This window comes from Malaclemys terrapin, chromosome 21 (assembly GCF_027887155.1).
Source record: "Malaclemys terrapin pileata isolate rMalTer1 chromosome 21, rMalTer1.hap1, whole genome shotgun sequence".
Lineage (NCBI taxonomy): Eukaryota > Metazoa > Chordata > Testudines > Emydidae > Malaclemys > Malaclemys terrapin.
The window spans coordinates 18,540,601-18,681,923 of NC_071525.1; the positions used below are offsets into that span (position 1 = coordinate 18,540,601).

General features: G+C 49.1%; 8 protein-coding genes and 8 pseudogenes across 10 annotated transcripts in view; 12 read left to right on the top strand and 4 right to left on the bottom strand.

Moving 5' to 3' along the window:
- Positions 1-10,314: 10,314 nt before the first annotated feature.
- On the bottom strand, positions 10,315-12,862 carry LOC128826853 (probable G-protein coupled receptor 33; annotated as a pseudogene).
- An 851-nt stretch (positions 12,863-13,713) lies between these two features.
- LOC128827375 (probable G-protein coupled receptor 33) lies at positions 13,714-16,464 on the top strand (annotated as a pseudogene).
- Positions 16,465-18,036: 1,572 nt separating this feature from the next.
- LOC128827511 (probable G-protein coupled receptor 33) lies at positions 18,037-23,640 on the top strand (annotated as a pseudogene).
- A 7,975-nt stretch (positions 23,641-31,615) lies between these two features.
- LOC128826817 (probable G-protein coupled receptor 33) lies at positions 31,616-32,682 on the bottom strand. The gene has a single exon (XM_054010309.1). The coding sequence runs from the start codon at positions 32,680-32,682 to the stop codon at positions 31,633-31,635; it is 1,050 nt and encodes a 349-aa protein (XP_053866284.1). The 3' UTR covers positions 31,616-31,632.
- A 2,486-nt stretch (positions 32,683-35,168) lies between these two features.
- LOC128827376 (probable G-protein coupled receptor 33) lies at positions 35,169-36,654 on the top strand (annotated as a pseudogene).
- Positions 36,655-37,610: 956 nt separating this feature from the next.
- On the top strand, positions 37,611-40,980 carry LOC128827428 (probable G-protein coupled receptor 33; annotated as a pseudogene).
- An 11,968-nt stretch (positions 40,981-52,948) lies between these two features.
- LOC128826854 (probable G-protein coupled receptor 33) lies at positions 52,949-54,634 on the bottom strand. The gene is made up of 2 exons (XM_054010361.1): positions 54,578-54,634; positions 52,949-54,004 (listed from the first exon to the last, which is right to left on the bottom strand). The coding sequence occupies exon 2, from the start codon at positions 53,996-53,998 to the stop codon at positions 52,949-52,951; it is 1,050 nt and encodes a 349-aa protein (XP_053866336.1). The 5' UTR covers positions 53,999-54,004; positions 54,578-54,634.
- A 3,360-nt stretch (positions 54,635-57,994) lies between these two features.
- Positions 57,995-61,524, top strand: LOC128827377 (probable G-protein coupled receptor 33; annotated as a pseudogene).
- Positions 61,525-72,595: 11,071 nt separating this feature from the next.
- Positions 72,596-75,296, top strand: LOC128827518 (probable G-protein coupled receptor 33). The gene is made up of 2 exons (XM_054011439.1): positions 72,596-72,613; positions 74,241-75,296. The coding sequence occupies exon 2, from the start codon at positions 74,247-74,249 to the stop codon at positions 75,294-75,296; it is 1,050 nt and encodes a 349-aa protein (XP_053867414.1). The 5' UTR covers positions 72,596-72,613; positions 74,241-74,246.
- Positions 75,297-82,968: 7,672 nt separating this feature from the next.
- Positions 82,969-83,960, top strand: LOC128827378 (probable G-protein coupled receptor 33; annotated as a pseudogene).
- A 7,283-nt stretch (positions 83,961-91,243) lies between these two features.
- LOC128826859 (probable G-protein coupled receptor 33) lies at positions 91,244-92,267 on the bottom strand (annotated as a pseudogene).
- A 3,431-nt stretch (positions 92,268-95,698) lies between these two features.
- On the top strand, positions 95,699-98,017 carry LOC128826828 (probable G-protein coupled receptor 33). 2 transcript variants are annotated; one of them, XM_054010327.1, is made up of 2 exons: positions 95,699-95,752; positions 96,962-98,017. In XM_054010327.1, exon 2 carries the CDS (start codon positions 96,968-96,970, stop codon positions 98,015-98,017), a length of 1,050 nt encoding a protein of 349 aa, XP_053866302.1. In that variant the 5' UTR covers positions 95,699-95,752; positions 96,962-96,967. The 2 variants fall into 2 exon arrangements, with proteins under 2 accessions (XP_053866302.1, XP_053866301.1); XM_054010326.1 differs by having other exon boundaries at positions 95,743-95,778.
- Positions 98,018-105,480: 7,463 nt separating this feature from the next.
- Positions 105,481-107,169, top strand: LOC128826816 (probable G-protein coupled receptor 33). Its single transcript, XM_054010308.1, has 2 exons — positions 105,481-105,504; positions 106,120-107,169. Exons 1-2 carry the CDS (start codon positions 105,499-105,501, stop codon positions 107,167-107,169), a joined length of 1,056 nt encoding a protein of 351 aa, XP_053866283.1. The 5' UTR covers positions 105,481-105,498.
- Positions 107,170-117,935: 10,766 nt separating this feature from the next.
- LOC128826855 (probable G-protein coupled receptor 33) lies at positions 117,936-118,961 on the top strand. The gene has a single exon (XM_054010362.1). The coding sequence runs from the start codon at positions 117,936-117,938 to the stop codon at positions 118,959-118,961; it is 1,026 nt and encodes a 341-aa protein (XP_053866337.1).
- An 11,230-nt stretch (positions 118,962-130,191) lies between these two features.
- On the top strand, positions 130,192-131,849 carry LOC128827379 (probable G-protein coupled receptor 33). The gene is made up of 2 exons (XM_054011228.1): positions 130,192-130,212; positions 130,797-131,849. The coding sequence occupies exons 1-2, from the start codon at positions 130,207-130,209 to the stop codon at positions 131,847-131,849; spliced, it is 1,059 nt and encodes a 352-aa protein (XP_053867203.1). The 5' UTR covers positions 130,192-130,206.
- Positions 131,850-139,242: 7,393 nt separating this feature from the next.
- The window catches only part of LOC128827244 (probable G-protein coupled receptor 33), a 5,991-nt gene continuing 3,910 nt past the window's right edge, over positions 139,243-141,323 (top strand). The window contains exons 1-2 of one of the 2 annotated variants that reach the window (XM_054011079.1): positions 139,259-139,291; positions 140,417-140,667. The gene's annotated coding sequence lies outside the window, so the exon portion shown is untranslated. Of the gene's footprint in view, positions 139,292-140,416; positions 140,668-141,323 lie in introns of both variants that reach the window. The other variant, XM_054011080.1, reaches the window with a different exon arrangement.

Sequence of the window (141,323 nt, forward strand, 5' to 3'; positions counted from 1 at the left end):
CAGGGCCCTGTGGACTGCAGCTGTCTATAGTGCCTCCTGTAACAGCTGCATGACAGCTACAACTCCCTGGGCTACTTCCCCATGGCCTCCTCCAAACACCTTCCTTATTCTCACCACAGGACCTTCCTCCTGGTGTCTGACAACGCTTGTGCTCCTCGGTCCTCCAGCAGCACACCCTCTCACTCTCAGCTCCTTGTGCCTCTTGCTCCCAGATCCTCACAGTCACACCACAAGATGAAGTGAGCTCCTTTTAAAACCCAGGTGCCCTGATTAGCCTGCCTTAATTGATTCTAGCAGCTTCTTCTTAATTGGCTCCAGGTGTTCTAATTAGTCTGCCTGCCTTAACTGGTTCTAGCAGGTTCCTGATTACTCTAGTGCAGCCCCTGCTCTGGTCACTCAGGGAACAGAAAACTACTCATCCAGTGACCAGTATATTTGCCCTCTACCAGACTCCTGTACCCCACTGGTCTGGGTCTGTCACAATACTCTGAGTTAACTAATAAGTAAAAAGTGATTTTATTAAATACAAAAAGTAGGATTTAAGTGGTTTCAAGTGATAACAGACAGAACAAAGTGAATTACCAAGCAAAATAAAATAAAACACACAAGTCTATGCCTAATACAGTAAGAAAACTGAATATAGATAAAATCTCACCCTCAGAGATATTTTAATAAGCTTCTATCATAGACTAGACTCCTTCCTAGTCTGGCCACAATCCCTTTCCCGGGGATAGCCCTTGTTCCAGCTCAGGTGGTAGCTATGGGATTTCTCATGACTGCATCTCCCTTTGTTCTGTTCCACCCCCGTATATGGCTTTGGCAAAAGACAGGAATCTTTTGTCCCCCCTCCTCCCTTCTAAATGGAAAAGCACCAGGTTTAAGATGGATTTCAGTACCACATGACATGGTCACATATCCTGTGAGACTCCAAGCCTTCATTCCTCCCAGCCTGACTCACAGGAAGGCCTGACTGCAAACAGAGCCATCCACAGTCAATTGTCCTGGTTGATGGGAGCCATTAAGATTCCAAACCACCATTAATGCCCACACTTTGCATAACTACAGTAGGCCCTCAGAGTTACATTTCATATTTCTAATTTCAGACACAAGAATGATACATACATACAAATAGGATGACGACACTCAGTAGATTATAAGCTTTGTAATGATACCTTATGAGACCTTTTGCATAAAGCATATTCCAGTTACATTATATTCATTCTCATTAGCATACTTTCATAAAAGCATATAGAGTGCAATGACACACTAGGTTCCATAGTTTTTTAAAAATATGCAGTGACTTGGAAACCAGGAGTTTCTAGAACTAGCCACATATCTAGAATTCAAAGGGCCCTATTGTTTTTTCAAACATATAACTGCTTGGAGTCCTTGAAGTACTAGACCATGTCAGATCTGATTGGGTTTCAAGATGTTGTCACACCTAGAACTGAAGAAGTTTAAGAACTCGCCAAATATCTAGAACTCGTGATATTACTGAGTGAGTGAATTTATTTTTACACACACACGCACACATGTTTTACACACGCACACACACGCACTGCATTAGGGGGGCTGTGTTGGTGAGTATCTGAGTGTCTGCTGCTGGGACAGTTGGTCAGTTTGACCGTGTGCTTGATTGCTTGCTTGTTTGTTTGAAAAGTGTGAATTGGGAGTGCTTTGTTCCAGCTGGGCCTTGAGTGGGCCTGACTGGTATATAAGGGCAGTCAGCAGCGAACCAGCTGAGCGGCGAACAGCAGAGGCTAACAGCGGGAGTTTGCCTGGGAGCTGTCCGAGAGGAGGTACGCTAAGTGCTGCATTAGGGGGGCTGTGTTGGTGAGTATCTGAGTGTCTGCTGCTGGGACAGTTGGTCAGTTTGACCATGTGCTTGATTGCTTGCTTGTTTGTTTGAAAAGTGTGAATTGGGAGTGCTTTGTTCCAGGTGGGCCTTGAGTGGGCCTGACTGGTATATAAGGGCAGTCAGCAGCGAACCAGCTGAGCGGCGAACAGCAGAGGCTAACAGCGGGAGTTTGCCTGGGGAGAGTGCACTGAGGCTTTCATCTGCAGGTTTCTCCGAGTAGTTCCTGCTACAGTTGAGGAAGTTCTTAAGAGGACGGAGATATGGAAGGTGAGCGATCAGCTGTTGTAACCTGCACAGGTTGTGCCATGTTTGTCTTTCTTCCACAGGACAGAAGCGACTTTGTCTGCACAAAGTGCAAGCTGGTCTCCATATTGGAGGAGAAGGTTCGAGGGCTGGAGAAACAAGTATCAACTCTGCGTTGCATAAGGGAAAATGAAGATTTCCTTGACAGATGTCTGGAGATGCTTCTACGGCCACAACGTTCTGAAGATTCAGAGCAGGCGCAGCAGGGACAGAAGGATTGTGAAGAGGTTTGGCAGCATGTGACCTCCAGAAGAAGAAAGAGGAACGTCCATGCACCAGCAATGGAGATACAGGTGAGGAATCGTTTCCATGTTCTCTCTACAGGTGCTAATGCGGAGAGTGGACTAGATGGCCCATCTGAGGGAAGGGAGCAGAAGGAGACTCCACCGATTGGAAGGCAAAAGATGCACTGTCCTAGGGATGGGGGTTCCACGACCACCACTCCCAAGAGGAGGAGGAGGGTGGTGGTGGTTGGGGACTCCCTCCTCAGGGGGACTGAGTCATCTATCTGCCGCCCTGACCGGGAAAACCGAGAGGTCTGCTGCTTTCCAGGAGCTAGGATACACGATGTGACGGAGAGACTGCCGAGACTCATCAAGCCCTCGGATCGCTACCCCTTCCTGCTTCTCCACGTGGGCACCAATGATACTGCCAAGAATGACCTTGAGCGGATCACTGCAGACTACGTGGCTCTGGGAAGAAGGATAAAGGAGTTTGAGGCGCAAGTGGTGTTCTCGTCCATCCTCCCTGTGCAAGGAAAAGGCCGGGGTAGAGACCGTCGAATCGTGGAAGTCAATGAATGGCTACGCAGGTGGTGTCGGAGAGAAGGCTTTGGATTCTTCGACCATGGGATGGTGTTCCAAGAAGAAGGAGTGCTAGGCAGAGACGGGCTCCACCTAACGAAGAGAGGGAAGAGCATCTTCGCCAGCAGGCTGGCTAACCTAGTGAGGAGGGCTTTAAACTAGGTTCACCGGGGGAAGGAGACCAAAGCCCTGAGGTAAGTGGGGAAATGGGATCCTGGGAGGAAGCACAAGCAGGAGAGCGCAACAGGGGAGGACTCCTGTCTCATGCTGAGAAAGAGGGACGATTGGAGTTATCTTAAGTGCCTATACACAAATGCAAGAAGCCTGGGAAACAAGCAGGGAGAACTGGAAGTCCTGGCACAGTCAGGGAACTATGATGTGATTGGAATAACAGAGACTTGGTGGGATAACTCACATGACTGGAGTACTGTCATGGATGGATATAAACTGTTCAGGAAGGACAGGCAGGGCAGAAAAGGTGGGGGAGTTGCGTTGTATGTAAGAGAGGAGTATGACTGCTCAGAGCTCCGGTATGAAACTGCAGAAAAACCTGAGAGTCTCTGGATTAAGTTTAGAAGTGTGAGCAACAAGGGTGATGTCGTGGTTGGAGTCTGCTATAGACCACCAGACCAGGGGGATGAGGTAGACGAGGCTTTCTTCTGGCAACTAGCAGAAGTTGCTAGATCACAGGCCCTGGTTCTCATGGGAGACTTTAATCACCCTGATATCTGCTGGGAGAGCAATACAGCGGTGCACAGGCAATCCAGGAAATTTTTGGAAAGTGTAGGGGACAATTTCCTGGTGCAAGTGCTGGAGGAACCAACTAGGGGCAAAGCTTTTCTTGACCTGCTGCTCACAAACAGGGAAGAACTAGTAGGGGAAGCAAAAGTGGATGGGAACCTGGGAGGCAGTGACCATGAGATGGTCGAGTTCAGGATCCTGACACAAGGAAGAAAGGAGAGCAGCAGAATACGGACCCTGGACTTCAGAAAAGCAGACTTTGACTCCCTCAGGGAACAGATGGGCAGGATCCCCTGGGAGAATAACATGAAGGGCAAAGGGGTCCAGGAGAGCTGGCTGTATTTTAAAGAATCCTTATTGAGGTTGCAGGAACAAACCATCCCGATGTGTAGAAAGAATAGTAAATATGGCAGGCGACCAGCTTGGCTAAACAGTGAAATCCTTGCTGATCTTAAACGCAAAAAAGAGGCTTATAAGGAGTGGAAGATTGGACAAATGACCAGGGAGGAGTATAAAAATATTGCTCAGGCGTGCAGGAGTGAAATCAGGAAGGCCAAATCACACTTGGAGTTGCAGTTAGCAAGAGATGTTAAGAGTAACAAGAAGGGTTTCTTCAGGTATGTTAGCAACAAGAAGAAAATCAAGGAAAGTGTGGGCCCCTTGCTGAATGAGGGAGGCAACCTAGTGACCGAGGATGTGGAAAAAGCTAATGTACTCAATGATTTTTTTGCCTCTGTCTTCACGCACAAGGTCAGCTCCCAGATTGCTGCACTGGGCAGTACAGCATGGGGAGAAGGTGACCAACCCTCTGTGGAGAAAGAAGTGGTTCGGGACTATTTAGAAAAACTGGACGTGCACAAGTCCATGGGGCCGGATGCGCTGCATCCGAGGGTGCTAAAGGAGTTGGCGGGTGAGATTGCAGAGCCATTAGCCATTATTTTTGAAAACTCATGGCGATCGGGGGAGGTCCCAGATGACTGGAAAAAGGCTAATGTAGTGCCCATCTTTAAAAAAGGGAAGAAGGAGGATCCGGGGAACTACAGGCCAGTCAGCCTCACCTCAGTCCCTGGAAAAATCATGGAGCAGGTCCTCAAGGAATCAATTATGAAACATTTAGAGGAGAGGAAAGTGATCAGGAACAGTCAGCATGGATTCACGAAGGGGAAGTCGTGCCTGACTAACCTAATTGCCTTCTATGATGAGATAACTGGCTCTGTGGATGAGGGGAAAGCAGAGGATGTGTTATTTCTTGACTTTAGCAAAGCTTTTGATACTGTCTCCCACAGTATTCTTGCCACCAAGTTAAAGAAGTATGGGCTGGATGAATGGACTGTAAGGTGGATAGAAAGCTGGCTAGATCATCGGGCTCAACGGATAGTGATCAATGGCTCCATGTCTAGTTGGCAGCCGGTTTCAAGTGGAGTGCCCCAAGGGTCGGTCCTGGGGCCGGTTTTGTTTAATATCTTTATTAATGATCTGGAGGATGGTGTGGACTGCACTCTCAGCAAGTTTGCAGATGACACTAAACTAGGAGGCGTGGTAGATACACTAGAGGGTAGGGATCGGATACAGAGGGACCTAGACAAATTAGAGGATTGGGCAGAAAAAAACCTGATGAGGTTCAACAAGGACAAGTGCAGAGTCCTGCACTTAGGACGGAAGAATCCCATGCACTGCTACAGACTAGGGACCGAATGGCTAGGTAGCAGTTCTGCTGAAAAGGACCTAGGGGTCACAGTGGATATGAAGCTGGATATGAGTCAACAGTGTGCTCTTGTTGCCAAGAAGGCTAACGGCATTTTGGGCTGTATAAGTAGGGGCATTGCCAGCAGATCGAGGAACATGATCGTTCCCCTTTATTCGACATTGGTGAGGCCTCATCTGGAATACTGTGTCCAGTTTTGGTCCCCACACTACAAGAAGGATGTGGAAAAATTGGAAAGAGTCCAGCGGAGGGCAACAAAAATGATTAGGAGTCTGGAGCACATGACTTATGAGGAGAGGCTGAGAGAACTGGGATTGTTTAGTCTCCAGAAGAGAAGAATGAGGGGGGATTTGATAGCAGCCTTCAACTACCTGAAGGGGGGTTCCAAAGAGGATGGAGCTCGGCTGTTCTCAGTGGTGGCAGATGACAGAACAAGGAGCAATGGTCTCAAGTTGCAGTGGGGGAGGTCCAGGTTGGATATCAGGAAAAACTATTTCACTAGGAGGGTGGTGAAACACTGGAATGCGTTACCTAGGGAGGTGGTGGAGTCTCCTTCCTTGGAGGTTTTTAAGGCCCGGCTTGACAAAGCCCTGGCTGGGATGATTTAGCTGGGAATTGGTCCTGCTTTGAGCAGGGGGTTGGACTAGATGACCTCTTGAGGTCCCTTCCAACTCTGATATTCTATGATTCTATGATTCTATGTTTTATATATATACACACACACACACACACACACACACACACACACATCAGTGTAAATATATATTTACACACACACACACGTCTGTGTGTATATATATATACATATATACATAGGCATATATATATAAAATCCAATAGTATCCCAGGAGTTCTAGACATTTGAGTGGTTCTTGAACCTCTTGAGATCTAGATCTGAGAAGTTTTTTAACTGCTTCTATGTTGTTTAGAGCGCCATATATGAGCTTGGAAACTAGGATGTTCTAGTCTACATAGGAGCTATTTGGGTTTTAAAATCTTGGCAGACCTAGAACCCAAAGGTTCACAAACCAACCAATTATCTAGAAAACATAGGATCCCATTGATTTTGAAACATACAGGGGCTTGGAAAACATGGTGTCTAAATCTAGCTGCGACGAAGTGGGGGGTTTTCTTGTTTTCTGTGGAGTTTCAATGGTTTGTATGCGGAGGGGGTGGGACTCAGTTTCCCTGGGTGTTACTGGTTTAACGAGGTGAGCAGAGAGGGAGTTTGTTTTTGTAGAGGACCGGGAAGCAGGGGGGCTCTGGGCTGGAGAGGGGAAGCAGGCAGAGCCCACCTGGAGGCAGAGAGACTGGGGTGTGCTGGGCTGAGGGAGGCCAGGCCTGAGGCCCTGAGAGTTTCCTGTGCTATGTTCAACTCTCAATAAACCCTCCCATATTACGCTGGCTGAGAGTCGCTCCGGTCTAGAGAACACAGGGGGCCCACAGTGAGAAACAGGTGTGCTAAGGCTCCGAGAGGTGTGGCTCCAGGAGGTGGAGGGGCCTGACCCCGAGAGAGAGTGGACCCCCCGCGAAGGGCTGTCTCACTAACAGGGGCACCCCCCACGGACTGCACGGGGCCAAGAGTGGGCATGATCTGTGAGTCCGTGACACTAGCCAACATTGGATCAGATCACATTCCAAACACTGACATAGCTGGGACCCAAGAGGTTAACAATCGGCCAGGACTCCAAGAATCCATGAGATTCTATTGAATGTTGAATCAGCAAGAGGTGGTATCTGTTATGGTTGTCAGTTTTGTTTCATCTGAACAGTAAAATGCACATCTAACTTACCTAGAGCCTCCATCTTGGGCTGGTGGCCTATGCAGGCTTGGCTTTCTCAGACAACCCAGTGGGCCCTAGGTGACAACTGGTGGAGCACCTCAACAGCATCTGCCTCAACTCTGCATCGAATCAGAGATTCCAAGGCCAGAAGAAGCATGGTGGTCCCCTACTTTGACCTCCTGCAGAACATCCCTGAATTAGTTCCTGATTGAACTACAGCAGACCTCTTTGAAAAATACCCAGTCCTGCCTTAAAAGTTGCCGGAGATGGAGAATCCACCGTGGGGGAGGTGTGTGTGTGTGTGTTCTGAAGTCTTTATCCTCCTTTTCATCTGCTAGACCTGAGCCTTGGCCAAGGTTTTCTAACTTGGGTAGAGCTGGCAGGTGGGATCTCCTTGGTTACTTGGGTGTTACTTCTTCACCACCCTGAAGTGTTTACAGGCAGGTGGTTTGTCTGGAATCGCTCCTTGTTCTGCCGGCTTGTTTTCCTTACCGGCCACTCTTAAACTAAGCCAGACCCTGAACACACTAAATATCCCAGTGACGTGTCATGCAGTGGTTGTAAAGTATTTCAGGGCTGCTACACTACCTAACAGAATCTATCTAGTTCAAGGAATGCCTGGGAATGATTATTACTTATTATATTTTATTTCAGGTAGTTCTGGGAGCCCCAGTCCTGACCCAGTGCCCTTCTGTGCTAGGTACTGTGCAAAGAACAAAAAGACAGTCAGTGTCCCAGAGAGCCCACAATCTAAGGAAATGCAATGGATAGAGACCTGGGCTGGGATGCAGGAGAGCTGGGTTTGTTCCCGGTTCTGCCACTGGACAGACTGAAGGTTCTACTGGGTGACCTTGGCCAAGCCACTTCCCCACTCTGTGCCTCAGTTTCCCCATTTGTAAAAACTGGAAGACTACTGTACTGACCTCCTTAGTAAAGCTCTTTGAAGCTACTGATGACAAGTATTAGAGAAGAGCTAGATATCGCTATCATAATATACAGACTTTTCTATAGTATAGGTTTCAGAGTAGCAGTTGTGTTAGTCTGTATCCGCAAAAAGAACAGGAATACTTGTGGCACCTTATAGACTACCAAATTGATTTGAGCATAAGCTTTCGTGGGCATAGAATGGAACACACAGAAAGAAGATATTTATACATACAGAAAACTTGAAAAGGTGGACGTAGCCATACCAACTGTAAGAGGCCAATCAATTGAGATGACCTATCAACGCCCCTACTCTACTTGCGCTACATTGATGACATCTTCATCATCTGGACCCATGGAAAAGAAGCCCTTGAGGAATTCCACCATGATTTTAACAATTTCCATCCCACCATCAACCTCAGTCTAGACCAATCCACACAAGCAGTCCATTTCCTAGACACTACTGTGCTAATAAGCGATGGTCACATAAACACCACCCTGTACCGGAAATCAACTGACCCTATACTTACCTACATGCCTCCAGCTTCCATCCAGGACACATCACACGATCCATTGTCTACAGCTAAGCTCTAAGATACAACCGCATTTTCTCCAATCCCTCAGACAGAGACAAACACCTACAAGATCTCTATCAAGCATTCTTAAAAATACAATACCCACCTGCTGAAGTGAAAAAACAGATTGACAGAGACAGAAGAGTACCCAGAAGTCACCTCCTACAAGACAGGCCCAACAAAGAAAATAATAGAACGCCACTAGCCGTCACCTTCAGCCCCCAACTAAAACCTCTCCAGCACATCATCAAAGATCTACAACCTATCTGAAAGATGATCCCTCACTCTCACAAATCTTGGGAGACAGGCCAGTCCTCGCTTACAGACAGCCCCCCAACCTGAAGCAAATACTCACCAGCAACTGCACACCATACAACATAAACACTAACCCAGAAACCTATCCTTGCAACAAAGCCCGATGCCAACTCTGTCCACATATCTATTCAAGTGACACCATCATAGGACCTAATCACATCAGCCACACCATCAGGGGCTCGTTCACCTGCACATCTACCAACGTGATATATGCCATCATGTGCCAGCAAATGCCCCTCTGCCACATACATTGGCCAAACTGGACAATCTCTGCGCAAAAGAATAAATGGACACAAAACTGACATCAGGAATCATAACATTCAACAACCAGTGGGAGAACACTTCAACCTCTCTAACCACTCAGTGACAGACTTGAAGGTGGCAATTTTGCAACAAAAAAACTTCAAAAACAGACTTCAAAGAGAGACTGCTGAACTTGAATTAATATGCAAATTAGATACAGTTAACTTAGGTTTGAACAGAGACTGGGAATGGTTGGGTCATTACACTAATTGAATCTATTTCCCCTGTTAAGTATCCTCACACCTTCTATGGGTCATCTCGATTATCACTTCAAAGGTGTTTTTTTTTCTTCTTCTTCTTCTCCTGCTGCTGATAGATCATCTCAATTGACTGGCCTCTTACAGTTGGTATGGCTACTTCCACCTTTTCATGTTAGCTGTATGTATAAATACTTTCTTTCTGTGTGTTCCAGTCTATGCACCAAATGAAGTAGGCTGTAGCCCACAAAAGCTTATGCTCAAATAAATTTGTTAGTCTCTAAAGTGCCAGAAGTACTCCTGTTCTTTCTATAATATACTACACCTAATGGATTAAAAACCATTTGGAAATTTAAAACCACAATGACAATTTTAGAAAACAATCTGGAACATGTTGAAGTCTATGTCGTTTGAAAACACTCTAGAATCCAATGATGTCCCAGGCCTAGTCAGTAATCTAGAACCCATGCACTTTGAGTAGGAACACACTGAGAGACTTACAATAAATGAGATTCCAGAGCCAGCTAGTGATGCAGAATCCAAGAGATTCTTAGTTAGGTGAGAACACAGTCAGAGACCTAAACAAAGAAACAAGATTCTGGAGCAGGCTACTGATTTGGTGCCATTGACGGCCCATTGAGTATAAAAAAATTGAGAGACCTAGAACACATAGGATTCTGGAGAGAGCAGGGAATCTAGAATCCAGGGACACTGCAGGGTTTATAAACAGTGAGGTACCTTAGACCCGTCTGGTTTTAGAACCATCAGGGATCTAGGAACAGCTGGGATGGCAAGTCTGGGCAACTTCAGACCATCTCCTGTTTTCTGTTCTCAACTTCAAAGCCGTGTCTTCCACTATACTCGGGGGCACTGCTGCTGAGATCATCAACAAAAGCCGCTTTGACCAGAGTGAGAAGAGACGTCCTGAAGACCTGCCAGAACTTCTCCCCCACAAAGAGGTAGAGAATGGGGGTGAAGCAGGCATTGAAGCAGGATTAAAAGGTGTAAATGACCAAGAGAGCATCTGTCACCGACTCTGGCACCTCCTTCTTGTAGAGATTCAAGCTCTGGTAGAGGTGGTAGGGCAGCCAACCAAGAAAGAAGGAAACCACTGCAGCCACCATGACTTTGAAGGGCTTCCCAGCCCATGCCAGCTTCTTCTCCTTCATCTTCAGCCCCATGCAGCCATAGCAGCCCGCGATGGTGCAGAAGGGCAGCAGGAAGCCCAGTAGGAACCGGACAATGAAGACGGCCAGGTGGACCCGTCTCCCTAGGTCCTGTGGCTCAGCTCCATTCCAGTCTTCGGAGAGGGCATAATTGTTGATGCAGATGATTCTGCCTCCATCCACCACGTGTGTCTCTCGGAAAGCCAGGTAGGGAGCGCTGAGACCAAAGGAGGCCAGCCACACGCCCACCGCCAGCTTCTGAGCTCGGGGCACAGTGCGGTGATTCCGAGATTGGATGGGATGGTGAGTGAGAGTGTAGCGGTCAAGGCTGATGAGGGTGAGAAGGAAGACGGAAGTGAACATGCCCACAGAGATGCAGGTGTTGAGGAACTTGCACATGGCCGTGCCAAAGACCCAGTGGAAACCCAGGAGAACATAGATGATGAAGAAGGGGATCAGCAGGGTGAAGAGAAGGTAGCAGGAGACCAGGTGAAGGAACCAGAGAGTGGTCACTGTCCTCCTCATCTTCAGTCCCAGCACCCACAAGCACAGCCCGTTCCCCACCACACCCACCAGGAAGGTGGTGAAGAGTAGCACGGATGCAGCCAGGTGAGCAGCGCTCACAATTGCTGGGGTCTGGCTGGAATTTGCCCCAGAGGTTGGTGGGAGAGGTGTCTTGCTTTGGTCCATGGTGCCCTGGGGAGAGAGAACTTGGGTTAGAAGGGATGACAGATGAGGTGAAGAGAAGGAAGGGAGAAATAAGAGGGGGTTAGGAAGGCAACGTTGGAGAGGATCTCTCTAGGCACCCTCTTGTCCTCCAGAATATGCAAACTAGATAGTCTCCGCAACTGGGCTATAGCCAGTGGAACTCACTGCTACAAGGTAGAACTATGGGAAGTAGAGGAGGGAAAGAGGGATAGTAGATGTGGGAAGAGTGGTGATGGGGACAGTCTAGTAGGTCAAATACACAGCTATGCTGATAATTCCATGTGGTTGTGATCTGGAGAATGGGCTGGCTCAGGGGGGTAGGGAATGGCATATGAGGCGCTGGTTCCAATTTGGATCCAGGGTGGGGACTGGCTGGCTCAGGGAGGTGGGGATTGGTTCTGTTGAGCTGGTGCTGGTGGAACACACTGCTACAAGGTGGAAAAAGCCACCCTTCCCCCACGCCGTCTCTTGTACAGTTACATCCTGATTCGTGAGAGTGTGCAGGGTCCTTCTCACTCTCATTGTAGCACAGGAAGCCTCAAGCCGCTAAGCTGCTTCTCTGTCCCACAGCCGTGCTGCCAGCCCTGCAGCAGGGTCCTCTGGGCTATTGCCTCTATCAGGGACTGTGCAATCATGACCTTGTTAGCTTGGTGTCCTCTGTGCCCTGTAGACTTGCCTAATGGTTAGAGAAAGGCAGGCTGGGAGCCAGGACTCCTGGTTTCTATCCCAGCTCTGGGAGTGGGGTGGAGGTCAGAACTCCTGGGTGGTGGGAGGAAGTTGGGGTCTTGTGGCTTAGACCAGAGGTTCTCAGCCAGGGATATGTGTACTCCTGGGGGTATGCTGAGGTCTGCCAGAGGGTACATCAACTTATCTAGATATTTGCCTAGTTTTACAAGAGGCTACATAAAAAGCCCTAGCGTAGTCAGTAGAAACTAATATTTCATACAATTACTTCCTTATATTGCTCTATATACAACATTTATATTCCAATTAATTTATAATTGTATGGGAAAAATGAGAAAATCAGCAATTTTTCAGTAAGAGATGTAAAAATACAGATGTCTCACAGCTGCACTGATTTAAGTTGTTTTGAAGTGAAGTAAAACTTGGGGGTACGCAAGACAAATCAGACACCTGCAAGGGGTAGAGTAGTCTGGAAAGCTTGAGAACAGCTGGCGTAGAGCTTTGTAAATGGGGACCAACTCGTCTGACTAACATGAACTAAGGGGGAAACATTCACCCATGTCACATCTACTACCTCTGTCTATTGAGTGCCCCATGTGAACCCCACTGATACCCAGTGGCAAGGAGTCTCACAGGCTAACCCCACTGATATCCAGGGGCAGGGAGTCCCACTGGTTTGCCTTTACAAAAGCAAATTTCTGTGGCTTCTAGGGGGCCTTATCAAGGAAATTCCCCTTTAGACCCAACGTGGGGCCCTCTGTCTATTGTCTCGACTCACCTGGGCAGTGAGTGGTGGAAACACAGATCCAGCACAGACGGATCCTCAGATGGTGTGTGTTTGGCCAGCAAAGCATCCGTGAGTCTGTCCCCAGCACCCCAGAGCTCTCCCCTGTGCGTTGAGTTCACTCCCCTTAACTGTGTCTTCTACATGCTCCACCCCCACCTGCTCTCTGAGATCCACAAGCTGCAAACCATGAACGGAAATGATGATTGGACACTGTCTTAGCAAAGAAACCAGCTAAGCAACAACCATTGCTTTGAAACTAGCTCCCACTCCCTCCCAGAGCCTGGCATAGAACCCAGGAGTCCTGGCTCACAGCTCCCCCCCCCCCCCCCAATGCACTAGATGCTTGGCCAGCAGCTCATCTATTGAGGCATGGCCCCGTGAAGAGGAAGGGCCTGTATTTTGCTCAAATCCCTTCCTGAGAGGGGGCTGCACCATGACCGAGAGATAACCCCGCACTGTTAGCTCACAACAAAGGCTGAGTCACAAATGATGCAAATCCCAGCCAAGGACTGGGGGTTCTTGTGGATTAGAGCAGGGGGGCTGGAGCCAGGATTTCTAGGTTCTGTCCCCACCTCTGGGAGATGAGTGGGATCTAATAGGCTAGTGCATGGGACACTGGGAGTGAGGACCCTGGGTTCTGTCCCCAGCTCTGGGAGGGGTTGGGGTCTAGTGGTTAGAGCAGGTCAATAGCCGTGAGAGGTCCTGTTCTATCTACATGTTGTGGGTACATCCCTGCATGAGACAACTCATGTGAAATGCTGCCCCTTCCTGTCCTAGATAAAATCTCAGTCACACCCAGCCCTCCCCAGAGTGTTCGTTACACAGGTCCCATCCTCAGAACTCGGACCCTGAGATCCCCGATGGGAACCCAACGCTACTGGGAAAACAGCCCCCAGTGGCACGGTACACAAGACCAAGGCTGAATTCTGAGAAGAGTGAGGTCTAGTGGTTGGGGGGGGGGGTAGGGCCTGGGATCCAGGATTCCTGGGTACTATCATAGGCTGCGGAGGGAAGTGGGTTCTAGTGGTTAGAGCAGGTCTGTGTGGGGAGTCAGAAACCAGTGGTTCTATTTTCAGTTCTGAGAGGGGAATAGGGTCCAAAGGGTTAGATTGGCGGGGCTGAGAGTCAGGACTCCTGGGTTCTGGCCGTGGCTCTGGGCGGGGAGAGGAGTGTACTGAGTTAGATTGGGGGGTACAGGTGCGGGGGCCCAGGGTTCTGGTTCTACCCTGTGTGTGGCTGCAGCCTAATGGGTTTGTGCAGGGAAGAGAATGAAATGCCGTGTTTCTCACTGCTAGGACATGGGCTGCACACGTCTGTCTCTCTCTCCCTTCACCTTTTCTGTCTCCTCCAATCTCCTTTGTGTTCTTCCTGCTCCTCCTTAGGGTCTCACGGCCCCTCCGCCTTCCCGACCAGCCCAGCCCCTCATGCCCCCTCTGCCTTCCTGACTGGCCCAGCCTCTCACGGCTCCTCCGCCTTCCCAGCTCCTCATGGTCCCTCTGCTTTCTCCACCTTCCAGGCCTGTGACGTTGTACTCTATATGATTTTATGAAAATATGCTAATGAGTGTGAATATAATGTAACTGGAATATGCTTCATGCAAAAGGTCTCTTGTATCATTACAAAGCTTATAATCTACTGAGTTTGGTCATCTTATTTCTATAAATGTATCACTCTTGTATCTGTAACTAGAAATATCAAATATAATTCTGAGGGCCTATTGTAGTTATGCAAAGTGTGGGCCATTAACGGTGGTTTGGAATCTTGATGGCTCCCATCAACCAGGACAATTGACTGTGGATGGCTCCGTTTGCTTGCAGGCCTTCCTGTGAGTCAGGCTGGGAGGAATGTGGGCTTGGAGTCTTACACTGACATGTGATCATGTCACCTGAACTGGAGTCCATCTTTAACCTGGTGCTTTTCCATTTAGAAGAAGGGATGGGAACCCAGAGAGGGACAAAGGATTCCTGCCTTGTACAAAAGATATATAAGGGGGTGGAACAGAACAAAGGAAGCTGCAATCATGAGAAATACCTTAGCTACCACCTGAGCTATAACAAGGGCTGTACTAGGGGAAAGGATTGGTCCCAGACTAGGAAGGTGTCTAGTCTGTGATAGAAGCTTATTGAAACATCTGAGGTTGAGATTTTATCTGTATTCAGTTTTCTTACTGTGCTAGACTTAGACTTGTGTGTTTTATTTTATTTTGCTTGGTAATTCACTTCGTTCTGTCTGTTATTACTTGGAACCACTTAAATCCTACTTTTTACTTATTAATTAACCCAGAGTATGTATTAATACCTGGGCGGGGGGTGGGGGCAAACAGCTGTACATCTCTCTCTATCAGTGTTTATAGAGGGCGAAAAAAATCAGAGTTTACCCTGTATAAGCTTTATACAGGGTAAAATGGATTTATTTGGGGTTTGGACCTCATTGGGAGTTGGGCATCTGAGTGTTGGAGACAGGAACCCTTCTTAAGCTGTTTTCAGTTAAGCCTGCAGTTTTGGGGAACGTGGTTCAGACCTGGGTCTGGGTTTGTAGCAGGCTGGCGGGTCTGGCTCAAACCAGGCAGGGCCCTGAAGTCCCAAACTGTCAGGGGAAACACGCTCAGGGGTAGCTTCAACATATCAGTTGGCAGTTCTCAAGGGAGTTTCTGTGATCCAATCTGTCACACGGCCCCTCATGGCCCCCCCACCTTCCCAGGCAGCCCAGCCCCTCGCAGCCCCTCCACCTTCCCAGCTGGCCCGACCCTCACTGGGCCTCCACCTTATCAGCCTGCTCAGCAGCCAATGGGAGCAACCCCCACCGGTCAGGAAGAGAAGTCAAGTGGCAGCTGTGTGTGGCAACCCCTCCTGGGGGTGGCTGGCTGTGGGTTCTGGGGCTAAGGATGAGGATGATGATGACCTCCCTCTTGTCCTTCCATCTGGTGCTCACCTACCTGCTCACATCCTGCTTTATAACTCTGTTTGCATCTACCTCTGCCTGGATTTCCTCTGGGTCTTCGGCATGGCCATGTATGAGCTCCTCAATGCGTACCTCTCCCTGGGCATGTTTGCTGCCATCTTCTTCCTCACCAGCCTGGACTGCTGCACTCTCCCTTGCCGCCCCATCTGGTTCTGGCATCACCGTACCATGGCTCGGGCTAGGAAGCTGGTCGCGGGCATGTAGCTGGTCTCCTTCACCCTTAGCGCTCCCTAACTGGGCTTTCAGGATCTCCTGGAGATGGAGGGGGCATGGTCACCTGCACCAATAGTTAAACCTTCTCCGGAGAGGGGGATGGAGCCATGATGCAGGCCTGGAGGAGACGTCTTCATCCAGTCCTGTTCAGGGTGCAGTTCCTGCTGCGCTTCCTGTTGCCCCTCTGCACCAGCGTGGGATGCCGGGGCTGGACAGGGCTGGAAATGAAGAAGAAGTGGTTGGCGAGGAGCAGGAAGCCTTCCAAAGTCATGGTGACTGCGATAGTTTCGTTCTTTGTCTGCTGGCTGCCCGATCATCTCTACTATGGCCTGCTGCTCTACAAGAATGCGGTGCTGGTGTCGGTCACGAGTGCCCGAAAGTGCCTGGAGTTAGCGAGCATTGGAAACTTGTCATCCCACTTGTTCCTTCATCCCTGATGGTTCTGAAACCTGATGGGTTCCAGATATCTCAATGTTTATAAACCGAGCAGTGTCCTTGGGATTCCAGATTCCTTGTTATCAGCAGAATCCCATGTCTTCTAGGTCTCTCAATTTTTTCAAAGGGTTCTGGAGCACTAGCTGGCTCGAGAGTCTCATTTGTTTTTGGTCTCTCAACATTATGAAACTCAATGGGTGTTTAAGGGTTCCAGATCACTAGCTGGCTCTAGAATCAATGTATTCTAACCTAACTGATTCTCATGGGTTCTGTGTCATTGGCTGGCTCTGGAATCCTTGTTTTAAGTCTCTCAAAGTGTTCACACTCAATAGGGTCCATAGGTTCTAGATTCCTGACTGGTGCAAGGATCCCAGTGGATTCCAGACTGTTTTTAAACCATATCGAATCCTATAGGTTCCAGCTTCTTTGCTTGGTCTAAAAATCTCATGGGGGTTTTAGATTTCCAAATGGTTTAAAATCCATTTGGCATGGTGTTTTATAGAAGAGTCTGTGTATTAATATAGTGATATCTAGCTCTTCTCTAGTGCTTGTCCTCAGTAGATCTCAAAGAACTTTTCCAAGGAGATCAGGAGCAGTCTCCCAGTTTTTACAAATGGGCAATCTGAGGCATTGAGGCACAGCTGGGTTTGGGGCCATGACTACACCTCTCACTGGGTTCTAGCCCCGGTTCTGGGAGGGGAATGGGAGCTAGTTTTAAAGCAATGGCTGTTTCTTAGGTGGTTGCTCTGCTAAGACAGTGTCTGAATGATCATTTCCATTGATGGTTTGCAGCTTTTCGACCTGAGAGAGCAGGTGGGGGTGGAGCATGTAGAAAACACAGAGTTAAGGGGAGTGAACTCAGCACACAGGGGAGGGCTCTGGGATGCAGGGGACAGATACACGGATGCTTTGCTGGGCAAACACATGTCATCTGAATCTCTCTGCTGGGTCTGTGTTTCCACCCCACCTGCTGCCCAGGTGAGTCAAAACAATGGGCAGAGGGCCCAGCATTGGGTGTAAAGGGGAATTTCCTTGCTAAGACCACTTAGGAGCCACAAAAAATTGCTATTGTAAAGGTAAACCAGTGGGACCCCCTGCCACTGGGTAAAAGTGGGGTTAACACAGGGCACTCAATAGACAGAGGTAGTAGGTGAGATCTGTGACGTGGGTGATTTTTTCTGTTTTGTTCCATGTTAATCAGATGAGGGGTTCCCCATTTGCAGAGTCTAAGCAACAGCACCCCACATCCCTCCCACAGCCCAGGAGGCATGGCTCCCAGCCTCTCCCCCATTTTCTAACCACTAGCCCATTCTCCAGACAGGACTCCATGCTAATAAGTCTGTGAGGGAGAAAATCCCAGACACAGACAAAATCTCCGAGGTCTGTGGTGCAGAGCTGCAGCATGGCTGGAGGGCAGAGAAGCAGGTAGGTGGATTGAGACTTCCTGTGTTATGAGGGTGAGAAGGACCGTGCACGCTCTCTCGAGTCAGAGTGTAGCAGCAGACCTGTGGGTAGCTATCTTACAACAGAAAAACTTCAAAAACAGACTCCAACGAGAGACTGCTGAGCTGGAATTGATATGCAAACTAGACACAATCAACTCAGGATTGAATAAGGACTGGGAATGGCTAAGCCATTACAAACATTGAATCTATCTCCCCTTGTAAGTATTCTCACACTTCTTATCAAACTGTCTGTACTGGGCTAGCTTGATTATCACTTCAAAAGTTTTTTTCTTACTTAATTGGCCTCTCAGAGTTGGTAAGACAACTCCCACCTGTTTATGCTCTCTGTATGTGTGTATATATATCTCCTCAATATATGTTCCACTCTATATACATCCGAAGAAGTGGGCTGTAGTCCACGAAAGCTTATGCTCTAATAAATTTGTTAGTCTCTAAGGTGCCACAAGTATTCCTGTTCTTTTAGTGTAGCAGCAGTTCCTGTGACTGGCAGATGAGCAGAAGAGATGAGGTGGGGGAGGGTTGGCTTTTTCTTCCTTGTAACAGTAAGTTGCACCGGCACCAGCTCCTCCATGCTAGGAGTGAACATCATCGATCCCCGCCTAACTGAGTAGTTCTGATCCCCTACCCTGGGGCCAGATTACAGCTGGCCACCCTAGAGGGGAAAGGCCCCATGGCCCATTCCCTGCTCCCCTGAGCCAGCCAGTCATCCAGATCACAGCTACATGGTATTCTCTACATAGCTGTATATCTGAACTCCTAGAATGTCCCCTTCACCACTCCTCCCATGTCTGCTATTCCCCTTGTCCTCCCCTACTGCTCACAGCTCTATCCTGTAGCAGTGGGTTCCACCAGCTATAGCCCAGTTTCTGACAATATCCAGCCTGGATATTCTGGAGGACCACAGGGCGACCAGCGAGGTCCTCTCTAATGTTACCTTCCCAACCCACTCTGGTATTTCTCCCTTTTCTTCCACTCTCCCTTTTTGCCTCAATTGTTGTCCCTTCCAACCCCTCTTCTGTCTCTTCCCAGTGTACCGTGGAACAAGATATCATGGCACTCCCACCAACCACAGTGGCAAATTCCAGCAGGATCCCAGAGACCATGAAGTTCTCTCACCTGGCGTCTCCTGTGTTGCTCTTCATCACCTTCCTAGTGGGTGTGGTGGGGAAGACGTTGTATCTGTGGCGGCTGAGGCTGAACATTTGCAGGAACAAGCCATCCCGATGTGTAGTAAAGATGGCAGGCGACCAGCTTGGCTTAACAGTGAAATCCTGTCTGATCTTAAACACAAATAAAGAAGCTTACAAGAAGTGGAAGCTTGGATAAATGACCAGGGAGGAGTATAAAAATATTGCTCAGGCATGCAGGTGTGAAATCAGGAAGGCCAAATCACACTTGGAATTGCAGCTAGCAAGAGATGTTAAGAGTAACAAGAAGGGTTTCTTCAGATATGTTAGCAACAAGAAGAAGGTCAAGGAAAGTGTGGACCCCTTACTGAATGAGGGAGGCAACCTAGTGACAGAGGATGTGGAAAAAGCTAATGTACTCAATACTTTTTTTGCCTCTTTCTTCATGGACAAGGTCAGCTCCCAGACTGCTGCACTGGGCAGCACAGCATGGGGAGGAGGTGACCAGCCCTCTGTGGAGAAAGAAGTGGTTCAGGACTATTTAGAAAAGCTAGACGAGCACAAGTCCATGGGGCCGGATGTGCTGCATCCAAGGGTGCTACAGGAGTTGGCGGATGTGATTGCAGAGCCATTGGCCATAATCTTTGAAAACTCATGGTGACTGGGGGAGGTCCCAGATGACTGGGAAAAGGCTAATGTAGTGCCCATCTTTAAAAAAGGGAAGGAGGAGGGTCCGGGGAACTACAGGCCAGTCAGCCTCACCTCAGTCCCTGGAAAAATCATGGAGCAGGTCCTCAAGGAATTGATTTTGAAGCACTTAGAGGAGAGGAAAGTGATCGGGAACAGTCAGCATAGATTCACCAAGGGCAAGTCATGCCTGACTAACCTAATTGCCGTCTATGATGAGATAACTGGCTTTGTGGATAAAGGGAAAGCAGTGGACCTGTTATTCCTTGACTTTAGCAAAACTTTTGATATAGTCTCCCACGGTATTCTTGCCAGCAAGTTAAAGATGTATGTGCTGGATGAATGGACTATAAGGTGGATAGAAAGCTAGCTAGATTATTGGGCTCAATGGGTAGTGATCAATGGCTCCATGTATAGTTGGCAACCGGTATCAAGTGGAGTGCCCCAAGGGTAGGCCCTGTTCAATATCTTCATTAGTGATCTGGAGGATGGTGTGGACTGCATCCTCAGCAAGTTCGCAGATGACACTAAGCTGGGAGGAGTAGTAGATAGGCTGGAGGGTAGGGATAGGATATAGAGGGACCTGGAAAAATTAGAGGATTGGGCCAAAAGAAATCTGATGAGGTTCAACAAGGACAAGTGCAGAGTCCTGTACTTAGGAAGGAAGAATCCCATGCACTGCTACAGATTGGGACCGAGTGGCTAGGCAGCAGTTCTATAGAAAAGGACCTAGGGGTTACAGTGGACAAGAAGCTGGATATGAGTCAACAGTGTGCCCTTGTTGCCAAGAAGGATAACGGCATTATGGTCTATATAAGTAGGAGCATTGCCAGCAGATCGAGGGTGTGACAGCGTACCCCATAAGACTTCATAGACTCATAGACTCATAGACTTTAAGGTCAGAAGGGACCATTATGATCATCTGGTCTGACCCCCTGCATGCTGCAGGCCACAAAACCGTCCCTACCCTTCCCTTGACTCTGCTGATGAAGTCCCCAAATCCTGTGTCTTGGTGACTTCAATTGGCAGAGAACCCTCCTGCTAGCGATCCCTGCCCCATGCTGCGGAGGAAGGGGAAAAACCTCCAGGGCCTCAGCCAATCTACCCTGGAGGAAAATTCCTTCCCGACCCCAAATATGGCGATCAGTAATACCCCAAGCATGTAGGCAAGAGTCTCCAGCCTGACCCTTGTTAGCCATTATACTATTTACCTTCTATTGCCCGGTATTCCTCAGCTAATATGTTTTACCATTAAACCATTCCCTCCATAAACTTATCTAATTTAATCTTAAAACCAGACAGGTCCCTTGCCCATGGGAGAGGTGTTTATAAATGTATGTATGATATAACTGGAATATGTTTTGTGCTGCCTCTACCATGTAACATATCTCCGTAAAGGTTATGGTCTACTATATCTATTCATCCTATTTGTACATATATATCATTTTCTTCTTGAGGTTAAGAATATGGGCTGTATATTTGCTTGGTTTCTAAGTAAGCTTTGGGAGGCATTTGGTCAGCTTCTTTAGCAAGGAATTCACCAGGTTAAGTACCTGATCAGGAAACACTTGAGGAACAATGCATCTTGGAATGCTCCAATCCACATAAGAAGTCTTCCTGGAGACATACAAGATACCATGTGGACAAAGGCTTCGGCCTGTAAAGACTGAGTCATGCAGGGACGTGTGACTTGCCCAGGTGACTCCAGAACTCCATCTTGGAGCTGGACTTTGCATAGGAGGGAGGAGGGGGGTCTCCACCCACAAGAGAGAGTCTATTTAAACCCGTGGGAGACCCCTCCATTTTGGTCTTGAGCTGGCTAAGGAAGGAGCCTCTCCACCCCCCCACAGGATACTTGAAGGGAACTGGAACAAATGACAGCAACTACAGGGGGTGTGAGTGATTGCTGGACCCAGGCTAAAAGGAGATTAGCCTGTAAAAGGGAGCATTCTGGAAATGGTGAGGAACTTATTTGTATTCAGTTTGATTAGACATAGATTTGCGCATTTTATTTTATTTTACTTGGTGACTTACTTTGTTCTGTCTGTTACTACTTGGAACCACTTAAATCCTACTGTCTGTATTTAATAAAATCACTTCTAATTTAGTAACTTACTCAGAGTATGTATTAATACCTGGGGGAGCAAACAACTGTGCATATCTCTCTATCAGTGTTATAGAGGGCGAACAATTTATGAGTTTGCTCTGCATAAGCTTTATGCAGGGTAAAATGGATTTATCTGGATTTAGACCCCACTGGGAGTTGGGCATCTGAGTGCTAAAGACAAGCACACTTCTGTGAGCTGTTTTCAGGTGAACTTGCCCCTGGGTCTGTGTCGGGGCAGACGGGAGTGTCTGGCTCAGCAAGACAGGGTGCTAGAGTCCTGAGCTGGCAGGGAAAACAGGAGCAGAGTCTTTGCACATCAGGAGGCAGCTCCCAAGGGGGTTTCTGTGATCCAACCTGTCACAAAGGGATGTGATTATTCCCCTCTATTCGGCATTGGTGAGGCCTCACCTGGAGTACTGTGTCCAGTTTTGGGCCCCACACTACAAGAAGGATGTGGAAAGAGTTCAGAGAAGGGCAACAAAAATTATTCGGGGGCTGGAGCACATGACTTATGAGGAGAGGCTGAGGGAACTGGGATTATTTAGTCTGTAAAAGGGAGGAATGAGGGGGTATTTGATAGCTGCTTTCAACTACCTGAAAGGGGGTTCCCAGGAGGATGGATCTAGACTGTTCTCAGTGGTAGCAGATGACAGAACAAGGAGTAATGATCTCAAGTTGCAGTGTGGGAGGTTTAGGTTGGATATTAGGAAAAGCTTTTTCACTAGGACGGTGGAGAAGCACTAGAATTGGTTACCTAGGGAGGTGGTGGAATCTCCATCCTTAGAGGTTTTTAAGATTAGGCTTGACAAAGCCCTGGCTGGGATGATTTAGTTGGGGATTGGTCCTCCTTTGAGCAGGGGGTTGGACTAGGTGACCTCCTGAGGTCCCTTCCAACCCTGATATTCTATGAAGATGAGGAGTATGGTGACCACCCTCTGGTTCCTCCACGTGGTCTTCTGCTACCTCCTCTTCACCCTGCTGATCCCCTTCATTGCCGTCTATGTCCTCCTGGATTTCCACTGGGTCTTCGGCACGGCGATGTGCAAGCTTCTCAATGCCTTCATTTCCATGGGCATGTTCTCCTCCGTCTTCCTTCTCACCTTCATCAGTCTGTACTGCTACACCCGCACTCACCATCCCATTTGGTCCCAGAATCACCATACCCTGCCCTGGGCTGGGAAGCTGGTCGTGGGGCTGGCCTCCTTTGGTCTCAGTGCTCTCTACCTGGCTTTCTGGGAGACTCACGTGGTGGATGGGGACAAGATTGCCAGTATAATTAATTATGACATCTCTGGAGATTGGAATGGAGCCGAGATGCAGGACCTGTGGAGACGGGTCCACCTGGCCATCTTCATATTCCGGTTCCTGTTGGGCTTCCTGCTGTCCTTCTGCACCATCGTGGGATGCTATGTCTGAATGGGGCTGAAGATGAAGGAGAAGAAGCTGGTGTGGGCTGGGAAGCAGTTCAAAGTCATGGTGGCCAAAATGGTTTCCTTCTTCCACGGCTAGCTGCCCTACCACCTATACCGGGGCTTAAAGCTCTACAAGAAGGAGGTGCCAGAGTCAGTGACAGGCATCCTCTTGTTCAGTTACATTTTCATGTCCTACTTCAATACCTGATTCTCCCCCAACCTGCACCTCTTAGTGGGGGAGAAGTTCTGGCAGGTCTTCAGGATGTCTCTTCCTGCTCTGGTCATGGTGGCTTTTGTTGATGATGTCAAAAGCAGTTCCTCTGAGTCTAGTGGAAGACACGGGTCAGAAGTCGAGAACACAAAAGAGGAAATAGTGTGAAGGTGGCCAGACTTAGGGAGAGTTGAAAACTTGCCATCCCAGTTGTTCCTAGATCCCTAATGTTTCTAAAAGCTGATGTGTTCCAGCTATGTCAATGTTTATATACCCTGCAGGGTCCCTGGATTCTAGATTCCCATGAATTCTAGGTTTCTCAGTATTTTAAAACTCAATGGGTCATCAATGGCACCGGATCAGTAGCCAGCTCCAGAATCTTCTTTGTTTTAGGTCTCTGACTGTGTTCTAAATTAATTGACTCTCTTGGATTCTGCATCACTAGCTGGCTCTGGAATTTCATTTATTCTAAGCCTCTCAATTTGTTCAAACTCAAAGTTCACGGGTTCTAGAATCCCAACTGGATCAAGGACATCACTGGATTCTAGAATGATTTCAAACCACATAGAATACAATAGGTTTCAGATTGTTTGCTAAAAGTTTCATCATGGTTCTAGATTTCCAAATAGTTTAAAATCCATTAGGCGTAGTATATTATAGAACAGTCTGTGTATTATAATACCAATATCTAGCTCTTCTCTTGTATTTGTCATCAGTAGATCTCAAAGATCTTTAGGAAGGAGGTCAGTAACAGTCTTCCCGTTTTTACAAATGGCAAAACTGAGGCACAGAGTGGGGATGTGACTTGTCCAAGGTCACCCATTAGAACCTTTGGTCCGTCCAGTGGCAGAACCGGGAACAAACCCAGCTCTCCTGTGTCCCAGCACAGGTCTCTATCCATTGTGGATTTTCTGGGACACGGACTGTCTTTTTGCTCTGTGTTTGTACAGCACATAGCACAGTGGGGTCCTGGGTCAGGACTGGGGCTCCCAGCAGTTCTGAAAATAAATAAATAATAATAATTCCCAGGTGTTGCTTTAACTACGTAGTTTCTATCAGTTTTTTGTGGCAGCGCTGAAATAATTGCCAACACCATGTGACCCGATCACTGGGATATTTAGTGTGGGGAGGCTCTGCCTTAATTTAAGAGCAGCTGGTAAGGAAAACAAGCCATCAGGACAAAGAATGGCTCCAGAGAAACCCCCTGCCCGTGAACACTTCAGGGTGGTGAAGAGGTAACGTCCAAGCTAGTAACTGTGATGCTGTATTGAATGTGGGTGACCATTCATAATATTATGAAATTGCAGTGACTCATACGAGATTTGTCACGTAAGGTTTCAATGGAAAAGTTATTCTGGCAACGTAATGTAGCCTCCTTTCCAGATGGCTGGAGAGACAGTCACAACTGCCCCCTGGTGGGCAGAAGCAGGCCACCCATGCTCATCTCACTGAAAGCAGATGGGCGGGAAAGGAACCAGAATGATAAAAGGCAGGCCCTCCAGCTCAGTTGGAGAGGAGCTGCTGGAGGGGAAGGATGTCTCCCACACAGTGCCGGAACTTGGACCCAACAGTGACCACTCTAGTGCTTCAGATCTGGAGGGACTGCCAGAGCTGCCTGTCACTGGAGATACTGAGGAGTTGCTGGGGCTGCCATTAGCTGTTTTATCTTGGTGGGAAGAACAACGACCCTGGGACCCAGGTATTTCCACCCCTCCCCCTGAACAGGAGTGTAGGAAGTTGCCTGGGGAGCTGAATATAATTTGGCTGTGTTGCTGACTAACAGCTGGCCAGTGTGTTGCCTCAGGATTTCCCTGCTGACCGATTGGTGTACCACTCCACCACTGTTAGGGCCCTGGGCTGGGACCTGGTGGAGTCGGGTGAGCCCAGGTCCCCCTACCCCCTGCCACCTCACCCAGGGGTGGCAGGCTCCCACTCTAGGCAAAAGTTCTGCATTTGTTGGTGGTCCACCAGAGCCAGAACGCCTGACCGTTTGGTGCCCCTCCCTGCCTGAGGTTCTGGTCTTATAGACTCATTACTGCTCTGTCCTGACTGCAGGCCAGAGCCCCCTGTTTGCTGCCCTGCTCTGCCCTGCCTGAGGGCCTGGGCTTATAGACACTGCTGCTTTACATTGATTGCAGGCCAGAGCCTTCTAGTTGTTTGGTGCCCTGCCCTGTCAGAGGGCCTGGGCCCCTAACTAATTACTGCTCTACACCACTGAGTGACAGAGACCCAGTCCCAAATCCCCCTGAACTGTGCCCTTCCAGCAGTGTTGCAGAGAGGGGGCAGGGCCTGCCTCCCAGATGGAGGAGGAACAGCCACAACCACCTTAGAGTTGTGATTTGCTAAATATGCTAAGCTGATTTATATGTATGTGTCATCTTCGTATCACGAGTTATAAATATGTGTGGTATATTGATATCTCCAACTTGTGCTGTGTATCTGGGTGACACCCCCAGACACTTTGGCATGTGCACTATCCAGCCTGTTGGATGGCCCATCCAGGGGAATCAGCTGTACAATGAGCCCATTGTGAGAAGCCAGGGGCCACACCTATGAGTCAGCAGTACATGTAGAGAGATGTCTGTGGACAGCGGACTCTAAGTGCTTTTCCATGCTCATATGGTGAGAGCTTTTGTTTGGGACAGAAGATGTACAAGCCATGTGGCAAACATATAAAAAGGCAGCTGCATCTTCTCCATTTTATCTTCAACCCTGCTTCTCACCTCTGGAGCAACTTCTCTACAAACTGAAGCTTTGAACAAAGGACTGACAGACCCATGCAAGTTTTGGGTATGTTCCAGAAGAACTTTACAAGCCAGCAAACTCACCAGTGCTGCTAGGAACCTGATCTATGGACTCAGAAATCATATGTACGTATCTGATTGCTTTGACCATTTAACAACTATCCTCTCTTTCTTTTCTTTTAGTTGATAATAAAACCTTTAGTTTTTAGATATGAAAGGATTGGCTGGCAGCATGGCATTTTGGGTAAGATCCAAACTAGTATTGATCTGGTAATGTGGCTGGTCCTTTGGGGACCAGAACATTTTGTATAGTGAACAGAGTTTTAAGTAACTTCTCACTATACTGGAGTTATTTGCTGACTGGGAGCCTGCGACTGGAATGCAATAAAGGTGCCTGTGTGATTTTTTTTTTTTTTTGGCTTCTCTATAATCCATGTGGGAGACCAGGATCACACTGTGTGACTGGTTGGGGAATCGAACTACAGTTCAACGTTTTCATTCATGACCTGGATGATGGGAGGGATTGCACCCTCAGTAAGTTCGTGGATGACAATAAGCTGCGGGGAGAGGTAGATATGCCAGAGAGTAGGGATAGGGTCCAAAGTGACCTAGATAAATTGGAGGATTGGGCCAAAAGAAATCTGATGAGGTTCAACAAGGACAAGTGCAGAGTCCTGCACTTAAGACGGAAGAATCCCGTGCACTGCTACAGGCTGGGGACCAACTGGCTAAGCGGCAATTCTGTAGAAAAGGACCTGGGTATTACAGTGCACAAGAAGCTGGAAATGAGTCAACAGTGTGCCCTTGTTGATATAAAGGGTAACGGCATATTGGGCTCCATTAGTAGAAGCATTGCCAGCAGATTGAGGGAAGTGATTATTTCCTTCTATTCGGCACTGGTGAGGCACATCTGGAGTATTGTATCCAATTTTGGGACCCCCCACTACAGAAAGGATGTGGACAAACTGGAGAGAGTCCAGCAGAGGGCAACGAAAATGATTAGGGGTCTGGGGCACATGCCTTCCGAGGAGAGGCTGAGGGAACTGGTCTTATGTAGTCTGCATAAGAGAAGAGTGAGGGGGGGATGTGATAGCAGCCTTCAACAACCTCTAGGGGGGTTCCAAAGAGGATGGAGCTAGGCTGTTCTCAGTTGTGTCAGATGACAGAACAAGGAGCAATGGTCTCAAGTTGCAGTTGGGGAGGGCTATATTGGATATTAGGAAAAACTATTTCAGTAGGAGGGTGGTGAAGCACTGGAATGGGTTACCTAGGGAGGTGATGGAACCTCCATCCTTAGAGGTTTTTAAAGTCCGGTTTGACAAAGCCCAGGCTGTGATGATTTTGTTGGGGTTGGTCCTGCTTTGAACAGGGGTTTGGACTAGATGACCTGAGGTCTCTTCCAACCCTAATCTTCTCTGATTCTATGATCATGTTTTCCAAGCCCCTGTATATTTCAAAAGTCAATAGGATCTTATGCATTCTAGATATTTGGCTGGTTCTTGAACATCTTGGGTTCTAGGTCTGTCAACATTTTAAAACCCACACAGGTCCTATATAGTCTAGTTTCTGACCTCCTATATGACATCCTAGACCACAGAGGACCAGTTTGGGTTTTACAAAAACATTGTCAGACCTAGGATCAAAGAGATTCAAGAACCGCTACAATGTCTAGAACTCATAGGGTACTATTGGGTTTTTAAATACCTGTTTTTGTGTGTGTCTCCGTGTGTATGTATATGAGTATATATATATATATATATATATATATATATTATACATATATTCATACACGTGTGGCTGGGCTGATGCCCTGGGGTTGGATGAGATTATTCAGAGAGGAAAGGGCTGTCAGATTCAGGGGGCCACTTGCAACCGGGTGCTGCCGACGCTGAGCTCAAAACTGCCCAAGGTCTGGGACTCCCAGAGTAGATTTGCTAAGGGCGCTCCTGCATCTGCGTCTGTGGAGAAAACTTTTCATGTCAGAACCTATGAGTCAAAGTGCTCTGAAATCCACGCGCCCACTCGGCGTCACTTGAATCTGGCTGTCTCTGAGCAAGACGGTGATGGAGTGAATAGAGCAGATTTCAGGGGTTGGGAACCCTCAGTTAAAGCCGTATGAAAAGGAGCCGTTCTTAATTTTTTCACACCGCTCTGAAAACCAGATGCAGACTCGCATCGACTTGTGTAACCTTTCTGCCAGGTGGAGCTAGCAGCAACAAAGGCCTGGTTCAGTATCTAGGGGTTCCTTTTCAACAATACAACACAAAACCCGGTTGAGCCCCCACCCAGTGACCTGGGACAATTACACACCACCCTCTGGGTGCCTCTTAGAAGTAATACTTCCCCTCTCGCAAGCAGAGTCTGAGTGTAGCAAAAACTTTTAATAAAAGGAGAGAAGTAACTCAGCATTAATTTGGGAAAACACCACAACTAGGGTTCATAAACACAAACCATGAGTAAAAGACCCACCCCCAAGTAGGTTGCGCAGTGTCCTTTTCCCCTCAGCGTCTTAAGTCCACCAACCCCCAATGTCCCTTTAACGTGCCTGTCCCTCCTCTGTACCCCACTCACAGTTGCTGTCCTTGGGCAGTGGAGCGCCAGACTTCAGAGGTTCATCTGCAGAGTTCACTTCCCACCCTGTGTGGAAGGTGGGAGGGGGGCAAGGAGGCACTTTACACACTGCACTGCTCGGGCACTCGCTCGTCACCCCAACAGCCAATTGCTGTGCCTCTGCAGGGCTCTGCCCTGGCCCTCTTCACCAGCTTCTCTGCTGGCCGCTTGCCACGCCTCTCCACCAGCAGCCCTGCTGGCCTCACCTCTCTGCTAGCCATCCTGCTAGCCACTTGCCGCACCTCTCCACCAGCCACTGTGCTGGCCACTTACCACACCTGTCTGCCATCTGGCCACTCACCAAGATGCCTTCAGCCCCCCCCGACACACACACTTATCAGAGCTCTCAGTGATTTCAGCTGCTAGTGGGGATCCTTACTGCTGGTGTACACTATCCAGTCTCTTGCAATACAGACACTGTCCCAAAATATTAGACCTAAGTATCAGTGAGTTCAGCTCTGCAGCATGTAAGATAACTCTCAATTGAGTCTAAATTAGCTCTTATATTACACCATAGAGAGACAAAACAACAAACAGTGTCTATGGCCCTAGACCAGCACCCACATACAAGTACTTATCCCCACCCTTTCTCCACTCATTGGGCTTTGGAACCCATGTTCCCTGCCTAGCAATTGCTTTTAGGTTGAGGGTGTGCCAGGTACACCCTCCGTTGGGGGAATGCCAGATACAGTTCTGCTGCCCTTGCTTCACACAACAAGGATAATAACCCTTTATTACTCCTGCCCCCATAACAAGGAGACTGGGAATCCAAAACCAGCCACAAGTGATCATTTGGGCAAGCAATCCCATCATGCTGAGCACCTAGGTGGAGTGGGTGTGTCCATTCAAACGAGATCAGTTTCTGATGACTTTTTCCACTGCTCACCACTAGATGTCAGGAGAGAGCTCATACAGACTCTGCTTACAGCTCTGCTGGAGCAAAGGGTGGTTGTTTCATCGGGGACGTCATGAGATGCAGCCCCCTGACGATGAGCTCCTGTTCATATTCACAAATTGCACTGATGCCCCCATGCATGGGGAAGCTGCCTTGAAAAACAGCACTCTGCAATGGAGGCAGGGGTGGGGTTTCTAATGCAAATTGGGGTCATTTGGTTCCCATGATACAGGCTTCCCCTCCACCCCTGCACATGCTGATTGAACATTTTCAGGTAGTTATAATGTTCTCGGTACAGAGCAAGGGGAAGTAGCAAAGAGGCAGAATTTAAGGAAACATCGAACCCGTACGGCCCCTGAGATCAGCTATGCAACAGGACCAAGGGCCAGGACAGCCGGACTGCAAACTCCTCAAACTTCTTTGCACTTGTGCTTAATAGCAATTCACCCCTCTGCAAGGTACGGCTTCCCCCGGAAATTGAGGGTAACACCCACGCTGAGCTGACACAAGGGGGCCTAGAGACACAGCCACTGCTCTTTTGATCTAGAGATGGAGATGTTTGTGTGCTTGTCTTTATTATCACGTTTGACTTGGTCTCTTCAGCCACAACGGGGCTGAATTGGGACCACTGATGGCATGCAAGTCCTGTGCCAATAACAGATTCTTCGGGTCTCTGTTTATTCCAAAAACTCTGTTTATTCCACTTATTTGGAGATGACCCCAAATGATTTTTTTTGGCAAATGAAAAGTGTTTCAGTCCAAACAAAATGTTTTTTTTTTGTTTTTTTTTTTGGTGAGCTTAGGGGGGAGGGATAGCTCAGTGGTTTGAGCATTGGCCTGCTAAACCCAGGATTGTGAGTTCAATCCTCTAGGGGGCCACTTAGGGATCTAGGGCAAAATCAGTACTTGGTCCTACTAGTGAAGGCAGGGGGCTGGACTTGATGATCTTTCAAGGTCCCTCCCAGTTCTAGGCGATAGGATATCTCCATTAATTTTATTTTAATTTTTTTTTTAATTTTACATATTTTAAATAAAATTGAAGTACACTTCAAGACAAAGCCATTTCAAAAAAGAAAATCAAAATGTTTCATTTGAAAATGTCAGATTTTTGGTGACTGAGAGAAACAATTTGGCAAACTTGATACTAATTCACTAAATGTTTTGGTGTTACTAAGTTTGCTCTAACTGCTAGAGACCACTGCTTTCCCACAACTGGGGATTGAACTGAGGAGTCCTTGATCCTAGCCCCCCACTCTACCCTGCTAGACCCCAGGGGTCTCCCAGAGGCAGGAGAAGAACCTGAGAACTCGGAAGTGAAGTCAACAGAGCTACACTGATTTACACTGGCTGAGGATCTCGCCAGTTCACTCCATGCCCTACTGCCTTACAGGCTTAATATTCCAAAATAATTGGTGATTATTTGTTATGCTTCTATTTTTGGAGGGTTTCCCAGATGAACAGAGTGATGAGGCACGACTCATCACTGCGGTGCCTCCAGGGAATTAGCGCTGTGCCCTCCTCTAGTGATGACTTCCCTGCTGTGACCTCTGTTCCTGGACCCACGACACTCCCAGGACGATGGCATCCTCCTACAGTGACACTGCCCCCTGGCTGTGCCACACTCTATGTCCCCCCCTTCCAGAGGGATCTACTGTCCGGCCACTCCCACAGTGGCAAACTGCAGTCCACAATCTAGCCACTCCCTTCAGTGCCATTGGTGCCATTAAGTGTGAAATAATTGGGAGACCTAGAACACATGGGATTCTGGAGAGAGCAGGGAATCTAGAATCAAGGGACACTGCAGCATTTATAAACAGTGAGATACCTGGGACCCATCACGTTTTAGAACCATCAGGGATCTAGGAACAACTGGGATGGCAAGTTTTCAACTCTCCCTAAGTCTGGACAACTTCAGACCATCTCCAGTTTTGTGTTCTCAACTTCAGACCAATGTCTTCCACTATACTCGGGGACACTGCTGCCGAGATCATCAACAAAAGCTGCTTTGACCAGAGTGAGAAGAGACATCTTGAAGACCTGCCAGAACTTCTCGCCCACAAAGAGGTAGAGAATGGGGGTGAAGCAGGCATTGAAGCAGGACGTGAAGGTGTAAATGACCAAAAGAGCACCCATCACTGACTCTGGCACCTCCTTCTTGTAGAAGTTCAAGCTCTGGTAGAGGTGGTAGGGCAGCCAGCTGAGAAAGAAGGAAACCATTGAAGCCACCATGACTTTGAAGGGCTTCCTAGCCCACGCAAGCTTCTTCTTCTTCATCTTCAGCCCCACCCTGCCATAGCATACCACGATGGTGCAGAAGGGCAGCAGGAAGCCCAAAAGGAACCGGACCATGAAGATAGCCTGGTGGACCCGTCTCCCCAGGTACTGCATTTCGGTTCTGTTCCAGTCTGTGGAGAGGGTGTAATTGTTGATGCAGATGATTCTGCCCCCGTCCACCACCTGGGTCTCCCGGAAAGCCAGGTAGGGAGCGCTGAGAGCAAAGGAGGCCAGCCACACACCCACCACCAGCTTCTGAGCTCGGGGCACGGTGCGGTGATGCCGGCACCAGATGGGATGGTGAGTGAGGATGTAGCGGTCTAGGCTGATGAGGGTGAGAAGGAAGACGGAGGTGAACATGCCCAAAGAGATGCAGGTGTTGAGGAACTTGCACAAGGCCATGCCGAAGACCCAGTGGAAACCCAGGAGGACGTAGACGGCAAAGAAGGGGATCAGCAGGGTGAAGAGAAGGTAGCAGGAGACCAGGTGAAGGAACCAAAGCGTGGTCACCGTCCTCCTCATCTTCAGTCCCAGCACCCACAGGTACAACCCGTTCCCCAACACACCCACCAGGAAGGTGATGAAGAGCAACACGGCTGTGGCCAGGTGAGCAGCGCTCACAGCTGCTGGGGTCTGGGTGGAATTTGCCCCAGTGGTTGGTAGGAGAGTCGTGTTGCCTTGGTCCATGGTGACCTGGGGAGAGACAGAAGAGGGGTTAGAAGGGACGACAGACATGAGGACAAGGGGGAGGGGAAGAGGAGGAAGGGAGTAATAAAAGGGGGTTAGGAAGGCACCATTGGAGAGGATATGTCTGGGTGCTCTCTGGTCCTCCAGAAATTCCAGGCTAGGTATTCTCAGCAACTGGGCCATAGCAGTGTAAACTCACTGCTATAAGGTAGAACTATGGGCAGAGGGAAAAAGGATAGTAGATGAGGAGGAGTGGGGACAGAAACAGTTTAGTAGGTCAAATACACAGCTATTCTGATAATACTATGTTGCTGGGATCTGGAGGACAGGCTGGCTTAGAGGGGTGGGGAAGGGGATATGGGGCCTTCCCCTCCAGGAGGCCCTGGTTCCAATCTGACTCCAGGGCAGTGACTGGCTGGTTTAGGGAGGTGGGGATCCATTCCGTTGAGCTGGTGCCGGTGGAGCTCACTGCTACAAGGTGGAAAAAGCCACCCTTCCCCCACCCTGTCTCTTGTACTCATCTGGCTGTCACAGGAATTGCTGCTACACTCTGACTAATGAGAGTGTGCAGGGACCTTACTCTTATTGTAGCACAGGAAGCCTCAAGCTGCTGCTGCTCTGTCCCACAGCCGTGCTGCCAGCCCTGCAGCAGGGTCCTCTGGGCTATTGCCTCTGTCAGGGACTGCGCCCCTCACGGCCTTGTTAGCATGGAGTCCTCTGTGCTCTGCAGACTGGCCTAATGGTTAAAGAAGGGCAGGCCGGGAGCCAGGACTCCTGGTTTCTATTCCCAGCTCAGGGAGTGGGGTGGAGGTCAGAACTCCTGTGTTGTGGGAGGAAATTGGGGTCTTGTGGCTTAGAGCAGAGGTGCTCAGCCAGGGGTGGGCGTACACAGAGGTCTGTCAGGGGGTACATCAACTCCTCTAGATATTTGCCTAGTTTTACAACAGGCCACATAAAAAGCCCTAGCAAAGTCAGAACAAACTACAATTTCATACAATGACTTGCTTATACTGCTCTATGTACTATACACTGAAATGTCAGTACAACATTCATCCTCCAATTCATTTCTAATTATATGGGGAAAATGAGAAAGTCAGCAATTGTTCAAGTATCAGAGGGGTAGCCGTGTCAGCAATTGTTCAGTAATAGTGTAGCTGTGACACTGTTGTATTTTTCCGTCTGATTTTGTAAGCAAGTAGTTTTGAAGTGAGGTAAAACTTGGGGGTACGCAAGACAAATCAGACTCCTGCAAAGGGTAGAGTAGTGTGGAAAGGTTGAGAACCACTGGCATAGAGCTTTGTAAATGGGGAGCAACTCTTCTGACTGACATGGAATAAGGGAAAAAATTCACCCATATCACAGACCTTACCTACTACTTCTGTCTATTGAGTGCCCCATGGGAACCCCACTGATACCCAGTGGCAGGGAGTCTCACAGGCGAACACCACTCTTACTCAGTGGCAGGGAGTTTCATAGTCCAATCCCACTGATACCCAGGGGCAGGGAGTCCCACTGGTTTGCCTTTACAATAGCAAATTTCTTTGGCTTCTAGGGGGCCTTAGCAATGAAATTCCCCTTTAGACTCAACACAGAGCCCTCTGCCCATTATCTCGACTCACCTGTTCAGCAGGTGATGGAAACACAGACCAGGTGCAGAGAGATCCTCAGATGGCGTGTGTTTGGCCAGCAAAGCATCCGTGTATCTGTCCCCTGCACCCCAGAGCCCTCCCCTGTGTGTTGAGTTCACTCCCCTTAACTCTGTATCTTCTACATGCTCCACCCCCACCTGCTCTCTGAGATCCACAAGCTGCAAACCATGAACGGAAATGATGATTGGACACTGTCTTAGCAAAGAAACCAGCTAAGCAACAACCATTGCTTTGAAACTAGCCCCACTCCCTCCCAGACCCTGGCATAGAACCCAGGAGTCCTGGCTCCCAGCCCCACCCCTCACTCTAATGCACTAGATGCTTGGCCAGGAGCTCAACTATTGAGGCGTGCCCCCATGAAGAGGAAGGGCCTCTATTTTGCACAACTCCTTGGGTGACAGGCTGCCGTGACCCAGAAATAACCCAGCCCTGTTAGCTCCAAACAAAGTCTGAGTCACAAGGAGTGGGGGGTCTTGTGGATTAGAGCAGGGGGTCTGGGAGCCAGGACTCCTGGGTTCTGTCCCCACCTCTGGGAGATGATTGGGTTCTAATGGGCTAGAGCAGGGGGCAGCTGGGAGTGAGGACCCTTGGTTCTGTCCCCAGCTCTGGGATGGAACAGGATGGGGTGGGGTCTAGTGGTTAGAGCAGGTCAATAGCCGTGAGGAGTCCTGTGTTATCTACATGTTGTGGGTACATCCCTGAATGAGACAACTCATGTGAAATGCTGTCCCTTCCTGTTCTAGATAAAATCTCAGTCACACCCAGCCCTCCCCAGAGTGTTGGTTACAGAGGCTCCATCCTTGGAGCTGGGACCCTAAGACCCCCGAAGGGAACCCAATGCTACTGGGAAAACAGTCCCCAGTGGCACAGTACATGAGACCAGCGTTGAATTCTGAGGAGAATGGGGTCCAGTGAGTCCTGTGTGTGGCTGAAGCCTAACGGGTTTGTGCAGGGAGGAGAATGAAATGCCGTGTTTCTCACTGCTAGGGCACGGGCTGCACATGTCTGTCTCTCTCTCCCTTCCCCTCTTCTGTCGTCTCCAATCCCCTTTGTGTTCTTATGGTCTCACAGCCCCTCTGCCTTCCTGGCGAGCCTGACCCCTCATGGCCCCTCCACCTTCCCAACAAGGGGAAGTGGTTTGAGCATTAGCCTGCTAAACCCAGTGTTGTAAGTTCAATCCTTGATGGGACCATTTAGGGAGCTGAGGCAAAAAAAAAAAAAAAAAAAGTTGGGGATGGGTCCTGCTTTTTGAGCAGGGGATTGGACTAGATGACCTCCTGAGGTCCCTTCCAACCCTGATATTCTATGACCTGTCTGACCATTCATGGTCCCTCCGCCTTCACAGGCAGCCTACCCTTTCACAGCACCTCTGACTTCCCAGCCAATCCAGCACCCTCACACCCCCTCTGCCTTCCCGGCCAACTGAACCCTCACGTCACCTCCACCTTCCCTGCTTGCCCAGCCACTCACCACCCCTCTGCTCCAGCAGCCAAAAAGAGCAATCTGCAGCTTTTTGGGAAGGGAAGTCAAGTGGCAGCTGCGTGTGGCACCCCCTGGTGGGGGTGGCTGGCTGTGGGCTCTGCCTGTGGGTTTTGCGGCTGAGGATGATGGTGACTTCCATCTGTTACTCACCTACCTGCTCACATCCTGCTTTATAACTCTGTTCGCATGTACATCTGCCTGGGTTTCCTCTGGGTGTTTGGCATGGCCATGTGCGAGCTCCTCAATGCCTGCCTCTCCCTGGGCATGTTCTCTGCCATTTTCCTCACCCTCACCAGCCTGGACCACTACACTGTCACATGCCACCCCGTCTGGTGCTGGTGTCACCGCACTGTGACCCGGGCCAAGAAGCTGGTCGTGGGCATGTAGCTGGTCTCTTTCGCCCTCAGCGCTCCCTAACTGGGTTTCCAGGAAATCCCAGAGATGGAGGGGGCAGAGTTACCTGCACGAATAGTTACACCTTCTCTGGAGAGGAGGATGGAGCCGAGACGCAGGCCTGGAGGAGACATCTCCATCTGCTGATCTTCAGGGTGCAGTTTCTGCTGGGCATTCTGCTGCGCCTCTGCACCAGCGTGGGATGCCAGAGCCGGATGGGGCTGGAGAAGAAGAAGAAGGGTCCACGAGGAGCGGGAAGCCTTTCAAAGTCATGGTGACTGCGATGGTGTCATTCTTCATCTGCTGGCTGCCCTACCATCTCTGCCAGGGCTTGCTGCTCTACAAGAATGCGGTGCCGATGTCGGTCACAAGTGCCCGAAAGTGCCTGGAGTTAGAGAGCATTGGAAACTTGTCATCCCACTTGTTCCTTTATCCCTCATGGTTCTGATACCTGATGGGTTCCAGGTATCTCAATGTTTATAAACCAAGCAGTGTCCTTGGGATTCCAGATTCATTTTTATCTGCAGAATCCCATGCATTCTAGGTCTCTCCATTTTTTCAAAGTCAATGGCTGTTAAGGGTTCCAGATCACTAGCTGGCTCTAGAATCTTGTTTGTTCTAGTCTCTTGATGTAGTCTAACTTAACTGATTCTCATGGGTTCTGCATCACTGGCTGGCTCTGGACTCTTCGTTTTAAGTCTCTCAAAGTGTTCACACTCAATAGGGTCCATGGGTTCTAGATTCCTGACTGGTGCTAGGACCCCAGTGGATTCTAGAGTGTTTTTAAATCATATAGACTCCAACAGGTTCCAGCTTCTTTGTTGATCTAAAAATCTCATGGGGGTTCTAGATTTCCAAATGGTTTCAAATCCATTTGGTGTGGTGTATTATAGAAGAGTCTGTGTATTATAATAGCAATAACTAGCTCTTCTCTAGTGCTTGCCCTCAGTAGATATCAAAGAACTTTGCCAAGTAGGTCAGCAGCAGTCTCCCAGTTTTTGCAAATGTGGAAACTGAGGCAGTGAGTATGGAAGTGACTTGGCTACCTTCATTCAGTCCGCCTCCTGAGACCTGGACCTGGTCTCTATCAAACACTGACTCCTTAGACAGTAAGCTCTCTCTTGTCTTTATACAGTGCCGAGCACAGCACGGTTTGGGGCCATGACTACACCTCCCACTGGGTTCTAGCCCCGGTTCTGGGAGGGGAATGGGAGCTAGTTTTAAAGCAATGGCTGTTTCTTAGGTGGTTTCTCTGCTAAGACAGTGTCGGAATGATCATTTCCATTTATGGTTTGCAACTTTTCGACCTGAGAGAGGAGGTTGGGGTGGAGCATGTAGAAGACAGAGAGTTAAGGGGAGTGAACTCAACATGCAAGGCAAAGCTGAGGCAGGGACAGACACGCAGATGTTTTGCTGGGCAAACACATGTCATCTGAATCTCTCTGCTGGGTCCGTGTTTCCACCACCTGCTGCCCAGGTGAGTTAAAACAATGGGCAGAGGGCCCAGCATTGGGTCTAAAGGGGAATGTCCTTGCTAAGACCACCTAGTATCCACACAAATTTGCTATTGTAAAGGCAAACCAGTCGGACTCCCTGCCACTGGATATCAGTAGGGTTAGCCTGTGAAAGTCCCTGCCGCCGGTAGCACTGGGGTTAACATGGGGCACTCAATAGACAGAGGTAGTAGTTGAGGTCTGTGACGTGGGTGAATTTTTCTGTTTTGTTTCATGTTAATCAGATGAGGGGTTCCCCATTTGCAGAGTGTAAGCAACAACACCCCACGTCCCTCCCACAGCCCAGGAGTCTTGGCTCCCAGCCGCTCCCCCATTCTCTAACCACTAGGCCATTCTACAGAGCAGACAGGACTCCAGGATAATACGGCTATGAAGGAGGCAGCACGGCTTGGGTGCAGAGAAGCAGCTCGGTGGATTGTGGCTTCCTGTGTTACAACGAAGGTGAGAAGGACCCTACACGCTCTCACGAGTCAGGATGTAGTAGCAGTTCCTGTGACTGGCAGATGAGCACAAGAGATGAGGTGGGGGAGGGTTGGCTTTTTCTTCATTGTAACAGTGAGTTGCACCAGCACCAGCTCCTGCATGCTAGGAGGCAACAGCACTGATCCCCCCCCCCCCAACTGAGTAGACCTGATCCCCTGTCCTGGGGCCAGATTGGTGCTGACCACCCTAGAGTGGAAAGGCCCCAGGTCCCATTCCCTGCTCCCCTGAACCAGCCAGTAGTCCAGATCACAGCTATTTGATAATCTCTACATAGCTGTATGTTTGATCTACTAGAGTGTCCCCTTCTCCACTCCTCCCATTTCTGCTATTGCACTTGTCCTCCCCTACTGCTCACAGCTCTATCCTGTAGCAGTGAGTTCCACCGGCTATAGCCCAGTTTCTGACAATATCCAGCCTGGATATTCTGGAGGGCCACAGGGTGCCCAGAGAGATTGTTTCCAATGATGCCTTCCTATCCCACTCTGGTATTTCTCGCTTTTCCTCTTCCACTCTCCCTTTTCGCCTCCATTGTCATCCCTTTCAACCCCTCTAATATCTCTTCTCAGGGTACAGTGGAACAAGATATCTCGGCACTCCCACCAACCACAGTGGCAAATTCCAGCAAGACCCCAGAGACCATGAAGACTCCTCACCTGGCCTCTGCTGTGTTGCTTTTCATCACCTTCCTGGTGGGTGTGATGGGGAACAGGCTGTACCTGTGAGTGCTGGGACTGAAGATGAGGAGGACAGTGACCATGCTCTGGTTCCTTCACCTGGTCTCCTGCTACCTCCTCTTCACCCAGCTGATCCCCTTCTTCACCGTCTACGTCCTTCTGTATTTCCACTTGGTCTTTGGCATGGCTACAAACTTCTCAATGCCTTCAGTTCCATGGGCATGTTCTCCATCTTCCTTCTCACCCTCATCAGTCTGGACTGCTACACCCTCACTCATCATCCCATTTGGAATCATCACACCATTTCCTGGGATACGAAGCTGGTCGTCTGTCTGTGGCTAGCCTCCTTTGGTCTCAGTGCTCCCTACCTGGCTTTCCAGGAGACCCGTGTGGTGGATGGGGTCAGAATTGCTAGACTCATTAAGTACTACATCTTCGGAGATTGGAATGGAGCCGAGATGCAGGACCTGTGGATATGGGTCCATCTGGCCATCTTCATCTTCCGGTACCTGCTGGGCTTCCTGCTGTCCTTCTGCACCATAGTGGGATGCTATGTCTGTGTGGGGATGAATATGAAGGAGAAGAAGCTGGTGAGGGCTGGGAAGCCCTTCAAAGTCATTGGTGTCCATGGTGGTTTCCTTCTTCCTCGGCTAGCTGCCCTACCACCTATACAGTGGCTTAAAGCTCTACAAGAAGGAGGTGCCAAAGTCACTGAAAAGTGTTCTCTCAGTCATTTAGAGCTTCAAGTCCTGCTTCAATGCCTGCTTCTCTCCCATCCTCTACCTCTTAGTGGGGGAGAAGTTCTGGCAGGTCTTCAGGATGTCTCTTTTAGCTCTGGTCGATGTGGCTTTTTTTGATGATCTCAGCAGCAGTTCCCCTGAGTCTAGTGGAAGACATGGGTCAGAAGTCGAGAACACAAAACAGGAGATGGTGTGAAGGTGGCCAGACTTAAGGAGAGTTGAAAACTTTCCAACCCAGTTTTTCCTGCATCCCCAAAGTTTCTAAAAGCTGATGTATTCCAGCTATGTCAATGTTTATATACCCTGCAGGGTCCCTGGATTCTAGATTCCCATGCATTCTAAGTTTCTCAATTTTTTCAAATGCAATGGGTCATCAATGGCAGCAGATCAGTAGCCAGCACCAGAATCTTCTTTGTTTTAGGTCTCTGACTGTGTTCTAACTTAATTAACTCTCTTGGATTCTGTATCACGAGCTGGCTGTGGAATTTCATTGATTGTAAGCCTCTCAATGTGTTTAAACACAAAGTCCATGGGTTCTAGATTCCCGACTGGATCTAGAACATCACTGGATTCTAGAATGTTTTCAAACTACATAGAATCCAACAGGTTTCAGATTGTTTGCTAAACGTTTAATCGTGGTTCTAGATTTCCAAATGGTTAAAATCGATTAGGTATAGTGTATTATAGAAGAGTCTGTGTATTATAATTGCGATATCTGTGTCTTCTCTAGTGCTTATCATCAGTACATCTCAAAGAACTTTAACAAGGAGGTCTGTAGGAGTCTTCCAGTTTTTACAAATCGGGAAACTGAGGCACAGAGTGGGGAAGTCATTTGGCCAAGGTAACCCATTAGAACCTTTAGTCCGTCCAGTGGCAGTACTGGGAACAAACCCAGCTCTCCTGCACCCCAGCCCAGGTCTCTATCCATTGTGGGCTTTTTGGGACATGGACTGTCTTTTTGGTCTGTGTTTGTACAGTGCCTAGCACAGCGGGGTCCTGGGCCAGGACTTGGCTCCCAGCACTGCTGAAATAAATAATATTAATTAATAATAATTCCCACATGTTGCTTGAACTACGTAGTTTCCATAAGTCTTTTGTGGCGGCTGTGAAATAATTGTCAATACCATGTGACCCGATGCTGTAGGGAATGTGGGTGACCATTCATAATATTATGGATACCAATATTATGAAATTGCAGTGAATCATACGAGATACGCCATGTAAGGTTTCAGTGGAAAAGTTATTGTAGCAATGGAGTGTGGCCTCTTTTCCAGATGGCTGGAGGGACGGTCACAACTGCCCCCGGTGGGCAGAACCAGGACACCCATGCCCATCCCACCGGAAGCAGAGGGGCGGGACAGGAAACAGAAGTATAAAAGACAGGTCCTCCAGCTCAGTTGGAGAGGAGCTGCTGGAGGGAAGGATGTCTCCCACACGGTGCCGGAGCTTGGACCCAACAGCAATCGCTCTAGCTCCTCAGACCTGGAGGGACTGCCAGAGCTGCCGATTGCTGGAGACACTGAACAGTTGCTGGGGCTGCCATTAGCTGTTTTATCCTGGTGGAAAGAACAACGACCCTGGGACCCAGGTATTTCCACCTCTCCCCCTGAATGAGAGTGTAGGAAGTTGCCTGGAGAGATTAATATAATTTGGCTGTTTTCAGAGTAGCAGCCGTCTTAGTCTGTATCTGTAAAAAGAACAGGAGTACTTGTGGCACCTTAGAGACTAACAAATTTATTTGAGCATAAGCTTTCGTGGGCTACAGCCCACTTCTTCGGATGCATAGAATGGAACATAATAAGAGTTTGTGCATATTATATATATATATATACACAGACACACAGAGAAGATGCCATACCAACTCTAAGAGGCTAATTAATTAAGATGACCTATTATCAGTAGGAAAAAACGTTTGTAGTGATAATCAAGATGGTCAATTACAGACAGTTGTTAAGAGGTGTAAGGTAGTTATCATAAGGAAATAGATTCAAGTAGTGTAATGACTCAGCCAATGACTCAGCTTGAATGGAGACTGGGAATGGTTGAGTCATTACACTACTTGAATCTATTTCCTTATGATAACTACCTTACACCTCTTAACAACTGTCTGTAATTGACCATCTTGATTATCACTACAAACGTTTTTTCCTACTGATAATAGGTCATCTTATTTAATTAGCCTCTTAGAGTTGGTATGGCATCTTCTCTGTGTGTGTGTGTGTGTGTGTGTGTGTGTGTGTGTGTGTATATATATATATATATATATATATATATATATATATATATATATATATATATATATACACACACACACACACACTTATTATATGTTCCATTCTATCTATGCATCCAATGAAGTTGGCTGTAGCCCACAAAAGCTTATGCTCAAATAAATTCCTTAGTCTCTAAGGTGCCACAAGTACTCCTGTTCTTCTAATTTGGCTGTGTTGCTGACTGACAGCTGGCCAGTGTGTGGCCTCAGGATTTCCCTGCTGACCTATTGGTGTACCACTCCACCACTGTTAGGGCCCTGGGCTGGGACCTGATGGAGTCGGGTGAGCCCAGGTCCCCCTACCACCTCACCCAGGGGTGGCAGGCTCCCACTCTGGGCAAAAGTCCTGCATTTGTTGGCGGTCCACCAGAGCCAGGACCCCTGATTGTTTGATGCCCCTCCCTGCCTGAGGTTCTGGTCTTATGGACTCATTACTGCTCTGTCCTGACTGCAGGCCAGAGCCCCCTGTTTGCTGCCCTGCTCTGCCCTGCCTGAGGGCCTGGGCTTATAGACACTGCTGCTTTACATTGATTGTAGGCCAGAGCTTTCTAGTTGTTTGCTGTCCTGCCCTGTCAGAGGGCCTGGGCCCCTAACTAATTACTGCTCTACACCACTGAGTGACAGAGACCCAGTCCCAAATCCCCCTGAACTGTGCCCTTCCAGCAGTGTTGCAGAGAGGGGGCATGGCCTCCTTCCCACACAGAGGAGGAACAGCCACAACCATCTTAGTTATAATTTGCTAAGTATGATAAGTTGATTTATATGTATGTATCATCTTTGTATGGTGAGTTATAAATATGTGCGGTATATTGATATCTCCAACTTGTGCTGTGTATCTGGGTGACACCCCCAGACACTTTGGCATGTGCACTATCCAGCCTGTTGGATGGCCCATCCAGGGGAATCAGCTGTACAATGAGCCCATTGACAGAAGCCAGGGGCCACACCTATGAGTCAGCAGGAGATGTAGGGAGATGCCTGTGCACAGGGGACTCCAAGTGCCTTTCCATGCCCATATGATGGGAGCTTTTGTTTGGGACAGAAGATGTACAAGCCACATTGCAAACATATAAAAAGGCAGCTGCATCTTCTCCATTTTGTCTTCAATCCTGCTTCTTAGCTCTGGAGCAACTTCTCTACAAACTGAAGCTTTGAACAAAGGACTGACAGACCCATCCAAGCTTTGGGTGTGTTCCAGAAGAACTTTACAAGCCAGAGAACTCACCAGTGCTGCTAGGAACCTGATCTATGGACTCAGAAATCATATGTACAGTAACTCCTCACTTAAAGTCATCCCACTTAAGGTTGTTTCGTAGTTATGTTGCTGATTGTCAAGGCTGTATCCCCACTCTGAACTTTAGGGTACAATGTGGGGGCCTGCATGAAGACTTCTAAGCTTAACTACCAGCTTAGCTCTGGTCCGCTGCCACCATCTCAAGCTAATTCCCTTCCCTGGGAAGCCTTGAGAAACCTTTCACCCATTCCCTGGTGAATACAGATCCAACCCCCTTGGATCTAAAAACAAGGAAAAATCAACCATTCCCCTCCTCCCACCAACTCCTGGTGAATACAGATCCAACCCCCTTGGATCTAAAAACAAGGAAAAAAATCAACCATTCCCCTCCTCCCACCAACTCCTGGTGAATACAGATCCAACCCCCTTGGATCTAAAAACAAGGAAAAAATCAACCATTCCCCTCCTCCCACCAACTCCTGGTGAATACAGATCCAACCCCCTTGGGATCTAAAAACAAGGAAAAATCAATCCGGTTCTTAAAAAGAAGGCTTTTAATTAAAGAAAAAGGTAAAAATCATCTCTGTAAAATCAGTATGGAAAATAACTTTACAGGGTAATCAAACTTAAAGAGCTCAGAGGACCCCCCCCTCTAGTCTTAGGTTCAAAGTACAGCAAACCAAGATAAACACTCTAGCAAAAGGTACATTTACAAGTTGAGAAAACAAAATAAAACTAAGACGCCTTGCCTGGCTATTTACTTACAAGTTTGAAACGGGAGAGACTTGTTTAGAAAGATGTGGAGAACCTGGATTGATGTCTGGTCCCTCTCAGTCCCAAGAGCGAACGAACTACCAAACAAAGAGCACAAACAAAAGCCTTCCCCCCCCCCCCCAAGATTTGAAAGTATCTTGTCCCCTTATTGGTCCTTTGGGTCAGGTGTCAGCCAGGTTACCTGAGCTTCTTAACCCTTTACAGGGAAAAGGATTTTGGAGTCTCTGGCCAGGAGGGATTTTGTAGTACTGTACACAGGACAGCTGTTACCCTTCCCTTTATAGTTATGACACTGATCAGTTAGGGAACATGCTCGTTTAAAGTTGTGCAATGCTCCCTTCTAACGTCGTTTGGCAGCAGCCTGCTTTGTCCCCTGCTTGCAGGAAGAGCAGCCCCTTGCAGCTAGCTGGTGGGGGCTTGGAACCAGGGTGGACTGGCAGCCCCCTATCAACTCCCTCATCAGCTCCCCGCTCCCCTAATTTCCCTGTGCAGCAGCTGCCTGCAGTTCAGCTGTGTCCCTCCCCCCACTGCCGTGTGCTGCTCCTGCCCTCTGCCTTGGAGCTGTTCCCTGAGACTCCTGTTTCCTGTGTGGGGGAAGGGGGGAGAGATGGAAAAGGGGGCTAATGTCAGGGTGTCCCCCTCCCTCCCTGCTTACCCCATCTTCCATAGAGCAGGGGGGACACACCAGGGCTCAGGACAGAGGGAGCTTGCAGCAGCTGTGATCTCAGCAAGCTGATTTAATTAACAAGGCAGTGTACTTAAAGGGGAAATGCGCATCTCTCCCTCCATTCCTGCTGCCTTGCAGTGTGAGAGGGTTAACCCTTGAGGGAAATATCCCACCCTCTGACTCCTCCACCTCAACCAAGCTTCACAATCATCATCACTGTGTTCCAGTATTAAATTGTTTGTTTAAAACGTATACAGTGTGTGTGTGTATATATATATATATACACACACACACACACACACACACACACAGTCTTTTGTCTGGGGAAGAAAAATTTCCCCGGAACCTAACCCCCTCATTTACATTAATTCTTATGGGGAAATTGGATTAGTTTAACATCGTTTCGCTTAAAGTCTCATATTTCAGGAACATAACTACAACATTAAGTGAGGAGTTACTATACTTATGTGATTTCACCATTTAACAACTCTCTTCTTTCTTTTAGTTTATAATAAAACCTTTAGTTTTTAGATACAAAAGAATCATAGAAGATTAGGACTGGATGATACCTCAGGAGGTATCTAGTCCAACCCTCTGCTCAAGGCAGGACCAACACCAATTAAATCATCCCAGCCAGGGCTTTGTCAAGCCAGGCCTTAAAAACCTCTAAGGAAGGAGATTCCACCACCTCCCTAGGGAACCCATTCCAGTGCTTCACTAGCCTCCTAGTGAAATAGTGTTTCCTAATATCCAACCTAAACCTCCCCCACTGCAACCTGAGACCATTACTCCTTGTTCTGTCAACTGCCACCACTGAGAACAGCCGAGCTCCATCCCCTTTGGAGCCCCCTTCAGGTAGTTTGGGGGGGAGGGATAGCTCAGTGGTTTGCGCATTGGCCTGCTAAACCCAGGGTTGTGAGTTCAATCCTTGAAGGGGCCACTTAGGGATCTGGGGCAAAAATCAGTACTTGGTCCTGCTAGTGAAGGCAGGGGGCTGGACTCTACGACCTTTCAAGGTCCCTTCCAGTTCTAGGAGATAGCAGCCTTCAACTAGTTAAGAGAGATCCTATCAAATCCCCCCTCACTCTTCTCTTCTGCAGACTAAATAACCCCAGTTCCCTCAGCCTCTCCTCATAAATCATGTGCCTCAGCCCCCTAATCATTTTTGTTGCCCTCCCTGGACTCTCTCCAACTTGTCCACATCTTTTCTGTAGTGGGGGGGCTCAAAACTGGATGCGATACTCCAGATGTGGCCTCACCAGTGCCGAATAGAGGGGAATAATCACTTTCCTCAATCTTCATTAATGATCTGGATTATGGGATTGATTGTACCCTCAGCAAGTTTGCCGATGACACTAAACTGTGCGGAGAGGTAGATATGCCAGAGAGTAGGGATAGGGTTCAAAGTGACCAAGACAAATTGGAGGATTGGGCTAAAAGAAATCTGATGGGGTTTAGCAAGGACAAGTGCAGATTCCTGGACTTTGAAAAGGACCATGCACCACTCCAGACTGGGGACCAACTGGCTAAGCGGCAGTTCTTCAGAAAGGAACCTGGGGATTACAGTGGGCGAGATGCTGGATATGAGTCAACAATGTGTCCTTGTTGCCCAGAAAGCTAACAGCATATTGGGCTGCATTAGTAGGAGTACTGCCAGCAGATCGAGGAAGTGATTATTCCCCTCTATTCGGCACTGGTGAGGCCACACCTGGAGTATTGTATCCAGTTTTGGGCCTGAGGTCTCTTCCAACCCTAATCTTCTATGATCATGTTTTCCAAGCCCCTGTATGTTTCAAAAGCCAAAAGGTTCCTATGCATTCTAGATATTTGGCTGGTTCTTCAATCTCTTGGGTTCTAGGTCTATCAAAGTTTTAAAATCCAGAGAGGTCCTATGTAGTCTAGTTTCCGACCTCCTATATGACATTGTTTTACTTAAAGTACTGCAAAGGATCTTTTGGGGGGGGGGATAAGGCAGAGCATCACATTTATTGGTAATACATGTATCAATCAACACTGTATCATATGCATATAATATTTTACACTCATGCGCACACACACAAGCACACTCCGTCTTGTTGTTGTTGTTGTTACCAACTAGTTGCTCCCCTTAACTTCATTGGCCAAGTGAGTTAGATGCGAGAGGGGTGGATCCGAGCATCTGTCGATTTGGATCGATGCTCCGGTGTTGACAAGATGAGACCCGAGATCCTCTGCAAGACACCTCACATTTATAGCAGCTCCCCTCTCATACAAATCTATACTAGATGCAAAATCTGTGTCTGTGTCAGTTGGTCTTCTGTGGCGCTTCCTTCTGGGTGTTGTCTTAATGCTGCCACACTTATTTTCAAAGAGGGTGTTTTTCAAAAGAAGGTGCTCGCTTCTAACTCCCAAGGCCATCAATATATCTGATTTTTTTTTAATGAGCCCACCTGACAAGTTTTATTGTTCTTGGGTCTGGCTTCCATCCCCTCTCCAACTGTTGCAGCTGTCTAGAGGTGCTTGCCTTCCACGCCTTGCTCATTCACACCTCATTCATTCAACAGGGCAATTGATAAAAAGGGGGGAGATCTTATTCTGCTCCTAGTGAAAAGACACTTTTCTTCTACCTTAACTATCCCTAGGGGCTATAACATACCAAGGCTCAATAAAAAGTTTCTATATAAGGATATGATACAAAGTTCCTATATCTAAGGACTTGATACAAAGTTGTATGAAAATAGATGTTATATATGGAAAGACTTAACACAAGGTTATATGCAGAGGCATAATACAAAGTCCTATGAAAATAATAGTTATACGAAGATGCTTTATGCAGAGATTTATCTACAACATCCTAGAACACAGAGGACCAGTTTAGGTTTTAAAAAACTTTCAGACCCAAGAGGTTCAAGAACCTCTCAAATGTCTAGAACTGGTAGGGTACTATTGGGTTTTTTAAATGTTTGTGTGTGTATGTACATATATATATATTGTCAGGGTTCCCTCCCCACTCTGAACTCTGGGGTACAGATGTGGTGACCCACATGAAACACCCCCCTAAGCTTATTTCTACCAACTTAGGTTAAAACTTCCCATAGGCACTCTAGACGAGCACTTTGTTGCTTGCGGTACAAATTCGCTGGAGACCACTCTTTCACACACCAGTGTCCTTTTATTTCCCTGTATTTTCCCACCCCCACGTATATACAGTTCAATATCAGTCAGGTAGCCCCTTAGGGAACGGCTTGCTCTTACAGCTAGCTGGACACAACAGGCCCTCACACCTCACTTTCCTCGTGGTGGTGGTTGTTGTTTTTCTCCCCCACCCTTCCTACTTCCTTCCTGCTAGCTTTTTAGGCCTTCCTCTCAGCAGGCTCACAGGTGATTGCTCTCAGGCTCCTTTAATGAGCCACACCCTGCCAGCTCCAGTCAGTTCCCCTTTATGGGAGCTATGCTAGCAGGTTCTGAGCTAACAGGGGCTGGTTCAGTGCCTCTTAGGCCAGCACCCTGTTACAGGCACAAATCCTTTCCTTGTCCTTTGACGGTATTGCTGCCACCACCAAGTGATTTAAACAAAAATCCAAGAAAAGGGCCACTTGGAATCCCTGTTTCCCCAAAATATTCCCCCAAACCCCTTCACCCCCTTTCCTTGGGAAGCTTGAGAATAATATACTGACTGATTGGTTACAAAGTGAACACAGACGAAACCCTTGGGTTTTTAGGACACTGAAAATCAATCAGTTTCTTAAAAAGAATTTTATTTAAAAAGTAAAAGAATCACACCTGCAAAATCAGGATGGAAGGTAACTTTACAGGGTAAATAAAAAGATTTAAAACACAGAGGATTCTCCTCTAGGCTCCGCTTCAAAGTTACAAAAAAACAGGAATAAAACTCCCTCTTAACATAGGGAAAATTCACAAGCTAAAACAAAAGATAATAAAACACATTTCCTTGGCTTTACTTAAAATTTCTGTAATTTTAGATGTATCATTTCAGGTATCTTTTCAGAAGATGTTTTAACTGCTTGGTCTCTCTCTCTCTCTCTCTCTCTCTCTCTCTCTCTCTCTGTCCAGAGAGGGAACCCAACAAAGAGAGAACAAAGAAAACCTCTTGCCCTGCCCTGCCCCGGTTTGAAAGTATCTTCTTTCCTTATTCTTCCTTTTGGTTAGGTGCCAACCAGGTTATTTGAGCTTCTTAACCCCTTACAGGTAAAGTGATTCTGTACCTCTGGCCAGGAGGGATTTTATGTTTCTGCATACATAAATGTTGTTACCCTTCCCTTTATATTTATCTCTCTCTCTCTCTCTCTCACACTCACACACACACACACACACTATATAAACAGAGATGTGTGTCTGGGCTGATGCCCTGGGTTGGATGAGAGCATGCAGAGAGGAAAGGACTGTCAGATGTAGGGGCCACTTGTACCAGGTGCTGCCAATGCTAAGCTCAAAATTGCCCAAGGTCTGGGACTCCCACAGCAGATCAGGTAAGGGCACTCCTACAGCCAGGCCTGCGGCAAAACCTTTTCCTGTCAGAACCGATGAATCAAAGTGCTCTGAAATCCACTCGCCTGCTCGGCTTGGCTTGAAATTGGCAGACTCTGAGCAAGGCTGGGGGCAGAGTGAGTGGGGCAGGTTCAGAGGGTTGTGATCCAGGGCCCTCAGTTAAAGCTGCATGAAAAGGAGCAGCTCTTAATTTTTTCACACTGATCTGAAAACCAGTTGCAGACTTACATCGACTTGGAAAGTGGCACCAAGCCGCAGGGGCTCTGCTGGAGTCTGCGGGAGCCAAGGGCGGTTGTTTGATCGGGGACATCAGGAGATGCAGCCCCCTGAAGATGAGCTGCTGTTAATATTCACAAATTGCACCAATGCGCCTGTGCCTGGGTCAACTGCCTTGAAAAGTGGCACTGAGCAACAGAGGCAGGGGTGGGGTTTGTGATGCAAATTTGGGGTCATTTGATGCCCAGTGGTACCGGCTATCCTCCTCCCCCGGAGGTACTGATTGAACATTTTCAGATGCTTATAATGTTCTTGGTGCAGAGTGAGGGGGGAAAAAGCAAAGAGGCCAAATTTCAGGAAACATCAAGCCCGAACAGCCCCCGAGATCAGCTATGCAACAGGACCGAGGGCCGGTGAGGCCATACTGCAAAAGTGACTCCATTCCTCAAGTTGTTTGCACCTGTGTTTAATAGCAGTTCAGACCTCTGCGAGGTACAGCTTCCACGGTAAAATTGAGGGTGAGTAACGTACATATTGAGCTGACAATGGGGGCTTAGACACAGTCACTGCTCTTTTGATCTAAACATGGAGATGTTTAAGTTCTCATCCCTATTATCAGCTTTGATCCGGTGTCTTCAGCCACAACGGGGCTGAATTGGGACCACAGATGGCATGTAAAGGCCTGTGCCAATAATCAATTCTTTGGGTCTCTGGTTGTTTAGAAAAATCGGGAGGAGGCGACTTATTTGGAGATGACCCCAAAATGAAGAATTTTTTTTATTTTTTTTTTTTTGGCAAATGAAAAGGAGAGGGGGGATTGTTTCAGTTGGAACAAAATGGTCTGTTTTGTGAGCTTGGATTTTACACATTGTAAATACAAATTAAATAAAAGCATTTCAAGACAAAGCCACTTCGGAAAAAAAATGAAAAATTTTATATTGGAAAATGTCAGATTTTTGGTGGTTGGGTGAAACAATTTGGCAAATTTGACACTAATTCACTAAATGTTTTGTTGTCACTAAGTTTGCTCTAACTGTTAGAGACCACTCCCCTCCCAGAGCTGGGGATTGAACCCAGGAGTCCTGGCACCCAGCTCCCCCCACTCTACCCTCCTAGACCCCAATCCCCTCCCAGAGGCAGGTGAGGAACCCAAGAACTCTGAAGTGAAGTCAACAGAGCTACACTGACTTACATTGGCTGAGGGTCTGGGTTGCTTGCTTCATGCACTACAGATTTTCAGGCTTAATTTTCCAAAATACTTGATTATTTGTCATGCTTCTATTTTTGGAGGGTTTCCCAGGTGAACACCCCTGAAGAGGCCTGATTTTTTTCAGAAGAAGAAGCTGAACTTGTTGTGAACATCAGACCTGTTGGAAGGTGTCTCAAGTCAGTACATGCTTCCATGCACTTTGCCTGCAAAGCAGAGAATGTTCTCAATTTTAGAGATGCCACCCTGAGGGGTCTTGTTTGTAAAAGGTGCAAGGTTCCAGTGTGTGTGTGTGTGTGTGTGTGTGTGTGTTTTAATAAACCGAATGATTAGTAACCAGGAGTTTCTAGAAATAGCCAGAAATATAGAATTCACAGGGTCCTATTGTTTTTTCAAATATATAGGTGCTTGGAGTCCTTGGAGTACTAGATCATGTCAGATCTGATTGGATTTCAAGACATTGTCACAACTAAAACTGAAGAAGTTTAAGAACTCACGAAATATCTAGAACTCGTGATACTATTTATTTTGTGTACACACACACACACACACTAATATATATATATATATAAAAACCCAAGAGTATTCCATGAGTGCTAGACATTTTGAGTGGTTCTTCAGCCTCTAGATATGACAAGTTTTTTTGAAATCCAAACTACTCCTATGTAGTCTAGATCGTCATATATGAGCTTGAAAACTAGGATGTTCTAGACTACATAGATGCTATTTGGGTTTTAAAATCCTGGCAAACCTAGAACCCAAAGGTTCAAGAACCAGCCAAATATCTAGAAATAATAGGATCCGATTGGCTTTTGAAACATACAGGGGGTTGAAAACATGATGTCGAAATCTATCCCACATCAGATCAGATCACATTGAAAACACTGACAGAGCTGGGACCCAAGATGGTAACAATCAGCCAGGACTCCTAGAATCCATGAGATCCTATTGAATTTTGAATCAGCAAGAGTATCTGTCATGGTTATCAGTCTTGTTTTGTCGGAATAGTAAAACACATATGTCTAACTTATCTACAGCCTCCACCCAGAGTTGGTGGCCTACGCAGGCCTGGTTTCCTCAAATACCTCTGTGGGTCTAAGTGACAACTGGTGCAGCACCCCATCAAAATCTGCCTGACCTGTGGATAAATTCAGAGATTTCAAGGCCAGAAGGAGCATGGTGGTCCCCTACTCTGACCTCCTGCAGAACCTCCCTGAATTAGTCCCTGATTGAATTAGAGCAGGTCTGTTAGAAATACCATCTAATCCTGCTTTAAAATTAGTGAGTGATGGCGAATCCACCAGAGAGGATCTTTTCAAGTCTTTATCATCTGCTAGCCCCAAGCCTTGGCCAAGATTTTGTAACTTGGCTGGAGCTGACAGATGGGATCTTCATAGTTACTTGGATATTACTTCAGGGTGGTGAAGAGGTGTTTACAGCCAAGTGGCTTCTCTGGAACTGCTCTTTGTTCTGCTAGCTTGTTTTCCTTGTCAGCTGCTCTTACACTAAGCCAGAGCCTCCACATACTAAATATCCCAGTGGTCGGGTCATGCAGGGGTTGTAAAGTATTTCAGAGCTGCCACACAAACCTTACAGAATATATGTAGTTCAAGTAACATCCGGGAATGGTGATTATTATTATATTTTATTTCAGGTAGTGCTGGGAGCCCCAGTCCTGGCCTAGGGCTGTGCAGTACTAGGCACTGTTCAAACACAGAGCCCACAATCTAAGGAGATGCAGTGGATAGAGACCTGGGATGGGACACAGGAGAGCTGGGTTTGTTCCCGGTTCTGCTACTGGCCAGATGGAAGGTTCTAGTGGGTGACCTTGGCCAAGACACTTCACAACTCTGTGTCTCAGTTTCCACATTTTTTAACAATGTGAAGACTGCTACTGACCTCCTTGCTGAAGTTCTTTGAGATCTACTGATGACAAGCACTAGAGAAGAGCGAGATATTCCTATTATAATACACAGATTCTTCCATAATATACTACACCTAATGGATTTTAAACCATTTGGAAATCTAGAATCACAATGAATTTTTTAGAAAACAATCTTGAACCTGTTGGATTCTATGTGGTTAGAAAACACTCCAGAATACAGTGCTGTCCTAAGTCCAGTCGGGAATCTAGAACCCATGGACTTTGAGTACGAACACATTGATAGGCTTAGAATAAAGGAGATTCCAGAGCCATCTAGAGATGCTGAATCCAAGAGTGTCAATTAGGTTGGAACACATTGAGAGACCTAAAACAAACAAGATTCTGGAGCTAGCTAGGGATCTGGTAACATTGATAGCCCATTGAGTTGAAAAAATTGAGAGACCTAGAACACATGGGATTCTGGTGAATCCAGAGACACTCTGAGGTTTATGAACTGAGATACCTGGAACCCATGAGGTTTTAGAGCCATCAGGGATCTAGGAAAAACTGGGATGGTAAATTTTCACCTCTCCCTCAATCTGGGCAACTTCAGGCCATCTCCTGTTTTGTGTCCTCAACTTCTGACCCGTGTCTTCCATTAGACTCGTGGGCACTGCTGCCAAGATCATCAACAAAAGCCGCTTTGACCAAAGTGAAAAGAGATGTCCTGAAGACCTGCCAGAACCTTTCCCCCACAAAGAGGTAGAGAATGGGGGTGAAGCAGGCAGTGAAGCAGGATGTGAAGGTGTAAAAGACCAAAAGTGCACCCGTCACTGACTCTGGCACCTCCTTCTTGTAGAGCTTCAAGCCGTGATAGAGGTGGTAGGGCAGCCAGCCGATAAAGAAGGAAACCACTGCGGTCAGCATGACTTTGAAGGGCTTCCCAGCCCACGCCAACTTCTTCTCCTTCATCTTCAGCCCCACCAGGCCATAGCATCCAGCGATGGTGCAGAAGGGCAGGAGGAAGCCCAGCAGTAACCGGACCATGTAGACAGCCATGTGGACCCGTCTCCCCATGTCCTGTGTCTCGGCTGTGTTCCAGTCTCGAGAGAGAGCATAATTGTTGATGCAGATGATTCTGCCCCCATCCACCACCTGGGTCTCCCGGAAAGCCAGGTAGGGAGCGCTGAGAGCAAAGGAGGCCAGCCACACACCCACCGCCAGCTTCTGAGCTCGGGGCACGGTGCGGTGGTGCCGGCACCAGATGGGATGGTGAGTGAGGATGTAGCGGTCCAGGCTGATGAGGGTGAGAAGGAAGACGGAGGAGAACATGCACATAGAGATGCAGGCATTAAGGAGCTTGCACATGGCCATGCCGAAGACCCAGTGGAAACCCAGGAGGAGAGAGACAATGAAGAAGGGGATCAGCAGGGTGAAGAGGAGAGAACAGGAGACAAGGTGGAGGAACGAAAGCGTAGTCACCGTCCTCCTCATCTTCAGTCCCAGCACCCACAGGTACAGCCCGTTTCCCACCACACCCACCAGGAAGGTGGGGAAGAGCAACGCGGCCGCAGCCAGGTGAGCGGCGCTCACAGCTGCTGGCGTCTGGCTGGAATTTGTCACAGTGGTTGGTGGGAGAGTCATATTGCCTTGGTCCATGGTGCCCTGGGGAGAGACAGAAGAGTGGTTGGAAGGGACACCAGAGGAGGGGGAAAGGGTGAGGGGAGGAAGGGAGAAATAAAGGGGGTTAGGAAGACAACATGGGAGATGATCTCTCTGGGCACCCTGTGGTCCTCCAGAATATCCAGGCTAGGTATTCTCAGCAACTGGCCTATAGCCAATGTAAACTCACTGCTATAAGGTAGAACTATGGGCAGAGGGAAAAAAGGATAGTAAGTGTGGGAGGTGTGAGGATGGGGACAGTCTAGTAGGTCAAATACACAGCTATTCTGATAATACCATGTGGCTGTGATCTGGAGGACAGGCTGTCTCTGAGGGATGGGGAATGGGATATGGGGCCTTCCCCACCAGGAGGTGCTGGTTCTGACCTGGCTCCAGGGCGGAGACTCGCTGGCTTTGGGAGGTGGTGATCGGTTCTGTTGAGCTGTTGCTGGTAGAACTCACTGCTACAAGGTGGAAAAAGCCACCCTTCCCCCACCCTGTCTCTTGTACTCATCTGGCCGTCACAGGAATTGCTGCTACACCCTGACTCGTGAGAACGTGCAGTGTCCTTCTTACTCTCACTGTAACACAGGAAGCCTCAAGCCACTGAGCTGCTTCTCTGTCCCACAGCCGTGCTGCCAGCCCTGCAGCAGGGTCCTCTGGGCTATTGCCTCTGTCAGGGACTTGCCCCTCACAGCCTTGTTAGCATGGAGTCCTCTGTGCTCTGCAGACTGGTCTAATGGTTAAAGAAGGGCAGGCCGGGAGCCAGGACTCCTGGTTTCTATTCCCAGCTCAGGGAGTGGGGTGGAGGTCAGAACTCCTGGTTTGTGGGAGGAACGTGGGGTCCTGTGGCTTAGAGCAGAGGTTCTCAGTCAGGGGTTGGTGTACGCAGAGGTCTGTTGGGGCTTCATCAACTCATCTAGATATTTGCCTAGTTTTACAACAGGCCACATAAAAAGCCCTAGCGTAGTCAGTACAAACTACAATTTCATGCAATTACTTGCTTATACTGCTCTATGTACTATACACTGAAATGTCAGTACAACATTCATCCTCCAATTCATTTCTAATTATATGGGGAAAATGAGAAAGTCAGCAATTGTTCAAGTATCAGAGGGGTAGCCGTGTCAGCAATTGTTCAGTAATAGTGTAGCTGTGACACTGTTGTATTTTTCCGTCTGATTTTGTAAGCAAGTAGTTTTGAAGTGAGGTAAAACTTGGGGGTACGCAAGACAAATCCGACTCCTGCAAAGGGTAGAGTAGTCTGGAAAGGTTGAGAATTGCTGGTGTAGAGGTTTGTAAATGGGGAGCAACTTGTCTGATGTGAAATAAGGGAGAAAATTCACCCAGTCACAGACCTCACCTCTTAACTCTGTCTATTGAGTGCCCCATGAGAACCCCACTAATACCCAATGACATGGAGTCTCACAAGCTAACATCACTGACACCCAGGGGCAGGGAGTCCCACTGGTTTGCCTTTACAATAGCAAATTTCTTTGGCTTCTAGGGGGCCTTAGCAAGGAATTTCCCCTTTAGACCCAACACAGAGCCCTCTGCCCATTGTTTCTACTCACCTGGGCAGGGGGTGGTGGAAACACAGACCAGGCGCAGAGAGATCCTCAGATGGCGTGTGTTTGGCCAGCAAAGTATCCGTGTATCTGTCCCCTGCACCCCGGAGCTCTCCCCTGTGTGTTGAGTTCACTCCCCTTTACTCTGTATCTTCTACATGCTCCACCCCCACCTGCTCTGAGATCCACAAGCTGCAAACCATGAACGGAAATGATCATTGGACACTGTCTTATCTGAGAAATCATCTAAGCAACAACCATTGCTTTGAAACTAGCCCCACTCCCTCCCAGAGCCTGGCATAGAACCCAGGTGCCCTGGCTCACAGCCCCCCACTCTAATGCACTAGATACTTGGCCAGGAGCTCATCTATTGAGGCAGGACCCCATGAAGAGGAAGGGCCTGTAATTCTCACAATTCCTTTCCTGACAGGGGGCTGCACCATGACCTAGTGATAATCCAGTTATGTTAGCTCACAGCAAAGGCTGAGTCACAAATGATACAACTCCCAGCCAAGAGTGGGGGGCCTTGTGGGTTAGAGCAGGGGGGCTGGAGGCAGGATGCCTGGGTTCTGTCCCCACCTCTGGGAGATGAGTGGGGTCTAATGGGCTAGTCCATTAGGTGGCTGGGATTGAGGACCCTGGGTTCTGTCTCCAGCTCTGGGAGGGGGTTGGGGTCTAGTGGTTAGAGCAGGTCAATAGCCGTGAGGAGTCCTGTGTTATCTACATGTTGTGGGTACATCCCTGAGTGAGACAACTCATGTGAAATGCTGTCCCTTCCTGTTCTAGATAAAATCTCAGTCACACCCAGCCCTCCCCAGAGTGCTGGTTACATAGGCCCCATCCTTGGAACTGGGACCCTGAGACCCCTGAAGGGAACCCAACGCTACTGGGAAAACAGCACCCAACAGCATGGTATACCAGACCAAGGTTGAATTCTGAGGGTAGTGGGGTCTAGTGGGTTCTGTGTGTGGCTGCAGCCTAATTGGTTTGTGAAGGGAGGAATGAAATGCCGTGTTTCTCATTGCTAGGACATGGGCTACACACGTCTGTCTCTCTCTCCCTTCCCCTTTTCTGTCTCCTCCAATCCCCTTTGTGTTCTTCCTGCTCCTTCTTAGGGTCTCACGGCCCCTCCATCTTCTCGAAAGGCCTGATCCCTCATGGCACCTCTGCTTTCCCAACCTGTTTGGCCACTCACGGCCCCTCTGCCTTCCTGACTGACCTAATTAAGAAGAAGCGGTCGGCAAGGAGCGGGAAGCCTTTCAAAGTCATGGTGACTGCGATGGTGTCATTCTTCATCTGCTGGCTGCCCTACCATCTCTGCCAGGGCTTTCTGCTCTACAAGAATGCTCTGCCAGTGTTGGTCACGAGTGCCTGAAGTTAGAGAGCATTGGAAACTTGTCATCCCACTTGTTCCTTTATCCCCCATGGTTCTGAATCCCTATGGGTTCCAGGTATCTCAATGTTTATAAACCGAGCAGTGTCCTTGGGATTCCAGATTCCTTGTTGTCTGCAGAATCCCATGCATTCTAGGTCTCTCCATTTTTTTCAAAGTCAATGGCTGTTAAGGGTTCCAAATCACTAGCTGGCTCCAGAATCTTGTTTGTTCTAGTCTCTCGATGTAGTCTAACTTAACTGATTCTCATGGGTTCTGCATCACTGGCTGGCTCTGGACTCTTCGTTTTAAGTCTCTCAAAGTGTTCACACTCAATAGGGTCCACGGGTTCTAGATTCCTGACAGGTGCTAGGACCCCAGTGGATCCTAGAGTGTTTTTAAACCATATAGACTCCAACAGGTTCCAGATTCTTTGTTGATCTAAAAATCTCATGGGGGTTCTAGATTTTCAAATGGTTTAAAATCCATTTGGTGTGGTGTATTATAGAAGAGTCTGTGTATTATAATAGCCATTACTAGCTCTTCTCTAGTGCTTGTCCTCAGTAGATCTCAAAGAACTTTGCCAAGTAGGTCAGTAGAAGTCTCCCAGTTTTACAAATGGGGAAACTGAGGCTGGGACCATGGAAGTAATTTAGCTAAGGTGACTCATTCTGCCAGTGGCAGAGCCAGTAATAGTACCACGGGCTCCTGAGACCTGTACTTGGTCTCTATCAAACACTGACTCCTTTGACAGTAAGGTCTCGCCTGTCTTTATACAGTGCCGAGCACAGCACGGTTTGGGGCCATGACTACACCTCCCACTGGGTTCTAGCCCCAGCTCTGGGAGGGGAGTGGGAGCTAGTTTTAAAGCAATGGCTCTTTCTTAGGTGGTTGCTTTGCTAAGACAGTGTCCGAAGGATCATTTCCATTTAGGTTTGCAGCTTTTCAACCTGAGAGAGCAGGTGGGGGTGGAGCATGTAGAAAACACAGAGTTAAGGGGAGTGAACTCAACACACAGGGGAGGGCTCTGGGGTGCAGGGGACAGATACACGAATGGTTTGCTGGGCAAACACATGTCATCTGAATCTCTCTGCTGGGTCCGTGTTTCCACCACCCGCAGCCCAGGTGAGTCATAACAATGGGCAGAGGGCCCAGCATTGGGTGTAAAGGGGAATTTCCTTGCTAAGACCACCTAGGAGCCACCAAAAAAATTGCTATTGTAAAGGTAAACCAGTCAGACTCCCTGCAACTGGGTATCAATGGGGTTCTCCTGTGAAAGTCCCTGCCACCGGTAGCACTGGGGTTAACACAGGGCACTCAATAGACAGAGGTAGTAGGTGAGATCTGTGACGTGGGTGAATTTTTCTGTTTTGTTTCATGTTAATCAGATGAGGGGTTCCCCATTTGCAGAGTCTAAGCAACAACACCCCACGTCCCTCCCACAGCCCAGGAGTCTTGGCTCCCAGCCGCTCCCCCATTCTCTAACCACTAGGCCATTCTACAGAGCAGACAGGACTCCAGGATAATACGGCTGTGAAGGAGGCAGCACGGCTTGGGTGCAGAGAAGCAGCTCGGTGGCTTGAGACTTCCTGTGTTACAATGAAGATGAGAAGGACCCTGCACACTCTCACAAGTCAGGGTGTAGCAGCAGTTCCTGAGACTGGCAGATGAGCACAAGAGATGAGGTGGGGGAGGGTTGGCTTTTTCTTCCTTGTAACAGTGAGCTGCACCGGCACCAGCTCCTACATGCTAGGAGTCAACAGCACCAATCTCCCCCGCCCCCAACTGAGTAGGCCTGATCCCTTGCCCTGGGGCCAGATTAGACCTGGCCACCCTAGAGAGGAAAGGCCCCAGGGCCCATTCCCTGCTCCCCTGAGCCAGCCAGTCATCCAGAATATGTGGTATTCTCTGCACAGCTGTATATTTGATCTACTAGAGTGTCCTCTTCTCCACTCCTCCCATGTCTGCCATCCTGCTTGTCCTCCCCTAATGCTCACAGCTCTATCCTGTAGCAGTGAGTTCCACCAGCTATAGCCCACTTTCTGAGAATATCCAGCCTGGATATTCTGGCGGACCAGAGGGTGCCCAGAGAGATTGTCTCCAACGTTACCTTCCTAACCCAATCTGTTATTTCTCCCTTCTCCTTTTCCACTCTCCCTTTTCACTTCAATTGTTGTCTCTTCCCAGGGTACCGTGGAACAAGATATCATGGCACTCCCACCAACCACAGTGGCAAATTCCTGCAAGACCCCAGAGACCATGAAGACCCCTCACCTGGCCTCTGCTGTGTTGCTTTTCATCACCTTCCTGGTGGGTGTTGTGGGGAACGGGCTGTTCCTGTGGCTGCTGGGGCTGATGATGAGGAGGATGGTGACCACGCGCTGGTTCCTCCACCTGGTCTCCTGCTACCTCCTCTTCACCCTGCTGATCCCCTTCTTAATCGTCTACGTCCTCCTGGATTTCCACTGGGTCTTCGGGATGGCGACGTGCAAGCTTCTCAATGTCTGCATCTCTATGGGCATGTTCTCCTTCATCTTACTTCTTACCCTGATCAGTCTGGACTGCTACACCCTCACTCACCATCTCATTTGGTCTCAGAATCGCCGCACCGTGCCCCAGGCTGGGAAGTTGGTCATGGGTCTGGGGCGGCCTCTTTTGGTCTCAGTGCTCCCTAATTGGCTTTCTGGGAGACACATATAGTGGATGTGGGCAGGATTGCCTGCATCAATAATTACAACATGACCAGAGACTGGAATGGAGCCAAGACGCAGGACCTGTGCAGATGGGTCACCCTTGGTCACCCAGTAGAAACTTTGGTCTCTCCAGTGGCAGAACCAGGAACAAATCCAGCTCTCCTGTGTCCCAGCCCAGGTCTCTATCCATTTTGGGCTCTCTGGGACATGGACTTTTTGCTCTGTGTTTGTACAGTGCCTAGCACTTCGGGGTCCTGGGCCAGGACTGGGGCTCCAGGCTCTGCTTAAATAAATAATAGTAATTAATAATAATTCCCAGGTGTTGCTTGAACTACGTAATTTCCATAAGTTTTTTGTGGTGGCTCTGAAATAATTTCCAATACCATGTGACCGATCACCGGGGTATTTCGTTTGTGGAGGCTCTGGCTTAATTTAAGAGCAACTGGTAAGGAAAACAAGCTGGCAAGACAAAGAGTGGCTTCAGAGAAACCTCCTACCCATGAACACTTCAGGGTGATGAAGAGGTAACGACTAAGCTATTAACTGTGATGCTGTAGGGAATGTGGGTGACCATTCATAATATTACGGATACCAATATTATGAAATTTCAGTGACTCATACAAGATATGCCACGTAAAGTTTCAGTGGAAAAGTTATTGTAGCAATGGAATGTGGCCTCCTTTCCAGATGGCTGGAGGGACAGTCACAACTGCCCCCTGATGGGCAGAACCGGGACACCTGTTCCCATCCCACCGGAAGCAGAGGAGCAGGACAGGAACCAGTAGTATAAAAGGCAGGCCCTCCAGCTTAGCAACTGCTCTAGCGCCTCAGACCTGGAGGGACTGCCAGAGCTGCCAGTCGCTGGAGACACTGAGGAGTTGCTGGGGCTGCCATTAGCTGTTTTATCCTGGCAGGACAAACAATGACCCTGGGACCCAGGTACTTCCACGCCTCCCCCTGAATGGGAGTGTAGGAAGTTGCCCGGGGAGCTGAATATAATTTGGCAGTGTTGCTGACTGACAGCTGGCCAATGTGTTGTGGCTGGATTTCCCCGCTGACTTATTTGTGTACCAGTCCACCACTGTTAGGGCCCTGGGCTGGGACCCGGTGGATTTGGGCAGGCCCAGGTCCCCCTACCATCTCACCCAGGGGTAGCAGGCTCCCCACGCTAGGCCAAAAGGCCTGCATTTGTTGGTGGTCTCCTGACTGTTTGGTACCCTGCCCTTCCTGAGGGCCTGGGCTTATAGACACTGCTTCTTTACATTGATTGCAGGCCAGAGCCTTCTCGTTGTTTGCTGCCCTGCCGTGTCAGAGGTCCTGGGACCCTAACTAATTACTGCTCTACACCGCTTAGTGATGGAGACCCCGGTGCCAATTCCCCCTGAACTGTGCCCTTCCAGCAGTGTTGCAGCGAGGGGGCATGTCCTCCTTCCCAGACAGAGGAAGAACAGCTGCAATCATCGTAGTTACGATGTGCTAAATATGATAAACTGACGTATATGTATGTATCATCTTTGTATCGTGAGTTATAAATATGTGCGGTATATTGATATCTCCAACTTGTGCTGTGTATCTGGGTGACACCCTCAGACACATTGGCATCTGCACTATCCAGCCTGTTGGATGGCCCATCCAGAGAACTCAGCTGTACAATGAGCCCATTGTGAGATGCCAGTGGCCATGCCTATGAGTCAGCAGGATATGTGGACAGGGGACTCCAAGTGCTTTTCCATGCCCATATGGTGGGAGCTTTTGTTTGGGACAGAGGATGTACTAGCCATGTGGCAAACATATAAAAAGGCAGCTGCATCTTCTCCATTTTGTCTTCAATCCTGCTTCTTAGCTCTGGAGCAACTTCTCTATAAACTGAAGCTCAGAATGAAGATTTGACAGATCCATCCAAGCTTTGGGTATGTTCCAGAAAAACTTTACAAGCTAGCAAACCTACCAGTGCTGCTAGGAACCTGAACTATGGATTCAGAAATCATATGTACGTATCTGATTGCTTTCACCATTTAACAACTCTCTTCTCTTTCTTTTCTTTTAGTTTATAATAAAACCTTTAGTTGTTAGATATGAAAGGATTGGCTGGCAGCATGACGTTTTGGATAAGATCCAAACTAGTATTGATCTGGGAATGTGGTTAGCCCTTTGGGGACCAAAACAATTTGTATAATTAACAGAGTTTTAAGTAACTTCTCACTTTACTGGACTTATTTGCTGACTGGGAGCCTCTGACTGGAATGCAATAAAGGGACCTGTGTGATTTCTTTTTTTTTTTTTGGCTTCTCAATAACCCATGTGGGGACCAGGAACATGGTGTGTGACTGGTTGGTGAATCTAATTACAGTGTTAACTACCAGTTTTAAGCGAATCTGCTCTCCTTTTTGCAGCCCACCCTCACCTTGGCATTTTCAGTGTGGGCTGCCCCACATGTTGGGTCACAAGTCACAGTAAATATGAAGATTGCACCTGCCAGCTCCAGCCAAGATAAAAAAGCTTGTCCAAGGCTGGGGGCCAGCAAATCCAAAGGACAACAAACACTTTTAAAGACCCTCTCTGGTGGATTCTCCATCACCAGTAATTTTTAAGGCAGGACTGGGTGTTTTTCTAAGAGATCTGCTCTAGTTTAACCAGGGACTAATTCAAGGATGTTCTTCAGGAAGTCCTACTAGGGGACCACTATGCTTCTTCTGGCTTTAGAATCTCTGAATCTATCCAGAGGTCAGGCAGATGTTGTCAGGGTGCTGTACCAGTTGTCACCTGGACCCACTGGGGTATCTGAGTAAGACAGGCCTGTGTGGGCCACCAGCCCTGGGTGGAGGGCTTTAGGTAAGTTAGACATGTGCATAGCTCCTCTATTTTAAAAAATCTTTTCCCATTCCTACTGGTCTGATGAAACAAGACTGGCAACCATGACAGAAAGCACCTCTCGCTGATTCAAAATTTAATAGGATCTCCTAGAGTCTAGGAAACCTAGCCAGTTCTTAACTTCTTGAGTACCAGGACTCTCAGTGTTTTGAATGTGTTCTGATATGATGCGGTCTAGATTTCGAACATCAGAGCCATTGGCCATTATCTTTGAAAACTCGTGGCAATCAGGGGAGGTCCCGGATGATTGGAAAAAGGCAAATATAGTGCTATCTTTAAAAAAAGGATGAAGGAGAATCTGGGGAACTACAGATCAGTCAGTCTGACCTCAGTCCTTGGAAAAAATCATGGAGCAGATCCTCAAGGAATCCATTTTGAAGCACTTGGAGGAGAGGAAGGAGATCAGGAACAGTCAACATGGATTCACCAAGGGCAAGTCATGCCTGACCAACCTGATTGCCTTCTATGATGAGATAACTGCCTCTGGGGATATAGGAAAAGTGGTGGACATGATATATCTTGACTTTAGCAAAGATTTTGATACGGTCTCCTGCAGTATTCTTGCTAGCAACTTTAAAAAAGTATGGATTGGATGAATGGTTTATAAGGTGATAGAAAGCTTGCTAGATTGTCTGTCTCAACGGGTAATGATCAATGTCTCGATGTCTAGTTGGCAGCCGGTATCAAGCAGAGTGCCCCAGTGGTCAGTCCTGGGGCCGTTTTTTTTTTTCATCTTCATTAATGATCTGGATGATGGGATGGATTGCACCCTCAGCAAGTTTGTGGATGACACTAAGCTCTGGGGAGAGGTAGATATGCCAGAGAGTAGAGATAGGGTCCAAAGTGACTTAGAAAAATTGGAGGATTGGGCCAAAAGAAATCTGATGAGGTTCAACAAGGACAAGTGCAGAGTCCTGCACTTAGGACGGAAGAATCCCATGCACTGCTACAGGCTGGGGACCAACTGGCTAAGAGGCAATTCTGTAGAAAAGGACCTGGGTATTACAGTGGACAAGAAGCTGGATATGAGTCATCAGTGTGCCCTTGTTGATATAAAGGGTAATGGCATATTGGGTTCCATTATAGGAGCATTGCCAGCAGATCTAGGGAAATGATTATTCCCCTCTATTCAGCACCGGTGAGGCCGCAGCTGGAGTATTGTGTACAGTTTTGGGACCCCCACTACAGAAGGGATGTGGACAAACTGGAGAGAGTCCAGTGGAGGGCAATGAAAATGATTAAGGGGCTGGGGCACATGACTTACGAGGAGAGGGGTTGCTTGCAACCAGGTGCTGCTGACGCTGAGTTCAAAACTGCCCAAGATCTGGGAGTCCCAGTGCAGATCTGGTAAGGGCGCTCCTGCATCTGCGCCTGTGGAGAAAACTTTTCCTGTCAGAACCGATGAGTCAAAGTGCTCTGAAATCCACGCGCCCGCTCACCTTGGCTTGAATCTGGCTAGCTCTGAGCAAGACAGGGGGAGAGTGAATATGGCAGGATCGGGGCCGTGGAATCCGGGGCCCTCAGTTAAAACTGCATGAAAAGGAGTCACTCTGAAAACCAATTGCAGACTCGCATTGACTTGTGAAACCCTTCTGCCAGGTGGAGCCAGGAGCAACAAAGGCCTGGTTCAGTATCTAGGGGTTCCTTTTCAACAATACAACACAAAACCTGCTCGAGCCCCACCCAGTGACCTGGGACAATTACACACCACCCTCTGGGTGCCTCTAAGAGGCAATAGTTCCCCTCTCACAAGCACAGAGTCTGAGTGTAGCAAAAACTTTTAACAAAAGGAGGGAAGTAACTCAGCATTAATTTGGGAAAACACTGCAACTAGGGTTCATAAATGCAAACCATGAGCAAAAGACTCACCCCTAAGTAAGTTGGGCAGTGTCCTTTTCCCCTCAGGGTCTTAAGTCGAGCAGCCCCCAAAGTCCCTTTAACGTTCCTGTCCCTTCTCTGCATCCCACTCACAGTTGCTGTCCTTGGCCAGTGCAGCCCCAGACTTTAGATGTTCATCTGCAGAGTTTGCCGCCCACCCTGTGTGGAAGGCGGGGGGGTGGGGGGCTAAGGAAGCACCTTACATGCTGGACTACTCAGGCACTTCTTGGGCACTCGCTGATCGCCCCACCTCTGCAGAGCTCTGCTCTGGCCCTCTCCGCCAGCTTCTCTTGGGAATGGCTAGGGAATGGTGTCCCTAGCCTCTGTTTGCCAGAAGCTGGGAATGAGCAACAGGGGATGGATCACTTGATGATTCCCTGTTCTGTTCATTCCCTCTGGGGCACCTGGCACTGGCCACTGTCAGAAGACAGGATACTGGGCTAGATGGACCTTTGGTCTTACCCGGTAGGGACACTCTTATGTTCTTCCCTGCTGGCCACTTACTACGCCTCTCTGCGAGCCACCTCGATGGCAACTCACCAAGATGTCTTCAGGCCCCCCTGCACACACTTAGCACAGTTCTCGGTGATTTCAGCTGTTAATGGGGGAGCCTCACTGCTGGTGCACCTGGAGAGCCTCATACAATAGAGACACTGTCCCAAACTAGGTCTAATACTTAGATCTAGATATCAGTGATTTCAGCTCTGTAGCATGTAACAAGACTCTCAATTGAGTCTAAATTAGCTCTTTTATTATCCCACCAACAAAAAAGGGTCAAATACTGCCTAGGGCCCTTAAATAGGACCAACCCCTTCTCCCCACTCATTGGGCTTTGGAATCCATGTCCTCTGCCTAGCGAGTGCTATTCAATTGAAGGTGAGTCCCTCCATTGGGGTATGTCAGGTATAGTTCAGCTGCCCTTGGTTCACACAGCAAGGATACCAATGTTTATTACTCCTTCCCCAATAACAAGGAGACTAGGGATCCAACACCAGCCACAAGTGATCATTTGGACAATGAATCCCATCATGCTGAGCAAGGCCGGGTGGGGGTGTCCATGCAAACGAGATCAGCTTCCACAGATCACCACTAGATGTCAGGGAAGCGCTCATCCAGACTCTGCTTGCACTTCGAAAGTGGCACTAAGCTGCAGCGACTCTGCTGGAGCAAATGGCGGTCATTTAATTGGGGACTCCATGAGATGCAGCCCCCTGAAGATGAGCTGCTGTTAATATTTACAAATTGCACTGACACCCCCGTGCATGGGGCAACTGCCTTGAAAAATGGCACTCTGCAACGTAGGCGGAGGTGGGGTTTGTAATGCAAATTTGGGGTCATTTGATTTCTATAATACAGGCTCCCCCCTGCACATGCTGATTGAACATTTTCAGATGGTTATAATGTTCTCAGTGCAGACAGAGGGGAAATAGCAAACAGGCCAAATTTCAGGAAACAACAAGCCCGGACGGCCCCTGAGCTCAGCTACGCAACAGGACCAAGGGCTGGTGCGGCCATACTGCAAAAGTGAGTCCGCTTCTCAAGCTGTTCACACCTGTGTTTAATAGCAGTTCACACCTCTGCGAGGTACGTCTTCCACCGGAAATTAAGGGTGAGTAACACACACATTGAGCTGACTCGTGGGGGCCTAGAAACACAGCCACTGCTCTTTTGATCTAGAAAGGGAGATGTTTGTGTTCTCGTCTCTATTATCAACTTTGACCCGGTGTCTTCAGCCATAACAGGGCTGAATTGGGACCACTGATGGCATGCAAGTCCTGTGCCAATAACTGATTCTTCAGATCTCCGTTTATTCAAAAAAAATTGTGAGGGGGCACATATTTGGAGATGACCCCACATTAATATTTTTGGCAAATGAAAAGTGGGGGAGGAATTGTTTCAGTACAAACAAAATGGGTTTTTTTTAAGCTTAGATTTTACATATTTTAAATAAAATCGAAGCACATTTCAAGACAAAGCCATTTTGAAAAAGAAAATCAAAATGTTTCATTTGAAAATGTCAGTTTTTTGGTGACCGAGCGAAACAATCTGGCAAATTTTATACCAATTTGTGAAATGTTTTGGTCTTACTAAGTTTGCTTTAACTGCTAGACACCACTGCCCTCCCAGAGCTGGGGATTGAACCGAGAAGTCCTTGCTCCTCCCCCTCTCCCCCCGCCGATAGACCCCACTCACCTCCCAGGGGCAGAAGAACCTGAGAACTCGGAAGTGAAGTCAACAGAGCTACACTGATTGACACTGGCTGAGGATCTCGCCAGTTCACTCCATGCCCTACTGCCTTACAGGCTTAATATTCCAAAATAATTGGTGATTATTTGTTATGCTTCTATTTTTGGAGGGTTTCCCAGATGAACAGGGTGATGAGGCACGACTCATCACTGCGGTGCCTCCAGGGAATTAGCGCTGTGCCCTCCTCTGGTGATGACTTCCCTGCTGTGACCTCTGTTTCTGGACCCACGACACTCCCAGGATGATGGCATCCTCCTACAGTGACACTGCCCCCTGGCTGTGCTACACTCGATGTCCCCCCACCTTCCAGAGGGACCTGTAGTCTACTGTCCAGCCACTGTCTTCAGTGGCAAACTGCAGTCCACGGTCTAGTCACCTCCTTCAGTGGCTCCAGCACCCTCTTTGCCCTTGTGTCAGTGCCTCAGTCTGCAGATCCCTACAGCCTGCCAGGAGCTGCCTTTAGCTGTCTGGGTCTCTGCCTGCAGCACTGCTCTGCCCAGGGGGCTTGCTGCCTTCCTCCTGGAAGGCAGACAGTCCTCCTCCCTTCTCCAGGGAGTGACTCCCACTGCTCTGTTCTGTAGCCTTCCATGTACATGTGATTCCAGGTAGTTTGGACTCAAAGCGTCGAATGTTCTCAATTCCAGACATTCTGCCCTGAGGGGTCTTACTTGTAACAGGCTCTAGCTTCCATAGGTTTTTTTTTAATAGAGTGTCTTGTAACCCAGGAGTTTCTAGAACTAGTCACATATCTAGAATTCACACAATCCTACTGTTTTTTCAAAATATAGGTGTTTGGAGCCCTTGAAGTACTAGGCCATGTCAGATCTGATTGGATTTCAAAACACTGTCACACCTAGAACTCAAGAGGTTTCAGAACTAGCCAAATATCTAGAACTCGTGTGGTACTACTGTGTGTGTGTGTGTGTGTGTTTGTGTGTAGATTGTCCTAAATATAAAAGGAAGGGTAACAACCTTTTTGTATGCAGTAACATAAAATCCCTCCTGGCCAGAGGCACAGAATCACTTTACCCGTAAGAGGCTAAGAAGCTCAAATAACCCAGTTGGCACCTGATCAAAAGGACCAATAAGGAAAGAAGATACTTTCAAATCGAGGCAGGGCAGGGCAAGAGGTTTTTTGTGTACTTTCTTTGTTTGTTCCCTCTCTGGGCAGAGAGAGAGAGACCAAGCAGGTAAAACATCTCCTGAAAACATACCTGAAATGATACATTTAAAATTACAGAAACTGTAAGTAAAGGCAAGGAAATGCATTAGATTATATTTTGTTTTAGCTTGTGAATTTTTCCTATGCTAAACAGGAGCTTTATTCCTGCTTTTTGTAACTTTGAAGCTGAGCAAAGGGGGGAATCCTCTGTGTTTTAAATCTTTTTATTTATCCTGTAAAGTTACCTTCCATCCTGATTTTGCAGGTATGATTCTTTTACTTTTTTTGTAAATAGAATTCTTCTTTTAAGAACCTGATTGATTTTCAGTGTCCTAAAAACCCAGGGATTTGGTCTGTGCCCACTTTGTAACCAATTGGTTAGTATATTATTCTCAAACCTCCCCAGAAAAGGGGTGAAGGGGTTTGGGGGAATATTTTGAGGAAACAGGTTCTCGAAGTGGCCCTTTTCCCTAGATTTTTGTCTAAATCACTTGGTGGTGGCAGCAATACCGTCCAAGGACCAGGAAAGGATTTGTGCCTTGGGGAAGTTTTAACCTAAGCTGATAGAAATAAGCTTAGGGAGTCTTTCCTGCTGGTCCCCACATCTGTATCCCAGAGTGGGGAGGGAACCCTGACATAGATAGATAGATATAAACCCAGTAGTACCACATGAGTTCTGATATTTGAGTGGTTCTTTAACCGCTTGAGATCTACATCTGACAAGTTTTTTAAAACCCAAACTGGTCCTATGTCCACTAGGACATCATACATGAGGTTGGAAACTAAGATGTTCTGGACCACATTAGACCTAAAATCTTGGCAGACCTAGAACCCAAAGGTTCAAAAACCAGCCAAACATCAGGAACTCATAGGATCCTATTGGCTTTTGAAACATACACGGGGTTTGAAAATATAATGTCTAAATCTAGGCCACATCAGTTCAGATCACATTCAAAACACTGACAGAGCTGGGACCCAAGAGGTTAACAATTGGCCAGGATTCCTAGAATCTGTGCGATCCTATTGAATTTTGAATCAGTGAGAGGTGGTAACTGTCACGGTTGTCAGTATTGTTTTGTTTGAACAGTAAAATGCATGTGTCTAACTTACCTACAGCCTACACCCTGAGCTGGTGGCCTATGCAGGCCTGGCTTCCTCAGACACCCCAGTGGGCCCTAGGTAACAACTGGTACATCACCCTGACAACATCTCCCTGTTCTCTGGATAGATTCAGAGATTCCAAGGCCACAAGGAGCATGGTGGTTCCCTACTCTGACCTCATGCAGAAGTTCCCTGAATTAGTCCCTGGTTGAACTAGAGCAGATCTCTTAGAAAAATACCTAGTCCTGCCTTAAAAATTGCCAGTGATGGAGAATCCACCAGGGAGGGTTTTTTCAAGTCTTTATTGTCCATTGGATCTGCTGGCCCCCAGCCTTGACCAAAGTTTTATAACTAGGCTGGAGCTGAGAGGTGGAGTCTTCTTGGTTTCCAGTGTACGGACTGCCCTCTGCAGGCCACTGTCTAGCCTGCCGCTGGCCCTGTGTCTCTCCCAGACCCCAATGCCCTCTACCTCAGGGTTCTGCCCCAGCAGTACCCCCTCACTCAGGGTCTCCCCTCCCAGGGGAACCCCCAACCCTCTATACCCACCTAGCCTCAGTGGCTACTGCCAGTTGTCATCTAGCCCCCTCTCACTGGGGCAGACTGCCATCTGTAATGGCCACTCATCACTGGCAAAGGGGTTAGGACCTGCTGCCTTTGCCTATCCTCAGGCTGCCCATCTGCAGCCCCAGTACCTTTCCATAGGCCTTCATTGAGGCCTGCAGCCTGGGGGTTTACCAGGCTGGAGCTCCCCAGCTCCCTTGTCCTATTCCCCAGCACTGCTCCAGCTCAGGTACCTTACTCTCAGGCAACTAGCACTTCTCCCTCCAGGGCCGGAGAGAGACTTTTCCAGCTTCTGGCCCCCAGTCCTCTTATAAGGGCCAGCTGGGCCCTGATTGAGCTGTCCACACCTGTGGCTGCTTCCTCAATCAGCCTAGCTTTGCTGCTTTCACTCCTCTTATTTTAGGAGCAGGGTAGCCACCCTGCTACAGCCCCATAACCAGCTGTACTAGGTGCTGTATAAAGACAGAGGAAAAAGACAATTCCTGCGCAAGAGAGCTTACTCTCTAAAGAGTTAGGGTCAATAGAGACCAGGACTCAGGAGGCCTTGGTCCTATTCCTGGCTCTGCCACTGGTGGACTGAGTGACCTTGACCTCAGTTTCCCCATTTGTAAAAACTGGGAGACTGCTCCTGACTTCCTTGGCAAAGTTATTTGAGATCTACTGAGGAAAAGCACTCGAGAAGAGCTAGTTATTGCTATTTAATACACAGATTCTTCTATAATACACCACACCAAATGGATTTGAAACCATTTGGAAATCTAGAACCCCCATGAGATTTTTAGATCAAGCAAAGAAACTGGAACCTGTTGGATTCTATATGGTTTAAAAACACTATAGAATCTACTGGGGTCCACGCACCAGTCAGGAATCTAGAACTCATGGACTCTATTGAGTGTGAACACTTTGAGAGACTTAAAAGGAAGATTCCAGAGCCAGCCAATGACACAGAACCCATGAGACTTAGGTTAGAATACATTGATTCTGGAGCCAGCTAGTGATCTGGGACCCTTAAACACCCATTGAGTTTCATAATGTTGAGAGACCTAGAACACATGGGAATCTGCATATAACAAGGCATCTGGAATACCTAGGACACTGCTCTGTTTATAAACATGGAGATATCTGAAACCCATCAGGTCTCAGAACCGTCAGGGATGAAGGAACAGGTGGGATGACAAGTTTCCAATGCTCTCTAACTCTAAGCACTTTCAGGCGCTCATGACCGACACCGGCACCACATTCTTGTAGAGCAGCAGGCCATGGTAGAGATGGTCGGGCAGGCAGCAGACGAAGAATGACACCACCGCATCACCATCACTTTGAAAGGCTGCCCGCTCCTCGCCAACCCCTTCTTCTTCATCTCCAGCCCCATCTGACCCTGGTATCGCACGCTGGTGCTGAGCGGCAACAGGAAGCCCAGCAGGAACTTCACCCTGAACAGCAGCAGATGGAGACGTCTCCTCCAAGCCTGCGTCTCGGCTCCATCCCCCTCTCCAGAGAAGGTGTAACTATTCGTGTGCATAACCCTGCCCCCTCAATCTCTAGGAGTTCCTGGAAACCCAGTTAGGGAGCGCTGAGGGCAAAGGAGACCAGCTACAGACCCATGACCAGCTTCCTGACCCGGGTTACAGTGCGGCGGTCCAGGCTGGAGAGGGTGAGGAGAAAGATGGCAAAGAACATGCCCAGGGAGAGGCAGGTGTTGAGGATCTCATACATGCCCATACTGAAGACCAGAGGAAGCCCAGGCAGGTGTAGACGGGAACTGAGTTATAAAGCAGGATGTGAGCAGGTAGGTGAGGACCAGATGGAAAGACAAGAGGGAGGTCATCATCATCTTCATATTCAGCCCCAAAACCCACAGGCAGAGCCCACAGCCACCCGCCCCCATCAGGGGGTGCCAGACGCAGCTGCCAGTTGATTTCCCTTCCCGACCAGCTGGGAGTTGCTCCCATTGGCTGCCGGATTGGTGGGAAGGCGGAGGTACAGTGACGGGCCAGATTGGATGGGAAGGCAGAGGTGCCATGAGGGATCAGGCCTGTTGCGAAGGCAGAGGGGTCATGAGACCCTAAGGAGGAATAGGAAGAACCCAAAGGGGATTGGAGGAAACAGAAAAGGGGAAGGGAAAGGGAAAGGGGAAGAGAGAGACAGATGTGTGCAGCCCGTGCCCTAGCAGTGAGAAACACGGCATTTCATTCTTCTCCCTGCACAAACTGATTAGGCTGCAGCCACACACAGGGTAGAACCAGAATCCTGGGTTCCAGCACCTGTACCCTCCACACTCTAACCACTAGACCCCACTCCCCTCAGAATTCAACCTTGGTCTCGTGTACCATGCTATTGGGGGATGTTTCTCCAGTAGCGTTGGGTTCCCTTCGGGGGTCTCAGGGTCCCAGCACCAAGGATGGGGCCTGTGTAACGAACACTCTGGGGAGGGCTGGGTATGACTGAGATTTTATCTAGACCAGGAAGGGACAGCATTTCACATGAGTTGTCTCATGCAGGGATGAACCCTCAACATGTAGATAACACAGGACCCCTCACAGCTATTGACCTGCTCTAACCACTAGACCCCACCCCCCTTCCAGAGCTGGGAACAGAAGCCAGGATCCTTCCTGCCAGTGTCCCCCACCCCCACTCCAAACCACTCGACTCCCCCAATCCTTGGCTGGGAATTGCATCATTTGTGACTCAGATTTTGTTGTGAGCTAACAGGGCTGGGTTATTTCTGGGTCTTGGCAGCCAAGCAGTTGTGCAAAATACAGGCCCTTCCTCTTCATGGGGGCACGCCTCAATAACTGAGCTCCTGGGCAAGCATCTAGTGCATTAGAGAGAAGGGGCTGGGAACCAGGACTCCTGGGTTCTATGCCAGGCTCTGGGAGGGAGTGGGGCTATTTTTAAAGCAATGGTTGTTGCTTAGCTGGTTTCTTTGCTAAGACAGTGTCCAATCATCATTTCCGTTCATAATTTGCAGCTTGTGGATCTCAGAGAGCAGGTGGGGGTGGAGCATGTAGAAGACACAGAGTTAAGGGGAGTGAACTCAACACACAGGGGAGGGCTCTGGGGTGCAGGGGACAGATACACGGATGCTTTGCTGGCCAAACGCATGCCATCTGAGGATCTCTCTGTGCCTGGTCTGTGTTTCCACCACCCGCTGCCCAGGTGAGTCGAGACAATGGGACCTGTGCTGGGTCTAAAGGGGAATTTCCTTGCTAAGGCCCCCTAGAAAGCACAGAAATTTGCTATTGTAAAGGCAAATCAGTGGGACTCCCTGCCCCTGGATATCAGTGGGGTTAGCCTATGCAACTCCCTGCCACTGAGTAAGAGTGGGGTTAGCCTGGGAGACTCCCTGCCACTGAGTATCAGTGATGTTAGCCTCTGAGACTCCCTGCCACTGGGTATCAGTGGGGTTCCCATGGGGCACTCAATAGACAGAGGTAGTAGGTGAGGTCTGTGACGTGGGTAAATTTCCCCCTTATTTCATGTCAGTCAGACGAGTTGCTCCCCATTTACAAAGCTTTAAGCCAGCAGTTCTCAACCTTTCCAGACTACTCCACCCCTTCAGTTGCGTACCCCTAAGTTTTCCCTCACTTAAAAACTACTTGCTTACAAAATCAGACATAAAAATACAACAGTGTCACGGCTACCCTATTACTGACTTTCTCATTTTCCCCATATAATTAGAAATGAATTGGAGGATGAATGTTGTACTGACATTTCAGTGTATAGTACATAGAGCAGTATAAGCAAGTCATTGCATGGAAGTTTAGTTTCTACTGACTACGCTAGGGCTTTTTATGTGGCCTGTTGTAAAACTAGGCAAATATCTAGATGAGTTGATGTACCCCCTGACAGACCTCTGGGTACCCCCAGGGCACACATACCCCTGACTGAGAACTTCTGCTCTAAGCCACAGGACCCCACTTTCCTCCCACAACCCAGGAGTTCTGACCTCCACCCCACTCCCAGAGCTGGGGTGAGAAACCAGGAGTCCTGGCTCCCAGCCTGCCCTTCTCTAACGATTAGGCCAGTCTGCAGAGCACAGAGGACTCCATGCTAACAAGGCTGTGAGGGGCGCAGTCCCTGACGGAGGCAATAGCCCAGAGGACCCTGCTGCAGGACTGGCAGCACGGCTGTGGGACAGAGAAGCAGCTTGGTGGATCGAGACTTCCTGTGTTAGAATAAGGTGAGAAGGACACTGCACACTATCTCGAATCACAGAATAGCAGCAGTTCCTGTAACTAGCAGATAAGCACAAGAGATGGGGTGGGGGAGGGGTGGCTTTTTCTTCCTTGTAGCAGTAAGTTGCACTCACACCACTCCTGCATGCTAGGAGTCAACAGCACCGATCCTCACCTGACTGAGTAGGCCTGATCCACTGCCCTGGGGCCAGACTGGAGCTGGCCACCCTAGACAGGAAAGGCCCCATGGCCCATTCCCTGTTTCCCAGAAAAAGCCAGTGATCCAGATCATAGCTATGTGGTATTCTCTGCACAGCTGTATATTTGACCTACTAGAGTGTCCCCTTCTGCACTCCTCCCATGTCTGCTATTCGCCTTGTCCTCCCCTACTGCTCACAGTTCTATCCTGTAGCAGTGAGTTCCACCGGCTATAGCCCAGTTTCTCAGAATATCCAGCCTGGATATTCTGGAAGACAATAGGGTGCCCAGTGAGGCCCTCTCCAGTGTTACCTTACTAATCCAATCTGGTATTTCTCCCTTCTCCTCTTCCACTCTCCCTTTTCGCCACCACAGTCATCCCTTCCAACTCCTCTAATGTCTCTTCCCAGGGTACCATGGAACAAGATATCTTGGCACTCCCACCAACCACAGTGGCAAATTCCAGCAAGACCCTAGAGACCATGAAGACCCCGCACCTGGCCTCTGCTGTGTTGCTTTTCATCACCTTCCTGGTGGGTGTGCTGGGGAATGGGCTGTACGTGTGGGTACTGGGGCTGAAGATGAGGAGGACAGTGACCACCCTCTGGTTCCTCCACCTGGTCTCCTGCTACCTCCTCTTCACCCTGCTGATTCCCTTCTTCGCTGTTTACGTCCTCCTGGATTTCCACTGGGTCTTTGGCCTGGCCATGTGCAAGCTTCTCAATGCCTTCATTTCCATGGGCATGTTTTCCTCCGTCTTCCTTCTCACACTCATCAGTCTGGACCGCTACACACTCACTCACCATCCCATTTGGTCCCGGAATCACCGCACCATGCCCCAGGCTAGGAAGCTGGTCATGGGCGTATGGGTGGCCTCCTTCGGTCTCAGCACTCCCTACCTGGCTTTCCGGGAGACCCGCGTGGTGGACGGGGGCAGGATCGCCTGCATCAATAATTTCAACATCTCTGGAGACTGGAATGGAACCAAGATGGAGGACCTAGGCAGAATGGTCCACCTGGCCATCTTCGTGTTCCGGTTCCTGCTGGGCTTCCTGCTGCCTTTGTGCACCATCGTGGGATGCTATGTCCGCGTGGGGCTGAAGATGAAGGAGAAGAAGCTGGCGTGGGCTGGGAAACCCTTCAAAGTCATGGTGGCCGCAGTGGTTTCCTTCTTCCTCGGCTGGCTCCCCTACCACCTGTACCACGGCTTGAAGCTCTACAAGAAGGAGGTGCCAGAGTCGGTGACAGGTACTCTCTTGGTCATTTACACCTTCACATCCTGCTTCAATGCCTCCTTCTCCCCGATCCTCTACCTCTTCGTGGGGGAGAAGTTCTGGCAGGTCTTTAGTATGTCTCTTCTCACTCTGATGAAAGCGGCTTTTGTCGATGATCTCAGCAGCAGTGCCCCTGAGTCTTGTGGAAGACAGGGATCAGAAGTCAAGAACATAAAAGAAGACATGGTCTGAAGATGCCCAGATTAGGGAGAGTTGAAAACTTGGCATCCCATTGTTCCTAAATTCCTGCTGTTTCTTAAACCTGATGTCCCTTGGTTCTAGATTCCCTGCTATCTCCAGAATCCCATACAGTCTAGGTCTCTCAAATTTTTCAAAGTCAGTGGGTCATCAATGGCATCAGATTGCTAGCCAGCTCCAGAATCTTGTTGGTTTTAGGTCTCTCAATGTTTTCTAACCTAATTGACTCTCTTGGATTCTGCATCTCTAGCTGGCTCTGGAATCTCATTTATAGTAAGCCATTCAATATGTTCAAACTCAAAGTCTATCGAGTCTAGATCCCTGACTGGATCTAGGACATCACTGGATTCTAGAGTGTTTTCAAACCACATAAAATCCGACAGTTTCCAGATTGTTTGCTAAAACATTCATTTTGGTTCTAGATTTCCAAATATTTTTTAATCCATTAGATGTAGTATATTATAGAAGAGTCTGTGTATTACTATAGTGATCTCTAGCTCTTCTCTAGTGCTTGTCATCAGTAGATCTCAAAGAACTTTAGTAAGAAGGTCAGTAGCAGTCTTCCAGTTTTTACAAATGGGGAAAATGAAGCACATAGTTGGGAAGTGGCCAAGGTCACTGAGCAGGCCAGTGGCAGAACTGGAACAAGCACAGGTCTCCTATATCCCAGCTGATGTTTCTTTCAATTTCATATCCTTACACACTGAGCTCTCTGGGACTGGGCCTGTTTTTTCGCTATGTGTTTGTAGAATGCCTAGCACAGCAGGTTCCTGGGCAAGGACTGGGGATCCCAGCACTGCTGAAATAAAAATTAATAATAATGATTCCCAGGTTTTCCTTGAACTACATCATTTATGTAAGGTTTGCGTGGCAGCTTTGACATAATTTACAAACACCGTGTGACCCAATCACTGGGATATTTAGTGTGGGGAGACTCTGGCTTAATTTCAGAGTGGCTGGTAAGGAAAACAAGCCGGTAGAATAAAGAGCTGTTCCAGAGAAACCACCTGCCCATGAACATTTCAGGGTGGTGAAGAGGTAATGTCTAAGCTAAGAATAGTGATGTTGTATGGAATATGGGTGATCATTCATAATATTATGGATATAAAATTGCAATGAAACATACCAGATATGCCATGTAAGGTATCAGTGGAAAAGTTATCATTTGATAAATATGATAATGTTGTTTATGTGTATGCATCCTCTTTGTATCATGAGTTATAAATATATGTGTTATATTGATATCTCAAACCTGTGCTGTGATACCCCCAGACAGATTACATCAGCACTATCCAGGCTGTTGGATGGCCCATCAAGAATTGTCTGACAGCATTGTATTTTGGATAAGAGCCAAACCCCCTTTGAGGATCAGAAGAACATTTTGTATAGTGAATGGAATTTTAAGTAACTTCTCACTTTACTGGACCTATTTGCTGACTGGGAGACTAAGATTGGAATGCAATAAAGGGGGCTGTGGGATTTCTTTCTTTCTTTCTTTCTTTCTTTCTTTCTTTCTTTCTTTCTTTCTTTCTTTCTTTCTTTCTTTCTTTCTTTCTTTCTTTCTAACCAGTATGGTGGATCTGGAGCACGGCTTGTGACTGGTGGGTGAATCTAACTACACTGTTAATCACCAGTTTTGGGAGAATCTGCTCTCCTTTTTGCAGCCCACCCTAGGCTTTTTCAATGTGGGCTGCCCTATGCACCTCTGGTCACAGGTCACAGTAACTGTGAAGATCTCACCTGCCAGCTCCAACTAAGTTACAAAACCTTGGGCAAGGCTGGGGGCCAGCTGATCCAAAAGATGATAAAGAGTTAAAAAGATCCTCCCTGGTCAATTTTCCATCACTGAAATTTTTAAAGCAGGACTGGATGGTATTTCTAACAGGTCTGCTCTAGTTCAACTAGGGATTAATTCAGGGACATTCTGCAGCAGGTCAGACTAGGGGACCACCATGCTGCTTCTGGCCTTGGAATCTCTGATTCTATCCAGACGTCAGGCAGATACTGTTCGGGTGCTGTACCAGTTATCACCTGGACCCACTGGGGTATCTGAGGAAGCCAGGCCTGTGTGGTCCACTGCCCATGGGTGGAGTGCTGTAGGTAAGTTAGACATGCATGTAGCCCCTCTGTTTTAAAAATCTTTTCCCATTGCTACTGTTCAGATGAAACAAGACCGCCAAACCTGACAGATACCACCTCTCGCTGATTCCAAATTCAATAGGATCTCATGGATTCCAGGAATCCTGTCCAGTTCTTAACCTCTTGGGTCCCAGGTCTGTCAGTGTTTTGAATGCGCTCTGATCTGACATAGGCTAGATTTAGACATCATGTTTTCCAAGCCACTTTAAGTTTCAAAAGCCAATTGGATCCTATGCATTCTAGATATTTGGCTGGTTTTGAACCTCTTGGGTTCTAGGTCTGCCAAGATTTTGAAACCCAAAGAGAACCTATGTGGTCTTGAGCATCCTAGTTTCCAACCTCATATATGACATCCTAGACTACATAGGACCAGTTTGGGTTTTAAATTCTTTGTCAGACCAAGAACCCAAGTGTTGCAAGAATCGCTCAAATGTCTAAAACTCCTGGGGTGGTATTGTGTTTTTAAATGTGTGTGTGTGTGTGTATACATATACTCATATACATAAATGTATATATACACACAAACAACAGTACCACATTAATTCTAGATATTAGCCTAGTTCTTAAGCCTCTTGAGTTCTAGGTATGACAATGTTTTGAAACCCAATCAGATCTGACATGGTCTAGTACCTGAAGAGTTCCAAGCACATGGAATCATGTACTGACTTGAGACACTTTCCAACGGGCCTGATGTTCACAAAGATTTCAGCTCCTTCTTTTGGAAATTCAGGACTCTTTAATGGTGTTCATTTGTGAACCCCCCCAAATAGAAGCATAACAAATAATCACCAATTATTTTGGAATATTATGTCTGTAAGGCAGTAGGGCATGGAGTGAACAGGCCAAATCCTCAGCCAGTGTAAATCAGTGTAGCTCTGTTGACTTCACTTCAGCGTTCTTGGGCTCTTCTCCTGCAGCTGGGAGACGAGTGCGGTCTAGCAGGTTAGTGTGGTGGGGCAAGGAGCCAGGACTCCTTGGTTCAAACCCCAGCTCTGTGAGGAAATGGTGTTTAGCGGTTACAGAAGACTTAATGACACCAAAACATTTAATGAATTAATGCCAAATTTGCCAAATTCTTTCCCTGAACCACCAAAAAGCTGACAATTTCAATATAAAATATTTTGATTTTCTTATTCAAAACAGCTTTGCTTGAAATTCTTTAATATTTTTTTATTAATTTCAAGTATGGAAAAACCAAGCTCAGAAAAAAAAACATTTTGTTCGGACTAAAACAATCTCCACCCCCTCACACACACCTTTTCGTTAGCTAATAATAATAATAATTTGGGGTCATATCAAATGAGTTGTGTGTCCCCCCCCCCTCCACCTTGGTTGTTCAGAAAAAAACAGAGACCAAGAGAATTGGTTACTGGCACAAGACTTACATGCCATGTGTGGTCCCAATTCCACCCCCTTGTGGTTGAAGACAATAGATCAAAGGTGATAACAGGGACAAGAACTCAAACATCTCCATGCTTTATTCAAAAGAGCAGTGGCTGTGTCTCTAAGCCCCCACATGTCAGTTCAACGTGGGTGTTACTCACACTCAATTTCCGGTGGAAGTCGTACCCACAGAAGTGTGAACTGCTATTTAGCACAGGTGCGAACAGCTTGAGAAGCGGACTCACTTTTGCAGTACGACTGCACCGGCCCTCGGTCCCGTTGCATAGCTGAGCTCAAGGGCCGTCCAGGCTCGACGTTTCCCAAAGTTTGGCCTGTGACGTTGCAGTCTATATGATTTTATAAAAATATGCTAATAAGTTACTATAATGTAACTGGAATATGCTTTATGCAAAAGGTCTCTTGTAAGGTATCATTACAAAGCTTATAATCTACTGAGTGTGATCATCCTATTTGTATCAATGTACCACTCTTGTATTTGAAACTAGAAATATGAAATATAACTTTGAGGGCCTATTGTAATTATGCAAACTGTGGGCCATTAATGGTGGTTTGGAATCTTGATAACTTCCATTAACCAGGACAATTTACTGCAGATGGCTCTGTTTACCTGTAAGTCTTCCTGTATACGTGTGTGCTGGCAAGTGGGTAATGAAGTCTTCCAGTGACATGTGATCATGTCACCTGAACTGGAATCCATCTTTAACCTGGTGTCTTTCCATTGAGAAGGAGGGGGTGGGAACCCAGAGAGGGACAAAGGATTCCTGCCTTATGCAAAAGATATATAAATGGGTGGAACAGAACAAAGGGGGGAGCCATCATGAGGAATCCCCTAGCTACCACCACAGAACAAGAGCTGTACCAAGGGAAAGAATTATGCCCAGGCCTGGAAGGTGTCCAGTCTGAGGAAAAAACTTACTGAAGCATTTTTAAAGGTGAGATTATCTATATTCAGTTTGATTAGACATAGATCTGCATGTTTTATTTTATTTTACTTCGTAACGTACTTTGTTCTGTCTGTTACTACTTGGAACCACTTAAATCCTACTTTCTGTATTTAATAAAATCACTTTTTACTTGTTAATTAACTCAGAGTATGTATTAATACCTGGGGGAACAAACAACTGTGAATATCTCTCTATCAGTGTTATAGAGGGCGAACAATTCATGAGTTTACACTGTATAAGCTTTATACAGGGTAAAACAGATTTATTTGGGTTTAGACCCCATTGGGAGTTGGGCATCTGAGATAAGAGCACTTCTGTTAGCTGCTTTCAGTTTAACCCTACAGCTGTTAGGGGATGTGATTCAGACCTGGGTCTGGGTTTGCAGCAGGCTAGCGAGTCTGGCTCAAAATAGGAGGGCACTGAAGTCCTAAGCTGACGGGGCAGGAAAGCAGGGACAGAAGTAGTCTGGGCACATCAGGTGGCAGCTCCCAGGGGGGTTTCTGTGATCCAACCCATCACATGGCCTCTTTGCTATTTCCCTCACTCTGCACCGAGAACATTATAACCATTGGAAAATGTTCAATTAGCACGTGGCGTGAGGAGGGGCCTATATCAAGGGAACCTCTGGACCAAATGACCCCAAATTTGCATCACAAACCCCACCCCCACCTTCATTGCTCAGTGCTGGTTTTCAAGGCAGTTGCCCCCTGCAGGGGGGCGTCAGAGCAGTGTGTGAATATTATCAGCAGCTCATCTTCAGGGGGCTGCATCTCATGAAGTCCCCGATCAAACGACTGCCCTTGGCTCCCGCAGACACCAGCGGAGCCCTTGCGGCTTGGTGCCACTTTCCAAGTCGATGCGAGTCTGCAACAGGTTTTCAGAGCAGTGTGAAAAAATTAAGAACGGCTCCTTTTCATGTGGCTTTAACTGAGGGACCCAGACCACAAGCCTCTGAATTTGCCCCTCTCACTCTGCTCCTGGCCTTGCTCAGAGACGGCCAATTTCAAGCCAAGCCGAGCGGGCGCATGGATTTCAGAGCACTTTCATTCATTGCTCTTGACAGGAAAAGGTTTCTCTGCAGGCTGGCTGTGGAGGGCCTTTAGCAGACCTTCTGTGGGAGGACTCGGTCTCCAAGGCAGTTCTGAGCTCAGCGTCTGCAGCACCTGGTTTCAAGCGGCCCTCTGAATCCAGCAGTCCTTTCCTCTCTGCACACTCACTTCCAACCCCGGGGCATCAGCCCGGCGACACTCATGCCAGACACCACAGTCACATCTCTGGGGTGTGTGCCTCTTTGAAAGCCCCATCAAAGTTCTAGTTCCTTTGGACATGCAGCTTCCTCCGAGGAGCAGCGGGTGGCATTGATATTTGCCCAGGGGGTAACACTGGACCCCTATTTCTGTGTATCCCTGGCCCACCATGCCTGACCAGCTTAAGGAGCCCAGCTGGGCAATAGAGGATTATCCAATGGTCCGTCGGGGCCTGTGCCTAGGGGCTCTGGTCAATTGGGGGTCCCTGGAAAAACGGATGCCCCATCCAGGAGGAATTCCCAGAGCCCTGGCAGAAGCACTGGGTGGGCAAGGCGGGGGAAACTCCTGCGCCCTAACACCACTCCCTGGCAGAAGCGCCGGGCGGGTTAGGGGAAGCCCCAGGTCCCGGACCCCCACTGCAGCCCTGGGACTGGAGGGCTTTTGCTCCCTGCCGAAGCCTCAGCATTAGTGGTTAGAGCAGGAGGGGGTAAAACAGGACATCTGGGTTCTAGCCCCAGATGTGGGAGGGGAGTGGGGGCTAGTTTTAAAGCCATGGCTCTGTCTTAGGTGGTTTCTTTGCTAAGACAGTGTCCGAATGATCATTTCCATTCATGGTTTGCAGCTTCACCAGCTCAGAGAGCAGGTGGAGGCGGAGCGTGTAGAAGACACAGAGTTAACGGGAGTCACCGCAACACACAGGGCAGCACAGACTCATGGACACTTTGCTGGGCAAACACACACCATCCAAGTCTCTCTCTGCGCTGGGTCCTGCACTGCCCAGGTGAGTCGACATGATGGGCCGAGGCCATTTGTTGGGGCTGATGGGGAATTTCCTTGCTAATCCTACCTAGAAGCCACAGACATTTGCTATTAACAAAATAAACCAATGGGATTCCCCGCCACTGGGTATTAATGGGGTTAACAAGGGGACTCAATAGACAGAGGTAGTAGGTTGGATCTGTGACATGGGTGAATTTTTCCTCTCTTGTTTCACGCTAATCAGATGAGGTGTTCCCCATTTATGAAACTCTAAGCTACAGGACCCCATGTCCCTCCCACAGCCCAACCCCTGCAGCTCGAACCCACTAGATGTGACTCACCTGCCAGAGGAAGGAATAGAACCCAGGAGTCCTGGCTCCCAGTCTCCCATGCTGTGACCATTAGGCCAGTCTGTAGAGCACAGAGGACACCATGCTAACAAGGGTGTGGGGGTGCTGGTTGGGGGGAGGCGCAGTCTCTGAGAGAGACAGTAGCTGAGAGGTCCCTGGTGCAGAGTTGCAGCATTGCCGTGGGGTAGAGAAGCAGCTCGGTGGAGTGAGGCTTCCTGTGTTACAATGAGGGTGAGAAGGACTCTGCACGCTCTCGAGTCAGTGTGTAGCAGCAGTTCCTGTGACAGGCAGATGAGCACAAGAGATGGGGTGGGGTGGCTTTTTCTACCTTATAACAGTGACTTCCACTGGCCACAGCTCCCTCATGCTAGAAGTCAATAGCACCAATCCCCACATCCCTGAGCTAGCCAATCCCTGCTCTGGAGACAGATTGGAGCTGGCATCTGCTGGGGGGAAAGGCCTCATGTCCCATTCCCCACCCTTCTGAGCCAGCCCATCATTCAGATCATAGCAATGTGGTATTCTCAGCAGAGCTGTGTATTTGACCTACCAGGCTGTCCCCTTCCCCACTGCTCTCATGTCTGCTATCCCTCTCTTCATCCTCTGCTGCCTATTCCTCTATCCTGTGGCAGTGAGTTGTGGCCCAGTTGCTGAGAATACCCAGCCTGGAGATTCTGAAAGACCAAAGGGTGCCCAGCTAGGTCCTGTCCAATAGTATGTTCCTAAACCCCTCTGCTATTTCTTTCTTCTTCCTCTTCCACTTTCCCTTTTCCCCTCCTCCGTCATCCCTTCCAAACCCTCTTCTGTCTCCCCCCAGGGCACCATGGACCAAAGCAACACCACCCTCTCACCAACCATGGGGGCAAATTCCAGCCAGAACTCAGCTCACCTGGCCTCTGCAGTGTTGCTCTTCCCCACCTTCCTGGTTGGTGTGGTGGGGAACGGGCTGTACCTGTGGGTTCTGGGGCTGAAGATGAGGAGGACAGTCACCACCCTCTGGTTCCTCCACCTGGTCTCCTGTTCCCTCCTCTTCACTCTGCTTATCCCCTTCTTCATCATCTCCCTCCTCATGGGTCTACACTGGGTCTTCGGCACGGCCATGTGCAAGCTTTTCAACACCTGCATCTCTGTGGGCACGTTCTCTGCTGTCTTCCATCTCACCCTCATCAGCATGGATCGCTACACCCTCACTCACCATCCCATCTGGTCTCGGCATCACCGCACCATTCCCCGAGCTCGGAAGCTGGTTGTGGGTGTGTGGCTGGCCTCCTTTGGTCTCAGCGCTCCCTACCTGGCTTTCCGGGACACCCGTGTGATGGACAAGGGCAGAATCATCTGTATCAATAATTATGCTCTCTCACAAGACCTGGGAAGACAGGTCCACATGGTTGTCTTCATGGTCCGGTTCCTGCTAGACTTCCTGCTGCCCTTCTGCACCATCATGGGATGCTATTTCCGCATAGGGCTGAAGATGAAGAAGCTGGCGTGGGCTGGGAAGCCCTTCAAAGTCATTGTGACCACAGTGGTTTCCTTCTTCCTCAGCTGGCTGCCCTACCACCTCTACCATGGCTTGAAGCTCTACAAGAAGGAGGTGCAAGAGTTGGTGACGAGTGCCCTCTTGGTCATTTATACCTTCACATCCTGTTTCAATGCTTGCTTCATCCCCATCCTCTATCTCTTCGTGGGGGAGAAGTTCTGGCAAGTCTTCAGGACATCCTTCTCACTCTTGTCAAAGCAGCTTTTGTCGATGATCTCGGCAACAGTGCCTCCGAGTATAGTGGAAGACACAGGTCAGAAGTGTCTCACTGTTCATAAACCCTGCAGTGTCCCTGGATACTAGATTCCATGCTGTCTCCAGAATGCCATGCATTCAAAGTGACTCAATTTTTTTCAAACTCAGTGGGTCATCAATGGAACCAGATCAGTTGCCAGCTCCAGAATCGTGTCTGTTTTAGATCACTCAATGTGTTCTCACCTAATTGACTCGCTTAGATTCTGTATAATTAGCTGGCTCTGGAATCTCATTTATTGTAGGCCTCTTAATGTGTTGAAAGTGAAAGTCTATGGGTTCTAGATTCCCAACTGGATCTAGGACATCACCAGATTCTAGAGTGTTTTCAAACCACATAGAATCCAACAGGTCCCAGATGGTTTGCTAGAAGTTTCATCATGGTTCTAGATTTCTAAATGGTTTAAAATGCAATAGGTGTTTTATATTATAGAAGAGTCTGTATTACAATAGTGATATCTAGCTCTTCTCTAGTAGCTTTTCATCAGTAGATCTCAAAGAACTTGAGCAAGGTCAGTAGCAGTCTTCCAGATTTTACAAATGGGGAAACTGAGACACAGAGTGGGGAAGTGACTTGGCCAAGATCACCCAGTAGAAACTTTGGTCCATCCACTGGCACAACCGGGAACAAACTCATGTCTCCTCTGTCCCAGCCCAGGTCTCTATTTGTTGAATCTCCTTAGATTGTGAGCTCTCTGGGACAGGGACTGTCTTTTTGCTCTATGTTTGTACAGTGCCTAGCACAGTGGGGCTCTGGGTGAGGATTTGCACTCCCAGCGCTTCCGAAATAAAAAATAATAATGAATAATCATTCCTGGGTGTTGCGGGTATGTCATCGGGGGTATGCCAGTTACAGTTCTGCTGCCCTTGGTTCACACAACAAGGATAATAACCCTTTTTTAATCCTGCCCCGAAACCAAGGAGACTATGGATCCAACACCAGCCACAAGTGATCATTTGGGCAAGCAATCCCATCATCGTGAGCACCTAGGCAGGATGGGTTTGTCCATGCAAACGAGATAAGCTTCTGAAGTCTTTTTTCACAGATCACCACTAGATGTCAGAGGAGAGCTCATCCACCCTCTGCTTACACTTGGAAAGTGGCACCAAGCTGCAGGGGCTCTGCTGGAGTCTGCTGGAGGAAAGGCAGTTGTTTGATTGGGGACTCCACAAGATGCAGCCCCCCGATGATGAGCTGCTGTTAATATTCACAAATTGCACTGACGCCCCCATGCATGGGGCAACTGCCTTGAAAAATGACATTCTGCAATGGAGGCTGGGGGGGGGGTTGTAATGTAAATTTAGGGCTATTTGGTTCCCGTGATACAGACTCCTCCTCTCACCCCTTGCACGTGCTGATTGAAAATTTTCAGATGGTTATAATGTTTTTGGTGCAGAGCGAGGGGAAAAAGCAAAGAGGCCGAATTTCAGGAAACATCGAGCCTGGACAACCCCTGAGCCAGGGCCGGCTCCAGGGTTTTGGCCGCCCCAAGCAGCCAAAAAAAAAAAAAGCCGCGATCGTGATCTGCGGCGGCAATTTGGCGGGAGGTCCTTCGCTCCGAGCGGGAGAGAGGGACCGTCCGCCGAATTGCCGCCCAATAGCTGGACCTGCCGCCCCTCTCCAGAGTGGCCGCCCCAAGCACCTGCTTGCCAGGCTGGTGCCTGGAGCCGGCCCTGCCCTGAGCTCAGCTACACAATGGGACCGAGGGCCGGTGTGGCTGTACTGTTGAAGTGAGTCTACTCCTCAAGTTGTTCACACCTGTGTTTAATAGCAACTCACACCTCTGCGAGGTACGGCTTCCACCAGAAATTGAGGGTGAGTAACACACATGCTGAGCTGACACAAGGGGGCCTAGAGACACAGCCACTGCTCTTTTGATCTAGAAAGGGAGATGTTTGTGTTCTCGTCCCTATTATCACCTTTGACCTGGTGTCTTCAGCCACAATGGGGCTGAATTGGGACCACAGATGGCATGTAAGTCCTGTGCCTTTAACCGATTCTTTGTGTCTCTGGTTCTTCCGAAAAATGGGGAGTTGTGGGGGGTTCTTATTTGGAGATGACCCCAAATGAATTTTCGTAGCAAATTTTTTAGCAAATGAAAAGGGGGGGGCGGTTGTTTCAGTCCACACAAAATGGTTTTTTTGTTGTGAGCTTAGATTTTACACATTTTAAATAAAATTGAAGTACGCTTCAAGACAAAGCCATTTCAAAAAAGAAAATCAAAATATTTCATTTGAAAATGCCAGATTTTCAGTGATTGAGTGAAAAAATTTGGCAAATTTGATACTAATTCACTAAATGTTTTGGTGTTAATAAGTTTGCTCTAACTGCTAGAGACCACTGCCCTCCCAGAGCTGGGGATTGAACCGAGGAGTCCTTGCTCCTAGCCCCCCCCACTCTACCCTGCTAGACCCCACTCCCCTCCCAGAGGCAGGAGAAGAACCTGAGAACTCTGAAGTGAAGTCAACAGAGCTACACTGATTGACACTGGCTGAGGATCTCGCCAGTTCACTCCATGCCCTACTGCCTTACAGGCTTAATATTCCAAAATAATTGGTGATTATTTGTTATGCTTCTATTTTTGGAGGGTTTCCCAGATGAACACTGTGAAGGGGCACGACTCACCACTGCGGTGCCTCCTGCTGGCTGTCCAGGGAATTAGCACTGTGCCCTCTTCTGGTGGTGTCTTACCTGCTATCACCTCTGTTCCTGGACCCACATCACTCCCAGGACCACGGTGTCCTCCTTCAGTGACACTGCCCTCTGGCTGTGCCACACTCTATGTCCCCCCTATCATACCTAGAACTCAAGAGGTTTCGGAACTAGCCAAATATCTAGAATTCCTGTGGTATATATAGGTAGATTGTCATAAATACAAAGGGAAGGGTAATAACCTTTATGTATGCAGTAACATAAAATCCCTCCTGGCCAGAGGTGCAGAATCACTTTACCTGTAAGAAGTTAAGAAGCTCAAATAATCTGGTTGGCACCTGACCAAAAGGACCAATAAGGAAAGACGATACTTTCAAATCGGGGGGGGGGGGAGGAGACATTTTTGGGGGCTCTCTTTGTTTGTTCCCTCTCTGGATGGAGAGAGAGCAAGCAGGTAAAACATCTCCTTAAAACATACCTCAAATGATACATCTAAATTTACAGAAATTGTAAGTGTTACCTCAGTTCCCCTAAAAACCAACCCAGGGTCACACTTGTATTAGTTTTATTACAAAGTCGCTGTTGCATCAGATAGAAAAGAGATGGAGCTTATTCACACACTCACACATTCACCGCATTCATACCCCCACACACTTACACAGGCAGAGAGTTACCGGAGATAGCATGTAAGCCGAGAAGCCACAGTGTGGTAGATCTGGTGTGTCCGCCTGTGGTCCTGAATCCAGGCTGGTGAGCAGGACAAGGAGCAGCAGCTTGTGTGCATGCCTTCTTCCTTTTTCTGGAACTGAGTGGCTCCTGTCACATACACTGAGTTTTTCTTCTGTGTCTGTCACTGAGAAGCATTCCCAGACCAGGTTCTTTCTTGCATACCAGGTTCTTCTTTTCTTTACAGCACCCCATGATTGTCTTCTCAGGGCAGATTATATCAGGCACCCCTGCCTCTGGGCTCTTTTCTCCTTGCAGTTCCTCTCCACCCAGTCCCACATACACTTCCTTGTTCACACTCCCTTATCTTCCCCACACACTCCCTCGTTCACACTCTCTCTGATTGCGTGATGGGATATTACAAAGCTTGGAAGTTCATACAAGTGGTAACATGAAAACGTTACAGAGCTTGCAAAGGTTACAAAACTTAAAAGGCTATGTTAACAATAACTGAAGTTACAAAGTCTGCAAAAAGGTTGCAGAAATTAATGATACAAGTTACAGATCTTACAATCACATTTGAGCGGAGGCTTTACATAACAGTAAGTAAAGGCAAGGACATGTGTTAGATTATCTTTTGTTTTACCTTGTGATTTTCCCTATGGTAAGAGGGAATTTTATTCCTGGTTTTTGTAACTTTGAATCTAAGCCTAGAGGGTAATCCTCTGTGTTTAAATCTTTTATTACCTGTAAAGTTACCTTCCATCCTGATTTTTCAGGTGTGATTCTTTACTTCTTCTTTAAATAAAGTTCTTCCTTTAAGAACCTGTTTGATTTTCAGTGTCCTAGAGACAAAGGGTCTGGTTGGTACTCACATTATTCTCAAGCCTCCCCAAGAAAGGGGGTGAAAGGGCTTGGGGGAATATTTTGTGGAACAAGGGACTCCAAGTGGTCCTTTTCCTGAATTTTTGTTTAAATCACTTGGTGGTTGCAACAATACCATCCAAGGACAGGGAAAGGATTTGTGCCTTGGGGAAGTTTTAACCTAAGTTGGTAAAAATAAGTTTAGGGAATCTTCACCTGCTCCAGCCTTCTGTCCAGCCACTCCCTTCAGTGGCAAACTGCAGTTTACGGTCTAGCCACTTCCTTCAGTAGCTCCAGCACCCTCTTTGCCCTTGTGTCAGGGCCTCAGTCTGCAGATCCCCGCAGCCTGCCAGGAGCTGCCTTTAGCTCCCTGGGTTGCTGCCTGCAGCACTGCTCTGCCCAGGGGGCAGAAGTGGCGCCACGGTTTTTGGTGCCCTAGGCGGGGTTCCTTCTGCGCTCCTGGTCGTCGTCGGCAATTCTGCGGTGGGGGGGTCCTTCCGTGCTCCGGGTCTTCAGGGCACTTTGGCGGTGGGTCCCGGAGCGAGTGAAGGACCCGCTGCAGAATTGCCTCCGAAGACCCGGAGTGTGGAAGGGCCCCCTGCCGCTGAATTGCCACTGATGGCGGCAAAATGCCGCCCCCCCAAATCCTGGCACCCTAGGAAACCACCTAGGTTGCCTAAATGGAGGCACCGGCCCTGCCAGGGGGCTTGCTGCCCTCCTCTTGCAAGGCAGCCAGTCCTCCTCCCTTCTCCAGCTCCAGGGAGTGACTCCCACTGCTCTGTTTTGCAGCCTTCCATGTACATGTGATTCCATGTACTTTGCCCTCATAGCGGAAAATGTTCTCAATTCCAGATATGCTGCCCCCCAGGGTATTGCTTGTAAAAGTCTCTAGGTTCTATAGGTGTTTTTTTAAATGGAGTGGCTTGTAAACCGGGAGTTTCTTGAAGTAGCCAGATATCTAAAATTCACAAGATCCTACTGTTTCCCCCCAAAACATATAGGTGTTTGGAGCCCCTGAAATACTAGACCATGTCAGATCTGATTGGATTTCAAAATACTATCACACCTAGAACTCAAGAGGTTTCAGAACTAGCCAAATATCTAGAACTCATTATACTACTCTCTCTCTCTCTGTATAGATAGATATAGATTGATATAGATATATACATATATAAACCCAATACTACCCCTCAGTTCTAGATAGTTGAGTAGTTTTTGAACCTCTTGAGATCTAGGTCTGACAGTTTTTTAAAACCCAAACTGGTCCTATGTCAGCTAGGACTTCATATATGATGTTGGAAACTAGGATGTTCTGGCTCACATAAGACCAATTGGGTTTTAAAATCTTGACAGACCTAGAATCCAAAGATTCAAGAACCCAGCCAAATATCTAGAAGTCATAGGATTGTATTGGCTTTTGAAACATACAGGGGGTTTGAAAACATTATGTCTAAATCTAGCCCACATCAGATCAGATCAGATTGCAAAGAGTGACAGAGGTGGGACCCAAGAGGTTAACAATCGGCTAGGATTCCTAGAATCCATGAAATCCTATTGAATTTTGAATCAGCGAGAGGTGGAATCTGTCATATTTGTCACTCTTGTTTTGTCTGAACAGTAAAACACATATGTCTAATTTACCTACAGCCTCCACCCTGGGCTGGTGGCCTACACAGGCCTGGCTTCCTCAGACACCCCAGACACCTAGGTGACAACTGGTTTACAACACCAACAACATCTGCCTGACTTCTGCATAGATTCAGAGCTTTCAAGGCCAGATGGAGCATGGTAATCCCCTATCTGAACTGCTGCAGAATACCCTTGAATTAGTCCATGGTTGAACTAGAGCAGATCTCTTAGAAAAGCACCCAACCCTGCCTTAAAAATTGCCAGTGATGCAGAATCCACCGGGGGGGTCTTTTAAAGTCTGTATTGTCCATTGGATCTACTAGCCCTGAGCCTTGGCCAATGTTTTGTAACTTGGCTAGAGCTGGCAAGTGGGATCTTCTTGGTTACTTGGACATTACCTCTTCACCATACTGAAGCGTTCACAGGGAGGTGGTTTCTCTGGAGCCGCTCTTTGTCCTGCTGGCTTCTTTTCCTTACCGGCCGCTTTCAAACTAAGCCAGGGTCTCCACACACTAAATATTCCAGTGACCGGGTCATGTGGTGGTTGTAAAGTATTTCAGAGCCATCACACAAACCTTATGGAATCTAAGTAGTTCACGTAACACCTAGGAATGATTATTATTTTTTATTTTAAGTAGTTCTGGGAGCCCCAGTCCTGGCCCAGGACCTCGCTGTGCTAGATGCTGTACAAAGAGATGAATGAGAGAGTCTGTGTGCTAGAGATCTCACAATCTAAGGAGATGCAATGGATGGAGAGCTGGGCAGGGATGCAGGAGACCTGAGTTTGTTCCCAGTTCTGCCACTGGACGGACTGAAGATTCTACTGAGTGACCTTGGCCAAGTCACTTCCTCACTCTGTGCCTCAGTTTCCTCATTTGTAAAAACTAGAAAACTACTACTGACCTCCTTCCTAAAGTTCTTTGAGATCTACTGATGACAAGCACTAGAGAAGAGCTAGATATCTGTACTATAATACTCAGACTCTTATATGATATACTACACCTAATGCATTAAAAACCATCTGGAAATCTAGAACCACAATGAAAGTTTTAGCAAACTATCTGGAACCTGTTGAATTCTATGTGGTTTGAAAACATTCTAGAATTCTGTGATGTCCTAGATCTAGTTGGGAATCTAGAACCCATTGACTTTGAATTTGAATACAGTGAGAGGCTTACAAGAAATGAGATTCCAGGACTATCTAGTGATGCAGAATCCAAGAGATTCAATTAGGTGAGAACACATTCCATGATCTAAAACAAACAAGATTCTGGAGCTGACTACTGATCTGGTTCTATTGATGACCCCCTGAGATTGAAAAAAAATTAGAGACCTAGAATGCATGGGATTCTGGAGAGAGCAGGGAATCTAGAATCCAGGGACACTGCACAGTTTATAAACATTGATATACCTGGAACCCATCAGGATTTAGAACCATATGGGATCTAGGAACAAAGGGCATGCCAAGTTTTCAACTCTCCCTAAGTTTGGGCACCTTCAGACCATCTCCTGTTTTGTGTTTTCCACTTCTGATCCCTGCCTTCTGTTACATTCGGGGCACTTCTGCCGAGATGGTCAACAAAAGCCGCCTTGACCAGAATGAGAAGAAACATTGTGAAGACCTGCCAGAACTTCTCCCCAATGATTAGAGGATGGGGGAGAAGGAGGAATTGACGCATGACATGAAGGTGTAAATGACCAAACGGGTGCCTGTCACTGACTCTGGCACCTCCTTCTTGTAGAGCTTCAAGCCGTGGTAGAGTTGGTAGGGCAGCCAGACAATGAAGAAGGAAACCACCATGGCCAACATTACTTTTGGGGCTTCCCAGCGCATGCCTGCTTCTTCTCCTTCATCTTCAGCCCCACACAGACGTAGCATCCCATAATGGTGCAGAATTTCAGCAGGAAGCCTGCAGGAACCAGACTATGAAGACAGCCAGGTGGACCCATCTGCCCAAGTCCTGTGTCTCGGCTCCGGTCCAGTCTTGGAGATGTTGTAATTATTGACGCAGGTGATCCTGCCCCCTTCCACCATGTGGGTCTCCTGGAAAGCCAGGTAGGTAGCACTGAGAGAGAAGGAGGGTAGCCACACTTTCCAGTCCAGGGCAGGGTGCGGTGATTCCGAAACCAGATGGGATTGTGAATAAGGGTGTCAAAGTCCAGGCTGATGAGCGTGAGAAGTAAGATGGAGATGAACATGTTCAGAGAGAGGCATGTATAGAGGAGTTTGCACCTGGCCATGCTGAAGACCCAGTGGAAACCCAGGAGAATGTAGATGGTGAAGAAGGGGATCAGCAGGGTGAAGGTAGCAGATGACCAGGTGGAGGAACCGCAGCATGGTCACCATCCTTTTCAGCTTTAGCCCCAACACCCAGAAGTACAGCCTGTTCCCCATCACACCCACCAGGAACGTGGGGAAGAGCAACACGGCTGCAGTGAGGTGAGATGTGCTCACAGAAGCTGGGGTCTGGCTGGAATTCTCTCCAGTGGTTGGTTGGATGGTCATGTTGCCTCGATCCATGGTGCCCTGGGGAGAGACAGAAGGGGGCAAAACAGAGAATGGAAGACAAAGAAGGGAGAAATACCAGAGGGTTAGGAATGTACCTTTGCAGAGGACCTCTCTGGCACCCTCTGGTCCTCCAGACTATCCAGGCTGGGTATTCTATGATCAACAGTGATATGACCAGTGGAACTCACTGCTACAAGACAGAGCTATGGGTCACCTCTTGATTTGAGAACTCTGTGCCCAGGATTTTTGTAATATCCTCATCAGCACCCTTGTATGACTCTTTCCTTCCTAAGTGAAAGCAAGTACCCTGGAGTTACAGGGTAATGGATGGAGCCAGTTGGACACATCAGCAATTTATCACTGTGAATTTCAAACCAGGTCTGGTTCCTTTTCAAAAATTTAATAGAACTTTTTTGTTGTTAATGGAAAAAGTGGAAACTGGATTTTTTTCAGGTTTTGGAACCTGACTGGGGTAAAAGATTTGGAAGTTTCAGTAAATGTTTCAGGGGATGGATAAAAAATGGCACTTTTGGTAAGAAAAAACATATGGTTTGAGTCAAATGTTCAGTTTTTATAAACTGTTTTAAGCCCAAATGCTTGGGTTTTGAAAACAGATTTTTGGTAAGGGAAAAGAACCCAATCAGGTTTCAATAACTGTATTGGGGGTTTGATTAAACACCATCAGTTTTGATGAAAACCATTTGGAGGCTTTGTAAAAGTCTTGAGTTTTCAGAAAACAGCTTTTAGCCCAAGCTTTGATTTTTGCAAACTGTTTTTTGGGGGAAAAAACACTGATTTTTCAGTTTTAAAAAATCCATTTGTCAGGCTGGTTAAAAAAAAAAGTTCAAAGTTTATTAAAAACCGATTCTTTTTAATTGCAAACTCAACACTTCTGTACATTTTAGGTCAGAGGTTAGAAAAAAACTTTCTAACTCTCAAGGGGGAGAAGCTCTGGAATTGGCTTCCAGGGTGGTTTTGGGATCCCCATCCCAAGAGGGTTTTAAGAACAGCCGGACAAACTCCTGGTGGCTTTTCTGGAAGATGCTCTTGGAAACACGAGGGATTGGGCTCAGTATGGGGGTCTAACTGAGAGCCCCTCACCTGGGCTGTGCCGGAGATGAGACTGGAACAATCTAGGGGCCCGTCTGGGTTGCAGACAGACGGCTTTATGAATTAGCAGTGGCAGGAGGCTGAGAATTCAGAGCAATTTGCCCTTACGTCAGAGCCGTCTCCACTGGGTTCCCGTCTCGCTGGGGATAAATGTGTTTGACATCTGGCCAGCCAGATCCCTGGCACAGAGCTGAGCATCACCGGCACACGTGAGGCTCGGCAGGCTGGGGGCAGGCAACGGGAAGGGGAACTGCAGTCTGGCTGATGCAGAAAACCTCAAAAGCTGAAGTGGTTTCACAAATGCACACGCCTAACCCAGCAGGAGAAAGTGCTGTGCTTCTGTGCCTGGAAGGGGCTTTCCACCTGGCAGCTTTGGGCCTTCTTAAGGGCTGGGAATCAGGAATGCCTGCTTTCTATTCCTGCCTTCGGGGGTGGGGTCTAGTGGCTAGATCAGGGGGGCTGGGAATCAGGACACGTGGGTTATACTCCTGCCTTGGGTGATTGGGTCTAGCAGCTGAAGCTTGAATACCCAAGCAGAGAAAAACTGCTCAGGGTCCTATCTACAACAGCGTCTTGTCTCTAGCAAAGTCCAGCTGCTTCCAAGGAAGGCACAAGACACCCCCTAGTGGATGAGGGTGGAATAATCTCCCTCTTTGGGAAATTCACTGCTAGCCCCTTATGCCTAGGGGTTGGTTCCTGTTCTAAACAGGTGGGTCTAACACCTTTCCAAGCATCTTGCTCTGAGTTTTAACTCCTGGCTAGAAAGGCTCCGCTTGTCCTCATTACTCATAAGTAAGGCTATGTTTTAGTCACAGGTATTTTTAGTAAAAGTCATGGACAGGTCACGGGCAGTAAACAAAAATTCAGGGACTGTGACCTTTCTGTGATTTTTACTATATACCCTTAACTAAAACTTGGGACTGAGGTGTTCTGGGGGGGCGGTCTGGGGGTGCCACGGATGCTCAGGGAGTGGCCCGGTACCACCACTGGGAGGGTGGGGGTGGGGGCACACAGCCCAGGACCCCCCATGAGTGTAGGGGGGTGGGGTTGGCAGGGCTGGCAGGGTCCCTGCTCTGACCGGCATGTGTGTGCAGCTCCTAGGGAGAGGGGTGGCTGGGGAGCTCTGCGTGCTGCTCTCACCACAAGCGCTGACTCCGCAGCTCCCATTGGCTGAGAACCACAGCCAATGGGAGCTGCAGGAGCAGTACCTGCAGGCACGGGCACAACACTGAGCCCCCTGGCCCCTCAGCCTAGGAGCTGCAAGGACATGCCGGTGGGAGCCAGGGAGGCCACCCACCCAGGTAAACACCGCCCCTCACCCCAACTGCCTGCCCCAGTGCTGAGCCCCTTCCCACACCCAAACTGCTGTTGCTGCTGCCGGCCCAGGGGCCGGACTCTGCACCTGTCCTTGTTGAAACTCATAAGATTTCTTTTGGCCCAGTCCTCCAATTTGTCTAGGTCCCTCTGGACCCTCTCCCTGCCCTCTAGTGTATCTGCCTCCCCCCCCAGCTTAGCGTCATCTGCGAGCTTGCTGAGGGTGTATCCATCCCACCATCCAGATCATTAATTAAGACGTTGAACAAAATCGGCCCCAGGACTGACCCCTGGGGCACTGCACTTGATACCGGCTGCCAACTAAACATCGCACTGCTGATCACGACCTGCTGAGCCCAACGATTTAGCCAGCTTTCTATCCACCTTATAGTCCATTCATCCAGCCCATACTTCTTTAACTTCCTTGCAAAAATACTGTGGGAGACCATATCAAAAGATTTCCTATAGTCAAGATATATCACGTCCACCGCTTTCCCCATATCCACAGAGCAAGTTATCTCAGTAGATCTCAAAGAACTTTGCCAAGAAGGTCAATAGCAGTCTCCTGGATTTTACAAAAGGGGAAACTGAGTCACGGAGTGCAGAAGTGACTTGGTCCAGGGCACTCAGTCTGCCAGTGGCAGAGCCAGGAATAATACCAAGGCCTCCGGAGACCTGGTCCAAGTCTCTATCGACCCTGACTCCTTAGACAGTAAGCTCTCTCATGCAAGATATGTCTTTTTCCTCTCTATTTGTACAGTGCCTAGCAGGGTGGGGCTTGTGGCCATGACGAGCCCCTGGCTCTGGTTCTAACCCTGGCTCTGGCAGGGGAATGGGGGCTAGTTTTAAAGCAATGGCTGTTTCTTAGGTGGTTGCTCTGCTAAGACAGTGTCCGAATGATCATTTCCATTTATGGTTTGTAGCTTTTCTATTTAGAGAGCAAGTGGGGGTGGAGCATGTAGTAGACACAGAGTTAAGGGGAACGAATTCAACACACAGGGCAGTACTGAGGCGGGGACAGACAAACAGACACTTTGCTGGGCAAACACACACCATCCGAGTCTCTGCACCTGGTATGTTTCCACCACTTGCTGCCCAGGTGAGTCAAGATGATTGGCAGAGGCCACCTCATTGGGTCTGAAGGGGAATTTCCTTGTAAGGCCACCTAGAAACCACAGAAATTTGCTATTGAAAAGGCAAACCAGTGGGAGTCCATTCCACGGGGTATCAGTGGGGTTAGCCTGTGAAACTCCCTGCTACTGGTATCTGTGGGGTTAGACTGTGAGACTCCGTGCCACTGGGTAGCACTGGGGTTAACATGGGGCATTCAAGAGACAGAGGTAGTAGGTGAGATCTGTAATGTGGGTGAATTTTTTGCTTTTGTTTCATGGTAATCAGATGAGGTGCTCCCCATTAGAAGTGTCTAAGAAACAGGATCCCACATCCCTCCCAGCGCCCAGGAGTCCTGCCTCCCAGCCCCTCCACCATTCTCTAATCATTAGGCCTTTCTGCAGAGCTAATAAGTCTGTGAGGGAGGAAACCCCAGACAGAGGCAGGGGTCCCTAGTGCAGAGCTGGCAGCACGGCTGGCATCAGAGAAGCAGCTCGGTGGATTGAGGTTTCCTATGTTACAATGTAGGTGAGAAGGACCCTGCACGCTCTCACGAGTCAGGGTGTAGCAGCAATTCCTGTGACTGGCAGATGAGCATAAGAGATGGGTGGGGGAGCGGTGGTTTTGTCTTCCTTGTAGCAGTGAGTTCCACTGGACCCAGTATGCTACGAGTCAACAGCAATGATCCTCTCCTAACTGAGTAGGCCTGATCACCTGCCCTGGGGGCAGATTGGAGATGGCCACCCTAGAAGGGAAAGGCCCCATGGCCCAATCTCTGCTCCCCTGAGCCAGCCAGACATCTGTATCACAGCTACATGGTATTCTCTGCATAGCTGTATATTTGATCTACTAGAGTGTCCCCTTTTCCACTCCTCCCATGTCTGCTATTCCCCAACTCCTCCCCTACTGCTCACAGCTCTATCCTGTAGCACTGAGTTCTACTGGCTATATCCCAATTTCTGACAATATCCAGCCTGGATATCCTGGAGGACCAGAATCCATTAGGTGTAGTATATTATAGAAGAGTCTGTGTATTACAATAGCGTTATCCAGCGAGGCCCTCTCCAGTGTTACCTTCCTAACCCACTCTGGTATTTCTCCCTTGTCCTCTTCCACTCTCCTTTTTCACCTCCACTGTCATCCCTTCCAACCCCTCTCCTGTCTCTTCCCAGGGTACCATGGAACAAGATATCTCGGCACTCCCACCAACCACAGTGGCAAATTCCAGCAAGACCACAGAGACCATGAAGACTGCTCACCTTGCCTCTGCTGTGTTGCTCTTCATCGCCTTCCTGGTGGGTGTGGTTGGGAACGGGCTGTACCTGTGGGTGCTGGGGCTGAAGATGAGGAGGACAGTGACCACCCTCTGGTTCCTCCACCTGGTCTCCTGCTACCTCCTCTTCACCCTGCTGATCCCCTTCTTTGCCATCTACATCCTCCTGGATTTCCGCTGGGTCTTTGGCATGACCATGTGCAAGCTTCTTAATGCCTTTATTTCCATGGGCATGTTCTCCTCCGTCTTCCTTCTCACACTCATCAGTCTGGACCGCTACACCCTCACTCACCATCCCATTTGGTCCCGGAATCACCGCACCATGCCCTGGGCTTGGAAGCTGGCTGTGGGAGTGTGGCTGGCCTCCTTCGGTCTCAGCACTCCCTACCTGGCTTTCCGGGAGACCCGCGTGGTGGATGGGGGCAGGATAGCCTGCATCAATAATTACAACATCTCTGGAGACTGGAATGGAGCCAAGACGCAGGACCTGGGCAGAAGGGTCCACATGGCAGTCTTCATGGTCCGGTTCCTGCTGGGTTTCCTGATGCCCTTCTGCACCATTGTGGGATGCTATGTCCGTGTGGGGCTGAAGATGAAGGAGAAGAAGCTGGCGTGGGCTGGAAAGCCCTTCAAAGTTATGGTGGCTGCGATGGTTTCCTTCTTCCTCGGCTGGCTGCCATACCACCTCTACCATGGCTTGAAGCTCTATGAGAAGGAGGTGCCAGAGTCAGTGACGGGTACCCTCTTGGTCATTTACACCTTCACGTCCTGCTTCAATGCCTCCTTCTCCCCCATCCTTTACCTCTTTGTGGGGGAGAAGTTCTGGAAGGTCTTCAAGACGTCTCTTTTCACTCTGGTCAATGCAGCTTTTGTTGATGATCTCAGCAGCAGTGCCCCTGCGTCTAGTGCAAGACAAGGGTCACAAGTCAAGAACACAAAACAGGAAATGGTCTGAAGGTGCCTAAACTTAGGGAGAGTTGAAAACTTGGCATCCCCTTTGTTCTTAGATTCCTTCTGGTTCTGAAGCCTAATGGGTTCCAGATATCTCTATATTTATTAACCCCTCAGTGTTCCTGGATTCTAGATTCCCTGCTGTCTCCAGAATCCTAGGTCTCTCGTCACTCCTTCCCTCAGACAATACTTTCATGCCTTTTTTCAGCCCAGACGCCATAGCACTGATATCATGGAGCCCGCTCAGATCACCACGGCAATTATGAGCACTATGAACACCACGCACATTGTCCTGGAGTATATGCAGAGCCAGAATATGCCAAAGCAAAACCAGGCGAGAAGGTGATTGCAGCGATTGCAGCGCGGCGACGAGAGTGATGAGGAAATTGACATGGACATAGACCTCTCTCAAAGTACAGGTCCCAGCAATGTGCAAATCATGGTGTTACTGGGGCAGGTTCATGGCGTGGAATGCCGATTCTGGGCCCAGGAAACAAGCACAGACTGGTGGGACCACATTGTGTTGCAGGTGTGGGATGATTCCCAGTGGCTGCAAAACTTTCGCATGCGTAAGGGCACTTTCAAGGAACTTTGTGACTTGCTTTCCCCTGCCCTGAAACGCCAGAATACCAGGATGAGAGCAGCCCTCACAGTTGAGAAGTGAGTGGCGATAACCCTGTGGAAGCTTGCAACGCCAGACAGCTACCGGTCAGTCGGGAATCAATTTGGAGTGGGCAAATCTACTGTGGGGGCTGATGTGATCCAAGTAGCCAACGCAATCAAAGACCTGCTGATATACAGGGTAGTGATTCTGGGAAACGTGCAGGTCATAGTGGATGGCTTTGCTGCAATGGGATTCCCAAACTGTGGTGGGGCGATAGACGGAACCCATATCCCTATCTTGGCACCGGAGGACCAAGCCACTGAGTACATAAACCGCAAGGGGTACTTTTCAATGCTTCTGCAAGCCATGGTGGATCACAAGGGATGTTTCACTAACATCAACGTGGGATGGCCGGGAAAGGTACATATTGCTCGCCTCTTCAGGAACTCTGGTCTGTTTCAAAAACTGGAGGAAGGGACTTTCTTTCCAGACCAGAAAATAACCATTGGGGATGTTGAAATGCCTATCGTTATCCTTGGGGACCCAGCCTAACCCTTAATGCCATGGTTCATAAAGCCGTACACAGGCAGCCTGGACAGTAGTCAGGACCTGTTCAATTATAGGCTGAGCAAGTGCCAAATGGTGGTGGAATGTGCATTTGGACGTTTAAAAGCGCGCTGGCGCAGTGTACTGACTCGGATAGACCTCAGCAAAGCCAATATTCTAATTGTTATTGCTGCTTGCTGTGCACTCCACAATATCTGTGAGAGTAAGGGGAAGACATTTATGGTGGGGTGGGAGATTGAGGCAAATCACCTGGCCTCTGATTACACGCAGCCAGACACCAGGGCGGTTAGAAGAGTACAGCAGGGCACGGTGCGCATCAGAGAAGCTTTGAAAACAAGTTTTGTGACTGGCCAGGCTACTGTGTGAAACTTCTGTTTGTTTCTCCTTGATGAACCCTCCCCCCACCGGTTCACTCTACTTCCCTGTAAGCTAACCACCCTCCCGTCCCCACTTCGAGCACCACTTGCAGAGGCAATAAAGTCATTGTTACTTCACATTCATGCATTCTTTATTAATTCATCACACAATTAGGGGGATAACTGCCAAGGTAGCCCGGGAGGGGTGGGGAAGGAGGGAAGTGCCAGGTGGGGTGGGGGAGGAGGGAAGGACAAGGACACACTGCAGTTTAAAACTTTAAAACTTATTGAAGGCCAGCCTTCTGATGCTTGGGCAATCATCTGGGGTGGAGTGCCTGGGTAGCTGGAGCCCCCCCCCCACCGCATTCTTGTGCGTCTGGGTGAGGAGGCTATGGAACTTGGGGAGGAGGGCTATTGGTTACACAGGGGCTGTAGCGGTGGTCTCTGCTCCTGCTGCCTTTCCTGCAGCTCAACTACACGCTGGAGCATATCAGTTTGATGCTCCAGCAGCCGGAGCATCGACTCTTGCCTTCTGTCAGCAAGCTGACACCACCTATCCGTTCAGCCCACCACTTGCTCTCTTCAGCCCGTGATTCAGCCCGCCACCTCTCCTCTCATTCATATTGTGCTTTTTTGCACTCTGACATTGACTGCCTCCACACATTCTGCTGTGCTCTGTCAGCGTGGGAGGACATCTGGAGCTCCGAGAACATATCATCCCGAGTCCACCGTTTTCTCCTTCTAATCTTCACTAGCCTCTGGGAAGGAGAAACATTTGCAGCTGGTGGAGGAGAAGGGAGAGGTGGTTAAAAAAGATACATTTTAGAGAACAATGGGTACACTCTTTCACGTTAAATTTTGCTGTTCACATTACACAGCAAATGTGCTTTCATTACAAGGTCGCATTTTTCCTCTTATATTGAGGGCCTGCCGGTTTGGTGCGAGAGATCACTCACACAGTACCAGGCAACAGATTTTGGCTTGCAGGCAGCCATGGTAAGCCACAGTCTTTTGGCTTTTTTAAATCTTCATAATATGTGGGAATGGTTTCAAACAGCAGCGCCCTCATTTCCCATAACAAGGACCCATTGGGTTGGCCATTTAAAATGGGTTTGCAATGTAAAAGGAGGGGCTGCGGTTTCCGGGTTAACATGCAGCACAAACCCAACTACCCCCCCCCCGCACACACACACCCAATTCTCTGGGATGATCACTTCACCCCTCCCCCCCACCGCATGGCTAACAGAGGGGAACATTTCTGTTCAGCCGAGCAGGAACGGGCACCTCTGAATGTCCCCTTAATAAAATCACCCCATTTCAACCAGGTGACCGTGAATGATATCACTCTCCTGAGGATAACAAAGAGAAATAAGGAATGGATGTTGTCTGCATATCAGCAAACACCGGGACCATATGCTGCCGTACTTTGTTATGCAATGATTCCAGACTATGTGCTACTGGCCTGGTGTGGTAAAGTGTCCTACCATGGCGGACGGGATAAGGCAGCCCTCCCCAGAAACCTTTTGCAAAGGCTTTGGGAGTACATGAAGGAGAGTTTTCTGGAGATGTCCCTGGAGGATTTCCGCTCCATCCCCATACACGTTAACAGACTTTTCCAGTAGCTGTACTGGCCGCGATTGCCAGGGCAAATTAATCATTAATCATTAAATACACTTGCTTTTAAACCATGTGTAATATTTACAAAGGTACACTCACCAGAGGTCCCTTGTGTACCCTCAGGGTCTGGGAGCACGCCTTGGGTGAGTTCGGGGGTTACTGCTTCCAGGTCCAGGGTGATAAACATATCCTGGCTGTTGGGGAAACCGGTTTCTCCGCTTCCTTGCTGCTGTGAACTATCTACATTATCTCCATCCTCATCTTCCTCGTACCCTGAACCCGATCTGATCTGATCTGACGTAGACTAGATTTAGATATCATGTCTTCCAAGCCACTTTATGTTTCAGAAGCTAATTGGATCCTATGCATTCTAGATATTTGGCTGGTTTTTGAACCTCTTGGGTTCTAGGTCTGCCGATTTTAAAACCCAAAGAGATCCTATGTTGTCTAGAGACTCCTAGTTTTCAACCTCATATATGACATCCTAGCCAACAAGGACCAGTCTGGGTTTTAAATGTTTTTGTCAGAATAAGAACCCCAGAGGTTCAAGAATCACTCAAATGCCTGGACCTCATGAGGTACTATTGTGTATTTAAATATATGTGTCTCTCTGTGTGTGTATATAGATATAGATATAAATATGTTGTGGCAGAGCTCTGACCTTGCCTCTATGGGTCCTGCGCTTCTAGGCGGTATATGCTAGCCTCAGTGGATCACTGTGACTCTCCACGTAGCCCTTCTCTCTCTAGGGCCAGGGTTACAGTCCACTGAGCCCTTTTCATCATAAGCCAGCAAGGAGGTTGGTGAGAGAACTCCCACAGTCCCTGTTGTCCCTAGGGCTTGTTTTAGAACAGTTTAGCCTCCTGTCCTGACAGGGGCCTGACTTCCCCTCCCAGGAGGTGTTCCTGTAGTGGTGGGTTGGGGGGAACCCGGGCCCACCCTCTACTCCGGGTTCCGGCCCAGGGACCCAGAGGTAAGGCTACATTTTAGTCACAGGTATTTTTAGTAAATGTCATGGACAGGTTATGAGCAGTAAACAAAAATTCAGGGTTTGTGACCTGTCCATGATTTTTACTATATACCCCTAACTAAAACTTGGGCCAGGGGGCCTGGGGTACTCGGGAAGGGGGGGGGGGCTGGGGGTTTCACGGGTGCTCAGGGAATGGCCCAGGACCACCACTGGTGCTGGGAGGGTGGGGGCAGTGGCACACAGCCCAGGACCCCCACTAGCACTTTGGGGTGGGTTTGGCAGGGCTTGCAGGGTCCCTACTTGGTTCTGACCAGCATGTCTCTGCAGCTTCTAGGGGGAGGTGTGGCCAGGGGGGGCTCCACGTTCTGCTCCCACCACAAGTGCCAACTCCACAGCTCCCATTGGCCAAGTACCGCAGCCAATGGGAGCTGCAGGGGCGGTGCCTGCGGGTGCAGGCAGCACACTGAGCCCCCTGGCCCCTCTGCCTAGGAGCTGCAGGGACATGCCTGTGGGAGGCAGGGAGCCCCCACCCCAGGTAAGCACCACCCTGAACCCCAACCACCTGCCCCAGCCCTGAGCCTCCACCCAAACTGATGCTGCTGGCCCCTGAGCCAGCACCTGCGGCTGCAGAAGTGATGGAGGTCAAAGAAAGTCACAGAATCTATGACTTCCCTGACCTCTGTGACAGACAGGCAGCCTTACTCATAGGACCACCTCTTGCTTTCTTCTGACTGTGATTGGCAAGGAGTTTCCTGTGGCCCTGAGTCCCCCAGGCCACCTCTTTAATTCCAGGCATTCCCTGTCGTCTGACCCAACATCCTTTCCTTTGGCTGAGCAACTGGCCATGGCAGCATTCAGTGGCAAGGTGTTCCAGAGGTTGATGGTCTCAAAATTGGATTTGATTGGTGTCAGATTTGCCACTGGTCAATCACACCCCCTGGCCCTTCCTGCTTGGGTCATGGATTTGATGGGGGGTGGGGGTGAAGATGGGAGTCCAGACTCCTGGGTTCTATTCCTGTTCCGATCATCCCATCTGAGCTCCTGCATAGCCCAGGCCAGAGAGCCAGGGATTCCTCCATCCAGCTCGTATCTGATGGAATGTATGAATGTATGAATCATTTTAACAAAATATACTGATTCTTGGTTTTCATAGAATCATAGAATATTAGGGTTGGAAGAGACCTCAGGAGGTCATCTAGTTCAGTCCCCTGCTCAAAGCAGGACCAATCCCCAACTAAATCATCCCAGCCAGGGCTTTGTCAAGCCGGGCCTCAAAAACCTTTAAGGATGGAGATTCCATCGCCTCCCTAGGGAACCCATTCCAGTGCTTCACCACCACCGTCCTAGTGAAATAGTGTTTCCTAATATCCAACCTAGACCTCCCCCACTGCAACTTAAGACCATTGCTGCTTGTTCTGTCATCTGCCATCACTGAGAACAGTCAAACTCCATCCTCTTTGCAACCCCCCTCATCACGTAGTTGAAGGCTGCTATCAAATCCCACCTCACTCTTCTCTTCTGCAGACTAAACAAGCCCAGTTCCCTCAGCCTCTCCTGGTAAGTCATGTGCCCCAGCACTCTAATCATTTTTCTTGCCCTCCGCTGAACTCTCTCCAATGTGTCCACATCCTTTCTGTAGTTGGGGCCCCAAAACTGTATTCAATACTCACCAGTGGTGAATAGGGGGGAATAATCATTTCCCTCGATATGCTGGCAATGTTCCCTCTAATACAGCCCAATATGCTATTGGTCTTCTTGGCAACAAGGGTACACTGCTGATTCATATCCAGCTTCTCATCCACTGTAATCCCCAGGTCCTTTTCTGCAGAACTGCTGCTTATCCAGTCGGTCCCCAGCCTGTAGCGGTGGATGGGATTCTTCCATCCTAAGTGCAAGACTCTGCACTTTTCCTTGTTGAAACTCATCAGATTTCTTTTGGCCCAGTGCTCCAATTTGTCTAGATCTTTCTGGACCCTATCCATACGCTCCAGCGTATCTACCTCTCCTGCCAGCTTAGTATCATTTGTGAACTTGCTGAGGGTGCAATCCATCCTATCATCCAGATCATTAATGAAGATGTTGAACAAAACCGGCCCTGGGACAGACCCCTGGGGCACTCCGCTTGATACCACCTGCCAACTAGACATCAAGCCATTGATCATGACCCCATGATTTAGCCAGCTTTCTATCCACCTTATAGTCCATTCATCCAGCCCATACTTCTTTAACTTGCTGGCAAAAATACTGTGGGAGACCGTATCAAAAGCTTTGCTAAAGTCAAGATATATCATGTCCACCACTTTCTCCATATCCACAGAGCCAGTTATCTCAGTAGATCTCAAAGAACTTTGCCAAGGAGGTCAGTAGCCGTCTCCTGGATTTTACAAATGGGGAAACCGAGGCATAGAATGCAGCAGTGACTTGCCCCAGAGCATTCAGTCTGCCAATGGCAGAGCCAGGAATAGTACCAAGGCCTCCTGAGACCTGGTTCAGGTCTCTATCGACCCTGACAGTAAGCTCCCTCATGCAAGATCTGTCTCTTTCCTCTCTCTTTATACAGTGCCTAGCAAGGTGGGCTTGTGGCCATGACTAGACCGCCCACTGGGTTCTAGCCCTGGCTCTGGCAGGGGAATGGGGGCTAGTTTTAAAGCAATGGCTATTTCTTAGGTGGTTGCTCTGATAAGACAGTGTCCGAATGTTGATTTCCATTTATGGTTTGCAGCTTTTCTATTTAGAGAGCAAGTGGGGGTGGAGCATGTAGTAGACACAGAGTTAAGGGGAGTGAACTCAACACACAGGGCAGTACTGAGGCGAAGACAGACAAACAGACGCTTTGCTGGGCATTCGAGTCTCTGGGCTGGGTATGTGTTTTCACCACTTGCTGCCCAGGTGAGTCTGACGTTGTTGGGTTTGAAGGGGAATTTCCTTGCTAAGGCCACCTAGAAACCACAGACATTTGCTATTGCTATTGTAAAGGCAAACCAGTTGGATTCCCTGCCATGGAGTATCAGTGGTGTTAGCCCGTGAAACTCCCACCACTGGGTATTCGTGGTGTTGGCCTGTGAAACTCCCTGCTACTGGGTATCTGTGGGGTTAGACTGTGAGACTCCCTGCCATCGGGTAGCACTGGGGTTAACATGGGGCACTCAGTAGACAGAGATAGTAGATGAGATCTGTAATGTGGGTAAATTTTCGCTCTTGTTTCATGGTAATCAGATGAGGTGCTCCCCATTAGAAGTGTCTAAGAAACAGGATCCCACCGTCCCTCCCAGTGCCCAGGAGTCCTGCCTCCCAGTCCCTCCACCATTCTCTAATCATTAGGCCTTTCTACAGAGCTAATGAGGCTGTGGATTGAGATTTCCTGTGTTACAATGAGGGTGAGAAGGACCCTGCAAACTCTCATGAGTCAGGGTGTAGCAGCAGTTCCTGTGGCTGGCAGATAAGCACAAGAGATGGGGATGGGAGGGGGAGGGGTGGATTTTTCTTCCTTGTAGCAGTGAGTTCCACTGGCACCAGCTTCTGCATGCTAGGAGTCAACAGCACCAATTCCCCCGCACCCCCAACTGAGTAGGCCTGATCCCCTGCCCTGGGGCCAGATTGGAGCTGGCCAAACTAGAGGGGAAAGGCCCCAGGACCCATTCCCTGTTCCCTTGAGCCAGCCACACATCCAGATCACAGCTATGTGGTATTCTCTGCATAGCTGTATGTTTGATCTACTAGAGTGTCCCCTTCTCCACTCCTCCCACGTCTGCTATCCCCCTTGTCCTCCTCTATTGCTCACAGCTCTATCCTGTAGCAGTGAGTTCCACCAGCTATAGCCCAGTTTCTGAGAATATCCAGGCTGGATATTCTGGAGGACCAAAGGGTGCCCAGTGAGGTCCTCTCCAATGTTACCTTCCTACCCCAATCTGGTACTAATCACTTCTCCTCTTCCACTCTCCCTTTTTGCCTCCACTGTCATCCCTTCCAACCCCTCTTCTGTCTCTTCCCAGGGTACCATGGAACAAGATATCTCGGCACTCCCACCAACCACAGTGGCAAATTCCAGCAAGACCACAGAGATCACAAAGATCTCTCACCTGGCCTCTGCTGTTTTGCTCTTCATCACCTTCCTGGTGGGTGTGGTGGGGAACGGGATGTTCCTGTGGGTGCTGGGGCTGAAGATGAGGAGGACGGTGACCACGCTCTGGTTCCTTCACCTGGTCTCCTGCTACCTTCTCTTCACCCTGCTGATCCCCTTCTTCGCCATCTATGTCCTCCTGGGTTTCCACTGGGTCTTTGGCCTGGCCATGTGCAAGCTTCTCAATGCCTTCGGTTCCATGGGCATGTTCTCCTCCGTCTTCCTTCTCACACTCATCAGTCTGGACCGCTACACCCTCACTCACCATCCCATTTGGTCGAGGAATCACCGCACCATGCCCCGGGCATGGAAGCTGGTCGTGGGCGTGTGGCTGGCCTCCTTCAGTCTCAGTGCTCCCTACTTGGCTTTCCGGGAGACCCGCGTGGTGGACAGGAGCAGGATTACCTGCATCAATAATTACAACATCTCCGGGAACTGGAATGGAGCGGAGACGCAGAACCTGGGCAGACAGACCCACCTGGCCATCTTCATGGTCCGGTTCCTGCTGGGATTCCTGCTGCCCTTCTGCACCATCGTGGGATGCTATGTCCGCGTGGGGCTGAAGATGAAGGAGAAGAAACTGTCATGGGCAGGGAAGCCCTTCAAAGTCATGATGGCCACGATGGTTTCCTTCTTCCTTGGCTGGCTGCCCTACCACCTCTACCACGGCTTGAAGCTCTACGAGAAGGAGGTGCCAGAGTCAGTGACAGATGCCCTCCTGGTAATTTACACCTTAACATCCTGCTTCAATGCCTCCTTCTCTCCCATCCTCTACCTCTTTGTGGGAGAGAAGTTCTGGCAGGTCTTCAGGACGTCTCTTATCACTCTGGCCAAAGAGGCTTTTGTTGATGATCTCAGTGCCCCTGAATCTAATGGAAGACAGGTGTCAGAAGTTGAGAAATCAAAAGAAGAGATGGTCTGAAGGTGCCCAGACTTAGGGAGAGTTGAAAACTTGGCATCCCTTTTGTTCCTAGATTCCTGCTGGTTCTGAAAGCTGATGGGATCGAGGTATCTCATTGTTTATAAACCCCTCAGTATCCCTGGATTCTAGATTCCCTGCTGTCTCCAGAATCCCATATGTTCTAGGTCCCATACATTCTAGTGGGGAAGTGACTTGGGCAAGGTCACCCAGCAGGTCAGTGGCAGAACTGGAACAAACGCCTGTCTCCTTCATCCCAGATGAGGTTTCTTTCTATTTCATCTTCTTACACATTGAGCTTTCTGGGACTGGTTCTGTCTTTTTGCTCTGTGTTTGTACCGCACCTAGCACAGCGGGGTTCTGGGCCAGGATTGGGGCTCCCAGCACTACTGAAATGAAAAAAAATAATAATGATTCCCAGGTTTTCCTTGAACTGCATAGTTTCTGTAAGGTTTGTGGGGCATCTCTGACCTAATTTACAAACACCTTGTGACCAGCTCACTGGGATATTTCATGTGGGGAGGCTCTGGCTTAGTTTAAGAGTGGCCAGTAAGGAAAACAGGATGATAGAATAAAGAGGTGCACCAGAGAATCCACCTGTCCATGAACATTCCAGGGTGGTGAAGAGAGAACCTCCAAGCTAATAAAAGTAACTCTGTATGGAGTATGGGCGATCATTCATAATATTATGGATACAAAATTGTATTGGAACATACCTGATATGCCGTGTAAGCTATCAGTGGAAAAGTTATCATTTGATAAATATGATATGCTTGTTTAGGTGTATGCATTCTTTTTGTATCATAAGTTGTAAATATGTGTGGTATATTGATATCTCAAATCTGTGCTGTGTGTCTGGGTGACATCCCCAGATAGATTACATCAGCACTGTCCAGGTTGTTCGATGGCCCATCAAGAATTGGCTGGCAGTGTTGTATTTTGGGTAAGATCCAAACCAGTATTGATCTGAGAATGTGGCTGGCCCTTTGGGGATTAGAAGAACATTTTATATAGTTAAAATTCTATTAAGTAACTTCTCACTTTACTGAACCTATCTTCTGACTGGAAACCTAAGATTGGAATGCAATAAAGGGAGCTGTGGGATTTCTTTCTTTTTTCTTGTCTTCTTGATAACCAGTGCGGTGGATCAGGAGCACAGCTTATGACTGGTTGGTGAATCTAACTACAGTGTTAACAACCAGTTTTGGGAGAATCTGCTCTCCTTTTTGCAGCCTGCCCTGATCTTGGCATTTTCAGTGTGGGCTGCCCTGTGCACCTCTGGTCAAAGGTCACAGTAACTGTGAAGATCCCACCTGCCAACTCCAGCTAAGTTACAAAACCTTGGCCAAGTCTGGGGCCAAGCAGATCCAAAAGATGATAAAGAGTTAAAAAGGTCCTCCCTTGTTGATTCTTCATCACTGGCAATTTTTAAAGCAGGACTGGATGGTATTTCTAATGGATCTGCTCTAGTTCAACAAAGGACTAATTCAGGGACGTTCTCATCAGGTTAGACTAGGGGACCACCATGCTGCTTCTGGCCTTGGAATCTCTGATTCTATCCAGACGTCAGGCAGATGTTGTTGAGGTGCTGTACCAGTTGTCACCTGGACCCACTGGGGTATTTCAGGAAGCCAGGCCTGTGTGGGCCACCACTCCTGCGTGGAGGGCTGGGCAAAGTTAGACATGCGCGTAGCCTCTCTGTTTTAAAAATCTTTTCTCATTGCTACTGTTCAGAGGAAACAAGACTGCCAAACATGACAAATACTACCTCTTGCTGATTCATAATTTAATATGATCTCATGTATTCTAGGAATCCTGGACAGTTCTTAACCTCTTGCGTCCCAGGTCTGTCAGTGTTTTGAATGCGATCTGATCTGATGTAGGTTAGATTTCGACATCATGTTTTCCAAACCACTTTGTTTCAAAAGCCAATAGGATCCTATGCATTCTAGATATGTGGCTGGTTCCTGAACTTCTTGGGTTCTAGGTCTGCCAAGATTTAAAAACCCAAAGAGATCCTATGCGGTCTAGAGCATCCTAGTTTCCAATCTCATATATGACATCGTAGACCACATAGGACCAGTTTGAGGTTCAAGAATCACTCAAATGTCTAGAACTCAGGGATACTATTGTGGTTTTTAAATGTGTGTGTGTGTGTGTGTGTATACATATACACATACACATGTAGATATATAATATACACACACACACTAGTACCGCATTAGTTCTAGATATTTGCCTAGTTCTTAAACCTCTTGAGTTCTAGGTATGACAATGTCTTAAAACCCAATCAGATCTGACATGGTCTAGTACCTGAAGGGTTCCAAGCACATGGAATCATGTACTGACTTGAGACACTTTCTAACAGGCCTGATGTTCACAAAGATTTCAGCTCCTTCTTTTGGAAATTCAGGACTCTTTAAGGGTGCTCATCTGAGAAACCCTCCAAAAATAGAACCATAACAAATAATCACCAATTATTTTGGAATATTAAGCCTGTAAGGCAGTAGGGCATGGAGTGAACAGACCAGATCCTCACCAGTGTAAATCAGTGTAGAGCTATTGACTTCACTTCAGAGTTCTTGGGATCTTCTGCTGCTGCTGGGAGATGAGTGGCATCTAGCAGGTTGGAGGGGGCTAGAAGCCAGGACTCCTGGGTTCAAACCTAGCTTTGTGGGTAAATGGTGTTTAGCAGTTACAGTAGACTTAATGACACCAAAATGTTTAATGAATTAGTGTCCAATTTGCCAAATTGTTTCTCTCAACCACCAAAAAGCTGACATTTTCAACATCAAACATTTCAATTTTCTTATTCAAAACAGCTTTTTATTCATTTAAAATGTGTAAAAACCAAGTTCAGAAAAAAAAAACATTTTGTTCAGATTAAAACAATCTCCACCCCCTACCCCCACAACTTTTTGCTAGCTAATAATAATAATTTGAGGCCATTCGAAATGAGTCATCCCCACACCACCAACTCTGGTGCTCAGAAGAACCAGAGACCAAAATAATTGGTTATTGGCACAGGACTTACATGCCATGTGTGGTCCCAATTCAGCCCCCTAGTGGCTGAAGACACCAGGTCAAAGGTGATAATAGGAACAAGAACTCAAACATCTCCATGCTTCATTCAAAAGAGCAGTGGCTGTGTCTCTAAGCCCCCATGTGTTAGTTCAACGTGGGTGTTACTCACACTCAATTTCCGATGGAAGCCGTACCCACAGAAGTGTGAACTGCTATTTAGCACAGGTGCAAACAGCTTGAGGAGTGGACTCACTTTTGCAGTACGACTGCACCGGCCCTCGGTCCCGTTGCGTAGCTGAGCTCAGGGGCCATCCCAAGTTCGGCCTCTTTGCTATTTTCCCTCACTCTGCACCAAGAACATTATAACCATCTGAAAATGTTCAATCAGTGTGTGTATGGGGGGAGGAGCCTGTATCGCAGGAACCTCTGGATCAAATGACCCCACATTTGCATCACAAACCACACCCCAGCCTCCATTCCTCAGTGCCAGATATCAAGGCAGTTTCCCCCAGCCCTGTCCCGCTGTGGCATCCCCCGTTTGTGCAGAGGGGCAGCAGGAAGCCTATCAGGAACTGCACCACGAACAGGACTGGATGGAGACATGTTCTCCATGCCTGTGTCTCGGTTTCGTCCCCCTCTCCAGAGAAGGTGTAACTATTGGTGCAGGCGAACCTGCCCCCTCCATCTCCAGGAGCTCCCAGAAACTCAGTTAGGGAGAGCTGAGAGTGAAGGAAACCAGCTACATGCTCGTGAACAGCTTCCTGAGCAGGGCAATGGTGCAGGGATGCCGGGACCTGATGGGGAGGCAGGTGAGGGTGCAGTGGTCCAGGCTGCTGAGGGTGAGGTTGAAGATGGTGGAGAGTATGCCCAGGGAGAGGAAGGCATTGAGGAGCTCATACATCGCCGTACCAAAGACCCAGCAGAAACCAAGGCTGATGTAGACACGAACAAAGTTATAAAACAGGAGATGAGGACCAGATGGAAGGACAAGAGGGACGTCATCAACATCCTAATCCTCAACCCAAGAACCGACAGGCAGAGCCCACAGCCAGCCTCACCAGGGTGGTGCCACCTGCAGCTGCCACTTGACTTCCCTTCCCAACTAGCTGGGGGTTGCTCCCATTGGCTTCAGGGCTGGCAGGGCAGGTGGAGGAGCTGTGAGTGGCCGTGCTGGCTGGAAAGGCAGAGGGGCAGTCAGGGGTCGGGCCGTTTAGGAAGGCGGAGGGGCCGTGAGGGGCTGGGCTGGCCAGGAAGGTGGAGGGGGCATGAGGGGCTGGGAAAGAGGAGGGGCCGTGAGGGTTGAAGCCAGTCAGCAAGGTGGAGGTGCGGTGAGAGTCCGGGCTGGTTGGGAATGCAGAGGGGCCGTGAGACCCTAAGGAGGTGTAAGAATAACACAAAGGGGATTGGAGAAGACGAAGAGGTATATGCTAAAGATGATAAAGACTAAAAAAAGTCCCACCCTGACGGTTTCTCCACCCACAATTTTTAAAGCAGGACTCGATGGTATTTCTAACACTTCTTGGGCAGTTCTGAGCTCAGCGTCTGCAGCACCTGGTTGCAAGCGGCCACCTGAATCCAGCAGCCCTTTCCTCTCTGCACACTCACGTCCAACTCCGGGGCATCAGCCCGGCCACACTCATGCCAGCCGCCGTGGACGAATCTCTGGGGCACGTGCCTCTTTGAGAGCCCCGTTGAAGCTCTAGTCCCTTTGGACACATGACTCCTTCCAATGGGTGGCAGGTGATGTTGATATTTGCCCAGGGGGTACTGCAGTTCCCAACATTTCTGTGCTTTCCCGCTTGGCTGGGCAGTAGTGAATTATCCAATGGACCAATGGGGCCTGTGCCTAGGGCCTCTGGCCAATTGGGGGACCCAAAAAAATGGACGTCCCCAACAGCGGAAATGCCGAAGCCCTGGAAGAAGCATTGGGTGGGCAAGGAGGCGAAAATCCTAGCACCCCGACACCACTCCCCGGCAGAAGCACCAGGTCAGGTGGGAGGTGCCCCAGCACCCAGATCCCTGCTGCATCCCTGGCACTTGCTCCCTGCCGAGGCCTCGGGATAGTGGTTAGAGCAAGGGAGGGGTGACTCAGGACATCTGGGTTCTGGCCCCAGAGCTGGGAGGGGAGTGGTGTATAGTGGGTTAGAGAGGCTGGGGCTGTTTCTTAGGTGTTTTTTTTTCTTAGACAGTGTCTGAATGATCATTTCCAAATTTGGTTTGTAGCTTCTCCATCTCACGGAGCAGCTGGGGGTGGAGCATGTAGAAGACACAGAGTTAAGGGGAGAGAGCTCAACACACAGGGCAGTACAGACTCACAGACACTTTGCTGGGAAACACACACCATCCGAGTCTCTCTCTGCGCTGGGTCCGGCGCTGCCCAGGTGAGTCGAGACAATGAGCAGCTGCACCTCGTTGGGTCTGAAGGGGAATTTCTTTGTTAATCCTACCTAGATGCCACAGACATTTGCTATTACCAAGGCAAACAGTGGGATTCCCTTCCACTGGGAATTAATGGGGTTAACATGGAGACTCAATAGACAGAGGGAGTAGGTGGGGTCTGTGACATGGATGATTTTTTTCTCTTGTTTCAGGTTAATCAGGTGAGGTGTTCCCCATTTACAAAGCTCTAAGACACCAGAACCCCCATCCCTCCCACAGCCCAGGAGTCCTGCCTCCCACTCCTGCAGCTCTAACCCACTAGACCTGACTCACTTCCCAGACGCAGGAATGGAACTCAGGAGTCCTGGCTCCCAGTCTCCCGTGGTCTAAACCTTAGGCCAGTCTGCAGAGCACAGAGGACATCATGCTAACAGGGCCGGGGGCGTGGGGGCGCAGTCGCTGACAGAGACAATAGCCCAGAGATTCCTGGGCAGAGAAGCAGGTTGGTGTATTGCGGCTTCCTGTGTTACAATGAGGGTGAGAAGGACCCTGCACGCTCTGGAGTCAGGGTGTAGCAGCAGTCCCTGTGTGTGTGTATAACAGGCGGGGTCAGGGAGAGATGTTTTTTTCCACCATGTAGCAGTGAGTTCCACTGGCCCCAGCTCCTGCATGCTAGAAGTCAACACCACCTATCCCTACCTCCCTGAACCAGCTAGTCCCAGACCCTGAAGCAAGATCAGAGCCAGCTCCTCCTAGTTGTGACAGGTCTCATGTGTTGTGCTAGAGTCTGCTTGGGAAATGGGTGTCCATTTGGTTGCGGAGTTCATGAGATGGAGCCCCCTGAATTTGAGCTGCTGCTACTATCCAAATGCCACTGAGACCCCTGTGTGTAGGGTAACTGCCTTGAAAACTGGTACTCTGCAACGGAGTCTGGGGTGGGGTTAGTGTGGCAAATTTGGGACCATTGGGTCAAGGAGCTCCTGGGATTCAGCCCCTCTCCCCAAAATATGAGCTGATTTCTCATTTTCAGATTGTCAGGGCATTCTTGGTGCAGAGCCAGGGAAAAACCAAAGGCTCGGACCTTCATGAAATGCAGAGCATGGACAGCCCCTGAACTCGGCTATTGAATGAGGGCAGGGACTGGTACAGAAATATTTCAAAAGTTGTTCCACTACTAAAATGTTTGTACTTTGGTTCACATGCTGTTTACACCTCTGCAGGGTATAGCTTGCACAGGAAATCTGGAGTGCGAAACACAGGCACTGAGCGGTGTGCTGACAGGGGCGGAGGGGCGGGGGCGGACCACAGGCACTGTTCTTAGTCTTTACACCTATAGATGAGGAGTCTGATGTTGTCCTCATCCATCTAAGCTTTCGTGGGCTAAAACCCACTTTGTCAGATGCATGGAGTGAAAAATACAGTAAGCAGTATATATATTACAGCACATGAACAGATGAGAGTTGTCTTACCAAGTGCGGGGGTCAGTGCTAATGAAGTCAATTCAATCAAGTTGGAAGTAGCCTATTCTCAACAGTTGAGAAGAAGGGGTGAATATCAACAGAGGGAAAATTACTTTTTGTAGTGCCATCATGTGCCAGCAATGCCCCTCTGCCATATACGTTGGCCAAACTGGACAATCTCCGACCAAAAGAATGAATAGACACAAATCAGACATTAAGTATTATAACATTCAAAAACCAGTAGGAGCGCACTTCAATTTTCCAGTACACTCAATAACAGACCTAAAAGTGGCCATTCTTCAACAAAAAACCCTTCAAAACCAGACTTCAACGAGAAACTGCAAAACTGGAATTAATTTGCAAACTGGACAACATCAGATTAGGCCTGAATAAAGACTGGGAGTGGATGGACACTACAAAAAGTAATTTCCCCACTGTTGATACTCACACCTTCTTGTCAACTGTTGTGAATAGGTCATTTCCACCTTGATTGAATGGCCACAGGTGGTTTCCCTGGAGCCACACTTTGTTCTGCTGGCTTGTTTTCCTTATTGGCTATTCTTAAACTAAGCCAGAACTTGCACACATTAAATATTCCAGTGAGCAGGTCACATGGTTGTTGTAAAGTATTTCAGAGCCGCCCCACAAACCTTGAATCTATGTACAGGTCTGTCTCATCTTACGCTGGGGTTACGTTCCGCAGTCAGCGCCTGAAGCAAAAATCGTGTATAGTCAAAATTACATTGACTGTAATGGCGGGCAGAATCGCCCGCACTACAGAAACAGTATTTAACTTGTTATTTTTCTCTTTTGGTTTTGCCGACCGCGTAAAGCTGAAATCGCGCATTTTAAATGCACCTACGATGCAACAAACCTGTAGTTCAAGTAACACCCAGGATTGATTATTACTTATTATATTTTATTTCCGGTAGTTCTGGGAGCCCAAGACCTGACCCAGGGCCCTGCTGTGCAAGGCGCTGTACAAACAGAGAGTTGAAAGTGAGTCCCTGCACAAGAGAGCTCACCTTCTAGGGAGGCAGGGTAGATAGAGACCAAGATTGCCTCTCAGGAGACCTTGGTACTATTCCTGACTCTGCCACTGGCCATCTGGGTGACCTTGGCCAAGTCACTTCCACACTATGTGCCTCAGTTTCCCCATTTGTGATAACCAGGAGACTGCTACTAACCTCTTTGGTAAAATATGTTCAGATCTACTGAGGAAAAGCACTAGAGAAGAGCTGGGGTGAGTTTTTGGGCTGGCTGGAAAGTTGGGGCGGCCATGAGGAGCCGGGCCTGCTGGGAAGGCGCGGTTGCCATTAGGGGCTGGGCTGGCCGGGAAGGCGGAGGTGCCATTAGGGGCTGGGCTGGCCGGGAAGGTGGAGGGGCCATGAGATGTTAGGTCGGTTGGGAAGCTGGATGGAGCCATGAGGGATCAGGTTGGTCGGGAATCAGAGGTGCTGTGAAGGGCCGGGCTGGCTGGGAAAGCGGCAGGGCTGTGAGGGGCTGGGTGGGGCTAGCTGGGCGGTGAGACCTGAAGGAGGTGTGGGAATAACACAAAGGGGATTGGAGAAGAGGGAGAGAGAGACAGAAGTGTGGAGCTCTAGCATGGACAACCCCTGCATTTCATTCTCCTCCATGCACAAAAAGGCAAGTCCCCCCACCCGTTGCAGGAAGAAGCAGGATTCCTGGCTCCCAACACCCATGCCCCCTGATCTATCTCACTGGACCTCATCCCTTCCCGGATCCATGGATAGAACCCCGGAGTCCTGACTCCCACCCCACTCTCCCCGCTCCAACTCACTAGACCCCATTCTCCACACAGAACTTGGGATAGAACCCAGGAGTCCTGGCTTCCAGCCGCGCCTTGACCATGGGAGACCACTCCTCTCCCCGAGGCAGGGACTGAACCCAGGAGTCCTGGCTCCCAGTACCCCGCTCTAACCACTAGATCCCACTCCCCTCCCCTAGCCAGGGATAGTACACAGGAATCCTGGCTCCCAGCCCCTTTCCCACACAGCCCATTCTAACCACTAGACCCCACTCTCCTCAGAATTCAACCTTGGTCTCCTGTATCATACTATTGGGGGATGTTTTCCCAGTAGCGTTGGGTTCCCATTGGGGGTCTCAGGGTCCCAGCTCCGAGAATGGGGCCTATTAACGAACACTCTGGGGAGGGCTGGGTGTGACTGAGATTTTATCTAGAACAGGAAGGGATGTATCCACAACACGTAGACAACACAGTTGCATCATTTGTGACTCAGCGTTTCTTGTGAGCTAACAGTGCTGGGTTATCTCTGGGTCGTGGTGCAGCCCCTGTCAGGAAAGAACTTGTGCAAAATACGGGCCCTTCCTCTTCATGGGGGCACGGCTCAATAGATGAGCTGCTGGCCAAGCATCTAGTGCATTAGAGCAGGGGAGGGGGGGCTGTGAGGCAGTACTCCTGGGTTCTATGCCAGGCTCTGGGAGGAAGTGGGGGCCAGTTTTAAAGTAATGGTTGTTGCTTAGGTGGTTTCTCTGCTAAGACAGTGTCCGAATGATCATTTCCGTTCACGGTTTGCAGCTTGTGGATCTCAGAGAGGAGATGGGGGTGGAGCATGTAGAAGACACAGAGTTAAGAGGAGTGAACTCAACACACAGGGGAGGGCTCAGGGGTGCTTGGGACAGACTCACAGATGCTTTGCTGAGCAAACACATGCCATCCAAGTCTCTCTCAGTGCTGGGTCCTGTGCTGCCCAGGTGAGTCAAGACGATGGGCAGAGGCCCCTCGTTGGGTCTGAAGGGGAATTTCCTTTCTAAGGCTACCTAGAAGCCACAGAATTTTGCCATTGACAAGGCAAAGCAGTTGGACTCCCTGCCACTGGGTATCAGTGCAGTTACCAGTGGAACTCCCTGCCACTGGGTAGCACTGGGGTTAACCTGGAGCATTCAATAGAGAGAAGTAGGAGGTGAGATCTCTGACATGGGTGAATTTTTCTCTTTTTCACATTTAATCAGATGAGGTGTTACCCACTTTCAAAGCTCTAAAACACCGGACCCCACATCTACCCAGGAGTTCTGACCCCCATCCGTGGACATCTCTCCAAGAATTGAGGCTAGAACCCAGGAGTCCTGGATCTCACACCCCTTCTCTCACCATTAGGCCATTCTTTAGAGCAGAGAGAACGCCAATCTAAAAAGGCCATGTGGGGTGTAGTCCCAGGCAGCGGCAATAACCCAGAGGTCCCTGGTGCAGGGCTGGCAGCACGGCTGTGGGGCAGAGAAGGAGGTCAGTAGATTGAGGCTTCCTGTGTTACATTGAGGTGAGAAGGACCCTGCCCAATCTCACACATCAGGGTGTAGCAGCAATTCCTAGGACAGGCAGATGAGCACAGAAGACCGATTTGGGGTGGGGTGGCTTTTTCCAGCTTGTAGCAGTGACTTCCACCATCACCAGCTCTTGCATGCTAGGAGTCAACAGCACCAATTCCCATCTCCCTGAGCTAGCCAGTCCCTGCCCTGGAGACAGATTGGAGCTGGCGTCTGCCAGGGGAAAGGCCCAATGTCCCATTCCCCACCCTTCTGACTCAGTCCATCATCCAGATAGTAGTGATGTGGTATTCTTAGCATAGCTGTGTATGGACCTACCAGACTGTCCCCTTCCCCACTGCTCCCACATCTGCTATCCCTCTTTTCCTCCTCTGCTGCCCATAGTTCTACCTTGTAGCAGTGAGTTCCACCGGCTATAGCCCAGTTGCTGAAAATACCCAGTCTGGATTTTCTGGAGGACAAGAGGGTGCCCACCTAAGTCCTGTCCAATAGTGTGTTCCTAACCCCCTCTGTTATTTCTTGATTCCTCCTCTTCCACTCTCCCCTTTCCCCTCCACTGTCATCCCTTCCAACCCCTCTTCTGTCTCTCCCCAGGGCATCATGGACCAAGGCAACACGACTCTCCCACCAACCACTGGGGTGAATTCCAGCCAAAACCCAGCAGGTTTGAATGCCACTTACCTGGCCTCTGCAGTGTTGCTCTTCCCCACCTTCCTGGTGGGTGTGGTGGGGAATGGGTTGTACCTGTGGGTGCTGGGACTGAAGATGAGGAGGACGGTGACCACTCTCTGGTTCCTGTCCCTGGTCTCCTCTTACCTCCTCCTCACCCTGCTGATCCCCTTCTTCATCATCTCCCTCCTCATGGGTTTACACTGGGTCTTTGGCATGGCCATGTGCAAGATCCTCAACACCTGCATCTCCGTGGGCATGTTCTCCATTGTCTTCCATGTCACCCTCATCAGCCTGGACCGCTACACTCTCACTCACCATCCCATCTGGTCCCGGAATCACCGCACCATGTCCCGGGCTAGGAAGCTGGTTGTGGGCATTTGGCTGGCTTCCTTCGTTCTCAGCACTCCCTACCTGGCTTTCCGGGAGACCCGGATGGAGGACGGGGACAGGATCACCTGCAAGAATAATTACGCTCTTTCCAGAGACTGGAATGGAGCCAAGATGAAGGACATGGGCAGACGGGTCCACCTGGCCATTTTTACAGTCCGGTTCCTGCTGGGCTTTCTGCTGCCCTTCTGCACCATCACGGGATGTTATATCTGCGTTGTGATGAAGATGAAGGAGAAGAAGCTGGCATGGGCTGGGAAGCCCTTCAAAGTCATTGTGACCACGGTGGTTTCCTTCTTCCTTGGCTGGCTGCCCTACCACCTCTACCATGCCTTGAAGCTCTACAAGAAGGATGTGCCAGAGACGTTGATTGGTGCCCTCTTTGTCATTTACATCTTCATGTCCTGCTTCAATGCTTGCTTCACCCCCATCCTCTACATCTTTGTGGGGGAGAAGTTCTGGCAGGTATTCAGGACGTCTCTTCTCACTCTGGTCAAGGCGGCTTTTGTCGATGATCTTGGCAGCGGTGTCCTGGAGTCTAGTGGAGGACAGGGGTCAGAAGGCTAGAACACAAAACAGGTGATGGCCTGAAGATGCCCAGACTTAGGGAGAGTTGAAAATTTGGTATCCCATTTCTTTCTAGATTCGTGATGTTCTAAATCCTAATAGGTTCCAGGTACCTGACTGTTCATAAACCCTGCTGTGTCCCTGGATTCTAGATTCCCTGCTCTCTCCAGAATTCCATGTGTTCTCGGTCATTCATTTTTTTTTTCAAACTCAATGGGTCATCAATGGCACCAGATTAGTAGCCAGCTCCAAAAACTTGTTTGTTTTAGATCTCTCAATGTAGTCTAACCTAATTGACTCTCTTGGATTCTGCATCACTAGCTGGCTCTGGAATCTCATTTCTTATAAGCCTCTCAGTGTGTTCAAAGTGAATGTCTATTGGTTCCAAATTCCAGACTGTATCTATAACATCACTGGATTCTAGAGTGTTTTCAAACCACATAGAACCCAACAGATTCCAGATTGTTTGGTAAAAGTCTCCTTGGGGTTCTAGATTTCCAAATGGTTTAAAATCCATTAGGCATAGTATATTATAGAAGAGTCTGTGTAGTACAATAGTGATATCTAGCTCTTTTCCAGTATTTGTAATCAGTAGATCTCAAAGAACTTTAGCAAGGAGATCATTAGCAGTCTTTCAGTTTTTAGAAATGGAGAAACTGAGGTACAGATTGGGGAAGTAGCTTGGCCAAGGTCACCCAGTGGAAACTTTGCTAAGTCCAGTGGCAAAACCGGGAACAAACCCATGTCAGCTGTCTCCCAGCCCAGGTCTCTATCCATGAATTTCCTTAGATTGTGAGCTCTCTGGGACAGGGACTGTCTTTTTGCTCTGTGTTTGTACAGAGCCTAGCACAGCGGGATCTTGGGCCAGGATGGGGGTTCCCAGTACTACCGAAATAAAAACTAATAATAAATTCTCATTCCCAGGCATTCCTTGAACTACATAAATTCTGTACATTTTGTGGGACATCTCTGACATAATTTACAAACACTGTGTGATTCGCTCACTAGGATATTTTGTGTGGGGAGTTTCTGGCTTAGTTTAACAGCAGCTGGTAAGGAAAACAAGCCAGCAGAATGAAGAGCAGCTCCAGAGAAACCACCTGCCTATGAAAATTCAGGGTGGTGAAGAGGCAACGTGCGAGCTAGTAACTGTGGTGCTGTATAGAATGTAGGTGACCATTCATAATATTATGGATACCAATATTGCGAAGTTGCATGAATCATACCAGATATGCCATGTAAGGTGTCAGTGGATAAGGTATGATTTGCTAAATATGGTAAGCTTGGTTATATGTATGTGTCATGTTTGAATTTGAGTTAGAAAAATGTGTGGTATATTGATATCTCCAATTTGTGCTGTGTATCTGTGTGACACCCCCAGACAGATTGGCATTAGCACTGCCTAGTCTGTTCGATGGCCCATCAAGGGCAATCGGCTGTACAGTAAACCCGTTGAGAGAAGCCAGGGGCTATGCCTCTGAGTCAGCAGGACTTGTAGGGACATGGCTGGGGACAGGGAACTCCAAGACCTTCTCCATACCCAAATGCTGGGAACTTGTGTTTGGGACAGAGGATATATACAGGATATAAGACGGCAGCTGCATCTTCTCCATTTTGTCTTCAATCCTGTTTTTGACCTCTGGAGAAACTTCTGTACAAACTGCAGCTCTGAACAAAGGCCTGAATGACCCATTCAAGCTTTGGGTGAGTTCCAGAGGGACTTTACAAGCCAGCAAACTCACCAGTGATAAATGGACTTTGAAGTCTCTGTGTGTATCTGATTGCTTCGACCATTTAACAAAACTCTGCTTGTTCTTTTCTTTTTGTTTATAGTAAAAACTTAGATTTTAGATGCTAAAGGATTGGTTGACAGTATGGTATTTTTGGGAAAAATCCAAACCAATATTGATCTGGTAATGAGGCTGGGCGTTTGGGGATCTGAAGAGCATTTTGTATAATGAATAGAGTTTTAAGTAACTTCTCACTTTACTGGACCTATTTGCTGATTGGGAGCCTAGATTGGAATGCAATAAAGGGGGCTGTGTGATTTCTTTCTTTTTTCTTGGCTTCTTGAAAACCAGTGTGGGGGATCAGGAGCACAGCTTTTGACTGGTTGGTGAATCTAACTACTGTATTAACCCCCAGTTTTGGGATAAACTGCTCTCCTTAATGCAGCCTGCCCTGACCTTGGCATTTTCAGTGTGGGCTGCCCTAGGCACCTCTGGTCACACGTCACAGTAACTGTGAAGATCTCACTTGCAAGCTCCAGCCAAGTTACAAAACCTTGGGCAAGGCTGGGGGCCGGCAGATCCAAAAGATGATAAAGACTAAAGAAGACCAAACCAGTTTCTCCATCACCAACAATTTTGAACGCCGGGCTGCATGGCATTTCTAACGGTTCTAGGGCAGTTCTGAGCTCAGGTCTGCAACACGTGGTTGCAAGCACCCCCCTGAATCCAACAGCCCTTTCCTCTTTGCACACTCACATCCAACTCCAGGGCAACAGCCCAGCCACACTCATGCCAGCTGCCATGGACACATCTCTGGGGCATGTGCCTCTTTCAAAGCCCCGTTGAAGCTTTAGTCCCTTTGGACACGCCATCCCTCCAATGCGTGGCAGGTGGAGTTGATATTTTCCGAGGTGGTACTGCTGGACCCCACATTTCTGTGCATCCCTGGCCCTCCACACCTGACCGGTCTCAGGAGCTTGTCTGGGAAGTAGTGGATTATCCAATGGACCAATGGGGTCCATGCCTAGGGGCTCTGGCCAATTGGGGGCCCCTGGAGAAATGGACGCCCCACGCCAGCAGAAATCCCAGAGCCCTGGCAGAAGTGCTGGGTTGGCAAGGTAGGGAAAATCCTCGCGTCCTGACACTGCTCCCGACACCACTCCCCAACAGAAGCGCCGGATTGGTTGGGGGAAGCCCCAGCACCCGGACCCCTGCTGCAGGCCTGGGACTGAAGGACTCTTGCTCCCTGCTGAGGCCTCGGGGTAGTGGTCAGAGCAGGGGTGGGGTGACAGAGGACATCTCAGTTCTCACCCCAGATGCAGGAGGGGAGTGGGGTCTAGTGGGTTAGAGAAAGTGGGGGGCTGGGAACCAGAGCTCCTGAGTTCTATCCCGGGCTCTGGCAGGGGAGTGGGAGCTTGTTTTAAAGCAATGGCTGTTTCTTAGGTGGTTTCTTTGCTAAGACAGTGTCTGAATGATCATTTCCATTCATGGTTTGCAGCTTCTCCATCTCAGAGATCAGGTGGAGGAGGAGCGTGTAGAAGACACAGAGTTAAGGGGAGTGACCTCAACACACAGGACAACACAGACTCACACACTTTGCTGCTGCGGAAACACACACCATCCGAGTCTCTCTCTGCGCTGGGTCCTGTGCTGCCCAGGTGAGTCAAGACAAAGGGCAGAGGCTCCTCGTTGGGTCTGAAGGGGGATTTCTTTGTTAATCCTACCTAGATGCCACAGACATTTGCTATTATGAAGGCAAACCAGTGGGACTCCCTGGCACTGGGTATTAATGGGGTTAACATGGGGTCTCAATAGACAGAAGTAGTAGGTGGGGTCTGTCTGGGTGAATTTTCCTCTTTTGTTTCATGTTAATCAGATGAGGTGTTCCCCATTACCAAGCTCTAAGCCACAGGAACCCCCGACCCTCCCACAGCCCAGGAATCCTGCTTCCCAGCCACTGCAGCTATGACCCACTAGATCTGTCTCACCTGCCAGAGCCAGGAATAGATACCAGGAGTCCTCTCTCACAGTCTCCCCTGCCGTAACCATAAGGCCAGCCTGCAGGGCACAGAGGACACCATGTTAACAAGGCTGTGGGGGAGGCAGTCCCAGACAGAGACAATAGCACAGAGGTCCCTGGTTCAGAGCTGCAGCATGGCTGAGGGGCAGAGGAGCAGCTTGGTGGATTGAGGCCTTCCTGTGTTACAATGAGGGTGAGAAGGACCCTGCACTAGGGTTACCATATTTGGTGCCTCCAAATGGAGGACACTCCACGGGGCCCCGGCCCCGCCCCCAGCCCCGCCCACGCCCCCTCCCCAACTCCGCCCCCTCCCCAAAGTCTCCGCCCCCTCCCCTGCTTCCTGCGAATATTAAATTCGCGGGAAGCCTGAAGCTGGTAAGGGGGGGTGTGGGGGGAGCAGGCGCGGCCCAGGCTGGCCCCCCGGCGGCGCCAGCCTGGGTCGGCTCGGGCCCTGGGGTGCCAGCCCCGGCCGACCACCCCCAGCCCGCCCAGCACTGCCGGCCCCCGGCGGCCCAGCGCACCCCCCCCGCTATCCCGGACCAGCTCCCGGCCCCGCGGCCCAGCGCACCCCCTGGCGGCCCGGCCCCGCGACCCCGGACCGGCCCGCGGCCCCGCGCACCCCCGGCTCCCCGCCCAGCCCCGCGGCCCGGCGCACCCCCCCGCTACCCCGGACCGGCTCCCCGCCCGGCCCCGCGGCCAGGCGCACCCCCCCGCTACCCCGGACCGGCTCCCCGCCCGGCCCCGCAGCCCGGCGCACCCCCCCGCTACCCTGGACCGGCTCCCCGCCTGGCCCCGCGGCCCGGCGCACCCCCCCCCCGCTACCCCGGACCGGCTCGCGGCCCCGCGCACCCCCCCCGCTACCCTGGACCGGCTCCCCGCCCGGCCCCGCGGCCAGGCGCACCCCCCCGCTACCCCGGACCGGCTCCCCGCCCGGCCCCGCGGCCCGGCGCACCCCCCGCTACCCCGGCCCGGCTCGCGGCCCCGCGCACCCCCCCGCTACCTCGGCCCGGCTCGCGGCCCCGCGCACCCCCCCGCTACCCCGGCCCGCGGCCCGGCGCACCGCCCGGCTCCCGGCCCGGCACCGCGCCCCCGGCTCCCCGCCCGGCCCCGCGCCTGGCCCGGCACCATGCCCCCGGCCCCGCGACCCCGGCCCGGCCCCGCACCGGCCCGGCCAAAGAGGCCCCGCCCGAGCCCTCCATCCCTCCCTCCCGATTTTCCCGGACATGCCCGGCTTTTGGGGATTTCCCCCCGGACGGGGATTTGAACCCCCAAAAGCCGGACATGTCCGGGAAAATCCGGACGTATGGTAACCCTACCCTGCACGCTCTCTCGAGTCAGAGTGTTGCAGCAGTTCCTGTGACAGGCAGATGAGTACAAGAGACAGGGTGGGGGAGGGATGGCTTTTTTTTCCCACCTTGTAGCAGAGAGTTCCACTGGCCCCAGCTCCTGCATGATAGGAGTCAACACCACTGCTCTCCACCTCCCTGAACCAGCTAGTCCCAGGCCCTGAAGCCAGATCAGAGCCAGAGCCTCCTAGTGGGGAAAGGTCTCATGTGCTGTGCTGGAGTCTGCTGGGGAAAAGGGTGACCGTTTGGTTGGGGAGTTCATGAAATGCAGTTCCCGGCATGTGAGCTTCTCATAATATCCAAATTGCACGGACACCCCTGTGTGTAGGGCAACTGCGTTGAAAAACTGCACTCTGCAACGGAGGCTGGGGTGGGGTTTCTGTGGCAAATTTGGGAGCGTTGGGTCAAGGAGCTCCCAGCATTCAGCCCTTCTCCCCAAAATATGAGCTTGTTTCTCATTTTCAGATTGTGAGGATGTTCTTGGTGCAGAGCCAGGGCAAAACTGAAGGCTCAGTCCTTCATGAAATGCAGAGCATGGACAGCCCCTGAACTCGGCTATTAAATGAGGGCAGGGACTGGTACAGAAATATTTCAAAAGTTGTTCCACTACTAAAGTGTTTGTACTTTGGCTTACCGGCAGTTCACACCTCTGCAGGCTGTAGCTAGCACAGGAAATCTTCAACGAGAAACACAGGGACTGCGCTTTGTGCTGACAAGGGTGGGGTGGGGAGACCACAGGCACTGTGCTTAGTCTTTGCACCTATAGATGAGGAGTCTGATGTTGTCTCATTCATCTTAGCACATCCAACCTGCTGTTTGTGAGGTGTCTCAGCAGGGCTGGGCATTACTGGGGGTGGGGGTTAGCTAGACCAAGAGGAGGCAGCCTTTCACAGGATTCAGTTCACAATTTGATGCACTGGCAAAACGTAGAGAATGCAGGAATCCTTGTTTTGTTCCCCACCTACCCTAACCACCCCACTTCCCTGCCAGAGCCAGGGATAGACCCCAGGAGTCCTGATTCCTGGCATCCCCTGCTCTAACCCAGCAGACCTCACTCCCCCCCCCCCCGAGGCAGTAGAATTACTCAAGAGTTCTGAAATGAAGTCAGACACACATGGATTTACACCAGCTGAGGATCTGGCCTGTTCACTCCATTGCCCTATTGACTTTTAGGCTTCGTTTCCCCAAGAAATTTGGCATTTTTTTGTGCTTCTAGTTTTTGTGATGTTTACCTACTAAGCACCCTTAAAGAGACCTGATTTTCCACAAGGAGGGTGCTCAACAGTTTCTGCACATCAGACCACTCACAGAGACACCCAAAACCTTGAAACTCCAAGCATGACCAGCCATTTTGGCAAACTTAGATCTCCAGCCCTTGGCCCTTTGCGTAAGAGACTTGTGCCATAAATCTCCAAGTAACCCTCCTTCCAGAGCTGGGACCTTCCCTAGATGCACAGTGTGACTGGCTGCCCCCCTTAGGATGCCACCAGATGTGCTGAGATATCACTGAGCCTGCCTGTTATGCCAACCTGGGCACCCTTTTTATCTGTCTTGCTGAGCCAAGCTATTAAGCTTTCTCCAGCACACACAGGCAGGGCCACACCAAACTGCAGAACAAAACAGACACTAAGATCAGTTTGGGGAAGGTTCATCTTAAGGGACTTCCCCAACACTCAGGAGTCCATCTCCCTTGCAGTTCAGACCCAAAGGTATATTATGAAATCTGCCTCCTCCCTCAATGTGGACAAAGGTATGGCAGCCTCTTCCCCCCAACACACATTTCAATTATGAATTGTACACCCAGGGTTATATTCTAAACAAGAAATAAGTTTATTAACTACCCAAGGTGAATTTTAAGTGAATATAAGAGATAACAGACAGAACAAAGCAGATTAATGAGCAAATAAAACAAAGTACACAAGGTAAGCTCAATATACTTAAGAAACATGTTACAACATGTAATTTCTTATCCTAAACGTTATTTTAGGCCAGTTGCAAAGTTTCTGTGCTTCAGAGTTCCAGTTATATTTCTTTTCAGACTGGACCCCTGTCTCAGTGTGGACTACCCTCCCCACCCCTCGCCTTCCCTTCAGATGGCTTTCACAGTCTTTTTTCTTGAGGAGGCAGGCCGTGGAGAGGAGGAGTCACATTTGTCTTCCTCCCCACCCTTAAGATTTACAGAAGGCAGGAATCCTTTGTTTCCCAAATTTGACCCCCCCTTCCCTTCCAGTGGAAAGTTACAAGAAGTCCCAGGTAATGTTTAGTATCAGGTGACAAGACCACCTGACCTAGTAGTGAGACAGGTTTCACAGTGGTAGCCGTGTTAGTCTGTATTAGGAAAAACAATGAGGAGTCCTTGTGGCACCTCAGAGACTAACAAATTTATGTGAGCAAAAGCCGCTCTTTATTCTGCCAGCTTGTTTTCCTCATAAGCCAAAACCTGCACACACTAAATATCCCAGTGAGTGGGTCACACAGTGGTTGTAAAGTATTTCAGAGCCTCCACACAAACCTTGAATCTATGTAGTTCAAGTAACACCCGGGATAGATTATTGGATTTTATTTCAGGTAGTTCTGGGAGCCCCAGTCGTGGTCCCTGGCCCTGCCGTGCAAGGTGCTGTACAAACACAGAGTAGAAAGTGAGTCCCTGCACAAGAGAGCTCACTGTCTAGGGAGGCAGGGTAGATAGAGACCAGGAACTAGGTCTCAGGAGACCTTGGTACTATTCCTGACTCTGTCACTGGCCATCTGGGTGACCTTGGCCAAGTTACTGCCATACTCTGTGCCTCAGTTTCCCCATTTGTAATAACCAGGACACTGCTACTGACCTCCTTGGTAAAATACATTGAGATCTACTGAGGAAAAGCACTAGAGAAAAGCTAGGGGTGAGGGGCTGGGCTGGCTGGAAAGGCAGAGGTGCCATGAGGGGCCGGGCCAGCTCAGAAAGCGGCAGGGCCGTGAGGGGCTACACCGGCTCAGAAAGCAGCAGGGCCGGGCTGGCTGGAGAGGTGGAGGGGCCAGGCCAGCAGGGAAGGCAAAGGGGCCATGAGGGTTCTGGCTGGTTGGGAATGCGGAGGGGTCATGAGACCCTAAGGAGGTGCGGGAAGAACACAAAGGGGATTGGAGAAGAGGGAGAGAGAGACAGAAGTGTGGAGCTCTAGCACTGACAACCCCTGCATTTCATTCTCCTCCATGCACAACCTGGCAAGTCCCCCAGCCCGATACAGGGAAAACCAGGAATCCTGGCTCCCAACACCCATACCCCCCGATCTATCTCACTGGACCCCACTCTCCACACAGAATTCAGGATAGAACGCACGAGTCCTGGCTTGCAACCCTACCTTGACCATGGGAGCCCACTCTTCTCCCCGAGACAGGGACAGAACCCAGGAGTCCTAGTTCTCAGTACCCTGCTCTAACCATTAGACTTACTTCCCTCCCATGGCCAGGGATAGTACCCAGGAATCCTGGCTCCCAGCCCCTTCCCCCTCCCAATCTAACCATTAGACCCCATTCTCCTCAGAATTCCATCTTGGTCTCGTGTCTCATGCTGTTGGGGGCTGTTTTCCCAGTAGCATTGGGTTCCTGTCGGGGAGCTCTGAGGATGGGGCCCGTGAAACTGGAACAATGCTGGACTCGCCCCTGCGGCGCCTCCTGCTGGTCATCTCAGGAATTAGCTCTCCAACTGTCAGAGCACCCTCTGCAGGCCAGTGATCTGCCTTACCGCTGGCCCCATGTCCCTCCCAGGACCCTGGTGCCCCTTCTCTGGGGTGCTGCCCCTCTGGCAGTAACCTCAATCTCAGGGTCTCCCCTCCCAGGGGAACCCCCACCCCCTATCCCCACCTCACCTCAGTCTTGGCTACTGCCAGTCACCACTTAGCCCCCGTTCACTGGGGCAGACTGCAATGTATCAGCCACTCATCACAGACCAGCCACTCATCCCTCACCCCTAGCTCTGGACCTGCTGCCTCTGCCTTCCCTATCCATGGACTGCCTCCTGCAACCCAAGTGTGCGTCACCCTAGGCCTGCAGCCTGGGGCTTTCCTAGGCTGAAGCTCCCCGGATCCCTTGGCCTTTCCCCAGCCCTGCTCCACTCTAGGCACTTGGTTGAGCTCCCTACAGCCAGGCCCTTCTCTCTCTGAACACAGAGAGAGACTCCCTGCGTGAGCTCCTGGCTCAAGCCTTTAAGGGCCAGCTGAGCCTACTTCCCACTCAGCCTGTGATGTTCTCCCAGCCCTTCAGCCCTCTCCCAGGGCTGGTTTTAACCCTGTCAGGGCTGGAGCGGGGAGCCACCCCGTTACAGTAATGAACACCCCGGTGGGCCAGCCTATACTCCACCCTGGTCCCGAGGCCCGCCGGGGATATCAGCTGGTGGCTCCTTCATGGGCCGTGAGCATGGGCACGTATTTGGCGCGGTTTACCCCTGTCCCGAACACCTGGCCCTTCTGCGGCATAAGGGAGACTCTTGCGCATGTTTACTTGGAGTGCACCAGGTTGCAGCCCCTATTCCGGCTCCTCACGAATATTCTGTTACATTTCTGGCCGCACTTTTCCCCTCACCTCCTTCTCTATGCACTCCCTATCTGTGGCCCCACAAAGTCACGGGACCTCCTGGTCAACCTCCTCCTGGCCCTGGCTAAAACGGCCATCTATAAAAGCAGGGAGAGGAGGTTGGCCGATGGGGTCTCCTGTGACTGTGGGGCCTGTTTCTGATCCTCTATCCATTCACGTATCCAGGCAGAGTTCATCTGGGCGGCTTCCGCTGGCTCCCTTGATGCCTTCGAGGAGCAGTGGGCGCTGTCCTGGGTTCTCTGCTTGGTGTCCCCATCAAGCTCCCTTCTTTTGACCCTTTGACCGCACTCCTGTCCCTGTTATTTCATTAGTTGTCCCCCGAAATCATTTGGTTTCCAGTCATGTAGCTCCTCCCCTTAGGCTGGGGGGGGGTCCTTCAGAGCCCACTTCCCAGAACCGAATAGATACAGTAACGAACACTCTGGGGAGGGCTGGGTGTGACTGAGATTTTATCTAGAACAGGAAGGGGCAACATTTCACATGAGTTTTCTCACCCAGGGAAGTACCCACAACATGTAGATAACACTGGACCCCTCATTGCTATTGACCTGCTCTAACCCCTAGACCCCACCCCCCTCCCAGAGCTGAGGACAGACCCCAGGAATCCTAGCTCCCAGTGACCCCTTTCCCCAAACTCCAAACCACTAGACCCGCCCCCCACTCCTCAGCTGGGAGTTGCATCATTTCTGACCCAGCATTTGTTGTGAGCTAACAGTGCTGGGTTATCTCTGGGTCGTGGTGCAGCCCCTGTCAGGAAAGAACTTGTGCAAAATACAGGCCCTTCCTCTTCATGGGGGCACGGCTCAATAGATGAGCTGCTGGACAAGCATCTAGTGCGTTAGAGAGGTGGGGGGGAGCTAGGAATCCTGGGTTCTGTGCCAGGCTCTGGGAGGGGAGTGGGGGGCTAGTTTTAAAGAAATGGCTGTTGCGTAGGTGATTTTGCTGCTAAGACAGTGTCCGATGATCATTTCCGTTCATGGTTTGCAGCTTGTGGATCTCAGAGAGCCGGTGGGGGTGCAGCATGTAGAAGACACAGAGTTAAGGAGAGTGAACTCAACACACAGGGGAGGGCTCAGGGGTGCTGGGGACAGACTCACGGGCGCTTTCCTGAGCAAATACGCACCATCCACGTCTCTCTCTGTGCTGGGTCCTGCACTGCCCAGGTTAGTCGAGACGATGGGCAGAGGGATTCTTCTATACTATAGAAGAAAATTACTACTACACCATCCCTGCACCCCATTCCAAGAGCCAAGGATTGAACCCAGGAGTTCTGGCTGCTACCCCCCTTCTGCTAACCATTAGGCCATTCTGCAGAGCAGAACAAATGCTAATCTAACAAGGCCATGGGAGGCGCAGTCCCAGGCAGAGGTAAGAACCCAGAGGTCAAAGACCCAGTTGGGAATCTAGAACTCATAGACTTTGAACACATTGAGAGGATTACAAGAAATGAGATTTCAAATCCAGCTAGTAATGCAGAATCCAAGAGAGTCAATTAGGTTAGAACACATTGTGCAGGGCTGGCAACACGGCTGTGGGGCAGAGAAGTAGGTCAGTGGATAGAGGCTTCCTGTGTTATAATGAGGGTGAGAAGGACCCTGCCCATTCTCACAAGTTAGGGTGTAGCAGCAATTCCTATGACAGGCAGATGAGCTCAGAAGACAGGTTTGGGGTAGGGTGGCTTTTTCCAGTTTGTAGCAGTGACTTCCACCATCACCAACTCCTGCATGATTGGAGTCAACAACACCGATCCCCACCTCCCTGAGCCAGCCAGTCCCTGCCCTGGAGACAGATTAGAGCTGGCATGTGCTAGGGGGAAAGGCCCTGTGCCCCATTCCTCCCACCCCCCCCGAGCCAGCCCAACATCCTGATTACTGCTGTGTATTTGACCTACAAAACTGTTCCCTTCCCCACTCCTCCCACATCTGCTGTCCCTCTTTTCCTCCTCTGCTGCCCATAGTTCTACCTTGTAGAACTAAGTTCCACCAGCTATAGCCCAGTTGCTGAGAATACCCAGCCTGGATATTCTGGAGGACCAGAGGGTGCCCAGCTAGGTTCTCTCCAATAGTGCATTCCTAACCCCCTCTCTTGTTGCTTCATTCCACCTCTTCCATTCTACCCTTTCCCCTCCACTGTTGTCCCTTCTAACCCCTCTTCTGTCTCTCCCCAGGGCACCATGGACCAAGGGAGCACGACTCTCCCACCAACCACTAGGGTGAATTCCAGCCCTACCTCAGCAGCTGTCAGCCCCGCTCACCTGGTCTCTGCAGTGTTCTTTCCCACCTTCCTGGTGGGTGTGCTGGGGAACGGGTTGTACCTGTGGGTGCTGGGACTGAAGATGAGGAAGACGGTGACCACCCTCTGGTTCCTCTCCCTGGTCTTCTGCTACTTCCTCTTCACCCTGATGATCCCCTTCTTCATTGTCTACCTCCTCATGGATTTACACTGGGTCTTCGGCAAATCCATGTGCAAGCTCCTCTACACCTTCATCTCTGTGGGTATGTTCACCTCTGCCTTCCTTATCACCCTCATCAGCCTGGACCGCTACACCCTCACTCACCATCCCATCTGGTCCCGGAATCACCGCACCATGCCCCGGGCTCGGAAGCTGGTTGTGGGTGTGTGGCTGACCTCCTTTGTTCTCAGCACTCCCTACCTGGCTTTCCGGGAGATCCGCGAGATGGACGGGAGCAGGATCATCTGCATCAATAATTACACGCTCTCCAGAGACTGGAATGGAGCCGAGACGGAGGAGCTGAGCAGACGGGTCCACCAGGCTTTCTTCATGGTCGAGTTCCTGCTGGGCTTCCTGCTGCCTTTCTGCACCATCATGGGATGCTATGTCCGCGTTGGGCTGAAGATGAAGGAGAAGAGGCTGGCATGGGCTGGGAAGCCCTTCAAAGTCATGGTGACCGCAGTGGTTTCCTTCTTCCTTGGCTGGCTGCCCTACCACCTCTACTATGGCTTGAAGCTCTACAAAAAGGAGGAGACAGAGTTAGTGACAGGCCCTCTCTTGGTCATTTACACCTTCTCATGCAGCTTCAACACCTGCTTTAGCCCCATCCTCTACCTCTTTATGGGGGAGAAATTCTGGCAGGTCTTCAGGACATCTCTTGTCACTCTAGTCAAAGCGGCTTTTGTTGACGATTTCGGCAGCGGTGTCCCCGAGTCTAGTGGAAGACAAGGGTCAGAAGTCGAGAACACAAAACAGGAGATGACCTGAAGATGGCCAGACTTAGGGAGAGTTGAAAACTTGGCATCCCTTTTGTCCCTAGATTCCTGATGGTTCTCAATCCTAATGGGCTCCAGGTATCTAACTGTTCATAAACCCTGCAATATCCCTGGATTCTAGATTCCGTGCTTTCTCCAGAATTGCATGCATTCTAGGTCACTCCATTTTTTCAAACTCAATGCATCATCAATGGCACCAGATAGTAGCCAGGTACAGAATCTTGTTTGTTTTAGATGTCTCAATGTGTTTGCACCTAATTGACTCTCTTGGATTCTGCATCACTAACTGGCTCTGGAATCTCATTTATTGTAAGCATCTTAATGTGTTCAAAGTGAAAGTCTACGGGTTCTAGATTCCCGACTGGATCTAAGACATCACTGGATTCTAGAGTGTTTTCAAACCACATAGAATCCAACAGGTTCAAGATTGTTTGCTAAAAGTCTCAATGGGGTTCTAGATTACCAAATGGTTTAAAATCCATTAGGTGTAGTATATTATAGAAGAGTCTCTGTATTACTATAGTGATATCTTGCTCTTCTCTAGTGCTTGTCATGAGTAGATCTCTAAGAACTTTAGCAAGCAGATCAGTAGCAGTCTTCCAGTTTTTACAAATCGGTAAACTGAAACACAGAGTGGGGAAGTAGCTTGGCCAAGGTCACCCAGTGGAAACTTTGCTAAGTCCAGTGGCACAACCGGGAACAAACCCATGTCTGCTGTGTGCTAGCAGGTTTCTATCCATTGCATCTCCTTAGACTGTGAGCTCTCCGGGACAGGGACTGTGTTTTTGCTCTGTGTTTGTATGGTGCCTAGCACAGCAGGTCCTGGGCCAGGATTTGGTTTCCCAGCACTACCAAAAAATAATAATAATAATTCCCAGGCATTCCTTGAACTACATAGATTCTGTAAGTTTTCTGGGGTGGCTCTGACATAATTTACAAACACTGCGTGACCCGCTCACTGGGATATTTAGTGTGGAGAGTCTCTGCCTTAGTTTAAGAGTGGCCAGTAAGGAAAAGAAGCCAGGAGAATGAAGAGCGGTGCCAGAGAAACCACCTGCCCGTGAACATTCAGGGAGGTGAAGAGATAACGTTCAAGCTAGTAACTGTGATGCTGTATGGAATGTGGATGACCATTCATAATATTATGGATACCAATATTACAAAATTGCATGAATCATACCAGATATGCCATGTAAGGTGTCAGTGGATAAGGTATGATTTGCTAAATATGGTAAGCTTGTTTATATGTATGTGTCATATATGTATTGTGAGTTATAAATATGTTTGGTATATTGATATCTCCAACTTTTGACACACCCAGACAGATTGGTATTAGCACCGCCTAGTCTGTTCGATGGCCCATCAAGGGCAATCGGCTGTACAGTAAACCCTTTGAGAGAAGCCATGGGTACGCCTCTGAGTCAGCAGGACTTGTAGGGGCATGCCTCTGGAGGGGGGACTCCAAGAGCTTTTCCATACTCATATGCTGGGAACTTGTATTTGGGACAGAGGATGTACACAGGATATCAGAATGCAGCTGCATCTTCTCCATTTTGTCTTCAATCCTGCTTCCGACCTCTGGAGTAACTTCTCTACAAACTGCAGCTCTGAACAAAGTACTGAATGACCAATCCAAGCTGTGGATGTGTTCCAGAGGGACTTTACCAGCCAGCAAACTCACCAATGCTGCTGTAAACCTGATATATGGACTTTGAAGTCTCTGTGCGTATCTGATTGCTTAGACCATTTAACAAATCTCTGCTTGTTCTTTTCTTTTTTTTTACAGTAAAACCTTTGGTTTTAGATGCTAAAGGATTTCCTGGCAACGTGGTATTTTGGGTAAAAGCCAAACCAGTATAGTTCTGGAAATGTGGCTGGCCCTTTGGGGATCAGAAGAACATTTTGTATAGTGTGGGAAAAGAGACCGGGATGGCCTTCCTTACAGAGACCAAAACACAGGCCTCAACCCGTCTTACAGGCCGCAAGCCTGAACCAGACTAAGTGTCATGTTCCCTGCCAGCATAGGTCAAGGGTATGACCAGAGGAGGGAGGGGGCCGGAGGGAGAGAAAGAAGACGCCCAGCAGCAATAATAGCTTGTGTGTGTTTATGGCAATGAAATATAATAATAACCCCTCATAAGGCTGGTGAAATATAATAACCGCTTGTGTGAAGCAAGACCGTATCTAATTAAACTAACGAATCACATCTCGTTATTTAGCTGCCCTTAACCCCCCTTCTCCGAGTGCACAAACTCCCTTCCCGAAACAGCACCCTGACGGGAACATTTGCACAATAGGTACCCCAAATAAGGCAAGATAATGCCAGTATCGGAAAACCACCAGGAACCCCTCTACTCAATTAGCACCCTATTCCGAGAAATTGCCTAAGAATTGCCGAGAAGGGCGGAAAGACCCTAACTCCCTTATTCTCATAAATGACGTGTAACATGTAATATGTTTGCGGTTTTTGACTATAAAAGTAACTCTGTATGCTCAATTCAGGGGAGTGGTTTTCTAACTGCTACCCCCAACGCGTTGGTATGTATTGCAATAAACAGGCTTCAGGCTTGAGTCTCTGATCAAAATGATGCATGGGTGACTTTTTCCACAACAATAGTGAATAGAGTTTTAAGTAACTTTTCACTTTACTGGACGTATTTGCTATTTGCCTAGATTGGAATGCAATAAAGGCAGCTGTGTGATTTTTTTTTTCTTGGCTTCTTGATAAGCCATGTGGGGGGATCAGGAGCACAGCTTGTAACTGGTTGGTGACTCTAACTACTGTATTAGCCACCAGTTTGGGGATAAATTGCTCTTCTTTTTGCAGCCTGCCCTGAGCTTGGGATATTCAGTGTGGGCTGCCCTAGGCACCTATGGTCACAGGTCACAGTAACCATCAAGATCTCACACGCCAGCTCCAGCTAAGTTACAAAATCTGGGCCAAGGCTGGGGGCCAGCACATCCAAAATATGATAAAGACTAAAAAAGACTCACCTTGATGGTTTCTCCATCACCAACAATTTTTGATTTAGGGCTGGATGGTATTTTTAACATGTCTATTCCAGTCAACCAGGGACTAATTTAGGGACATTCTGCCGCAGGTCAGATTAGGGGACCTCCATTATCCTTCAGTCCTTGGAATATCTGATTCTATCCAGAGGTCAGGCAGACATTGTCAGGGAGCTGAACCATTTGCCACCTGAACCCACTGTGGTATCTGAGGAAGCCAGGCCTATGTAGGCCACCAACCCCGGGTGGAGGCTGTATGTAAGTTAGACATGTGCCCCCCTTTCTCCAACCTCTTTTGGTTCCTCTCTCCTACGCCAAGGGTCCCCCCTGCCCTGACACTGCTATCGACCAGCACAGGAGCCAACTCTGGCCACTCCCATGTGGGTGAGAGGGGAAATCAGTTCACAGCTGTGAGTTTTCTTCTTTGCCATTATCCTGCCATGGGGGGCTGAACCTTCAGGTGCTGGAGCTGAAGATGAGGAGCACAATGACCAGCCAGTGGTTCCTCTACCTGGTTCTCAGGCCGCTGTTCTCCTCCTATTGTATACCGGCGTTTGCTGCAGTTCTACTGGATCCTGCGCCCCTTAGAGGGGAAAGGCCCCATGTCCCTTTCCCCATCCCCCTGAGTCAGCCAAACATCCAGATCAGAGCCACATTGTTTTCTCTGTGTGGTTCTGTGTTTGACCCTGTAGACTATTTTCCCCTTCTCCGCTCCTCCCACTTGCACTATCCTCCTTTCCCCTCTGCATCTGCCATCCAGTCTTGTAGCAGTGAGTTCCAGCAATGAGGAAGGGTGCTGCAGAGTGAACACTGGCCACAAGGGGACACTCCAGTAGCAGGCACCATGTTACAGAGCCCCACGGGTAAATGCTACCCATGTCCAGTGGTGGTGGGGGGTCCCCTGGGTTAATGCCACTTGTGTCCAGTGGCAGGGGGTCCCGTGGATTAGCCACACCAAGGAACAGATCTTGCGACCAGTCATCTGCTTCAATGAGGAAAAACATCTATTTGCCCTGGGACTTTTCTTTTCCAGAGTTGCACACTGGCAAAATAATTGTGTTTGCCACACATTGGGCATTCGTGCCCACACGCAGGACGGTTCCATTTGGCTACGACGGCATTTATAACAACCCTGCCTTGCCTCTGGCTTCTCTTGTTTTCACGGCTCTTGATGGCAGCCTTTTTTTTAGCAGCAGGACTGTGACCGCAGATCTGGGTGCTTATGAAAGGCGGATTTACACAGCAACCTACGCACGTGGTTTTCTGGCTCACCCGGCCTTTTCGATTGTCTTGCTGTGGTTTCAGCTCCCTGCTGTACAGCCCCCAGCTCATTCGAGGATTTCAATTTGTCTCTGTCACTGTCCTTGCGCACGCCGGGCCTGACAGCATTCCACACACAGTCCTTAATGTGGGAGTCCCACACGTCTCAACATTCACAAGATCACGCTGCCAGTTGTAGACAGATGTCGGACTGATTTATACTTTCCCCCATCCGGCTGACTTCCAGTGCAAAATTCCTGCCTTTCGGCCATGAACGCTTCTCCACCCTGCACAGCGTCCCCACTCATTCCTTAAGACTTGTATATTTTTCTCTGCATTCTCAAATCGAAACCTGTTCAATTTCCTCTTCCAGTCTGCCACCTGAGAAACCAAGCTGTTTGCAGCCATTCGTGTCGTTGTCTGCACACTGCCATGCTCAAATCACGGTTTCCACTTTCTCCGGCTCGCTGAGGTTCAACAAAGACAAGTGCAGAGTCCTGCACTTAAGGACAGAAGAATCCCATGCAGTGCTACAGGCTGGGGACCAACTGGCTAAGCAGCAGTTCTGAAGAAAAGGACCTGGTATTACAGTGGATGAGAAGCTGGCTATGAGTCAGCAGTGTGCCCTTGTTGCCAAGAAGGCTAACGGCATATTGGGCTGTATTAGTAGGAGCATTGCCTGCAGATCAAGAGAAGTGATTACTCCCCTCTATTTGGCACTGGTGAGGCCACACCTGGAGTATTGTATCCAGTTTTGGTTGCCCCCTCTACAGAAAGGATGTGGACAAATTGGAGAGTCGAGCGGAGGGCAATGAAAATGATTAGGGGGCTGGGCCACATGACTTACAAGGAGAGGTTGAGGGAACTGGGGTTATTTAGTCTGGAGAAGAGTGAGGGGGGATTTGATATCAGCTTTCAACTACCTGAAGGGGGGTTCCAAAGAAGATGGAGCTCGGCTGTTCTCAGTGGTGGCAGGTGACAGAACAAGGAGCAATGGTCTCAAGTTGCAGTGGGGTAGGTCTAGGTTGGATATTAGGAAACACTATTTCACTAGGAGGGTGGTGAAGCACTGGAATGGGTTACCTAGGGAGGTGGTGGTATCTGCATCCTTAGAGGTTTTTAAGGCGCAGCTTGACAAAGCCCTGGCTGGGATGATTTAGTTGGTGTTCGTCCTGCTTTGAACAGAGGGTTGGAATAGATGACTTCCTGAGGTCTCTTCCAACCCTGATATTCTATGATTCTCTCCATATTGCCATCCCTAAATGTTCAAAAATCCTGAGTTGGGCTCCCCAAAAATCACAAAATCATGTAAACATACTCGATTTGGGGTTTATTTATTCACCTTCTGTTTTTTGAGCCTTTATGGGGCACTGGGGTCACATTTGGAAACTTTCTCCACCACCACGAGAGTTAGAAACTTCCTATTTCTTTAAAGAGGGAAGGTTGAACTTCTCACAGATGTATTGACGCCAGGAGCTTGGGTTTTAAGAAAACCATACTGATTATGTGACCCACGACAAAACCATGAGAGTTGGCAACACTATATTTTTTTTCAAATGCTGACATTGCTGGAGACATTAGCTGGCCAGTCCTTGTTTGTTCTCATCTTTCCTTACTTTTTATTTCATTCTGACACCACAGCAACAACTGGTGCCAAACAGCTATTATAAGAAAAGCTGCCATCCCGTCCAGCCCGCATCTGCATGGTCAGGACATGCTTTGTTATTGTTGGCTCTAGTTTACACACACACACACACACACACACACACGCGAGCTAGTATTGATCTGGTAATGTGGCTGGCCCTTTGGGGATCAGAAGAACATTTTGTACAGTGAATAGAGTTTTAAGTAACTTCTCACTTTACTGGACCTATTTGCTGATTGGGAGCCTAGATTGGAATGCAATAAAGGGGGCGGTGTGATTTCTTTCTTTTTTCTTGGCTTCTTGAAAACCAGTGTGGGGGATCAGGAGCACAGCTTCTGACTGGTTGGTGATTCTAACTACTGTATTAACCCCCAGTTTTGGAATAATCTGCCCTTCTGTTTGCAACTGCCGTGACCTTAGCATTTTCAGTATGGGCTGCACCTCTGGTCACAGGTCACAGTAACTGTGAAGATCTCACTTGCAAGCTCCAGCCAAGTTACAAAACCTTGGGCAAGGCTGGGGGCCAGCAGATCCAAAAGTTGATAAAGACTAAAAAAGATCAACCCAGTTTCTCCATCATCGACAACTTTTAACGCAGGGCTGCCTGGTATTTCTAACAGTTCTTGGGCAGTTCTGAGCTCAGGGTCTGCAGCACCTGGTTGCAAGCATCCCCTGAATCCAACAGCCCTTTCCTCTCTTCACACTCACGTCCAACTCTGGAGCAACAGCCCAGCCACGCTCATGCCAGGCACTGTGGACACATCTCTGGGGCATGTGCGTCTTTGGGAGCCCCACTGAAGCTCTAGTCCCTTTGGACACACAGCTCCCTCCAGTGGACAGCGGGTGGTATTGATATTAGCCCAGGGGGTACTGCTGGACTCCACATTTCAGTTCATCCCTGTCCCCACGTAGCCAACCGGTCTAAGGAGCCTGTCTGGGCAGTAGCGCATTATCCAATGGACCAAGGGGGCCCGTGCTCAGGGGCTGAGGCCAGTTGGGGACCCCTAGAAAAATGGATGTCCCACCCCAGCGGAATCCCAGAGACCTGGCAGAAGAACTGGATAGGGTGGCGAAAGCCCCAACGCCCAGACCCTCAATGCAGGGTTGGGACTGGAGGGCTCTTGCCCCCTGCCAAGACCTCAGGGTTAGTGCTCAGAGCAGGGGAGGGTTGACTCGAGACATCTGGGTTTGAGCCCCAGATGTGGGAGGGGAGTGGGGTCTAGTGGGTTAGAGAAACTGTCGGGCTGGGAGCCAGAGCTCCTGGGTTCTGGCTCTGGCAGGGGAGTGGGGCCTAGTTTTAAAGAAATGGCTCTGTCTTAGGTGGTTTCTTTGCTAAGACAGTGTCCAAATGATCATTTCCATTTATGGTTTGCAACTTCTCCATCTCAGAGATCAGGCGGAGGCGGAGCGTGTAGAAGACACAGAGTTAAGGGGAGTGCCCTCAACACACAGGACAGCACAGACTCACAGACACTTTGCTGAGGAAACACACACAATTTGAGTCTCTCTGCGCTGCCTAGGTGAGTCGAGACAATGGGCAGAGGCCTCTCCTTGGGTCTGAAGGGGAATTTCTTTGCTAAACCTATCTAGAAGCCACAGACATTTGCTATTACCAAGGCAAACCAGTGGGACTCCATGTTACTGGGTATTAGTGGGATTACCTGCCACTGGGTATTAATGGGGTTAACTTAATAGACAGAGTTAGTAGGCTAGAACTGTGAACTGGGTGAATTTTTCTCCCTTGTCTCATGTTAATCAGAGGAGGTGTTCTCCATTTACGAATCTCTAAACCACAGGATCCCATGTCCCTCCCAGAGCCCAGCAGTTCTGACCTCCTCACCTGATCAATCCCTTCCACTCCGAAACCTGGGGAAAACCCAGGGGTCCTGGCTCCCACACCCCCTTCTCTAACCTTTAGGCCATTCTGCAGAGTACAGAGGTCGCCAGTCTAACAAGTCTGGGGGGTGGGGGTGCATTCTGTGACAGAGGCAATAGCCCAGAGGTCCCTGGTGCAGAGCTGCAGCAAGGCTGTGGGATAGAGAATCAGCTCAGTGCATTGAGGCTTCCTGTGTTAAAATGAGGTGAGAAGGACCCTCCACGCTCTCACGAGTCAGGGTGTAGCAGCAGTTCCTGTGACAGGCAGATGAGCACAAGGTGGGTGGGGGTGGAGTGGCTTTTTCTGCCTTGTAGCAGTGAGTTCTACAGGCATCAGCTCCTGCATGCTAGGAGCCTACAGCACTGATCCCACCTCCCTTAGCCAGGCAGTCCTAGGCCCTGAAGCCAGATCAGAGTCAGTGCCTCCTAGTGGGGAAAGGCCCCGTGTCCCATTCCCTGCCTCATTGACCCAACCGTCCCTCCAGGTCACAGCCAAAGTGATGTTCTCTGCATAGCTGTAATTTGCTCTATTAGACAACTGTCCCCCTTCCCCACTTGCCACATGTCTGCTATCCCGCTTTCCCTCCCCTGCTGACCATACCTCTATCTTGTAGCAGTGAGTTCCTCTGGTCATGGCCCTTTGCTGAGAATACCCAGCCTGGATATTCTGGAGGACCAGAGAGAGCCCGGAGAGGTCCCCTCTGCTATTTCCCCTTCCTCCTTTTCCCCTCCTCCATTATACCTTCAATCCCTCTTCTGTCTCTCCCCAGGGCACCGTGACCGAGGCAACATGGATATTGCTGCTAAGACAGTGTCCGATGATCATTTCCGTTCATGGTTTGCAGCTTGTGGATCTCAGAGAGCCGGTGGGGGTGCAGCATGTAGAAGACACAGAGTTAAGGGGAGTGAACTCAACACACAGGGGAGGGCTCAGAGGTGCTGGGGACAGACTCACGGATGCTTTCCTGAGCAAATACGCACCATCCATGTCTCTCTCTGTGCTGGGTCCTGAACTGCCAAGGTTAGTCGAGACGATGGGCAGAGGGATTCTTCTATACTATAGAAGAAAATTACTACTACACCATCCCTGCACCCCATTCCAAGAGCCAAGGATTGAACCCAGGAGTTCTGGCTGCTACCCCCCTTCTGCTAACCATTAGGCCATTCTGCAGAGCAGAACAAATGCTAATCTAACAAGGCCATGGCAGGCGCAGTCCCAGGCAGAGGTAAGAACCCAGAGGTCAAAGACCCAGTTGGGAATCTAGAACTCATAGACTTTGAATACATTGAGAGGATTACAAGAAATGAGATTCCAGATCCAGCTAGTGATGCAGAATCCAAGACAGTCAATTAGGTTAGAACTCATTGTGCAGGGCTGGCAACATGGCTGTGGGGCAGAGAAGTAGGACAGTGGATAGAGGCTTCCTGTGTTATAATGAGGGTGAGAAGGACCCTGCCCATTCTCACAAGTTAGGGTGTAGCAGCAATTCCTATGACAGGCAGATGAGCTCAGAAGACAGGTTTGGGGTAGGGTGGCTTTTTCCAGTTTGTAGCAGTGACTTCCAGCATCATCAACTCCTGCATGATTGGAGTCAATAACACCGATCCCCACCTCCCTGAGCCAGCCAGTCCCTGCCCTGGAGACAGATTAGAGCTGGCATGTGCTAGGGGGAAAGG

Bases quoted from the DNA above. Each gene is read 5' to 3' on its own strand.
- LOC128826854 (XM_054010361.1), bottom strand. From the start codon at position 53,998: ATGGACCAAGGCAATATGACTCTCCCACCAACCACTGTGACAAATTCC.
- LOC128827518 (XM_054011439.1), top strand. From the start codon at position 74,247: ATGGAACAAGATATCTTGGCACTCCCACCAACCACAGTGGCAAATTCC.
- LOC128826817 (XM_054010309.1), bottom strand. From the start codon at position 32,682: ATGGACCAAGGCAACACGACTCTCCTACCAACCACTGGGGCAAATTCC.
- LOC128826828 (XM_054010326.1), top strand. From the start codon at position 95,755: ATGTTTCCACCACTTGCTGCCCAG. The intron at 95,779-96,961 runs GTGAGTCAAGAT...GTCTCTTCCCAG, and splicing joins TTCCACCACTTGCTGCCCAG to GGTACCATGGAACAAGATAT.
- LOC128826855 (XM_054010362.1), top strand. From the start codon at position 117,936: ATGGACCAAGGCAACACGACTCTCCCACCAACCACTGGGGTGAATTCC.